Here is a 144,179-nt window from a genome sequence, read left to right as displayed (position 1 = left end):
AATGCCAAGTGTCTCCTCAAGCGAGCTGCCTCATCCTACTCACCTGCGTGCATACTAAAAGTCAGCTACGCTGAGTGAGTTCTAGTTAATCATACATTATACAATACACACAAACTTATATTCTTTCATTCATACTTTCATACTTTCTTTGTACTAACTTGCTTTCATATCTTATGTTATAAAGAGCATTACGCCCTACATTCCTTGAGTATTATTAGGGCTCGGTACCCTCCTTCCTCGAGTATTATTAGGGCTCGGTACCCTCCTTCCTCGAGTATTATTAGGGCTCGGTACCTTCTTTCCTCGAATATTAGTAGGGTTCGGTTCCCTAGTTCTCGAATATTAGTAGGGTTCGATTCCCTCTTCGTTACCATACAACCATACATCATACCTCGAGTATTATTAGGGCTCGGTACCCTTTTCGTAACCATACAACCATACAACCATCCTTTCCTTCTTTTATTAACCTTATCACGTTCATACACATAAGCATACATATCATACTTACCTTATACATAGCGTTACAACCTGACAGTACGTGCAATATCCGAAGATCGTTCACGTACCATCAAGCAATCATTCATACATTTCTTATTATTCACATAAGGCATACACTTATCTCTTAGGATAAGCGTATTAACAACATATTGAGTATGCACACAGCCCCGAAAACATAACACATAAATGGGGCTAGAAACTCACCTGAATCCTGTTACGCTCTCCGTTAATCGGTATTCCCTTCTTGAGCTGTGCACGGCTAACTGTATAATATTTACATGTATCAATTAACTACCACTACTCATATAATCTTTCTAGTCTTAGCTACTACCCACAACGAACGGGGGTCCGGGGGCGGCGCCCCTGGCAGCGGGGTCTAGGGGCGGCAGCCCCTAGCAGGGTCCATGGGGCAGAGCCCCTGCTGGGGTCGAGCAGGGTCGAGCAGGGTCCAATAAGCGAACTTATCATTAAGTGAACTTATCGTTAGCGAACTTAAGCATAGGCGAAATTAGTGTTCGGCGAAGTTAACCCTAAGTGAACATATGCCAGGCGAAGTTGAGCATTAGCGAACTTAGCCTTAGGAGAAGTTATCATGGGCGAACTTGGTAACAGACGAATTTATCTACGGCGAACTTGCTGCAGCGAACTTAGTCAATCAGCGAAGTTGATCAGTTAGGCGAACTTGTTTGCAAGCGAACTTGCTTACAGGCGAAGTTCGCTTGTAGGCGAAGTTGTGCAGCAGCCGCCGCTGCTCATCCTTAATCCCCAAAATCATCATCGTTTTACCGAGAAATCCATGGGTATGGTATTTGACTAACCCGCGATCATTCCTATGGTCTTTTTTGGATATGGTTTGACCCAAATCACGTAAAGTTTGGACCTTTAAGTTCAAAAACGTTCAATACTAGTGTTAAGGGTTCATTAACCGAGCCGTTTCCATTTTCGGGTTCATTACACTCGTATTTATCATCAAGTTTACAACTTTATGTTTCGTTTATACCCGATCTACTCTCGTTCTAAGTTTCAATGTTAAACCCTAATAAAACGTAAACTTTAAAGGGTCAAGAACATACTTTTAGTGCTCGTTTGGATCTCGTTTAACTTGTGATCTCGTGTAATAAAGATCTAATACCAATTAACGTTCATTTGGCCTCAAGCCCCTCTCGTCTCTCTCGGCCGTGTATACGGTGGTGTGTGGTGTGTGTGTTGTAGAGATTAAGATGGAATGAAATGAGGTTTAGGGTTTTTTTGGTGGTTTAGGAGGATATTTATATTCCTCAAGGCCCATGGACCTAAAGCCCGTTACCCTTTAATCCATCTTATTTAATCCCAATCCATGATCTTTTCTTTATTTAGCATAAATTAATTATTAACACTCGATAACTAAACGCAACTTTCTTTATTTAATACTAGAATCATTTTAGGATGTTTCAAACTAGGTTAAAAAAAGGCTAAGAAAAAAAATAAGAAAAAGGTGGTCGACATGTTCGGTTTATAAATTAAACGAAAAGTTTGTTAACAATATATTTTATTCTACTGTTTATAAGTTACGAGAAAAATGCTAATTACTTGATTTATAGTCAAATTATTTAAGTTTTAGGAAAAATATATGTCACAATATTTATTAGTTAATTTTTATGCATACGTTTCATTCCGAACCAAAAATTATTTAAGAAAACAAGTTAAACGAGTGGTTCATTTTTGGTCGGACATGAACCCGGTTTTGAGTCGGGTTTATGTCAAACATATTTGAAATGATAAGATGAAGTGACATGTTGGAAATGTTTTATTTGGTTTTATTAGTTTTGTAAAAGTTAGTTTCTTTTTTTTTCATTAACATAAAACTTTTATAACCGAATGTTAGATGAGCAGAAAAAGTGGTAGTGAAACACAACCATGACTATCAACAAAAAGTGACAATATGGTGATGAACACAGGATGTGTTGTATGGAAAATAATAACTTACCCGATGATGGAAAAAAAATAGAAAGAAGAACTTGAACGTATTGACTTTCTTGGTCAAACTTGCTCTTTAACACAAATTGGGAAGCAAGAACACAATTGAGAGAGAGAGAGAGAGGCTTTGAGTGAGAAATGAGTTGTGGTGCAAGATTTGTAGAAGTAGATGCTAGTATATATAGACCAAGAATCGTTAAAAACAAGGTCAAAACGAATTAAATTGATGGCTAGTCAAGTGGCAAGTCTTATGCAAAAGTTAATAATGAAATTAAATGGTTTGACCGATAATTGATGAAAGATAAAGATGCTATACATTTGAATATAGTCTAGGTGAATTAATGATCTTCAAAACCAAGTCAAAAGGAGAAACTCATGGGGGAAAGTAATAAAATTGGTCAAAATAAATAAATATAATTGAATGTCAAAAAAATATAAAATTAATCATATTTAGTGAAAGAATAACAAATGAAACGTAATCAAAACGTAAATGAACCAAATTGATATTGACTCAAATTTAATGTTTGAGATAACAATATTAATAAAACATCTTGATAATCATAAGCAACATAATGATAATAAATATTCAACAAATTAACCGTCTTAAATAATAACTGAATGTCCAAATTACATAGAACATTTTAAAGGGTGGATTTCGGGTCCGAAAATTGACGAATGTTATAGAAGGAAGATACTAGTCGAATGATATAAAACTTAGCTCCAAACAATGATATAAACGACTTGATTTTGGTTAATTGTAAGTTCAAACACCCGAATTGAAGCATTGCTTTGTCATTTTGAAGCATTGTTTCGAGCTAAGTTTTACACCAATCGACTCTTATCCTCCTAACGATTAAAGGCCATAAAAAATTGGTTTGAAATTAAGAAAAAAAACTATAACGCTGTTAAGTCATATTTAACGGGGGATCATTGAGGGCCAACTTTTTTGAATTTGGGTCCGCCGGTGGCGATAAAATGAATAGGGATTATTATTGGCCAATACCATTCAATAGGGATTATTAAAATCCAATATTCCTTCCAAAAAATAAATATAAAAGACAAATATATAAAAAAATGCAACAATTTCGTCATAAATAAATAACTCTTTTTCTTACCTTCTAATTCTTTATCCATATATCAATCATTTATCAAAACAAACTATTATAAGTATATACAGAATAATGCTCCATGACAATAGGTAATAAAACATACCTTATCAACCATAAATGATTTATCAATCATTTTGTTAACTATGTTAATAACTGCATTCACTTTCATCTTATTTTCTACATATACATACACAAGAGGTAAATTAATACTAAAAGTTATTTTTTAATTGATTTATTAAGAATAAGTTGACTATTATTTGTTGAATGGAACATAGAAAATAAAACAACATACATTATATTAAGTTTTTAGATATAGTTTATGTTTTATTTGAACATTTAATAATGTTTAATCCTTATTTCAGTTTTACTAAGACAAACATCCGAGTATATGACAATAACACGGACATTAATTATTCATTAAATTTTAAATTCAAATAATTTGTCTTCATATCCATTCTTAATTACAAACTTAATATAATTATTTAATTATTTTCTTATATTTGGAAACAACTAAAAATAAGTTATGAAATAATTCTTATATGTATAAAATTCAGAAATCTCATATCACTCATAATGTTAAATTGTTGAAATTAATAGCATACACTCATTGTGTTATTATATACTAAATTCTCGGATTAATCTGTATTAATTTTAATTTATAATTACAATTACAAAATTAATTAATTTTTATGTTCCATTTTCAACATTTCATAATTTCAACAAGGTAGATACTTTATTTTATAAACAAAGCAAGTAACTCCTGAAAATAAAAATATAACTGTTTTTGTTATAATTTCTAAAAAATCCAACTGTTTTTTGAATTATGTGTTGGTGTTTGTTATACATGGAATGACTCGACCCGCTCATTAGCATGCACTTCTAGATTATTGGTTTATCTACAAATGACTTGCAAGAGCCGGTGCCTGCGTTATCCAATGTGTAAGTCATTTAACTATTTAACCGATTCAGATGAAGTTTAACTTCAATATTAGTGATATGTACATAAGTAATTACACTAGATTGTGCAGGTATTAAAAGAGCACAATTGCCATATCTATAACTAAATATGGTATTGCAATAATTTTATATATTTTCTTTAGGTTGGAAACTTTTTATATTCGCTAGATTAAAATGATTTTATTAATTACAATAAAACTAGAAATTAGATATCCCGAATTCCAGATGATGTGGCTTTTAGGGAATGAAAGTTTGATTAGGGAATGAATGCAAACAAAAACAATAAGTGGAATAAATGCAAAAGTGACATTTGGGCATGTGTTGTTAGTTTGGTTATCTAAGGTCTAATTTGAAGGTTCTTCATACATAACAATATTCGATTTACAAACAAGATATTTTTGGATTTGACAAATTTACGCTTGCATATTTGTGTCTTCTTTTGCTATGGAATGATAAATTTTGTCAAGCTCATTTAGTTTTGTTGTGTATAAATCAAATTGTGTTACATACAAATCTTTCAAATTTACCTACTAACCTTTTGTTTTAAACCCAATTCGGGACTTTAACTCCCATTCAAGAAAATGAAACGTTTTTTTTTTCATAGTTTGTTCTTTTTGGTATTTCTTATATTCTTTGTTAATAATTTATGATTATGTAACATAGTTTTGGTTTCTTGACTTGCAGGTTTGTAATCGTCTTTCTCAGTGTCCTTCTAAGATGGAAGGATACATAAGAACTGGTTGTGTAGTTCAATTTATATATTCATGTCATCTTCCTATTGGGATCAAGTAAGTTATTAAATAAATAGAATAAATTAAACAAAAGGTTCATGTGGTATGCATGAATTACAAATTGGTTCCCTACATATTAAATATTACTGAGTATGTCCGGTAAGTTTGCGTACAAAATGGTTTAGTATAATCATTTTGAAGAAGTGACAATAGCTTATTTAACAGTTACTTTTGTACAACCATATGGGTTGGTGAAAATTATTAATTGTAGCTGGTTTAATAAAATTTACTTTGTGTTGGTAAAAATTATAAAGTGACAGTAACTGGTTTAATAAAAATTATATTGAATTTTTACATTATTGTTTGAGTCTTCGTCTCCAATTCTTTCAACGTTATAGAAAGACATTTTTTAATATGTGACAACATTTTGTTTTAAAAATCATTTTTATACACATAAAATATATAATAATATTAGTATGAATGTTTTGTTTTAAAATAAATCAAACAACAAGGTTTGGTTTACAAATTATAATTTATAATTAATAGTGTATAAATATATCAAAAACTTATTATAAAATTCATAAATAAAAATCATTATGTAATATAACTCAATTTACGTATTACATGTAATATTTTTTTTTAATTTTATTATAATTTCCATCCGTGTGTAACACGGACTTTCATTATTAAACATGTTATTATTTTAATGGTATATTTAATTCGGATGATATTGTTTTTTAAATTTTCAGGTGATGAAACAAAATTAGTTTCTTTTGTTAGAATATTTGAAGAAGTTGATGGTGGTTTAATATGAAAGAACATGTTTAGGTCTTTTCTTGATGTTTTTTTGGTGGTTTGGTGTACACTAACTTATTGTAACTTTAAACTTTTTAATATATAAACTTTGTAAATGGTTAACGTTTTGGTCCGAAAGTTGAAAAAGTTTTGTGTTGCTTAAATTTGTTGTTTAAATTTATTATGTTTGTTGACATATTTTTTCACCCGTATATAACACGGGCCAATACCCTAGTAATCCTATATGTTTAAGCTAGTATTTGGTCTTAATATTCTGTAGTTGTATAGTAATACCAGTTCGAATAAATATGTGAATTTTGCTTTAACACGTGTTTGATTTATATTTCCTTAACTACAAATAATCATGTGGTATTTGAAGTTGTCCGGTTAAAGTTGGTTTTTGGATCAAACAACTCACTAAGTTTATAATTCTATAATCATATAATCATGTTATTTAGATAAACATATAGGTGTTTAACAACAATGTTTATACCGTTTCTCTGTTTATTACAATTGTGGCATGGATGAACGTTTTGAAATATTTTATAGTCCCATCTATTTGGTTTGTGTCTAGTCATACCGGTTTATGACTACTCTTAGGTATCTTTAGGGAGTGCATCAAAAGGTTCCCAGGAATGTACTGTCACACCCCCATCTAGGGCCTAGGAGTGCGACCCACAAGTTGGTATCGTTTTTGTAAATAATTCAGAGTTGCGTTATGTTGCGGAAGACTTATAAAACTTTAAGAATCAAAAGTGTAACATTTATATATTCAAAAGACGGGAATTATAAAACACCCGTTTAAGTTATTAACAAAAGATTATTTGTTTATGTTATACAAACCACCATTTTAATCTTATACAAAAAGAATCCGAGCCATCGGATATTAGTACTTCGTCATTTCCAAGCTCTAGCTTTGTTCACATGCAAAATGTAATAAAATACGTCAGCAACGAATGCTGGTGAACACGCTGACGCAAAAATATTTCTTTTACTTTATTACCCCTCGAGACTACGCCTGCCTCGGCCCAACGTGGCTTAGGAATAACAAAGTCAAATAACACATTATAAATATGAGCCTCTACTCTAGGTCACCTCAGCAAACACCGCAGCGTTCGACTTAGTTAAGTACCCGTAAATATACACATAAGGTCGTACTCCCTGCAGGAGAGCGTCCTACGACCAAGGGTGGTGCGATCATGCCCATTCATCGCATAGTACCACCTATGTAAGGATCCAGACATACGTATACCTAGCCCTCATTCATCGCATAGTACCACCTATGTAAGGATCCAGACATACGTATACCACAGCCTGAGGGCTAGGTTTATACCCTTATTCATAACGGTTTTAGGAACACATAGTTCCTTGTACACAATTTCAAATAACAAGTTTGACTCATTTTAAATAAGTAAAAGTTTGGGGGAGTATTCACCTCGTCTCTTTAGGATCGGCTTCACTCACCGTCCAAGAGTCTTTCCCTTTCTTTATCTCGCACCTATAGTACGAGTATAAATATTTGTTAGTCGGATACACGATCCGGCTTAAGACCTTTAGTCTTATATCTCAATCCTCGATTGAACCTTTAGTTCAATTCTTATTTACTTGAAAACCTTTAGTTTAAAAGTAAGTTATAAACCTTTAGTTTATATAGAAACCCGACGTTTCTTCTTCTTCAAGAAACGTAATCTTTTTTTTATTATTTAAGAATACTCTTTATTCATTAAATAATATTTTCATAACAAAGAATATATACATATATACTTACACACATATATATGTTATCACAATATTCAATATCCATTCTTTCATTCATTTCTTTGTTATGTTTTCTTTTCTTTTCTTTTATCGAGGTATCGAGTATAACCTCGACTTAAGGCTTAAGCCTTTAATATAATATTGAATTATATTGAATTCATCATTATGCCTAACCTTAATTGGCGTATAGAAATTCTAGAGAATTGGGCAGCACTCTGACGTCGCTTTACTTTTCTCGATCAACTTTGATATGCCAACTTCAACACTCGTCGGCACGTCTTTCGGGACTCTTTGCCATAACAACGCCTTCTTGATGAACGAGGGTGGAGGGTGGCACAAACTTCGAGGAAACGGTGTACACAAACAAGAGATCGAGGCACGCTTATCGAGGCAAATTGTTTATATGATTGTCGGGTTGTAGAGAGAGGCTAGAGAGAGAGTTGAGTGAGCAGGTTTGGATGTGTAAAATGAATACCCCATGGCTGCTATTTATAGACGAAATTTTGGACCCTATCGCGATACGCGATAGGTTCCTCAGCAGACCTATCGCGTATCACGATATAGATCTGCTGACTCACAGCGTAGACCTGTCACGTGTCGACACGAGGCAGGCACCGCTCCACGTGGCAACACGTGGCAGCAGTGTTGCCACGTGGTGACACGTGGCGTTAACCAGTGCCACGTGGCACACGTGTCAACATGTGTCAGGTACCCCATCGCGATACGCGATGGGGCTTTCTTCTGACTCATCGCGTAGCGCGATGGGTCAGGAAATCAGAATTTTCAATTTAAACCCTCAACTTTGGAATTTTGGTAATTTTAGTCCCTAGACTTTGGAAAGTTGATACTTTGAACTCGAAATTTTCACGTTGTTACATGTACCCTAAAAGGTGTATGTTTTTTTTGTGAGTCGCATTAACTTCTTTAAAGGGTACATATACAACTAATTAGGAGCTTATGTACACAAAATATGGTATTTCTCGAGTCCAATGGTCAGGGTTTGGCCTTTGTACCACTCCATGTACATTAAGGGCTTTCTAACAACCCTGCATATCTCTAAGTCGTATATGTTCACTTTCAATATAAAATACTTTGGTAACGCTTTGTGTCACACCCCGGCTTAGGGCTAGGCGTATGACCAATAGTTGGTACCTGTTTTGTAAATATATCAGAGTTGCAGGTTATTTTAGCGGAAGACTTTGGTTGAATAAAATATTAATTTATTTGAAAACTTCTCGGATAATAAATACCCGGTGTTTGAGAACTTAAGACTTTAATATAATATTGAATTATATTGAATTCATCATTACGCCTAACTTTAATTGGCGTATAGAAACTCTAGAGAATATAATTGGCGTATAGAAACTCTAGAGAATTGGGCAGCACTCACACGCCGCTTTACTTTTCTCGATCAACTTTGATATGCCAACTTCAACACTCGTCGGCACGTCTTTCGGGACTCTTTGCCATAACAACGCCTTCTTGATGATTGAGGTTGGAGGGTGGCACAAACTTCGAGGAAACGGTGTACACAAACAAGAGATCGAGGCACGCTTATCGAGGCAAATTGTTTATATGATTGTCGGGTTGTAGAGAGAGGCTAGAGAGAGAGTTGAGTGAGCAGGTTTGGATGTGTAAAATGAATACCTCATGGCTGCTATTTATAGGCGACATGTGGCGACACGTGGCGATAACCAGTGCCACGTGGCGATAACGTGGCGATAACCAGTGCCACGTGGCGATAACGTGGCGATAACCAGTGCCACCGTGTGTCACGTGGCACACGTGTCAACATGTGTCAGGTACCCCATCGTGATACGCGATGGGGCTTTCTTCTGACTCATCGTGTAGCGCGATGGGTCAGGAAATCAGAATTTTTAATTTAAACCCTCAACTTTGGAATTTTGGCAATTTTAGTCTCTAGACTTTGGAAAGTTGATACTTTGAACTCGAAATTTTCACGTTGTTACATCCTCCCCACCTTGAAACAAATCTCGTCCCCGAGATTGCTTTACTCGAACAAGTGGGGGTATTTCTTTCTCATTTCCGATTCGAGTTCCCAAGTATATTCGGGCCCTCTACGCGAGTCCCATTTTACTTTCACTATTTTCAATGTTCTTTTCTTTAATTTCTTTGTTTTCGAATCTTCAATTTGTATTGGATGTTCTACGAATTTTAAGTTCTCATTTATTTCAACGTCTTTTAGTGGCATAGCCAAAGATTCATCGGTCAAACACTTACGCAGATTCGAAACATGGAATACATCGTGTATCCCTTGCATTTCCACAGGCAGTCGCAATCGGTATGCAACAGTGCCGATTCGTTCAAGTACCTCAAAAGGTCCAACGAATCGAGGACTCAATTTTCCTTTCTTACCGAAGCGAACAACGCATTTCCAAGGCGAAACTTTCAATAACACTTTGTCACCGACATTGAACTCTAATGGATTACGACGGACATCGACGTAACTCTTTTGGCGATCACGTGTCGTCTTAAGTCGTTCTCGGATTTGGATAACTTTGTCGGTTTTTTCTTGGACTATTTCGGGTCCAGATAACTTATTGTCTCCAGTTTCGAACCAACACACGGGCGTTCTACACTTTCGACCATACAACGCCTCAAACGGTGTTGTTTGAATACTTGCATGATAACTATTATTATAAGAGAATTCCATTAGAGGTAAGTGGTCATCCCAACTTCCTCCTAGATCGATCACACAAGCGCGGAGCATATCTTCCAACGTTTGAATCGTCCTTTTGCTTTGCCCATCGGTTTGTGGATGATAAGCAGTGCTAAGGTTCAACTTTGTACTGAGAGCTTGTTGGAAGCTTTTCCAAAATTGAGACGTAAAACGACTGTCTCGATCAGATATTATAGACAATGGTACTCCATGCAAAGCGACAATGGTGTTTACATAGATATGCGCTAATCTATCCGTAGAATACGACTCATTGATGGGTATAAAATGTGCGGATTTTGTCAATCGATCCACAATTACCCATATTCCATTGTTCTGTCGAGTCGTCTTCGGGAGTTTGGTAATGAAATCCATAGTAATCAACTCCCACTTCCATACGGGAAGTTCGGGTTGCTGTAACAATCCCGAAGGCCTTTGATGTTCAGCTTTGACTTTCAAACAAGTCAAACATTTCGCAACATGCGAAGCGACATCCCTTTTCATACCATTCCACCAATAATTTGCTTTTAGATTGTGGTACATTTTATCACTTCCGGGATGCATCATATATTTAGACTTGTGAGCTTCGTTCAAGATTTTCTCACGCAATCCTCCAACGATTGGTACCCAGATCCCATTGCCAAGTCTTAGGATACCATCATCACCCTTGACTAGCGAGTCAATGGTGCCATTTTGTTTTTCGTCAGAGATTTGGTTTTCATCGATCGCTCGAGTTTGCGCGGATTTTATTTGCTCAAAAAGATCAATTTGAAGTTCTAGGCGCAAAGCTCGAACTCTTTTGGGTTTTTCATGCTCTTTACGACTTAAGGCATCGGCCACGACGTTGGCCTTGCCTTCATGATACACAATCTCACAATCATAGTCGTTAAGAGTCTCCATCCATCGCCGTTGGCGCATGTTGAGCTCTTTTTTATCAAAGAGGTAGCGCCTCCAAATCTTTAGTGCAAAGATTATGGCGCCTAACTCTAGATCGTGAGTCGTGTAATTCTTTTCGTGTACTTTAAATTGACGAGAGGCGTAAGCAATTACCTTCTTGCGTTGCATTAGTACGCATCCCAAACCCGAATGGGGCGCGTCACTAAAGACTACAAAATTCTCAGTACCTTCTGGCAAAGCCAAGATAGGTGCATGGGTGAGTTTTTGTTTAAGTATATCGAACGCCTCTTGTTACTTCGTTCCCCATTCATACTTGATGTTTTTACGAGTTAACGAGGTTAAGGGAACGACGATACGGGAGAAGTTTTCAATGAACCTACGGTAGTAGCCGGCCAAACCTAAGAAACTTCGGATCTCAGTTGGTGACTTCGGAACTTCCCACTTAGAGATAGCTTCAATCTTAGCGGAGTCCACTTGAATACCATTGACGTTAATGATGTGACCAAGAAATTGCACCTCGTGCAACCAGAACTCGCATTTCGAGAACTTGGCATACAACTTCTCAGTTCTTAGAATTTCAAGTAACGTTCGAAGATGAATTTCATGATCGGCCTTAGACTTAGAGTAAATGAGTATGTCGTCGATGAATACGATAACGAACTTATTTAAGTAAGGCTTGCAAATACGGTTCATCATATCCATGAATGCGGCCGGAGCATTAGTAAGTCCAAATGGCATAACCGTGAACTCATAATGTCCATACCTTGTTCGGAAAGCAGTCTTTGGAATATCTTCAGATTGGACTTTAAGTTGGTGATAGCCGGAACGTAGATCAATTTTTGAAAAGAAGCTAGCACCTTGAAGTTGGTCGAAAAGATCATCAATACGAGGGAGTGGATATCGATTTTGATTGTAACTTTGTTCAATGCACGATAGTCGATACACATCCTCATGGAACCATCCTTCTTCTTGACGAATAGAATTGGTGCTCCCCAAGGCGACGAACTCGGTAGGATGAAACCCTTCTCCAAAAGCTCATCGTGTTGTTTCTTTAACTCCTTCATTTCGGTTGGCGCTAAGCGATACGGAGCTTTCGCGATTGGAGCAGTACCGGGAACCAGATCGATTCTAAATTCTACTTCGCGATCGGGAGGGATACCAGGGAGTTCATCAAGAAAGACGTCAGAAAATTCGGAAACGATAGGAACGTCTTTGATTTCTTTTGGCTTAGACTCTTCAGTGACGTAGGCCATGAATGCGAGGCATCCTTGATTTAAACATTTGTTAGCCCTAATCATAGAGATTATGCTAACTTGGCCAGCATCTTTGTCCCCTTCAATTCGAATCATTCGTTTATCGGGGTTTGAAGTTCAACAGTTTTGTTATTGCAGATAATACGAGCATGGTTATCGGATAACCAATCCATACCAAGTACAATATCAAAACCAGCCAATCTCATGGGTAACAAACAAATGGGTAATAAATAACCAGCTAAAAGGATTTTTCCGTTTTCAAGGGCTTCGGAGATCTTAACGATTTCACCGCTAGCAATCTCGACGCTTAGAGTTTTATCTAATTTAGTTAATGGTTCGTTTGATAGACTACAGAAACTATAATCTATAAAACTCAAGTTAGCACCTGAATCAAATAAAACTCTAGCATAGGTGTCGTTGACTAAAAACGTACCGGTTATGGTTTCTGGCACGTCAGCGGCCCTTTTTGTGTCGAGTACAAAGACTCGAGCGTTTCCCTTTTTGTCCTTGCCACTTCCACCCACACCACCATCAGCGGGCTTGTTCTTTGGGCACTCAAAACTTAAATGGCCCATCTCCTTGCAGTTAAAGCAAGTCATTATCTTCTTCCAGCAATCAGCAGCATCGTGACCCATGCGATTGCATGATTCACATACTTTAGGAGGTGGGGAGAAATTACAACGTCCCTTGTGATACCTCCTACAAGTCTTGCATTGTGAGGCGTTTGAATTAAATCGGCTTTGGTTCACGCCCTTTCCCTTAAATCGACTATTCCCTCCACTTGTTCTTCCTTGAGTCGTTGGTGTCGTAACCTTCTTGTCTTCTTCTTTGTTACGAACCATGCCGCTCATTAGATAACCGGCCAAATCTATCGCAGAGTCAGCGGTTTGTGGTAGGTGAGACCTTACCATGCCGCGGATTTCCAGCGGGAGTCCCCAAATATATCGCGTGACTTTGCTGGACTCAGGGTGAACCAGCTGGGGAACAAGGCGACAATACTTATGGAATTTGGTATTGTATTCGCGGAGGTTTGTCCCAACGACCTTGAGATTCAAAAATTTCGTTTGAATTTGATCGGTCTCGTGCATGGGACAGAACTAGGCCATCAACAAGGCTTTAAAATCTTCCCAACTCAAATCATACATAACATCTCTCCCTTTGCTCATCAACAGAGCATTCCACTACTCCAACACTTCACCCTTAAACATAAGGGCTGAATACTGAATTTTCTCAACCTCAGAACACTTACTAGTAATCACTATTGTTTCCATCTCCTCGAGCCATCTCACGGTTGAAATGGCTCCCTTGTCACCATGGAATTCTTTCGGTCCATAGTACTTGAAGTCTTTGAATGAACAACCACTTATTTTAAGTTTCTTGAACTCATGTCTAACTCCGCTGTCGGCGTTAGACTCATGCACGCTTTCCTCGACACGAGACAGTTTTGTTCGAGATTTTTCGGATTTTTGAGAGGGATGAACGGAAGGGTTAGCAGTTCGAGAATTTCGAGATTGCCTAGAATGAGATCTATTCATAGATTCTTCCCTCACGGCATCTTTTATCATCTTTTGAATTTTATTCATATATTTCTCGGGAATTTCTTCCTCTCGCTTGTTCTCGGGGCCTTTCCCCTTGTCTTTCATTTATTTTTGTTTACGAGCATTCTCATTATTATTGTTACTTTGTTCAGACATCTTTTCTTTTTATCTTTTTCAAGTTAGTCTGAAAATTTTAACAATATTTCTTTCAAACACACTTTTTATTTATTACACACACACACATATATATATATATCATAAAAGATATATATATATATTTTCTATTACACATACATATATATATCGTTACAACGATATATATAATTTATCTTATCATTACAAGAGAACGTTCCATACGTTCTTTATTTATACACACATCACATAAAACTATTTTACACATAGCTTCACATCGTATTCTCCCATCTTCAGTCTTTCAAGAACTTCTTCACAACCTTCGTTAGTTTGTTGCACTTACGAAGGAGTGCTTCTCCAACTTTCTTCTTTTTCTTTTCTTTCTCATCTACCTTCTTCTTCCAGTCGTCGGTCTCATGCAATGCACGATCCAGATGTTCCTCATACGACTGCGGGATTATGTTAGGGTATCCGTACTGCGGAGGTGGGTCGCGATAACCCAGTGTTACCATCTCGTAATGGTTCCGCGGCGCAGGATACGGAACATAGGTCTGGTCAGATGCAAGGTAGAGATAGGTCTTGGCAGCTTGGTTCTGCTCACGAATTTCATCGGCTTGTTCTTGAATTGAAGGAATTCTCCCTTGAAATGGCGGAAAGCTTGACGAAGCTTGGTTCCTTAATTGCTCCAAATATTGAACATACGGATCGATGGAACCGTAGCTTGGATTTCTGGAAGTGAGTGATCCATTCATTGAACTTGTCATCTCGTTAGAGTTCTCAGGATGCTCTTCTTCCATTTCTTCCTCAGACTCCTCCACAGGGTCCTCATCATTTTCTTTGGGATCTTCTTCCTCACCGGGATCCTCCTCTTCAATGGGTTCTTCTTCCTCAGGTTCATCTTCATCTTACTCCATTGGTTGTGTCGTTTCGTTCTCCATTGGGGGCATCTTGAAAGTTTCGTAGGGCATTATTACCCTCATCTTGGGCTTGCGGGACGGCCCTTCGATATTGTTTGGTTGGGAGCTAACATCATTGAAAGTAGAGCTTCCGGTAAACCATCGGCATGGGTCGGAATGACACTGCATCCAGTCAGAGGATGGGCTTCGTGGTTTTTCCTTTATAGGTCGGTTTGAAAGGAAGTTATAGGATGGGTGTGCATTTGGGAAATATCCAGTGGGATAGTTTTGTGGTTCTTGTGATGGTTGATACATCGGCATGGTTGGTGGGTGATAGCTAGAGTGTCTTGGTGGCTCAACACTTGGCTTTGGTGGGCTATCGGGTATGTTTATCGGGTAATGCCTACTTCCGGGGTAATATAAGGGTTTGGACAAGTCTCGTTCCACGTCTTGATCAAAGAACGCTTCATAATACCCATCGCTCATGTTGTCTTCGGGGTAAGGTTCAGCTATACCGGCTTCCTTGGCCTTGCGAACAAAATTCTCCATAAGAGCTTTGAAGAACATCTAACAATTTGGGGTGGTTTAGAATGTAGAGAGAGATAGAAAGGTTACCAGCCTATCTTATCCTTAAAACAAATAATCAAATAATTTCCTATACTTGGATCGAAGCTTGGGTATTGTTTTATGATACCCAATTCGCAAAGATCGATGGCTCTGATACCAAGCCTATCACACCCCCATCTAGGGCCTAGGAGTGCGACCCACAAGTTGGTATCGTTTTTGTAAATAATTCAGAGTTGCGTTATGTTGCGGAAGACTTATAAAACTTTAAGGATCAAAAGTGTAACATTTATATATATTCAAAAGACGGGAATTATAAAACACCCGTTTAAGTTATTAACAAAGATTATTTGTTTATGTTATACAAACCACCATTTTAATCTTATACAAAAAGAATTCGAGCCATCGGATATTAGTACTTCGTCATTTCCAAGCTCTAGCTTTGTTCACATGCAAAATGTAATAAAATACGTCAACAACGAATGCTGGTGAACACGCTGACGCAAAAATATTTCTTTTACTTTATTACCCCTCGAGACTACGCCTGCCTCGGCCCAACTTGGCTTAGGAATAACAAAGTCAAATAACACATTATAAATATGAGCCTCTACTCTAGGTCACCTCAGCAAACACCGCAGCGTTCGACTTAGTTAAGTACCCGTAAATATACACATAAGGTCGTACTCCCTGCAGGAGAGCGTCCTACGACCAAGGGTGGTGCGATCATGCCCATTCATCGCATAGTACCACCTATGTAAGGATCCAGACATACGTATACCACAGCCTGAGGGCTAGGTTTATACCCTTATTCATGACGGTTTTAGGAACACATAGTTCCTTGTAAACAATTTCAAATAACAAGTTTGACTCATTTTAAATAAGTAAAAGTTTGGGGGAGTATTCACCTCGTCTCTTTAGGATCGACTTCACTCACCGTCCAAGAGTCTTTCCCTTTCTTTATCTCGCACCTATAGTACGAGTATAAATATTTGTTAGTCGGATACACGATCCGGCTTAAGACCTTTAGTCTTATATCTCAATCCTCGATTGAACCTTTAGTTCAATTCTTATTTACTTGAAAACCTTTAGTTTAAAAGTAAGTTATAAACCTTTAGTTTATATAGAAACCCGACGTTTCTTCTTCTTCAAGAAACGTAATCTTTTTTTTATTATTTAAGAATACTCTTTATTCATTAAATAATATTTTCATAACAAAGAATATATACATATATACTTACACACATATATATGTTATCACAATATTCAATATACATTCTTTCATTCATTTCTTTGTTATGTTTTCTTTTCTTTTCTTTTATCGAGGTATCGAGTATAACCTCGACTTAAGGCTTAAGCCGTTAATATAATATTGAATTATATTGAATTCATCATTATGCCTAACCTTAATTGGCGTATAGAAATTCTAGAGAATTGGGCAGCACTCTGACGTCGCTTTACTTTTCTCGATCAACTTTGATATGCCAACTTCAACACTCGTCGGCACGTCTTTCGGGACTCTTTGCCATAACAACGCCTTCTTGATAAATGAGGGTGGAGGGTGGCACAAACTTCGAGGAAACGGTGTACACAAACAAGAGATCGAGGCACGCTTATCGAGGCAAATTGTTTATATGATTGTCGGGTTGTAGAGAGAGGCTAGAGAGAGAGTTGAGTGAGCAGGTTTGGATGTGTAAAATGAATACCCCATGGCTGCTATTTATAGACGAAATTTTGGACCTTATCGCGATACGCGATAGGTTCCTCAGCAGACCTATCGCGTATCACGATATAGATCTGCTGACTCACAGCGTAGACCTGTCACGTGTCGACACGAGGCAGGCACCGCTCCACGTGGCAACACGTGGCAGCAGTGTTGCCACGTGGTGACACGTGGCGTTAACCAGTGCCACGTGGCACACGTGTCAACATGTGTCAGGTACCCCATCGCGATACGCGATGGGGCTTTCTTCTGACTCATCGCGTAGCGCGATGGGTCAGGAAATCAGAATTTTCAATTTAAACCCTCAACTTTGGAATTTTGGTAATTTTAGTCCCTAGACTTTGGAAAGTTGATACTTTGAACTCGAAATTTTCACGTTGTTACATGTACCCTAAAAGGTGTATGTTTTTTTTTTTGAGTCGCATAAACTTCTTTAAAGGGTACATATACAACTAATTAGGAGCTTATGTACACAAAATATGGTATTTCTCGAGTCCAATGGTCAGGGTTTGGCCTTTGTACCACTCCATGTACATTAAGGGCTTTCTAACAACCCTGCATATCTCTAAGTCGTATATGTTCACTTTCAATATAAAATACTTTGGTAACGCTTTGTGTCACACCCCGGCTTAGGGCTAGGCGTATGACCAATAGTTGGTACCTGTTTTGTAAATATATCAGAGTTGCAGGTTATTTTAGCGGATGACTTTGGTAGAATAAAATATTAATTTATTTGAAAACTTCTCGGATAATAAATACCCGGTGTTTGATTTATAAAGCTTGTTGAAATACCGTTTGCAATATTTTAATAATTAAAAACTGAGCCATCATTACCTTGCGAGCATCTAACTCCATCAATGTCTTGCTACTGTACTAATCTGTATTCCCTGAAATGTGGGGAAAAATACGTCAGCTATATGCTGGTGAACACGTATGACTCTATAAAACATTTGAATGACAATATAATACAAATATAGTTTTCTCTACAAGCTCAGCAGAGGCTTTTCTAATTCTGGTCTATGTACCACTGCCCTACACACACAATTGTTCCCGAGCCACGTAGCCCTTACCGGGAGACTAGTTATGACCATTAGCCCGCGACCACGTAGCCTTAGAATGATTAGGCTGAACGGTTATGTTTGGATCCAGACATATGTGTATTCGGTCTGAGTTGACTTTATTTTCTACTTTGTATTATAAAGTTTTAGAGATTGCATGATCTCATGTAGACATTGATTGACTCGCTAAGACAAACACCCGTTCGTCTCATTGAGTATAATATGTTTTGACTGATTAAAAAGGTTGACGTATTCACCTGTGATTGACTGTTCTGAATGATATGGTGATCTCGTTTGAAACCTTGACTGTGAATGATTGACTGATTGATTGACTTATTGATTTTTTTTTTGAACGGCCAACTAAGTAACGCCGGGTACCCCGTACGCGGCCCCCATTGGCTAAAGGTAGCACGAGCCGGCCACTAGTCCGGACGGACGGAGCCCCTAACGGTCCACCTGTTGAGGGATTCACCGGATAAAACCCGACCCCCACGCCCGCCAAACGGCATGACAGCGAGGAGCCGGTAAAACCGGGTGAGATCAGGACTCGAACCGTGGCAAGCCAGGGTCATCCCTCATATCTCCCATATAAGTTGGTGGTAGTGAGGTTTGATCCCCCTACCTCTCACTTACAAGTGAGTGCTCTACCATTGAGCCACGACCAACTTATGATTGACTGATTGATTGATTGACCTATAATTAAATAGGTATATAAATATCCGGATCGTCTCTTGATCCGGCTATAGACCTTTAGTTTGGTTTAAATAGCTTTAAACCTTGATTGATCATTTGTTTGAATAAAATATTTATACCCGTAGTCTTTCTGTTTATTTACCAAATCATATGATGAGTTTCTTCTTCATGAAGAAACATCTAAATTCTATTTATTCTTCAAGAAGAAACATTCATTGACTGCTATGCATTTAAAATCTTATGTTTCTTACACATGAAGAAACAATGTTTTAACTATATTCTTTGTATACGAATGCTATGTTTCTTAATCGTGAAGAAACTATATTTCCTTATGAATGTAAAACTGATGTTTCTTAGTTGTAAAGAAACACTATTATAATTCTTTGTATGTTTAAAGCTTACGTAAACATAATTATGATCAAGGTTTGGGCTATACCCCTGACTATGGTCTAAGCCATATAATAATAATACCATAATGACTTAGGTCAAAACCCTTACCTTACACGGGTATTCGAAGTTAGATACCTAAGTTTGTACGAGCAGCACTTCTACTCTATATCGCGTACTGGTGCTTAGGTTGTCAGAACTTCGGGGCTTAGCACGAATTTCGAGGTTGGCACGCAAAATGAGGCAACATATGGAGGCCGTCGTGATGTGCACGTACTTTGAGATAGAAGTCGGGCTATTTTCGGATGGCACACACTTCAAGGAACACGTCGAGTATTTGCACGGATTACGAGGTAATGATTGTCGTGTTGGTGGCACGCAAAACGATGCTTGGCACGCAAACCGAGGTAGAGAGAGAGAGAGTGGATTTCTAGAGAGAGGCTGTGTTTGGTGTGTGGGGAATGAGCTCGTGGCCTCCCCTTTTATAGCTGATCTCGCACTCCATCGCGGTACGCGATGGAGTTCTTCCATGTGGCGTTCGCGTACCGCGACGCCGCCACTTATGCATGAACGCCACGTGTCCTGCCCTGCTGCCACGTGTCCATGAGTCATCACGGCCCATCGCGGTATGCGATGGTCGTCTTCTTGGACTCATCGCGTAGCGCGATGGGTCCCTGTATATTATTTTTCATTTTCAGTCCTTCAGCTTTTGTAGCTTGTCACTTCTAGTCTAATTCTCGTTGTCCAAAAATACTAAGGCGGCTCTTAAAGCGGCTCGCGGCGATGCGAGCGTGTGCGCGTGCGCCATCAAAGCGCCACATTGCGCCAATCGCCCTTCGCCCGAGCCTGTGCGCGTCGGGTGCTTCGCACCCTCCGCTAGGACCACTGGGTGCATGCTAGGTATATAAGAATATTAATATGGAAAATCTCTTCTTTATAAAGAGCTTACATTTCTTTACCACTTTCCATGTGGGATGAGTTTTAACTTCCTTATTTATACCTATGTGAAATGCTTTCACTTTCTTACATCTTTCAATGTGGGATGGAATTTCCTTATTCCATATCCTTAACATAAATTAATTTTATTTATGGGTTATTTTATTTCCTTATAGAATGGTCTCGTTTTAAATTTTCCCAATGCTAATTTTAGGGAATAATTTTAATCCTTCAACTTTACTTAGTTGTCAAATTTAAACAAAAATTTTGAGGATATTACACTTTGAAATATTTAATCGGATAATTCAAAGATAAAAGCAAGAATAAGTGCTTTATTTATTTAGTTAGTTAGTTATTTTGATTGAAAAACATATTCCAAAAAATGATGAAAGGCTTGTGTTTTATTATCAGGGAACCATCAAAACATTGACTGAAACGACATAACTCTTAGGGCGCGTTCGTTTCATGGAATTTTTTTAAGGAAATTTGAATTGGAATTGGAATTGGAATTTGAATTGGAATTGAGATGGAATGTTTGAAAATCCCAATCATGTTTTTGGTTGGTTAATATGTTATTGAAATTGGAATCTTCTCAATTCTATTCACCTCCCTTCAATCTACTAACATGTAAAAAATAAAATAACAAAAAAAAATGATAATTTTAAAAATCTAAAAATATAAATATCATAAAATTAATTAAAAAATCGAAAATTTATTTAAAAATAATAATAAAAAATAATAAAAAAAACTAAAAAATATATTAAACAAAATCAATGTCTTGTTCCTTTAGTTACACGTTACCAACACACAAGAAGTCAACAGAGCCACGATGGTTCTACAACTTCAATCGCTGCTGCCCAGAGCGCTCCTCTGCCTCTGCTCATTTCTCATTCTCAGGATATTTAATGGATTACGTAATTGTTGTCTTCATCGTCATTTACCTGCTGGTTAGCTTTACTCTCTCTAGCAAAACAGTAGATCATATTGGGGGTAAATTTAAGGTTTCTGTTCTTTACAGGCATCGCTGCAGACGAGGATATCCACTAACTGCAATCGATTTCATTGTCCTTTTATGATTACTTCAAGAGAGGTTATGAAATTGTTAATTTTTCAGAGTTGTCTTCTGCCATTAAGAAAGGAAGGAAGTTGTTGTCTGTGGGGATTCTTTACTCTTTGTTATATCATGTGCTCAAGGGCGGCTGCTATACTTGGTCTACAAACTTTGGAGAAACCCTCAGGAGCTTTTAATAGGTATTAATTCACTTTTATTAAGCTGTGTTTACAAGAAATATATGGAAATGAATACTATTAAATTTAAATATATGAAACAATTTTATTGATCTCGAGTCGTTACTAAATATCGTCATAATTAAATTCTACTTTATCCTTCTGTAAGCGATTAGGCGCAATGCGTGGATTTTCCCGTTTGCTTTTACTTTCATTATGGTTTGTTTTTGTTATTTTGATGAAATTCTTTGTAAGACTCCATTTGTGTTAAACTTTTGTTGCAGGGTAACTTCGTATGTCTTGGAAACTGTCTTCCTTAGCTCACCGGGTATGCCTTAATTTTTATCATTACATGACACGCTACAAGTTTCTGCATTTTGATGATTTACAAAGCTAAAAATAGAATAGTAATGTACACTTTTAACAATTACATGGACCATATGATTATCCTATCTCTTTTGGCTTTCTTTATTGTTGTTGCAGGGGGTCTACTGTTTGGTTGCTTTGGAGAGTATTGTTACAAGGTTGAAGTTGTCTTTTCATTTGAATGCTTAGTATACATAGTTCTTTAATTCAAAGGCTTAGTTTATTGTCAGTGTATGTTTAAAGTTGTAAGTTATTGTTAGGGTATGTTTAAAGTTTGTGTTGTTTCCTAATGTATTGTAGTACATAGTGTAGGGAAAATATGGTATAAGCTCTTTATGAGCTTTAGGTATTACATTATAGGATAGGAATTTATTGTTAGAAACCTAAGAGTGTCCATACTAGCATAAATGCATTATTATTTACGTATAAGGCTGATATTTGTTGGATCGAGCAATTCTGTACAACATACGTCAACAGTTTGTGTTCGTCATAGATTATCGATAACATACGTTAAATGTTTTCTCTTTACAAATGTTTGAAATCGACATCAAGTTTGAGTACACTTCAAACATATCAGTTTTGCTTTTAAATGTGCTTCATAGTTTTCAATACTTTTTAACACTTCTACAACATATGTAGCTATTGATATTAGGAAGGTACTTTTCCTTTGTGGACTACTAGCTGATGTTTAGCGATTAATTTACGAATCAATTCAAAGTAAATGTTTTTTGCAAGGCTTTATACTAATGTAAATTTTGAAACCAAGCGTTAAACATCTTAATTACTCCCGCCGCAACGCGGCGGGGTCTAAATACTAGTTAAAGTTGAATTAGAATCATATAAGCTTGATTTAAGTAATAATAATAATAATATATTAATATTATTATTATTAATATATTATTATTATTATTGTAGTAACAGTAACAACAATGAAACACAATAATAATATGAAATCCTAACCTGTAGTGTAGTGGAGGAGAACGACGGTGGAGGTAGACGAGCAAGACGGTGGTTCACGGTGGAGGAGAACGATGATGGTTCATGGTGGTAGAGAACGGCGGTGGAGCATGGTGGTGGAGAGAGGTGGTGGAGCTGTGTTAGTTGGTGAAGATGATAATATGAAAGAGGGTTGTTGTAGGGTTTATAAAAATTCATTGACATTCCTTTCAGTTTTGGTGGGATTTTAAAATCCCATGAAAATGGGAATTCATGGGATTCTCTTTCCATTCCGGTTCCAGTTAATAGTAAAACGAACACAGGAATCTATGGGATTTAAGATCCCATTCCGCCCAATTCCATTAAATTTCGTGAAACAAACGCAGAGTCTTAGTGAAAGAGTATGTTAGTTAGCTATTAAAGTGGTTGATAGTTATTTGGTTACATCAACAATAATGCAAACAAAATAATTGCTAGTGGTTGTTGTCTCATCGATTAACCAAGTTGTTAATTTTAGTTATTATTGATGCCTGAATCTCATGCTACTTTTCATCAAACATGCAAATTTTGAGCAACTTTTAATAGTTTCGTAATTTTCTAGGGGCTTAGAGACTTGGACCCTTTGAAGGGTGTTTGCCAACTTGAACTAGGTTTGAAGGTGTTAGGGGAAAAATAGACTTGTACATTAAAAAAAAAATAGATTTGTACAAGGGTGTAGTCCACACCTTCGAACTTGCAATATGTTTATTCTAACTTTCCTTCAATATTAAGTAAATTCAATAAAATTAAAAATATTTGATCACACTACAATATCAACAATTTCTTAATGAGCTTTCATCATGATGAAATCAATGACTCGTAATTACAAACGAAACTGATACGCTCACCCTTGATTACAGAGCTCAAGGCGTTTGTAGGTGGCCTCATATGATAGGTCTTTGACAATATGCTTGTTGGTATAAATTAAAGTAAGTAATCATATTTCGATTATTCAAGAATAATGAACGTGCCTCGTGGAACAGAACATCACGTTAGCGAGCATAATCCATTGCGGAGAAAATGGTAGGTCACACTCTTAACACAAAAGGCTTTTTATTTAAATTTGGTAAAAACGTTTAAACTTGTAAGTTATAATAATAAATATTTTAATTTATGATATTGAGAATCTTACAATACTAATAAAAGAAAATATTGAAGCTCAACCCTACATTTTTTCTAATTTCTAATATCTCATCTCATTCATTCTAGATATCCATGGGTAATGGGTCAAAATCATTTTGTCAGTGGGTTATAACATAGTGTGGATTTTATTCATCATTGAGTTAAGTGTCTTTTCATACCCGGGGTTGACCAACTATGCAACTTTAGTACCTTTTTTAAATTTCATGCAAATAAACACCTGACGTTTCCGAAATCATGATATTTTAGTACTTTTTGTTAACCTTTTTGTTTTTTCCATTAGGGATAAAGTAGTTTTTGTTTCTCTCATTTACTTAACCATTTGGTCAAAAACAATGAGCAAAATTACTTTAATAAAAACAAAAATCGAATCACTTATTTTTAACAAAAAGAAACGAATCGAACCACTTTTAACAAAAAAATAAACTTACTGAACTACTTTTGTAATAGAAATAAACGAATTGAACTGCTTGGAAATGCAAATAAACCGAACCACTTTTTTTGACAAAAATAAATGAACCAATTCACTTTTGCTAACAAAAAAAATAAACAAACAATGACACTCAACTTTTCATTGTTTAAAGATTAGTAAATTTCACATTTATAATCACCTTTAAAAACAATTGATGCTAAATACAATCAATTATTGGGTGGTGGTTGTTTTTCAGCACTATAGAAAATATATATTTAGGTCTGTATTTATATTGTTTAATGACATTATGATCTAGATTATTATTTATACATATTAATTACTGTGTTTTAAGTATCGTTACACGAAAAATTACATTAAGTTCAAATTTTCGATCATGTAGTACACGAGGTGAAATATGGAAAAGTACATTTCATAAATCGTGAACTGAAAAAAGAAATAATTCATAATTTACTTCGTACATTAAATTAATTCATAAATATTTTGAGAATCACAATTGAAATAACGAACTTATGATTTTTATCACTTGACAAATCCCGTGTAATACACGGGTTCAAAAGCTAGTATACTTATATTAAAATATGTTTGAACAAGCAATATGAATACCCTCGACAAAGATGTTTTAGTTTAAGCAGGCTAATTAAAAGCAGAAGAAACATTATAAGTTTTATGACGTGTAGAGATACTTAAGAGTAGAATGAGAGGGTGTATGAGCCGTTAAAAAAATAAAATAGAACCCATTACTTTAGATTTTTAATTGTTAGTGTTTTTATACAGTCTATTAAATTAAATCTATTAATATTCATTTATTATATTCTGATGCATTGTAATTTCTTTTTTTCTTTAAAATCGATCTTGTCATATGTGAAACATGAATCCAAAACTTCCAAACCTCGTTGTCCCTAAATGCTTTGCATCATAATCTCTTCTTTAATGTTTTTTAGTCATCTTAACAATGTTAAGAATATATAAAACAATGGAAAGGTACAAAATAATATACTTGTAGCCTTTAAATAAAAAAGAATTAGAAAAAGTAAGCAAAAGTCGAAGAAAACCAAATTTTGATACGCAACAACCTTAATCCCTTATCGTGTCAAATGTTAATAATTGTTACGACGTTATCCTCACCACCCCTATTGGCAAAATCCATGCATCCAATCGACTCTATTCCTATCCACTTTACTCCATAACTCTTTCAACTTTACCTTCACCTCACACACATCACATCACTACATATATTATAAATAGTCTTTTAACATATTTGCATAATTATTATAAAAATAATCACACCAAAAATCGTAGGAGACACCGGACACTTGTATGGGACTCAAACCCATGACCTATTTCCTAACATGCTTACGCTTAAACACCGAGCCAAAAACAAGTTTCTTGAATCGATTATGTTTCACATGAAGTATATATAAAAGATGGTGGTGATGTTGTTCATCACCGCCACTTTATAATAGTGTATATAATTTTACAAACTTCCAAACGGACTCAAACTATTGCTAGAACAAATAAGGTTGATTATAACTTAACTTCTGTAAGTTTTTTTAAAACTTCGCACAACTCAAGCATAAACATATTATAAAATAGATTTCTTCAGTGATAGATGTTATATGTTTTTATACAATATTTTAGTGATATTTTAAAAGATCATAGAGAGCACGTTACACTACTATCATGGCCGACCTTGGGAAGAGGCGGTATGAGCGATGGTCCCGGGTAGGGATGAGCAGAAAACCGAATAAACCGAATCGAAACCGACTACCCGAAAAAAACCGAACCGAAGCATTAACCGAAGGTTAAGTTTTTTGGTTATTTGAAAAACCGATTTTTCGGTTTCGATTAGGTTATCCATTTAAAAAAAACGAATAAAACCGAACCGAACCGGTTATGCCTTTTCTGTATTCTACATACTCAAATCCATCAATTTATCACTTTACATTCTTTGTTAAGGTAATCGGTTACACCTTTTCTTTATTCTAATCTTTTCTATTTGGAAATTTATTCATGGATAATAATGACTAAAGACTTATTATTCTATACTAGATGGAACGTGAATAATTATTGTAGTTCATTATTTGATTTTGATTTTTTTAATGTACACGCACGCAATTAACCGAAATTAACCGGCACCGAAAATAACCGAAATCCGAGTAACTGAATAACCGAGTAACCGAAAACCGATCGGTTAAGAAACTAAAATAACCGACTACTTCGGTTTTGGTTAGGTTTCACCCAATAACCAAACCGAACCGTGCTCAGCCCTAGTCCCGGGCCCGATCTCAGAGGAAGACAGGAATATTTTTTTTAAAGCATGTATATTTAAAGGAATAACCAACAATCACATATTCACAACCTTATTCACCAATTCATTTGAGCTCAATAGTCTCTCTCAAACCCTACAAATAGTTTTTGTTATTAGCGGGATTGACTGAGTACGTTTATTGTTGTTGTATTTAAGCTCAATTGCAGCATATCTTAGCATTTATGGTGAAACCTTAGTTGGATTCTTAATGATCATTCACTTTTTATATATGAGTGGTTATCGAGTTCATATTTTCTTAAGGGCCCATTTTTACTCGCTTATGGCCTAAGGATTCTTAATGATTCTCGAAGACGACCATGACTACTACACACATATACAAGTATCCCCAATGATGTTTGTCCCATCATTCCAGTCAAAGATTTGGATTTGTTTAAGTTGTCCCCTAAGCACTCTCGGGGAATCGTCATTTGTGGGGGTTTTCTTGCAATCTTGAAAGGCACATGAGTGATTGATACCATTTTGAACACCACAATACCACATTGCCTTCAGTAACCAGTAATGAAAACATAGTAGTCATTTTTCATTAGGAACTCATAATTTATTTTTGTTATCTAAGATTACCCATCTTGGTATTGCACTTACATGAGCTTTTTTATTTGTGAAGTTCACACCCCTCATCCATAGTCATTGCCCCTAAAGCCCATCTATAATATATATAAACGTAAAAATCCTACGTGTCGCGATGTGGTCGCTTCCCATTTCTTTGGAGTTATCAGATTTGCTTGATTTTTAAATGAAGACTTCTCATGCATTTGACCCGAATTCATGGGTATGGGTCTTACCAAACCCAGATAATTCTTAAACGGGTTATAACATCTCATTAAATTAAAAATTATTCTCACCATATTATTGATGTGAAAATCCTAAAAAATAGGATATACTAAAAATTATTATATGATTTTTTTATATAAAAATATTATTTATAATTAAGAAACAATTTTATAGTAAAAAAATAAGCGGGTCTTGGGTCTTACCAAACTCAGATAACTTTTAAACGGGGTTATAACATTTTAGTTATTTGTGAAACATTTTTATCATCAAACTCTAAGTATATTATAAATTTTATTACAATAAATAAAATTAAACTCAAAAAAATATATAAATATTAAAAACGAGTAATATAAAATAACCCCGTAATACGATAAATAAAAACTATTTAATAATATTTGTGATTTGATATTTCTTATGAACTCAAAATCTCTCACTTCTAACTAATATTTTTTCCATCTCTTATGCTTATAAAACGAGTTTCAAGAAATATGGTGTCTATCTTCTTGCATGTGCTTCGACATATTTAAAGTAAGAAGAGATAGTCTCTTTCAAGTTTTAAACACCTCTTAAAAATACATATAGTAAGTTAAAATAACAAAATAAAATATGGTATCGTGCTTGAATTTACGACTATTCCTATTTTCTTTTTCTTACTTTCTTGATATCTCTATATATATTAAATGAAAAAAGGCACAATCCATTTTCTAATGTGTCATCACCACAATCAATTTACGAACGTGTTCATTAAACATGTGTTCCTTTTCTTTCCAACGTTCAGCAAGAAACAATTGTCGTTTTCTTTGTTTCATTCTCTACCACTATCAGAAAATCGGATAGCGGTGACTCTGATCTGGAGAGGAGAGGTAAACCTTACCCTAACTTTGCACCCATTGACACATCTATATCTTAAACCTGTCCTTTTGTTACCAACATAGTTCGACGTTTATGTTAGGTTTTCGATTAAACGAAATCTGTTGATGCATCTCAAACCCTTGGTGATGAGAGCCTACCTGGTTGAATGGGTAGGTTTATTATAAACTATTTAAGTTTACATAAATTAGTTCTCTTTATCTTATCAAACTTAAATTCATGTTCTTCATCTTCATATACTTTTAGGCTCAACCTCTTTTGATGAATCGATAGATCCAAGGTTGTGAAAGAATTACGTGCAAGTAGAAAGAATTCATGCTTTAATAGTTGTTTTTAACTCATTTGTTGTAATATTAATAATACTTTAATTGGTCTTATTAGGTGAAGATTGACTGAAGGAGGAGCTAAACTTGACAATAACTGAAAATAAAACTAATGAGGGCTTCACAAATGCAAAATTTAAAGAGGAAAAGTTATACAAAGCATCACATTTTGAAGAAAAAGGGGTATATCTTTTGTTTATTTGCTAATTTTATTTATAAATCTAAGTATCTCCATATATGCTAATTTTATTTTATTTGCTAATTTTATCTATAAATCTAAGTATCTCCGTATATGTAAATTTATAACATATATAAGTGAAATGTATACTTTTATTTCTGATTGTTAAGTGCGTCTATGACCAATGCAGAAGTTGCAACATTTGTACATAAATTTCTTTTTGATTGTTAATCCGACAACTATGTATGGATGTGGTTAGTTAGTTTGTATACCTAATCTTAATCCTCTTTTGAGGTATTTTGATTACTGAGAGCTTTGCACTGTTATTTTGTTATTTTGCAGACAGATTGTTTGGACCGACAACAACTACTAGGTAGATTTATGATGTAGCTCAACATGTTGTTAATGGAGCCATGGAAGGAGTTAATGGTAATTATAGTTATTTTTTTGTGTGTTTTGAAATTATTACAGATGAAATATTTTATTATTAGTGTATATTTCTGGTCTTTGTCTTTTGTTTCGTTTATTGCGGTGTGTATTTTTTGATTTAGGGTTTGTTTGATTAAGTTTAGCTAATTTAAGCATATTATAACGTATATTTGCTGCTTTATATTTGTATGCATAAAATTTGTTTATAAACAATTTGTTTGTCAATAATTATTAGGCAGTTTATAAACAATATGAATGTGAAGTTGCGTACACTATTGGTTACACAAAGTTGTGCTCAAATCACTCATAAAGTCATAAGCTCTAAAGGTTTGTTTTTGTTGAATTTTAAAGATCTTTCGTGAATTAATGGCATTGATTAGACATGTAAACGAACCGAACAAACACAAATTGTGTCATGTCCGTGTTCGATCATTTGACTTTAACAGGGCATGGACAAATAATCAAATAAAATTTTGTACTCATGTTCGTTCATTAAAAAAATGAGTTTGTTTATGTTCATTCGTTTAAAATGACTTGGATGATGTTAGATGTCTTTTTAACCGTGTAAACCACTTGACCCATTTGGCCCATTATCAAACAAATATGAATGTATATGCTATTTTGAATTTTGGTTATCTGTATATAAGTGATATATTTTTTGTTAATATCATATTCAAAAGTTGTAGATCAATTTGGGAATTCAACTATTTGTTTAGATTTGGGTATCGTCTGTGAAAATATGTTTATTGGTTTGTAAAAATTTTGTTTGTTGATTGGTTTGTTAAAACGTTTTTTAGGTTCAAAGGTTATGAATATTGATTTTTGCATACACAATCTTCGGTATATATTGTCAATTTGGGATGCATTTCTAGAATTTCTACTAATAGTTTGAAATAACTAAAGAATTTTTGATTTTGTGTTAGTAAAGTTATTTCAGCCAATAAAATCAAACGAAAATAATGAAGACATCATCTAAATTATGAAACACAAAAGTTTGTAAAGGTTGATATTATTTATTCTCTTATGTAGGATGTGTAGCATCGGTGTTTAATGCCCATGGAAAGCACATGGTTGGAAATGTGGCTAACTTCTCCAAACATTACTTATGTTCAACGTTTTGGTCATTTAACCGCAAAAAGGCATCTTCTGTGAATCCCTTCATCATTTTAACACAACTTAAGGTCTACATATTTATTCTTTAGTAGGTTTAATGTTTTGGTCAACTTTTCAAAATAGTGTATGAACCAAAAAAGGCTTTTGTAAAAAGTTTTGTCCATTTGCTTTTGTTTTTTTTTCTTTTTTGTCTGAGCAAGTGTTCTTTTGAGTTCACATTGGACAACAAAATTAAATCACAAAGTTGAGTTATACGCCCATATGACTTTCATTTCTATCACCAAGACCAATTCAAACAATGTCATGAAAATGATATGTCATGAGTATTAGTAAATTTAAATATCAAATCATGAGTTAATTCAACTTACATATAAACTTTACATTTAGTTTATTAGTTGATTAAAAAAACCATGTTAAAAATATTATATATAATCTAATATTTCAAGTACATAATTAAGTTTATGTACATATTATATAAAACTTGTCATGAGATTCACATTTTTTAACAACAAATGTTACACATCTATGCTATTTTACACCCATAAACTAAACTATATTTTTGTCCAGCTTTGCGTAGGTTTGTGATCATTATTCAAAGTATTAAATCTTTACATTTTTACGTGTATAAAAAATATTAATCATATTATTACCTGTTTTGCACAGGTATCTCGTGAAGACTATAATTTGAATCATTTCAAAAAAGAAGATGATTCATTTTGCCGTTTTCAAGTTTCATCTGGCATTCTATTCCACAATGGGCTTCAAAATTGACAAAAGAATGTTTGTGGGTTGATAGAAAATCAAGAACGAGAACTACAAAAGGAAGTGGAATGCACATTGTTTTTGTTCTTATATCTTTAACGTTTAATGTATTGTAGAACCTTTAATGTATTGTAGTTTCAACTTTTTTCTTAATAGATTCAAAATATGAAAGGCAGATACCAAAATATCAAATGACTACTTCTGAAGGGGAGACATGGAATTTGGAATTTTGGTTTGGTCAACACCGTAGTAAATTCTATATAAACTTTACGCAATAACAAATTTAACATTGAAGCAAGACGTGTTCAAATCTTTTCATTTTATTTACTTTATTACATCTTATTTTTATGTTTTAATTTCCAAACATCATTTTATTTATATGTTTAAAATTTTTTTCAACTCATGTGTCACTCTACCTTAATATTTGAAATATTGTGTTTATATAAATCATAAAATGGTAGACGTAAACTTCTATTTGCTGAATATCATAGTAATTTAGAACTGGTGTTCTTAAAATATAAAATTGAAAATGGAACCGACACGTCTCCAAACATTTTAGTTTAACTTGGTTACATGTCAATTTAATTTTTAAAAACTCATACATCATATTTATTAATATGTTCACAAATATTTTTACTTTTTTGACTGTAAAGGACAAAAAAAAACTATAAAAATCTCTCTTTTTACTTTTCAAAATTTGAGTTAGTGAGTCAACTATTGAGACAAGTACATGTTTTTAAACTTTTTCATCAAACTATTATGCAACACTCTTATCAAGACCTATACTTCATGCTTTGTTTGGTACATACCTAAAATAAATATATATTAAAACTATATTTTGTTTAGTGGATTAATATTTATTTTAAATATTTGCTAAAATGTTTGCCAAATTGTGAAACATACCTATTAGTAAGTTGGTTAATGAGAATTTATTTGAAAGTATATTCTCACCCGATTCAAGATTAGGGTTTTATTTTAGATTTAGTGTTTTCAATGTTTAATCTGATATCCAAATTTAAAGAGGATGCGGGTTTTCTGTTAAATCTTCCAAAGAAATATTTATCACAAAGCTTCTAGACTAAGATATCAAAGGAGGTTTGTAAAGCAGAGACGTGGATTTTTGTTTGGTGAACCTGTGGTGTTGACATAACAACAAATGAAAACTAGAAGCTATACATGTTTAAGCCTGTCCATTTAAGTTACTTCGTTACATGTTAATTTAATTATTAAATTTCATATATCATACTATTAATATGTTTAAAAAATTAGTTTTTCAACCCGTGTGTCACATGAGAATATAAGCTAGTTATATATAAAAGAACATATATAACAACGTTGATATAAAGACAAACACACTGGAAGGAGAAAATGCCAGCAAGGCAGCAACTAACACTTAGTAAGAACAACTAACACTTGTAATTGAGACTGCATATGACTTATAAAACACGATTATACTTTTGTCTAGAACTAGAGAATACATTGTTTTATCAAATATCATAAAAATAGCACTATTAAACACTATCGTGTCTAATTCTAAGTACATATTTAAAATTATTCGTTATTAAGATATTTCGTTATTGAGGATGAGTCGAATGCCCAAAATTTATGAATAAAGAAGTTTATAGGAAAGAAGTCAAATCAACTAAAAGATTTAAGAGAATTAGAGTTTTTTTTTTGGAGTAAGAATGTTGAGAAAACTATGGCACGTTGTATCGAAAAGCCTTGTAAATAAGATTCTAGTAGCGTGAACTAATCAACTCTAGGCATGATCTATTCCTCTTTACACAATCAATATTATACCAGGCTAAGTTAACTAATAGCGAAATTGGCATGATCTGTTAAAGCACAAATACAATACATTTAACGATTTTATAGCAAAATATACAAGACTATCATTTCAAGCTAATTTGATATCTCAATGACTACGTGATCAGACAAAGAAAACATAGCACAATTTATATTTAGTCCGTACTGTCACGTTTACTTCAGAATCACATGATTAAATATCACTTTAATCACCAATTCTGGTAACAAATCACCTCGTAGGCCTTCAATCTGTTTTCCTTTCATGTGCTGTCCAGCCCATTAACACAATAGCTCATACCAATTATAGTCATTTTTCTTTCTTGTATTTGATGTTGCAAAGAGTCCAGCCCAAATACTTTTTACGTTTTATACGAAATTGATTTTTTTTTAAATATCAAATATAATATTTATTTATAAATGTTTTTATGCAATATCGAGTAGCTTTGACTGTTTATACTAGGGGTGTGCACAAAACCGAAAAGATCGAACCAAAACCGAAACAGCCAAAAAAATTGAACCGAAAAAACCAAACCGAATTAGAAACCGGTGGTTCAGTTTTGAACTTTAGAAAAAACCAAAATATTGGTTTTGGTTTGGTTTTTTATTTTGTAAAGAACCGAAAAAACGAACCGAACCGAAATTACAAAAATCGTAATAACCATAAAATCTTAACCGTAACCATTAAAAAAAATCTGTCAATAACTATTTGTTTAGTTTTAACATATGGTTAATAACAAATATATTTAGTTTCTGCATATGGTTAATAGCTAATAATATTGATACTTTTAGTTTTGATTTCGAATTTTGATTTTAAAGTATCCATTATAAGCTTTTATTATTTGAGATCTAAAATATTCAATGTTATATTAATTATTAGTTTGAAGAAAAAAAATGCCACGCCTAATTTCAATATCTTAGGTCAAATTGTTTTTTTTACACAAAATGTTTTGGCTTGATTAGCAAAACCGAAAAAACCGCATCCAAAACCGAACCGAACTCAAAACCCAAAAACCGGAAACCGAAAAAACCGAAGCCAAACGGTTTTAAAAAACCGTAAAACCGAAAGTTTGGTTTTCGGTTCGGTTTTAGTTAAAAACCGCACCACGCACACCCATAGTTTATACCCAATTCACGTATTTTTGTAGGTTTCTTGTTTAAAGCTTAACTGTATTGATTTCGCTAAAATTTCTTCTCGGCCTTCAACATAACGAAATCCGTCAATCTATCAAAGTATTATATATGGATAATACATATATAATACTTAGGTCTAATTTCAATATCTTAGGTCAAATTTTTTTTTTTACCCAAAATGTTTTGGCTTGATTAGCAAAACCGAAAAAACCGCATCCAAAACCGAACCGAACTCAAAAACCAAAAACCGGAAACCGAAAAAACCGAAGCCAAATGATTTTAAAAAACCGTAAAACCGAAAGTTTGGTTTTCGGTTCGGTTTTAGTTAAAAACCCCACCACGCACACCCTTAATTTATACCAAATTCACGTATTTTTGTATTTTTGTAGGTTTCTTGTTTAAAGCTTAGTTGTATTGATTTCGCTAAAATTTCTTCTCGGCCTTCAACATAACGAAATCCATAAAACTATCAAAGTATTATAATGGATAATACATATATAATGCTTAGGTCTAATTTCAATATCTTAGGTCAAATTTTTTTTTTACCCAAAATGCTTTGGCTGATTAGCAAAACCGAAAAAACCGCATCCAAAACCGAACCGAACTCAAAAACCAAAAACCGGAAACCGAAAAAAACCGAAGCCAAACGGTTTTAAAAAACCGTAAAACCGAAAGTTTGGTTTTCGGTTCGGTTTTAGTTAAAAACCGCACCACGCACACCCTTAGTTTATACCCAATTCACGTATTTTTGTATTTTTGTAGGTTTCTTGTTTAAAGCTTAACTGTATTGATTTCGCTAAAATTTCTTCTCGGCCTTCAACATAACGAAATCCGTCAAACTATCAAAGTATTATATATGGATAATACATATATAATACTTAGGACTAATTTCAATACCTTAGGTCAGATTTTTTTTTACCCAAAATGTTTTGGCTTGATTAGCAAAACCGAAAAAACCGCATCCAAAACCGAACCGAACTCAAAAACCAAATCCGGAAACCGAAAAAACCGAAGCCAAACGGTTTTAAAAAACCGTAAAACCGAAAGTTTGGTTTTCGGTTCGGTTTTAGTTAAAAACCGCACCACGCACACCCTTAGTTTATACCAAATTCACGTATTTTTGTATTTTTGTAGGTTTCTTGTTTAAAGCTTAGTTGTATTGATTTCGCAAAAATTTCTTCTCGGCCTTCAACATAACGAAATCCATCAAACTATCAAAGTATTATAATGGATAATACATATATAATGCTTAGGTCTAATTTCAATATCTTAGGTCAAATTTTTTTTTTACCCAAAATGTTTTGGCTTGATTAGCAAAACCGAAAAAACCGCATCCAAAACCGAACCGAACTCAAAAACCAAAAACCGGAAACCGAAAAACCGAAGCCAAACGGTTTTAAAAACCGTAAAACCGAAAGTTTGGTTTTCGGTTCGATTTTAGTTAAAAACCGCACCACGCACACCCTTAGTTTATACCAAATTCACGTATTTTTTTATTTTTGTAGGTTTCTTGTTTAAAGCTTAATTGTATTCATTTCGCAAAAACTTCTTCTCGGCCTTCAACATAACGAAATCCATCAAACTATCAAAGTATTATATATGGATAATACATATATAATGCTTAGGTCTAATTTCAATATCTTAGGTCAAATTTTTTTTACCCAAAATGTTTTGGCTTGATTAGAAAAACTGAAAACCCCGCATCCAAAACCGAACCGAACTCAAAAACCAAAAACCGGAAACCGAAAAACCGAAGCCAAACGGTTTTAAAAAACCGTAAAACCGAAAGTTTGGTTTTCGGTTCGGTTTTAGTTAAAAACCGCACCACGCACACCCTTAGTTTATACCCAATTCACGTATTTTTGTATTTTTGTAGGTTTCTTGTTTAAAGCTTAACTGTATTGATTTCGCTAAAATTTCTTCTCGGCCTTCAACATAACGAAATCCGTCAAACTATCAAAGTATTATATATGGATAATACATATATAATACTTAGGTCTAATTTCAATATCTTAGGTCAATTTTTTTTTTTACCCAAAATGTTTTGGCTTGATTAGCAAAACCGAAAAAACCGCATCCAAAACCGAACCGAACTCAAAAACCAAAAACCGGAAACCGAAAAAACCAAAGCCAAACGGTTTTAAAAAACCGTAAAACTGAAAGTTTGGTTTTCGGTTCGGTTTTAGTTAAAAACCGCACGCACACCCTTAGTTTATACCCAATTCACGTATTTTTGTATTTTTATAGGTTTCTTGTTTAAAGCTTAACTGTATTGATTTCGCTAAAATTTCTTCTCGGCCTTCAATATAACAAAATCCATCAAACTATCAAAGTATTATATATGGATAACACAACCGATGCCTATTTAAATAATTAAACCACAAAAGGAATATTTAAAATATACTAGTGAATATCGTGTCAAACACAAGATCTCTTCACATAATTGCAAAACATGAAATAGAAAAAAAAAAGAAAAGAAAAAGACATATCCTTGCTTATCACTCAAATTCACAAAAAGATAATCATGAGTAATTATAAATTAACAAGATCAACAGAATCAAGAGTGATAATAAAAGTTGAGATCAAACTTCTAAATAATTAAATAAGAATTTATGAGTCTTTGTCAAGTGTAGTGGGCTACAATTTGGGGTGAGAAGGGGCGACAAAGGGCGCGAACACCGCCCCCAGGGACGATATTTGGGCGAAAATGGGCAGGGGCGAGGTCTTCTCCTCGCCTGGAAGAGGGGCGAATTTTCAAGGTGGTGGGGCCGATTCAATCCAAGGTGCACCTTGCCTTTTTTCAGGTAGCTTTCTTACGTCTATTCAGCTAGGGGGCCCTTGGAGTTATCTGCGTCGAGTGTGTCGATTGAAAGAAAGAAGAGAGACAACTCAAATGTCAGCGCGGAAATAGAAAGAGTCGTGCCGAAAAAGTGGAATTCTTCTAAGATCCATTGCTCGATTTTTCTGCATGCACTGGTTCCAAAATGCAGAGAGACTTGCGAGGACAGCTCCGGGTTGGTTGGTCCGGAAAGTCATGGGAGAGGCAGGCTAAGTGAAATAATATACGGGGTCTACTTTAGAATCTTATGAATCAAGCACGGCACACTTTCTTTCTCTCCTCCGTCTACAAGGTGAACTGCTTAGCTTACAGCACAGTATACACATATATATATATATATATTATATAGAAGTTGTAGCCCCTACACCATTACACCCTAAAAACAAATTCTTACCCCTTGTTGACTGGGCGCCATACGTTGCAATTCGCCCCCAATTATAGCCCCTCAACTACGATAGCCTAACAAGTTAGGAGTCGTCTTAGAAAAAATGGCAGGAGTAATGATTTGTTGCATGGACCTACTAATGATGTTATATATAGAAGCTATCATCACACCATGCTATATCATCAATCACGTTCATACGTGTGACATCCTAAGTTTCCCATATATTATTATAAAATAATGATAAAGTTCCCATTTGTTATTGCTATGAGTTTAATTTAATATTTTAATCTGGGCCAACATGTCAAAAGGGTGTTAAACCAAGTGTTCAAATTGTATATATTGGATTAGTGTGTCTAAAGTTCAATTATAGTTTTTTAACGACTAGTATTATGCTCTTAATCTACCAAACCTTTCTTACTACAAGATTTGACTATTTGAGTCATCGACATCCAAAGAAAGAGATCATCTATTGATGAAACTAACTATAAGTTTTATGACCAAGAGTGAAATTTTATGATCATCACTAGCTGAAAGAAACTAATTATAAGTTTTATAACCACCACAAAAAGTTATTTAGATGATAATTTAATGTCTGATTGTAAAAAGATGATTTTGGCTAAATTTGATAAAAATGACAATTTGATGAGTTGATTTAAGATATGGTTTCCGATTATCACTTATTCTTCCATAGTTCCACAAATGTTTCAAACTTCTAAAATCCATACAAAAGGCGACCAAACTCATTTAGAAACAAACTAGAGTTTTGCCCGGCACTAAAGCCAAAATAAAAACAAAAAAATAATAATAAAATTTGAGGTGGACGAAGTGGCATCAATCGGTAAAACTTGGTTGTTGAGAAAACCCTACTGTTATCAATCTCGGGAGTTGAGACGGTGAGTCTACGCAAATTCGGTTGGTTTATGTCACGTTCATTACGGTATCGGAACTAAAACAAAAAACAAAATCGGCATTCGTTCGATTTTAGCTACGTTTTTACAGTACTGAAACTAAAACAAAACACAATTAACATTTGGTCGGTTTTTGTTACGTTTGCTGCGGACCGAAACTAAACAAACCAAAAGCAACCAATAAGTGTTCGACCGTTTTTCGTTACGTTTGTTACGGACCGAAACTAAAACAAACTTGAAAGGACCAATCAGGTGCCGCAAAGTTGCCAAGTCGGGACTTTGCGGCAACCCGGTTTAAAAAATATTTGGGTTTGATGAGACTAATGACCCGCTTATAAAATTGTTTTTTAATTATAAACAATATATGTCTTTTTTTAAATAAATCAAATATTAATTTTTAGTATATTCCTATTTTATAAGATTTTCATATCAAATATTTGGTGAGATTAATTTTTAAAATAATGAGATGTTATAACCTGTTTAAGGATGCATCAGCCGGTAAAACTCGGTCATTGGTAAAACCCTATTGTTATCAATCTCGGTTTTTGAGACAGTGAGTCTATGCAAATTCAGTTGTTTCTGTCACGTTCATTACGGTATCGGTACTAAAACAAAAAACAAAATCGGCATTCATTCAGTTTTAGCTACGTTTTTACGATACTGAAACTACAACAAAACAAAATTGACATTTGGTCGGTTTTCGTTACGTTTGTTACGGACCGAAACTAAAACAAACCAAAAAGGACCAATAAGTCTTCGACCATTTTTCGTTACGTTTGTTACGGACCTAAACTAAAACAAACTTGAAAGAACCAATCAGGTACCACGAAGTTGCCCAGTCGGGACTTTCCGGCACCAAACTTTGCAATTATATTATATAATAATAGGTTAGATCTGACTGGGTTGGAATAGTCGATAACACTCTGATATAATGCTAAATATATATGTTTTCCTTGTTCATTATAATTAATATTTTAATAGTTTTTGTTCGTTTTTAGTTGAGATTTGTATACAACTAACATTTCTATGTTTCGTAGGTTCCGGGATTTGATCGTGATTAAAAAGGGCGAAAAACGAGCTAAAACGAGCCGAAACGGAGATCCGGAACGTGTCAGGAAGAACTAGAACAGAGAACCGGTCAGACCGGACCGGTCTGACCGCCCCCCATGGAGAAGCACGCCGCACCACGCGAAGGGGGAAGGCCAAATTCCCTTAGCGCGGCGCCTAGGGGCTGCTGATGGGTTTTTAATTCGTTTTTGCTTAATGTCGGGCCTTGTTTTCGCTATTTAAACACCTTTAACTTAAACCTGACATAACCTGACACCCTTGGCGATTTTGGAGAGTTCATGGAGCTATTTTACGCGTTTGTTGGTGATTTTGAAGGCGAGAGAACATCCGGTGAAGAGCTACACGTTCACGTTCGAGTTTACGGGTTTTATCATCTTCGATTCCCCGTTTCTTACACTTTCACCATGTTTTCGTTATTATTTGTTTTGTTTGATTTAGATTTTAATATGCTAGGCTAAATTCCATAGACTGCCTAGGTCGTGATGAACCTTAGTTCGGTTTGATTTTATTTGGATTTTCGTTTCGTTATGGATATTATGTTCTAAGTAAACGGTTGAGTTTTATTTAGTTGATGCGTATGATTGCTTGGTTTTGTTTACTTGAATGTATTGTTTCACATTGCCCTTGTTGATTGTTTCATAGGATAGGGTTTTGTTAGGTTATTTACTGTGTATTCTTGACTAGTTTATGATTGATATCGATTAAGATCATAGAAATAATAAAATCAATTAAACAAATAAAAGTGAGCTGCTAGTCTAAAAAGCTGTAAAGTGATAGGCTATTAATAGATCTTTGCTTGTCGGATTGCTAAATTTAGTTCTTCGTAAGGAGTCCGTCTAGATTTGATTGTCAGCTTAGTCTATTAAATTAATTGGGTTTGCTTTGCTATCTTTTGAATTCTGCGCTGTAAGGTAGTTTTCGTCATTAAAGATACTTAGACATAAGCAATTAAATAACCGTAAGGAAGTTTAATATAAAACTGGTGAATCTTAAAACTTGTTAGAAATCCATAGTCGTCTTCTTGAAGTTCAAGGGTCCTGTTCGGGTTTTCTGTCAAGGGTCTATCTTATGATCCCGGTTCCATAACTTGCGTTTTTCCATTTAAATTAATAACCGTAACTATGGGGATTCCGGCCTCGGTAGTTATTTTAATCATCTGAATTAATCCAAGTTTTCTAAATTGTTTATTAGTTAAAACTAATTAGGGTTTAAGTTTTATTAATTAATTAATAAGTAATGATTATGTTTTATTATTATTATTATAATAATTAGGGTTTGTTTTATTATTATATTAATTAGTTTATTAATAGTTAAATTAAAGTAATTATTAGTTAATTATTATTAGAGTTTTAATTAATTAGTTTTAAAATCCCCCTCAAATATTATTAATAAATAGTCGTGTCTTGTAGTTGAGTCTAATTTGCTAGTTTCGTAATTTAAAGAGTCTCGTGGGTTCGATATCCAGACTTACTTAGTTTTACTAGAGTCGACCGGTTCACTTGCCGGTTAGTAATTTAAGTTAAGTTTAAGGGTCTAGAGTATTACTTAGTTTTACTAGAGTCGACCGGTTCACTTGCCGGTTAGTAGTTTAAGTTAAGTTTAAGGGTCTAGAGTATTACTTAGTGTCTAGATTAGTTTATTTTTAGTTAATAATTATTTGACTACTTCAAGCACATCACACTCACATCCACTCCTAGGTGTTTAAACATGACCAAATAAATATCACACCACAACTTAGTGCTTAGGCGTGTGACCAATACTTGGTACATGTTTTGTAAATATATCAGAATTTAAGGTTGTAAAGCGAAAGTTATGATTAAATATTAATATGTTTCAAAAGACGCGGATTAAACACCCTTTAGTTGTTACAAAAGTGTTTAAAGAAGGAAAACCAAAAATTACATTATTTTAATAATAAAACTGCGACTAAGCCATCAGATCGTTTAACGGCTATCCATAATCTCCAAACATCTAATCTTTGTTACCTGTAAAACAATTATAAAATACGCCGGCAACACATGCTGGTGAATACATTGACACAAAATATTTTAATACTTAATTATCCCCTCGAGACATCGTAAGCCTAGACCCAACGTGGCTTAGGAAACAATCAATTTCTAAAAGTCTGAATAACTATTACAAACTCTAGCTCAACTCGAAACCGCTCAGCGAACACCGCAATGTTCGAGGTTGTAGCCGCTACCTATATACACAAGATTATCCCCACTCGAACATCGTAGGTCAGGCCCAACGTGGCGGAGGCATAATCAGGCATGGTGCGGTGTACCCACCGTCTACCCACATATGTACGGATCTAGACAAACGTATACGATAGCCTGAGGGCCAGCAATTACCTTTATTTATAACGTTTAGGGATACGTAATCTCATGTAAACAATTAAAGACTCTATTTATAGTGTTATAAAGAGTTTGGATGTATTCACATTGGTTATAATCAGTGTGTCTCACTGATATATTCTTCTTGTTACCTCGAACTATAGTACGAGAATAACCTTTTTATAAATACTAGATCAACGATCTAGCTTTATACCTTTAGTCTATTTGCATAATTATTACCTTGATAATCATTTCTCTTTTATAAAAATACTTGGATCTTTAGTCCAAGAGGTTTCATTATTTAAACACTACTTTTCTTATTCATGAAGAAATATATATACTAAATTTCTTATTTCTTAAAAAACCTTATAAAATCTTTATAATCATAAAAAAATAATATTTATCTATAGTCTCCACTTATAAAAACTATATTTTACTTATTAGTTAATCAAGGTATATATTATACCCCTGACTAGGGTCTAAGCTATATATAATAAAGTAATCAGGAAGAACCCTTACCTTGTATGGCTATGTTAAAAGAAATGCCTAAGCTTGACGCGGGCCTTGTCGGTGGGTAAATGAGGAAACAAACGAACAAAGTTCCAACACTTGCACGTACTTCGAGAAACGGACTCGTGGGAACGTCAGGATCGTTGCACGTATTTTGATGCGTGCGTGCTAGTGGTATAAAATATGAAAGGTTTGATGATTTGCTTTTGCACAAGATCGTGTTTTAAATTTATAAAAGTGATTTCTACAAAGACTAAACACACACAAAATAGGTAAGTGTACCTATCGTATATGTAGAATAGTAATGGTAAGAACCAAGTATCGATCCGTGGACACAAGGATTTCTAATAATAAATCGTTGTTTTACTTCAACCGGAGGTTTTAATCATTTTGGGGTTGATTTTTAAACTTTTTATAAAATATAAATACTTATATATATACTATAATGTGACCGAGACAAGAGATTCTAAACGAGTTATTCAATTATGCGAAGGTTACCATCTAAGATCAAGAATCCACTCCATTTTAGCATTGATAATTAATATGTGGACATGTGATAAACTTGCCGTAGCAATATATGATAGATAGCTCCTTAAGCCTTATGTGAGCATCTTCGGCACTAAGGAGATAGTATGCGCATTTTATAGTCCACCCTTTCCTAATGTCATACCATCTCAATGATGTCGATTTGAGTTGACAAGTAGTTTCGTAAAGTAGAAAGATTAGGATTGACTTCGATTTCTCAAATATCAATTCTAACAACTTCGGGTGGTTGTAGTTCATCACACAACCTCCCCTTGGTTGATTTATGTATGTTATAATTACACATTCCGTTAACATATGGTTTCTTTAACTAATTTGATATCCTAAGCAAAGCCATTTTCGGATTACCAAGGATTAGAAAAATACACCATAACTTATATCTCATCATGTCTAAGTACAATATAAGGATCCATGTTTCGATAATGTATCAAAGTATTTCTATCTTTCAAGAACATGAATCGATCATGAACGATTGCCAAATATATTGACAACCACCAACTTTGATTTAGTGATTTAAGATGGTGAAACATTTCTCATCAAAAGATAATTGTAATATAACCATGTACTTTACTAGACTACATCACATGTCTTGGTTAATTATCAATTAAAACAAAGCTTCTTCATAGATTTTAGATGGTAAAAGGAGTTTAGCTCATAATGAGCATAGTTATAAACATTAAGATGATTGATAATAACAAATACATGATTAAACTTGGAACAATCTAAACAAATGTAGATGAATCCTTCTTCTTAATGATGGTAATAATGGTTGATGATGATGATGATTAGTGGTGATGACCTCCAAACCTTCAAACTCTTCACTAGATCTTCAAAGTGAGTATTAGTGTGTGTTTTTATAAGTGAAAACCGGAGAGAATTCTTTTCAAGGCACACCCTTCAAATGGCACAAGAGCCACTATTATAGGCAATCTGGAGTGTGAAGCACGGCCCCGTGCTTTTGCTTCCTGATTTTGTCTTTTCTTGTTTCAGAAGCATGGGGGAGTGTTTCTTGAGGCATGGGGGCGTGTTCCTTTGTTTTCTTGTGTTTTTCTCTGTTTTTCTTCGTCTTTTTGCTTGTTTCTTCGTTTGAGGCTTGGTTTTACCTGAAATTATGTTTTATTATAATAAGTAGTCTTTTATGCTATGTTATTGGATGGAAATTGCAGTTTTTAGAGATTATTTGATGCCGAAAAGATGTATATTTATATGTACATCATATTTCGAGGTAAAATGTGTGTTGAGGAATTAGTTGGACTTCATCCCATGGCCACCGATTTATATGCATAAACTGTACTCCACCGCGTCGCGCGAATGGCTTACATTATGTCCGTTCGCGTCGCACGAAGGATCACTAAACCGCCATTGATATCTTTTGTCCTTTGCGTCGTGCGAAGTAGACCTATAGGGTAACTGAGTTGACACGTAGACCTGCAAACGTGTCACCACATGTCAGGATAAGACTTGGGTTCCTTCATGTCGTTCAAAGGGTCCAAATATCATAAAGTCCCTTGACTTTTGATAACTTGTTACTTCTTGGTCTTGATTCCATTTTCCAAAAATACTAAGGCAACTATCAAGCGGCTCGCGCCACATTACGCCCTTCGCCCGTGCCCGTGCGCATGCCTGTCGGGCACTTCGCACCTTCTGCTAGAACCACTAGGTGCATGCTAGGCATAAAAGAATATTACTATGGATACCCATCTCCTTAAAAAAAACTTCCAATTTTTAATACTTTCCATGTCATATGGATTTGTCATTACTATTTATACTTATGTGAAAGACTTCCATTTTCGTTTTCCTTTTTTTCATGTGGGATGGATTTCCATTTTCTTAACATGAAATGCTTCCAATTTTATAATCTCATTATTTCTTTACCATATTATTAAGATATTTTTGGGTCCTTCAGTTTTCAAAGTTGTCATTTTTAACCCAAAATAAATATGGTATTTTTCGAGATGTTACATCTTCCCCACCTTGGAATGAATCTCGTCCTCGAGATTTTTTAAAATAGGTGCGGATATTTCTTTCTCATCTCGGATTCCAATTTCCAAGTAAATCCTGTCCTCTTCGGGAATTTCATCTTATTTTGACTAACTTTAGTTTTCGCCTTTTAAGGTTCTTGACTTTAAAATTTACAACTTGTAGAGGTTGTTCTACAAATTTTAGATATTCGTTGATTTCGACATCTATTAAAGGCATAGCTAAAGTTTCGTCAACCAGACATTTACGTAGGTTGGAAACATGGAACACGTCATGTATTCATTTCATCTCTTTGGGCAAACGTAAGCGATAAGCTACAATGCCGACTCGTTCAAGTACTTCGAATGGTCCAACAAATCGTTGACTTAACTTTCCTTTCATTCCGAATCGGGCAACTCCTTTCCAAGGTGATACTTTAAATAACACCCTATCGCCTACTTGAAATTCCAACGGCTACGACGAACATCAGCATAACTCTTTTGTCGATCTCTAGCCGTCTTAATTCGCTCACGGATTTGTAACACTTCATCCGTGGTTTCTTGGACTATTTCGGGTCTAGACATTTGGTTATCTCATGTTTCAGACCAACATACCAGCGTTCTACATTTTCGTCCATACAAAGTTTCGAACGACGCAAATTGAATACTTTTATGTTAACTATTGTTATACGAGAATTCCATTAGGGAAAGATGATCATCCCAACTTCCTCCTAAGTCAATCACACAAGCTTGGAGCATATCTTTAAGCGTTTGAATCGTTCTTTCGCTCTGCCCATCAGTGTGTGGATGATAAGCAGTGCTAAGGTTCAGAGTTCCTAACACTTTTTGGAAACTATACCAAAAATGAGATGTAAATCTACTATCTCGATCGGATATGATAGATAATGACACACCATGTAATGATACGATGTTGTTTACATATATCCGTGCCAATCTATCCATAGAGTAAGACTCGTTGATAGAGAAGAAATGAACGGATTTGGTTAACCTATCAATGATAACCCAAATTGCATTATGTTGACGAGTAGTCTTTGGAAGTTTTGTTGTAAAGTTCATGGTTATCATTTCCCATTTCTAGACGGAAAGTTCGGGTTTTTGAAGCAAACTCGAAGGCTTTTGATGATCGACCTTTACTTGTAAACAAGTTAGACATTTGGCTACATGCAGAGCAATGTCTTTTTTCATTCCATTCCACCAGTAGTTAGGTTTAAGATTTTGGTACATCTTATCACTATCGGAGTGCATCATGTATTTTGACTTATGAGCTTCATTCATTATCTTTTCACGTAGCTCTCCGATTATTGGTACCTAGATCCTATTTCCAAGTCTGAGTATACAATCATCTCATTTGACTAATGAATCGATTCTACCATTACGCTTTTCTTCGGAAATGTTGTTTTCTTATATGGCTTGCTTTTGAGCTTTCTTGATATGCTTAATTAGATCTATCTGAAGTTCTAATCTTAAAGCTCTAATTCTCTTGGGTTTCTCATGTTCTTTTCAGCTTAGTGCGTAAGCCACCACATTGGCTTTACCCTCATGATAGATGATTTCGCAATCATAATCATTCAAGGTTTCCATCCAACTCCTTTGACGCATGTTAGGCTCTTTCTGATAAAAAAATGTGCTTCAAACTTTTATGATCAGTGTACACGATAAATTTGACTCCATAAAAATAGTGTCTCCATAATTTCAAAAGCGAAAATTATGGCACCTGACTCTAGATAATGAGTCGCATAACTCTTTTCATGTACTTTCAATTGACGAGAAGCATTAGATATTGCTTTATTTCTTTGCATTAGTACACAACCAAAACCTGAATGGGATGCGTCACTAAATACAACGAAATTCTTCCATACCTTCTGGCAAGTAGGTTCGTCAGTAAGCTTTTGTTTGAGTAAGTCAAGTGCAAACTGCGCTATCAAAGCGCTACACTGTGCCCAAGCCCGTGTGCGTGCGCGTCGGGTGCTTCACATCCTCTGTTAGGACCACTGAGTGCATGCTAGGCATAAAAGAATATTATTGTGGAAACTCATCTTCTTATAAAAAGATTCCAAATTTTTCCTACTTTTCATGTGAAATAAATTTATATTTCCTATTAATACTAATGTGAAAGACTTCCATTTTTTCCTTCTTTCCATATGTGATGGATTCTAATTTCCTTAATATGGAATGTTTCCAATTTTATAATCTCATTATTTATTTACCATATTATTAAGATATTTTTGGGTCCTTCAATTTTCAAAGTTGTCATTTTTAACCCAAAATAAATATGATACTTTTCAAGATGTTACTATAAATGAATATATTTTATCCAAAACACCAAAAGTATGGTCATGTGAAGGCGGAGTGCTTTTGTGGTGTTCAAAGAAGCACCCTGATTAGTAATTAGGCTTGACTTTACAAATACTTAACTATCTTCGAGCGAAAACTTGCAAAATCATGATTAAGTATATTAAAAGTATCAACGTAAAGTATATATTGGCCTAAAACTTTTCGTAGGATTTAAGAATTGGCTACTCATCAGATGAGCAAACGGGGTCTTACCCGTAATACCCGATCCAGACCAAAACCCAAACCCGGTTAATGATATTCTCATGACCACCCATTAGAGGAAAAGTGAAATGTGATGTGAGTTCTCCACCGGCATTCAGGCTTACACATTTCACATGTGTCGTGATGGGATGCAAGTTTTATATAAGTTGAGGGACCTGCAAAGAAATTACCCGTCACTATTAAATGACAAATCCCAATCATCATCAATTTCAGTTTCATTTTCAATTAAAGCTTGCAACTTTTGGACAAATGGATGCTCCAAATTCCGCCATTGTCGTCCTCTTCACCCTCCATAAACCTACTGTAAGCTCACATTCTTCCTATCCATTTGCTTTTGATCTTCACGATTGTTAATGCGTCTTCGTAATCTCACAATTTCTGACATTTTTTATAGGTCATTTGAGTGCGAATGGACAATGCTTCTACAAGGACTCAACGCATCGCAAATAATGACAGGTACATTTACATTATTATTATTATTATTATTATTATTATTATTATTATTATTATTATTATTATTATTCTTTCTTCGTTATTGTTATTATCGTCATTATTATTATAATTAGGGCTTAATGGCTGGCTGATGCAATTGTGTTACTTTAAATATCCAACATTAGTGCAAGGAAACCATTAATGTATTACAATGTGTTACTAGACGTTTAACAAATGCCATTGTTTCTTACAGTTTTGTCTTAAATTGATAGTCTTTTTTTATAGACTACTAGTACTAGGTTAGAAGTTTTATTATTACATTAATTATATTGTAATAATGTAATATTAAAAAACACATTTTTCCGCATATAAGATGCATAAACATACCCTTGAGACGTGTTTATTTTTATCTACATGTTGGCATAAACTTTACTTAAAACCGAGTTTGGTTTTATGGGAACAAAAGTGGAATCTCTCTCCATTAATAGGACATTTTGAGAATTTCCCCTTTTATATACACTATTGATTTTAGAAAAAAATAAATAAATAAGTAATATATAACTAGTTTCGTAAATATGTTAATTAGTGTTAAATGTAATTTGACTTCCATTTACTATTTTATTAACAATAAAGTTATATAATTATATTTTAAAGTTTTTTAAAATATGGGATAGTCAAGTAAATGTATTTTGTTAATATTATTACTATTCATTTTAAAATATATCATAATTAAAAAGAGAGAGAGAGGCGGACACATGTCACCGACTCACCATTTCCAATAATGAATAAACAGTGACACGTGGCATGAGGGATCAATATTTATTAGACCATGTGTAGTCATAACCCCTCTTGCAGTCTTGTGGGGTGTTATGCGACACGTGTCAACCACGTTAACAAGGGGGCGTTATGACAAAAAAAATGGTGTAATGGTATAATTTTAATTGCTACACAATTATTATTTTTTTAATTTGTTAATGAAAATAAAAGAATTAATATTTCTTAATCAATCATATTTGTTGCCTTCGGAAAACCACAACCAAGGGGACCCCAAATTGGTCCGTAACGCCCCATTTTTATTTTTATTTTTATTTTTTGGGGGTGGGGGGATGGTTCCCCGCTATGTATGGTCTTAGATGGTATAGATATAGATTGCGGTGGACACTAGACACGTTTCATTGTTAATTGCCTGGTGGTCTTAGATACTATATATAGATATAGATTGTGGTGGACACTGGACACATTTCATTGTTAATTTCCTGATGGTCTTAGTATATATATAGATAGATTGCGGTGGACACGTTTCATTGTTAATTTCCTGTTTAATTCTATGGCAGAGGATGTAAACTGTTGGAAGTTAGCAGCTCAGTACATTCAGAGAGAACTAAAAGACGCGGATGAACTAAATTTGCTTGATGAAGAAGGTAAGTTATCTTTTCATAATATAATAATCTAATCTTTGAAGTATTATATCAAATTTCAATATGTTTGTCTATTGGAATGCAGATATGGATGTATTTGGTTTGAGGCCTATGATGGATCCTTTAATCTTGGTGATTTTCCAAATCTTGCTTTTATGTTCTTGTTGAGAATTATTTTGATATCTTTTTTCATCTTCTCAATTGCAGGTTTCTTGCAAGAATTGCAAGAAACCAGTGAAGGTTAGCCAATATGCAAATCATGCAGGTAATATTATTATTTTAATTCTCTATAAAAAGGGTAAACTAAATCATCTGCAACTTAATTTCAGAAATTTGCAAGTCATTAAGTTTAGTAATAGACAGTACAACCGAGACTGAAGTTGCAGGCAAAAAAAAGAAACCTCCAAGAAAGGAGAAGAGGAAGTTACAAATTAGTATTTCTAGTATCCTAACCAATCAATTTTCATTTGTAACATTTTGGTCGTGTGTTTTTACAAGTTGTGTTTGTTGAGTTTAACTTGAATGTAGCACGAGTTGCATCAGTTGGTAAGCCTGAAAAATGTGAAACTGCTAACACCGCTGCTTCAAATTCTTATGTGGATGAACAAACCATTAAAGAAACTTCATTTCCTACAAAACCGAAAGGTATATTTATTCTATGTGCACCATCTTTTTATATTTTTATTTATCAACTATCAAATTCTACTGAGAATTAATCAAAACTCATTATTTAGGAAAAGAGTTACTAAGTGAATCACAGGCAAGAAACTTGAAGTGCTTTGATGGTGTCAACAGCCATCAAACGCCTACAAAACATAATGATCACCATTTACAGACCAATGGTAAATTAACTCACTTTGCACTGATATAAATAATTTTTTCGTGAATTTTATTAATATGATTATGATAAAATCATGATTCATGGTTAAATAATAAGCAGGAACGGTGTATGTACCAGCTCCACTTGCAACCAAGATTTTCTATTCTCAAAGAACTCAACGACTCAGATCCGCGATACGTGATATGTATTACAGTTCATCATCTACAGATCATGATCATGAGTTAATCAATATGCAATTTTCAGAAATTGATGACCACTGTGAAAAGGTATGCATAATCACAGGTCAAGTTTAATAACTTAGTTAAACATGAAACGGTTGAACTTATTCAAATGCAAATCATTTTATTTAAAAAAAGTATAAATTATTGTTTGTATGTGACAGTTTAATATGTGATTTTATGTCATTGTAGGACGGTCATTAGGACAATGCAGCAGTAATGTTCCTGTTGTGCAGCCACTGAAGAAATTTTTGGTAGTCGAGTTAGTTATTATATTTCTAATCTTTTGAACCATGTTTCTCAGTAGTTAGTTCTGTTTCATGTGATTCTGGTTCACATGCAAACTACAAATACAAAGTTTCATATCTAGGATGGCATTGGAACCAATTTAAACCAGGGTTTATTATTGTGTAAATCCTCGTATAGTATTGTTTTTTGGCCATTTGTTAAAATGCCAAATGAAAAATCCAGTTCCAGTTGAATAGTAGGATGCCTTTTTGTTGCAATACTGGTGTACATAAACCTTAAGAATATTATCATGTACTGACTCAAGCTTTTACATAAGTTGCCAATTTGGTTGTCAACATACTGACATGAACGCTGAATCATGATTTGCTTACAAACGTACCTTCTTAATTTGCCTGCAACATTCAAGTTTTGATCACAAACCTCAACATCATGGCTTCTGCAAGCATCTCTAATGTCTGCAAGTACTCAGTAGTTCAGGGTTGGAAAATGATCTGTTAGGCTGTTGTTCAACTTATTCACTCCCGGGAAGTATTATTATTTTACACAATTTTTACTGAAAATCTTTGCAATATCTTCAGAAAGAGTCTTATCTATATCATTCAAGAAAATGTAGAAACTTAGAACAAAGATCAAGCAAAAACAGTTTTTTAAAGTAGCCCATTTAGCAAAAAAGGGCATTACATGATTAGAATCATCAAAACTAAAGCCATCTCAAGCCTAACGGCAAAAAAGTTAAATGCGAAACTAATACGTTAGAGTAAACTGCGGTTTTCATCCCTATGGTCTGTCCAAATTTGCGGTTTTAGTCCAATAGTTTCATATTTGCGATTTTCATCCTTGTTGTTTCATTTCACTTGCAAGTAAATCCGACCCTACTAACCCCGTTAAGTCTGGTCGTTAAACCCATCAGCGTCCACCTCACGTGAGGGACATTTTTGTCCTTTTTCTCCCCAAACAAATCCCAGCCTCTCACGTGAGAGGGCTTGCGAATTAGGATTGGGGTTTATTTGGCGAGAAAAAGGACAAAAATGCCCCTTACGTGAGGTGCACGCTGATGAGTTAATGACCAGACTTAACGAGGTTAGTGGGGTCGGGTTTAATTGCAAGTGAAATGAAACCACAGGGACGAAAATCGCAAATTTGAAACTATTGGACTAAAACCGCAAATTTGGACAAATCACAGAGATAAAAACGACAGTTTACGCAATACATTAACTTACCAGTTTCACCACAAAGTTAACACAAACGGGCGCTAGTAAAGGAGTATATCAAAATTACATATGTAGACTAGAAGAATAAAGGGGTAACCTAAAAATGAACCTAGGGATATTCTAATATTTGATCGGGGTATCCAATAAAACAGAAAAGAAAAAAAATTTGCACTGATTTTCACTTCGCCGACAAAGTTGAGAGGTAGTTTAAATCTAAAATTACATATCATACATTTCTACTTTATTTATGGAATTCTAAGATTAAACACTAATCTAAACCATCCATTATATTGTAACTGCATATATGATCAAACATTATGTCATATCAAATTCTCAATATACAGTTATAACATAATGAATCTAAACAATTAGCATAATTTTGGGTTTTGAATGGCAAATAAATCCTTTTGAAAAACCAGCATCCTTATCAGATTCAAGGATGACACATCCCACCTATAAGGTATGATATATAATCCTCGTTTGTTAATTCGATTCTGTATTGTATGCAATTGAAGCTAAGTAATTGTTCATCTCATGCATGAACTTGCTTTAAATTTCATTTTGGAATGTCTAGTGTTAATTGGTAAGTCTCATGTAATATTGATTTTGATCTATCAAATGTATTTTAATTTATTGGTTCATAATATAATTCATATGTGGCAATTTCTACCCGCTTTTATAATAAAGTTATTATATTGGTTCATAATATAAAGTTGAAACGGTTTGAATGGGCCAAAAGGTGCCCAACATGTAACTTTTCTATATCAACCATCTCATGATGTATTGTATAGTACTTTTCTATTAGTTTTCTTACTTTTATACTCTCTCGTCTCATTAAAAGTGTCCATATTTCCTTTTTTTATTTGTCTCGTTCCAAATGTCCATTTTCAAAATTTATTAGTCAATTTTCAAGTTTATCCTTAAACACACACAACTAACATTAATAAACAATATTGATTGATCCAATTTTCAAGGGCATTATTGTCATTTGGTAAACAAAAAAAATAATCATTCAATCTACTTTGAACTTTGTGTTTTTCAAACTATGACACTTTTAATAAGATGAGGGAGTAATAATTTACAAAATATGGACTCGTTAACAAAATGGTCATTTTTACCCATTTACTAAAAATGGTATACATGTTCCGTTTACTAAAATGCATAAAACTTGTTTTTAGTGGTCTCCGAATATAAATGCATAACTTTCTAAATCCTATAAATAACTTGAATCATGAATTCGGTGAAACACAGTACTATTACACGGACAACAAACTTTGTTCCATAATTTCCTCGTTTAGTGAGATGTTATTGTCGGAGATCGTATGTTGACCAACTACCGAAGCTTATTTCATGTAGTTTAGAATTGCAAATGTTATTTTGTAAATATTTTGATGATTGAATTATGAATTATAAAGAACGTATGTAAAACACATTACCCACCTGTCTTCGGTCTTGTTGTAAAACATTGTGTGGAAAAACAACCCCACCATTTTCCATTATTTGTGCCTTTTTGGAGGAAGTATATATCTACAAAAATTGTTTTTCATATATGAGTATTTAATGTTTTAAAAATAAACTAGTATCTTTTTTCTTTTGGTAATATACATCCAGATTTTGGTACGTATGTTATCCACAATGAGGGTGCCAAGATGGGGTCCATTTGAAACTGTTGTAAGCCACAATTTTATGGTCGGAGACTCAGGAAACTACATAAATAACAAGAACCACATAAATGAGTGGTTGAATATATTATATTATTTATTATTGAATATACCTACATACAATATATGATTAGGCATACAAGGATATACCGAATAAGAAGTGAAGTTTTTCTAAGATATTAAGGTGACATGTTTCTTGGATATATAAAGTAAGAGAGGGGAGATTGAGATGTTTTACGCAGTGCGGGAGAGATAGATAACACCAATAAAAACTAAGGGAACCCTCAATGTAGAAGAAGGTTTAAGCAGTCACCATTCACCAAGTAAACACAAGTATCATATTTACTTTAGAGAAGTTATGAGTCACCTTTGTTTGAATCTGCTTAATGTTGGTGATTAGCATGTGTTAGTTGGCTTAAAGCTAAAAGGGTGAGATTGTTGAAATTTTGTCTAAGTCAACGTGATTAAACTGGTCGTTGATAACTTAATACGAGTAAGTTTAGATTATAAGTCGAAAGGGAATAATTGTCATTTGGTAATACTGGGTTAACATATATATATATATATGTTTGGTTTGGCTTATAGCATGATTCAGTCCTACAAAAACATTAAAGTGATTCAAAGTTTCTTAAATCACAATTGTTTGTTATCCTCCAATTGTTTTAAAAACAACCTTTATTTGGATAACATATATAATTCTCAACTTACTAAAAATGATTTTTCATGGATATCCACAAGGAAGCTAGGACCACAAAGAAAGGAGAAACTGATGGCTCACACCACTTTCCAGCTTCCATTGACTAGTAATGGTGCTTCCACGTCATTCAGCTTCACACACCACCATGTAAACTTTCCTGCTCTCTATTGGTCCACAATTATCTGACATGGATCTCTTTTCTCTTTCTCTTTTTATTTCTTATTCTTATTTATTACTATTATTCTAGTCGTTTTAAAAAGTGACCAACGTATATATTTGTTTTACTAGTTATATTTTTATTGGATGTATTTGGTTGGTTATAGCTTTTGACCGGCTTATTTTGATAGTTAAAACGTAAAAAGGAAAAGATAATTAGATAAGTTACACCAACTAAAAACAAAATCATTTGTTATCAAGTCATTCTGAAAAACTTGATAACCGATATGGATATTAAAAATTCTAAGTTAATCAAACAATGGTCATGTTATATTTTACACATACTAGTATACTATTATCAAAACATTTTTAACCGAGCTTGTATATAATCAAAATTAGATACATAAATGTTATTATTATTGAAATAAAACCAGCCAACGAAATTTTATATTAGTTTTTAAAATAATATAAAAAACATTTAAAAATCGAAAAAGCCATAATAAAATGATTAGTTGATGACCAAGAGAAGCAAAACATGAATTGAGTTTGCGGCTCAAACGTAAGCTTCTATGAGAAGACGCCACGTGGCATCACAAGTGTTCTTTTTATTTCCTTCCTATATATATATATTCATTTTCTTTATTTCTCCCAAAATCAATCAATCAATCAATCAATCAAATATTAGTAATAATCTTAAACCCTGAGTACGTTCACCACCTTATCCAAAACCAAGAATGTCGTTGATCAGAAGCTCTCCGGCCATGTTTCCGACCACTCAAAAAGGTTTCCGTCAATCCGGAACTAATATTAATAATAATAATAATAATAATAGCCAGATGATGATCATCTGTTCATCAGCCACCAAGTTTCACAAGAGTTTTGGTACAATAATTAGATGCTCTCATCTTCCACTTTATCATTCTCAATCTGCTGCTGCATCCACCCACGCTTCTCCGGATCTCACCCTTTCCGATCATGTAAGTAGTTATTAAATCATACTTTTATTCGGGGGATGATGAGATAGCTACTATACCCGTATCGATTGGTTTCAGTATTTTTTTTTTTGTTTTGCCATTTAAGCTTGAAAATGTAAGAGTTTAAAAAAAAAATTGGTCCAGAATAATGAATTTGGATTTAAATCATGTTATTAATTATTCTAGCTGATTATTATACACTTAGGTTAAAATATTTGAGTTACATGTTTATTAAATTCTTATAAATTACTTAAAATTAAAATAAGAAATGAGAATCTATAAATTCGGTTTAAAAAATGCAAAACCAAAACGGACCCTTAAGTTCGATTTTTACAAAAACATAAGATCAAACCATCAGTTTTTGTCTCGCTTCGGTTTTTTCGGTTCCATCACTTTCATGCACACCCCGGTTCGGTACCGTATCGAAAATGAGTAAAACCATATACCAATTGCCATACCTATTTTTAGGTTCGGTACTGGTACCATTAAAAATACTGAAAATACCGAAACCGAAAACATGAAAAAACGAATGTCAGGTATTCGGTAAAAAATCTCATCCATAGTGCTTATCGTTGCTTAATTTGATCCTGTTTCCTGACCCGTAATTAATGTTGTCGAATTTTGTGCAGAATGATGGTGTGAAGCTATACGTTGGATTACCGATGAACTCGGTTTCCGAATGCAATGCGATTAGTCATTCGAGAGCAATCGCAGCAGGGCTTCGGGCTTTGAAATTATTAGGAGTTGAAGGTGTAGAGCTGCCAATTTGGTGGGGAGTAACTGAGAAAGAATCCATGGGTAAATATGAATGGTCAGGATACCTTGCTCTTGCAGACATGGTTCAGAAATCTGGTCTTAAACTCCATGTTTCACTCTGTTTTCATGCATCCAAAGAAGATAATATTCAGTTGCCTAAATGGGTTGCTGATATCGGTGAACTGAAACCGGATATCTTCTTTGCTGATCGGGCAGGGAAGCGGTATAAAGACTGTTTGTCGTTCGGTGTTGACAGTCTTCCTGTTTTCGATGGCAAAACCGCCATTGAACTTTATCAAGGATTCATCGAGAGCTTTAAGGGGGCTTTCGCCCCGTTCATGGGCTCCACAATCACTGTAAGAAGTTAAACAAGTATTGAAATCTTGAAATTAGGGCTCTGCATGGGTCGGTTCGGTTTTGGGCTAAAACCATAATGCATGTTTTTTTTGTGTTTTTAAAACCGTTTAGATTCGGTTTCTTCGGTACCGGTTTTTTCGGTATTTTGTTTAGGTTCTGTTTCCGTTGCCATATAGGCTTGAAAATTTTGGACCAGAAAAAAAAAGGTTGCCAAAGATAATGAATTTAAGACTATTTTTTGTTAATTAATAATTAATTAATTGTTATACATTTAGGCTAATATATTTGGGTTAAAACTTATATTAAACTATTACAAATTACTTCAAACTATAACTAAAAATCTATATGTTCAGTCCGGTTTTTTCGGTTTTAGCTGCATGCAAAACCAAAACCAAACCAAAAGTTCGGATTTTATAAAAACTTAACACCAAACCGTCAGTTTTTGTTCGCTTTTTTCGGTTTCATGCACACCCCTGCTTGAAATGACAATTAAACTAGGTACTGATTGATGAATTTTGCAGGGTGTGACAATAGGTTTGGGACCAAATGGTGAGCTTAGATATCCATCTCACCATGATCAAATCAACAACAGTGTTGGTCATGGTGCAGGTGAGTTTCAATGTTATGATGAAAACATGATGACAAGTCTGAAAGAACATGCTGCAAATATGGGAAACCCTCTTTGGGGACTTGGTGGGCCACATGATGCACCAAGTTACAACCAGCAGCCTATTAATAACACCTTCTTTAAAGAAGCTGGATCATGGGAGACTGCATATGGTGATTTCTTCCTTTCTTGGTATTCAACCGAACTCGTATCACACGCAGACCGTATGCTATCGTTAGCAGCATCATTGTTTAACGACACTGCAGTTAAGGTGTTGGGTAAACTGCCTCTTGTTCCTTCATGGTACAGAAGCCGGTCCCACCCTGCAGAGGTAACTGCAGGGTTTTATAACACAGTAAACCGAAACGGATATGAAGAGATTGCAAAGATCTTTTGTAAAAACTCGTGTAGAGTGATCTTGCCAGGAATGGATCTGTTGGATGAACAACAGCCGAACGAGTCATTTTCAAGCCCGGAACAGCTTCTTGCAGACATTAAAGACGCATGCAGAAATCATAATGTTGAGGTTTGTGGTCAAAACTTGAATGTTGCGGGCACGGTTAAGAATTTTGACCAAATTAAGAAGAATTTGGCAGACGAGAATGGAATCGAGCTGTTTGTGTACCAGAGAATGGGTGGGGAGTTCTTTTCGCCTGAAAACTTTCCGTTGTTTACCGCGTTTGTTAGGAGTTTGAATCAACCGGAAGTTGATTCGGATGATTTAGTTGTAAATGATAGAGAAGGTGCTTTACTTGTACCTAGTAAGACCAGGAAGCTGCAAGCTGTATAGAGTTTGTGATCATCTTTTGTTTAAAACTTGTACATTTGTATGCAAATCATTATTCAGTATTCATGTCTATATGTTAACCAAATTGAGAATTCAACAGTGTAAAATCTTATAGTACATTGCATATAGTCGAACGTGTGATCGTTTGCTCAATAGTTGTATGTTTATTTGACCTAACGAGAGTTCTTCGACACAAAAAGGCGAAAAAAGATTAAACATTTACAGTACCCATAAGATAATAACCAAACAAGAAACACAAGTAACAAAATACTTTACCTCTGCATTCTACATGTAAAAAAAGAGTATCCAGTCATCTCATTCATCCACCAATATTTGCAGCCTTTTTGTATATCAAGTTGTTTTGACCAAACCTCAAGCCTTAGTTATTCTTTGAAGATGAATCACGGCGTTTCTTTCTGCGTGACCGGCCTGTAGGAGCAGGCTCAGCTAATGGACCAGACCATGTCTGAACAGGTTGTTTGGCGTATGTAAAATTGGAACTAAACGGGACATCGGGTGGGTCAAAAGTTGGATCCATATGATGTGATGAGCCCAATGGGTAACCCAGTGTGCCATCTTGGTGAGGTGGAGGAAATTTCTCACTTTTGCTCTTTGCATTTGCATGTGTAATTAACCGTCGTCTCTGCGATATAACACGGATTTAATATAAAATTTCTATGCATATCAAACAAATAAACTAAAATTAAAAAGAAAATAAAAATAAAAAAAGTTGGAAGTGATTTGTTAGCTGGCATACATCAATGTTCACTTGGAGCTCGGCATTGGCTTCGGGAGCAGGCATAGCCCGTGCGTGTCTTTCACGGGTGCGGGTCTTTTTAACACCATCAGCATTACTTTTACCCGTAGCTCTCATTCTACCAAAATAATATTCTCATTCAATTTATGAAAACGCTTATTAACTATTTTATTGTTAGGCTTTTACATTACCTTCTAGCTTCTTCATCGCGTAATTTGGCATCCATCTCCTTGGTAGGCGGATATTTAGGAAGGCTTGAAGGATCACACGCATAAGGTTTTGTCGTAAAAAACTGCATAACAATAAATCATGTTACATTTACTTTATAAATTTCCACAAATTCAAATCGATAATAAATGATAATATCTACAGTTCTCACTTCACTACTCAAAGCATCCGTTGCAGTTAGACGATCCGCAGGATCGATTGCAAGAAGAGTATCAATCAATGGCAACGATGATGGCGGGAAATTTTTAAATGTTTCCGCTATGCATCGTTTATATGACTGTTGAGGCTTAAAAATTGTCGCGTGTGGCAATTTTGACTTTTTCCAATATTCTTCCGAAGGCGAACCGCATAACTTAAAAATCTTATGAAGCTGCTCTACCTGAAAGTCATTAAAAAATATTAGAAACTTAACAAACATAATTTTAGAATATTAAATGATTCAAATAATTAAATTACCTCTGTACGACCGGGCATTATCGGCTTTCCTGCCAATAACTCTGCTAAAATGCACCCTGCACTCCATAAGTCAACACCTACACCATAATCAGTTGCTCCAAGAAGCAGCTCGGGTGGTCGGTACCATAATGTAACCACCCGGCTAGTCATTGGCTGCTTATGGTTTGGATCAAAAAACGAGGCCAAACCAAAATCAGCAATTTTCAAATTCCCGCCATTATCAAGTAATAAGTTTGATCCCTTTATATCCCGATGCAACACGTAGCGGTTGTGACAATGTTCAAGCCCAGATAACAATTGATGCATATAACACTTAACCTAAAACATTCATAAATGAATAAAAAATAGATTAATAATAAGTTAATTATACTATTTTGAGAAAATATCATGAACTGACCTGAGGTTCGGTGAACTTGATTGTGGGACTAGCTGCAAGTCCAGCTAAATCATGTTCCATATATTCAAAAACCAGATATAAACTACAAGACATTCGTGATGTCACTAATCCTTCCAATTTCACAACATTTGGATGATCCAAACGACGTAATATTAAAATCTCACGGGCCATGAACTTTACACTTTCGGGCTCTAAATTGTCAAACCGAACCTTTTTTAACGCAACTATTTTTCCCGTCATCGTGTCTCGAGCTTTGTAAACGTTGCTATATGTCCCTTGCCCAATCTAAACATTAAAATTATCCGATTATTATGCAAATTATATTATGAAACAATTGACCTAATATTAACAGTCATGAATATTAAACACTTACCTTGTTAATTTTCTCAAAAGTATTCGCTCGTCTCGGGATCCAACCGTTGATCGCCTCACCAGCAACAGCCGACAACCAAGCGGGCCAGCCCGCCGCCACCTGTTCACCATGAATATTCCTGGTTGGATTACCATGTCTAGGGTTCGGTTTCCGCCTTCTATGTCTCAAGCTCCCATCTTTTTCCCCCTTTTCAACAACCCCGTTTCCCGCTTCGTGTCCGCCATTGTTTCCGGCATCAACATCTGCTGTCACACCCCTCTCTCTCCTCCCAGATTCAACATTTGAATCATTATTCCTCTCTCTTCTTTTATCGGCTGCAAGCTCGGAACTTGGCGGGCCGGAAGCCGAAACCTCTTTACCAAACACACAACCCATCAATCAAAATCTTTACAAACCCTAACCCTCATTACTCAGTTCATGCCCAGTAAGTTTGAGTCCACAGAAACCCTAAAAATCAAAACTTTATGAATGTAACAGACAAATAGAATGAATTGGGTGGTCAAGAATAGGAATTGGTGGGATAATAAGTGGAGGGAAATAATGGGTATTTGATAATATTTGATAAAGATTGTGAATTGAAGAACCCTAGTAGCTGCTGCTTTAATTTACTTTTATGCCCAAGAAAGCAGGGGCAGTAATGATTCAGAGGGTCAAACATGAACAAAAACAAAAGGAGGAAAAAATCAATCAATCACAATTCCCAGTAAAATCCCACTGACAGCAAAGCTATAAGTAGGGTCCGGGGAGGGTGGGATGTAGGCACACCGTACCTCTATCCAAAGGAATAAAGAGGTGGCTTCCAGAGAGACTCTCGGCTCTAAGTACATGTGTATGAAGCAAAATAAAGGAAATCAAAGTTTAACAGTTATATAAAAACTACTACTAATTATAATAATATTAATAATAAGATCGCAGTTTAACAGCTATATAAAAGCTAATAATAATTATAATAATAATAATAATATATGTAAGGGAAATACCATTATGGTATGTGACCTAAATAAGTTAAGTCTAAGCCCTAAGGTATTCAAATCTCTCTAAAAAAAAGGAGGAAAAAATAAATAATAATAATAATAAAACAAAACAAGAAACTTTAATTTTAGTTTGTGCTTTTGAATGAGTTTGATTGAATAATAAAGAAGATCTAAAAGAAAGAAAGAAAGAGGGTGTTTGTGACTTACTACTGTGGCTGATGACTCAGATTTGGTTGATGGTTGAACTGCTGCAGCTGCTGATGGTCAATTACTCAAATGGTATATGCCTTTCACCTACTCTGTAAAAAATAAAAATATATAATAATTGGAATGATTTTAAGTCAACTTTTGGTTAAGTAATACTCCGTATATATTGAAAATATTCTCAAAATTTTTTATTAACAAAGAGATATTTTATCTCCATAAATATAAAAGTTTCTATAAATGTTTATTTAATGATATGTTTGGTCTTAATAGGGGTGTTCTTCGAGTTTGTTTTTTGGGTTTCGGGTTTTTCGGGTCGGGTTATTCGGGTTTCAAAGTTTTAAATCTTGACCCGAAACCCGACCCAAATCTCTCACGGGTTTTTCGGTTCGGGTAATTCGGGTTCGGGTTTTTTCGGGTTGGGTTAATCGGGTTTCGTGTATCCTAGAAAAAAAACACAAAACCAAAAAAATTGTAAAAACTATAATGCTAAAATTAAAACAAAATATTCTTCTTTGCTTATAACACATATAGTCAAATAATAAATTAACCTAACTTGATAAAACAATTCAAAAGAAGAGTAAAACTAACTCGAACCATAATCGTATTCAATCGGGCGTGATTTGGTTGTTCGATTATGGTTGCTATTAGTAATAAACGGAATTCATAAATTAATAATAAGCAATCGATCCATAATAGTTAAAGTGACAACAGTCTATTAGAGCCAGATTATGATAACTTTAGTGACTAAGACTTAGCCTATTATACATAAAAATATATTTAATTTCAAAACTAAAAGTTTATTCGAGTTGACCCAAATCTTATAAATCAAACCTGAGAACCAACTCGAATTACTTCGGTTCGGGTTCAGGTTATTCTTTTCTCGGGTTCGGGTTTTTCGAGTCGGGTTAGTTCGGGTTTAGGTACGGGTTTTTTCGGGTTGGGTTTCGGGTTTCGGGTAAAAGTGACAGCCCTAAGTCTTAATGAGTCTTTCACGATCTGTTTGGTCATCAAACGCGTCTTACACAACCTGTTAGCCTTTAACGCGTCTTTCATGATGTGCTTTTTTGTTAATATTACATTACTAGCTTTTGAACCCGTGTATTACACGGGATTTGTCAGAAAGAAATGAACAAAATTATAGGTAAAAAGAATATAAAATATATAGTACAAATATTAAGAAGTCTAAAATCTCAAATTTACAAATTTGATTTTTTTTATATACAACATTTGCAAAAATTGTTTTGACCAATTACCCGTGGATAACTATGATTAATGAGATGAGATATTAGAGAATTAAAAGAGAAATTATAACCCATTTCTCAAAACTGTTTTGTCTCATGACTCATGGATATATAGGATAAATAAGATGAGAAATTAGAGAATTGAAAATGAAATTATAACCCAATTGCCAAAATTATTTTGGCCATAACCAATGGATAATTAAGTTAGGATGAATGAGATGACAGATTAGAGAATTGGAAAGAAAATTATAACTCATTTCTTAATATGGTTTAGCTTCAAAACCCATGGATAGGTATGATGAATGAGAAAAGAGATTAGGCCTAGAATGAATGTGGGATTGCCACATCACCCTCATTATTTTCTTCAATTAGTATAGTTAGATTAGATTAGATTATAACTAATTTTACTTATATTTTATTTTTCTTTTATAATTTTTAATATATAAAGTTATATATAATTTTGAATATGCCGTTTAAACGTGTTTATTTTTATCTACATGTTGTCATAATCTTTACTCAAAACCGAGATGTGTCAAATTTATATCGAAATGTTCAATAAATGTATAATAAAATTTGACCAAGTTCTAAGTAAAGTTTATGCCAATGCGTAGATAAAAATAAGCACGTCTCGAAGGTATATTTGAAACTTTATAAATTTTATTTAAAAAAAAACTGAGTACGTTAGAGCCTAAGCTCAACTCGTCTATGCTCAAGCTCAACTCGTTTAAGCCTTAATTAGACTAAGCTCAAGCTTGTTTTTAGTTCTATTTTAAAAGTTCAAGCACAACTTATGAGTAATTTTCCATGTTGGAGTTTGGATCGTTTGTTATTAATTAATTCATAATTTGTATTGTATAACAATTTGCCAACTTTTGTGAGAGGGGTTTAGTGTTCATGAACATTGATAAGTCCTCTTGATTTGGTTCCAAGAGGCAGGAGTTTTGAGTCTAAGTGAAGTAAAGTGTCAAAATCATTTACGAGGTTTGGTCAATAAGACAACTTTCGTCCAAAAAGGTTTTTTTATGAAATTAGATTATCGAGGTTTTCCACTTCTTGATCCAAATTATGCCATCAAACCATTTTGACATGTCAGACAACCCTTTAATCCGACCCGCTTTCTATTTCATAGAAACGAAGTTATAGAACTGAATGTAGCAGAAAAGATATGTTAAGCCATATTTAGAATTCACATACTAGAATAGAAAGAAAACAAGACAATGAAACAAGTGGACCAACAAGCCGGACTTTTCAAAAGCAAAAGGGTCAAATATCAACCACTAGCCCAAACCATTTACACACTTTCTCGGGTCAACCCACCACACAGTTTTACCTTGGCAGCAATTTGCTCATTTATAGCAATAAAACATGCAAAACTGAAACAAACAATTTTCTTTACATTTAAAACCAAAATCTGAATCTGAATGAAAAACTGAAACAAACAGTATGTACTATGTATATCACACACACAAAACACTATGTTTAATTTGATTTTTGAGCACAGATTTAGCTTGATTCATTAGCAGCGGTTTTTAGATTATCGTCTACTTCCTGTGTAGACGCAAGCGAGTGTATTGGCTTCTTAAACTGCACCAAGATCATGGTCATGTTGTCGCATCCTTCTCCTGTAGATGTTGATGGTGCCAAACATTTATCAAACACTCTCTCACATATTGTTGACAGCTTACTTTCCTGCAAATGTTTTACAGTTTTAACACTTCACAGTTTATAACTGTAAGGATATCAAAACACGAGACTTACAGATTTCAATTGTTCATGAATAAAATCCACCAACTCTTGGCTTGACATGCAATCCCTAAACATATGAAAAGTAAAATAATGTAGCAATGATTAAAGATCATAGAAGAATATTAATAATGCCACCTAATATAATTATATAAAACCTTACCAGATACCATCACATGCCAGCACAATAAACTCATCATCATCACATAGCTCAAGCTAAGAAAAATAAAAAAGCATGTCACATAAAAATAACTCAAAACAAATTAATATGCAGTGTGTAGAGACACTTACAGTGTTGACATCTGGATTTGCGGTTACCATCTGATTTTCAGCCGACAAAAACTTGTTTTGTTTAAATTCCATGTCACCTGCACGACCATCGCCATAAGATTAAAAAAAGAAAAAGAAGCATAGTCACAAAATTGATAATCACATGGTTAAAATAAATAGAATACCTATAGCTCTCGTAAGGTTGAGGCTGCCATTAACTCGTCCCGCATGAATAAATCCACCTGCTTTCAATATCCTGTCTCTCTCAACTTCAAGCACGGGCTTGTGATCTCTAGAAAGATTGTATGCCTGTGAAAATATAAACAACAACAAGCAACTTTATTTTATATTTCTAAAGTAAGAATATTTTCTTTGATTAATGTTATTATATTACCTCTCCTTTTCTAGAAATTACACAACGAGAATCACCGGCATTGGCAACAATAAGTTGATCGCCCCTCATGATAGCCACACATGCCGTACATCCCGATGTGGGCCCCGCGAAATCAGAATGAGGCCCCTGCAAATTCACAATAAAACCAGTAAAACATAAGTAAAAGAAAAATAGATAAATACAAAAATAACAATATTAGTACCTCCTCAAAAGCCCAATCATCAACTTTATTACTTGCTTCACCTCTTGGTGACCAAATGAGACTTTCAATCACACCCGTAAATTTGTTTAACTTATCTCCTAATATTGATAATTCCCTCCATCCCCTTTGTCCTCGCATCATTTCATCCATTCTGCGTCACACAAAAAGATCAAAATATAAGTTATAAGTAATAAACTTATAACTCATTTACAATGCATTTATAAGAACCTGATAAACGACTTTTGCACAGAAGTTTCAATATCACCACTAGAATATGCTTCGTGTTTGACCACTTGTCGGTGAAGATACTTTGCACAAAATTTCGCAACAACTTTGCCTAAGGTGAAAATAATAAAAGTAATAATAAAATTTATGGTCTAACATAGAATTTGAAAATGTGAATAATATTTTAGTACACACCTCCGTGGCCATCATATACACCAAAGAAAGATGTGGTGAGGTCAAGATCAGGAACCGCAGCATGCTACAAAGCACAACCACAAACATATTGAATATAAGAACAATTATTAAATGTTGAAATTGCTATATACTCACAGAATCTTCCATTGTTGCACGCCATCCTTGCATTGATGACAAACCGTATCTGACACGTTCGTTCTCACCATCTTCAGAGAGCTTGTCCGTTTTAGGGGTACTGAGATATGTACCCATCTTTTAGCTGATATCACAATAAAACCAAATGGTAAAAAACCATCAACCGAATCGGGTAAAACTTTTACAAGTAATAGATTACATTTTCACTAAGTGTGAGCCATTACCAAACCATTAACCAACGAAACCAAACCCAAATTAACCAAAAGCGATTAACCGAGTATCAATTGTCGTTTTTTTGTATATTTGGTTAACCAAAATTAACATAACCGAACCATTCATATTTTCAATATATTTTTAGCTTTTAAACCTCCATTTCATGTATTTATACCTCTATTTCATGAATTTCTAAACAAAAATTTCAGCCCAGTTTAATTTTGGTTATTAACGGAACCGAGCCAGAAACCGACAAACTAACAGAATAAACCGAAAACCGATTGGTTAATAATTAACCGATGACTTCGAACCGTGCACACCCCTATTTTGAGCTGAAACCTAAGTCAAGCCTTTGGGTTAAAGACAATGAAACCCTAATAGTAATAGTCTAATAATATTATATATAACAAAAATGAAGCAGTAATCAGTTAAAGATCCTTAAAACCTAAAGAAGCATTAAAGAAGCAACTCAAATATGTGAAAGTCAAACACGGTCAAACGGAAGTGATACATACAGTCTCAAATATGAAATCATTTCAACCAAATTTACAAATCGAATAATAAAAAACAAAAACCCCCAAATTTCCGATCAAACAAATTGCAAATTCGAAGTCAATCGATGGATCAATTTAACATTAGTGACAGATTGAGATATGTACTTACTGAGATTGCAGATCAATTAACGTAACGAAATGAATTAAAGGTAATTGGAATTGAAGATTAAAATGGAGTTATTAGGGTAATGCTGGTGCTGACGGTGAAGGAACAAGTGTGTTGAAAACTAAACTGATGGGATGGGATGGGATGTTTATTAGTATTATATCTATGGGTGTTCCGGTTGACTTGGGGTCAAACCACGAGCCATGGTTATGGACATGGTTGCTGCTGTGTGTGTTAAAACTGAACCATGGGTCGGGACACCCGGACTTGGGTTCAACACGTGTCGGTTCAGATTATCAAGGCTACTACCTTTTTCACTTGGCTTTATAAAGTTTGTAAAGATTTTTACTATGAAAGATTAACACTCAGTCCAGTTAGAATTTGGTATTTTGGTATTTGGATGAATATGAAGGAACACACATATTTGGACATGACAGGCCGTGTTAAAAGTTGCTTCACGTAAAGTGATCAAATACAAGAAAACGTGTTTTGACAGCCGATATCATTTGCATTTGATATTTTTGGTTTCCTAAGAGCTTAGCCCGTGAAGCTACTTATCCGTGCCCAACAAGTCATAAATAGTAATGTTATGATCCCATAGTCTATTATTGTGATTTTTAAAAGATTTGGTTTTGTTACAATCTAAACAATATTTTTTAATAAATGAAATTGTGGTGTTTTAAAAAATAAGTTAGTTATGAAAAATAAACATTAATAATATTATGATAATGATAATATGTAGAAGGTCAGGAGGTTTTTGAGATGAGTGAGTTGGGTGGAAAAAGTGTGAGATGAAGGAAAAGATGATATGATAGGTGTCTATAACAAGGAGTGTTCATGCATTGTAGTTAGTCTAAACAACCACATGTTTGATACATGTCGGTCTAAATTAGACCATCTTTTTTATTGTATGGTTTCAACATTGAATCCATTCTCAAAGATGTTAAGACCAGCCAAGGTTAAATGTGGAATGTGTGTTGTATATGAGAGAACATGGTCATTTCTCCTTTTGATTCAGCCTTTCAATTAGCAACTTCTTCATCTCAACATGTGTAACAAGTCATATATGTGAAATTATATATCATACAAGTCATGGCTATGAGAAATTACTTTCATATGATCACATATTATTGGTTTTAAAAAACGCATCATAAAAATTAACAAAATGCTAGGTACTAACATATTTATATGCTGCCCATCGAAGAACTCTAAGATCATAAAGTAAACAGCATTTGAATATTCATTAATCAATTGTGTTTACATAAAATAATATATATGGAATATAATAGGCTATTAGATAATGATAATAATGTAATCCGATGATATTTGATATTGGAATAACATGATAATGTATATTATCCCTAACAGCCATTTTTTATTTTCTTGAGTAATGTTTTTATATGCTTGAAATCAAACTTGTTTTCATTCAATCCTGTTGCTTCTTATTCACATACTTGAAATATTATTGGGGTAGGATTATTTTGCTAATAACAAATAAACTTTTAAAAGAACGTGTATATCAACCCAGCCCGTTTCAACACGTACTAGAAACCGACCCTGAACCTATTTTCTGATGTTATCCGACATCTTACTTGACAATAGCTTCCAAGCTAACCATTCCGTTGTAAAACAACCGTCTGAAAATATTGCAACTGTTTTCGCTCTGGTGGCTTGCTTGAAAGCTAAATTCAAGCAGAATGATTACAACATATGCAAATGAAAACTACAGTCATGAATCAAGAGTAGAAACTTGTCAACAAAATGAGATCTTATATGAAAAACATTGATTGGAAGTAGCATCTCTTGACTTTGCTTAAAAAGACAGACTCGAATAAGCATTATGCCGAGAAACGGACCAGAATTATTATGGAGTGACATAAATGACTATTCCCGTCAGTTTAATGGGCAAGCCTTCTCAAACTGCTGCTGTTCTTTGCGACATAATTCAAATTCATCGGTATTGTAGTACATGCAACCGGCATAAGCATCCATCTCTTTTGTGCACTTTTGATGGAGATCTTTCAACCTGCATGGGAACCGAGTTTTATAGAGTTTTCTTTCTACTGATTTCTTGAAGCTTTTATAAAATACAATTTAAGAAACTAAATTTCGATCACCAAACAAGTAGTGTAACAAACATTAGAAGACTTGGATATGAAGTGTGGATGTATTTGCTCATTTGGCATGACTCAGAGTGAAGCGTATGTATGGTCATCCAGAGCGAGTCTCGGGTTTTAACTTAAGATTATCCAACTAAAAGCTGGTACTCAAAACCTAATGAATAATAATGGCGCACGTTTAAGCAATACCAAAAGGTGTAACCAACTTCCAACCAAAGAACAACCGAAGCAAAGCTTAGGTATAATCCTAATTATATTCTGACAGCATTTAGTAAGGGTGGCAAACCCAACCCAAATGGATTGTTTTGGTTCAAGATGGATAAACTTTAAAAGTTAAATGGGTTAGGATGGATCATAAAAATTCTTCAAGTGGGTGAGTTTCATTTATTGGTTAAGATGGGTCAAAACAAAATTCCCAAGTTATCCAAAATTTATCTAATTCAAAATACCCAAACTATCACGTGCGAAACAAAACTCATCCGAAACCCAAAAAACGATCAAAACGAAACAAAAACCCCGAACTGACAAAAACGAAACTGAACCGAAATAGAAAAACGACCAAAACGAAACAAAAAAAAAACGGGAGTGAAACCGAAAAACTGACCAAAATGAAACAAAAAAAGCAAAATGCAACCGAAAAGCAAACCAAAACTAAACAAAAACACCGAATCGACCAAACCGAAACAAAACTGAATCGAAATAGAAAAACGACCAAAACAGAACAAAAAACCAATATGAAACCGAAAAGTTGACCAAAACGAAACAAAAAAAAGCGAAATGCAACTGAAAAGCGAACCAAAATAAAACAAAAACACCGAACCGACCAAAACGAAACAAAAACACCAAATCGTCTGAAACAAAACAAAAAAAAACCAAAACGAAACTGAACCGAAATAGAAAAACGACCAAAACGAAACAAAAAAAAACGAAATGCAACTGAAACCTGACAAAAACAAAACAAAAACACTGAACCGACCAAAGCGAAACAAAAAAACCGAAACGAAACTGAACCGAAATAGAAAAACGACCGAAATGAAACAAAAAAACCGAAATGAAACTGAAAAACTGACCAAAAGGAAACATAAAAAACTAAATGAAATTTAAAAACCGGACCAAAACGAATTAAAAACACCGAACCGACCAAACGAAACAAAAAAACTGAAACGAAACTAAACCGAAATAGAAAAACGACCAAAACGATACAAAAAAACTGATATGAAACCGAAAAATTGAGCAAAACGAAACAAAAAAAAAACGAAATGCAATCAAAAAGTTTACCAAAACGAAACAAAAAATCTGAAACGTAGCCGACCAAAATAAAACAAATGAATCGAAACGAAACAAAAAAAACGAAATGAAACCGAAAAAACTGACTAAAACAAAACAACACTGAAACCGAAAAACCGAGAAATCGAAACCGAAATCATTGAAACCGAGCAGATACCGAAACCGACCGAAATGAAAAAAAAAAAAACAAAACCGAACCGAAAAAACCCCCGAAAAACTCGAACCTAAACCAGTGAAAACGGTTTTTTTTTTTTATGAACGAGGATGATGGGGGAAAGATTTTAGTTATTTTACATTTTACGTTTTTTATTTATATTTTGAGTTATTATTTTTTTAATAGTTTTTTGAATATTTTTTAGGGGTTTTTAAAACCCTTTGTATGTCAACCTTCACTTGGGTCAAGATGAGTTAGTTTTACCCATCTTGACCCATATTCATCCTAACCCTCTATTCTAAAAATCCATCCTGACCCATACTACCCATCATCCAAATCCAACCCAACCCAACCCACTCCCATTGCCACCTCTAGCATTTAGAAACAATTTATCGAAATAATTTGGAATTTTAACTCTTACACTACACCTTAAATGGATTAACAATACAGATTTACAAACACCTAATGAATAACAACAGAATTACAGCAACTTCATAATATTAATAATTCATTAATTTGTAAACTTACAGTGATAATACACAGCGGGTGACCTGTCTGCCTTTATCGAGGCACTTGTCAGGGTTAGGATCGTCTTTTTTGCACTTAAGAAACGCAACATTTTCGCCTCTGCATCTACCGGATATATGCTTCGATGCTGACATCAGCACCGCCGATGTCGGAACAGGTTCTCCGGCAGCCTCTACTGAGCTCGCCATATCAATTTGATCAGATTAGGGTAATTGAGGCTCATATTCGCTCCACGGCAGTTGTGGTGACTATAAACGAACAATGGGTGTGTGTTGGGTCGGCTCGTTTTGACTTACGAGAGCTCATAGTGAGTTTGACTCGTGACGTGTTTTTTCAAGCTCGGGGTCGATTTTTTCATTAATTAATTTATAGTATCGATATTTCCGATATCAGTGTTTTAAGTCTTAATTATCAACTTTTAGTGTTCAATGTTAGTGTTTTAAGTCTTAATCAATTCTTACTTGCTACGATTGTTAGTGTGTTTCAATTTGCAAAAAGTGAATTTGTTAATGGTAGAAGACTATACTGAATTATTAGTGTTAAATTGCTATATATATATATATATATGAATTTTACATGATGTTAAAATCTACCGATATCCTACCGATGTCTCATTGCGATAACCGATATCTCAAATATCGGTCCTTGACCGATATCCGATATTTTTCTGCATTAACTACTTAGACCTTAAAAGAGCTAAAGCAAGGCTCAAGTTTGGCCATGTATTGTGAAATTAATGCCTATAGGTCCAAAAGACATAAAACGTAAAAATACACAAGACTCGATAAGGATTTACGAGCCTAAATGACCTTATCCTATAGGGCTCAAGCTCGGGCTCGATACTAAACGAGCTTTATTTGTGGCCTAGGCTCGACAACTCGAAAAAGCACAACTTGCTTCGAGCTTTTATCGGTTCGAGCTCGAGTAGCTCGCAAGCGGCTAAGCTCGTTTCCACCTATAGTAGGGATGAGCAAATGGTACCATGTAGCTGTACTAAAACGAGCATTTCGGTACGGGTACCAAGTTTTTAACAAAATGGATATCTGCATCAGTATATACCGAATTTTGCCTACGGTACCTTACCGTACCAATACCTATCCTAGTATTTTTGGTACCCGTACCAAATTTTTGGGAAATTTAATACCGGTTCAGTAACGAGCTCATCCTTAACCTCTATTGTTAGAGTAAAATTACGAAAGATATCTTTTACTATCTCTTAACTTGCAATACATCCCCAATTTTTTTTTATGGTTTGGTTTGGGGGATGAAAAAAAACAACTTTAATGAATAAATTCATGTTAATGATTTTAGAGTAAATAATAACCCTTTGATATAATTGGATTGATATTAGATCAAATGAGAGACTAAAATAAACATTAACACAACTTAAGAGGTGTGGAGTTCACATTCTTTCAAGATCATTCTAATGGTCATGATACTCTAAAGAATATATATTTCATAAGGACGAAGCCCGTATACCTCGGATTCCAAGGGGGCGTTAACTTCTATCATCAGTGACAAGAAAGTTCTGTAGTAAGTTAGCATTAAGTATTAAGTATTACAATAGTTAGTGGTAACTCCTGAGCCAGGACGAAAACGACCATTAAGGATAGACGCATCACAAGGCCGAAATAGGTTGGTCGGGCTTAGCATAGTCATGTTAAACCCAAGCACGACTGTGCTTCATCTCAAAGTAGTATATATACCCATTTGAACAATTTTCGATAGTTGAGTTGTTGGTGCCAAAATCCACATTTAACCAACCGAAAGTTGATATTACAACAAATTTGAAGGCATACACCACCAAGCTTGATTCAAGCAACCTGCCTACAATCCTTGTTTGATCTAGGTTTGACTTTCCCATTCTTACCATGAATTTTGTTTGTTACTTAACCATATTTCTACTTTTGTAAGCCTTATGGGCTAAACTTCTTTTAACAGTTTGGTTCCTGATGAAACTTATGCTATGATGATAACTTTGATATAAATTGTGGTGATATATTATTGTGTGGATGTCTATAACAATCTTGTGATACTTATTTGATGACTATGTGCTATTCACATATTTACCTTGTGCTATACAGCTATCACCTATTGGTATTTATGGTGCGTGTAGAATGACACTATTTTCAACAATAAAAGGATTCTTACTCACAACGAAATTGAGGTAATCAAAAGCTTAAAACTTCTGAGTGAAGAATAAAGCAAAATTTAAATCATCAGTGCGTAAATTGGTGTTTGCCCGTTTGTCTTATGTGTTGATGTATACACTACTTTTAATGTTAAAAATTGAATCTCTTTTGTATTGTGTTTTGAGCGTCTCTTAACATTTTTTTAGTTTTTAGAATGAAGTTTTAGCCGTTTTTTAAAAAATACCAGTTATTGAAAGAGAATCATATTCCATGCATTTGCTCCAAATCACTATCACCTGTTTGTGTTCAAGATAACGCAGGTGAGAGTTGAAGTTGGCGATGATGACGCCGACATCAGCGAGCTGTTGACGGAAGTCGGAAGACTTTGGGGCGGAGACAACGGTGGAAAAAGCAATGAGCAGTGGAGGTGACTTTGCCAATTTTAAATTATAAAATAATAAAAAAATATATTTTAATACTTAGAAGCTGAGTTGGAATTAAATGAGATAAGGTGATTTTATATTCCTTTTCTATATTTAAAAACTATTGTTATTTGTGTGGTCCGTATATGGTTTCTATAACCACCAAGGTTAATGTCGTTTGTTTAATTGGTTTATCTCATTTTCTTAAAATAATAATTAGACTGTGGGTAGGGGGGGGGGGGGGTTGATCCAGGTGGCTGCAAACGTGGCTCGCGCACACCATTACCACCCCTCATGCGAGCGGGGGCGCGAAGGGAGGGGCGAGCCGGATCACGGGGTGGTTGGATAAAAGGAGCCGTTGGAGAGAGAGAGAGAGATAGAAAGCTGTTGTTTGTAGAGAGAGAGAGAGATCCAGGTGGCTGTGCGGTGCCGTGTTTGGTGGCCGTCGGCTCCGATCGACTGGCCGGAACTTGTGAGAAGGTATGGTGGTGGTTTTGGGTTGTGAAGGTAAGTGGTGGTTTCTGGCCGGAATTTCAGTGTGAGAGGGAGGAGGGAGAGATAGGGGTGGACGGTGGTGGTGGTTTGGAGAGGGAGGAGGAAGAGATAGGTTTTTGTTTTTATTTTTATTTTGTATTTTTGTGTTAAAAAAAATTTCCAATAAAGCCCCGGATCACCTGGACCACTACACCCTGTGGGGCTTGGTTGAGGGGTTTAATCCTGTGCCATGTCAACGCCTACGTGTCGGGTTTTAATTGGATCACTTGGGGCTCAACCAAGCCCCATTACCTTTAGCCTTAGTTATTATACCGTTCGTCTCTCCTGTACGTATATTTATACATTACGGATTTGATACATTTTATTTTTGAAATATACGTGTTTAGTTCCAAGTTTTGCAAACGAGTAACACCGATGGTCAACGCTTTGGTGATCATCTACATATTCATTAACAGTCGATAATCGTTAATGTATTCTTTCATGTCGGCACAAGATGAAAACAAAGGTTGACTAATTAGATTTTTGTGTTGACTCGAGCTTGTATGAATTGTTGCTCTTGAGTTACAGCATTAGATTCGCAAGCTTTTTATTTCATGATAAAGATACAAAATTGTAAACCACAATTACATATTTTATTTTGTGGAAAACTTATTAAGACGATATTATCTCAACCTACGACTTGTATTATCTAAATTAGTTCTCTTAGGCTATGTGTAGTGAGCGCTGATTTGGGCGAATTTTGAGCGCGAAGGGGCGCGAACACCCCCCCCCCCCCCCCCCCCTCCGGGGGGCGGGGGCGGGGTGAACTTATCGCCTAGAAGAAGAAGTTTATTATTATTATATTATATATTATTATTATATTACTATTGTGTATATATGTATATGTATATGTGTTGTGTGTGTGATATATATATATATATGTATATGTGTTGTGTGTGTATATATGTATATGTATATGTATATATGTTGTGTGTGTATGTATATGCAAAATGAATCTTAGAAACAACCCGAACCAACCGAACCACCCATTCTCTTCTTTCGGTCAACACCATGGTTCGTAAAACCAACCGAACGTGAACTTACAATGGAACCCGATGAACCTAAACCAACCGAGCTATCCGTTTCAATTTCCCGACCCGAACCTAAACAGTACGCCAACCGAGCTATATGTTTTTTTTATATTTTTAGTTATGTATTTTTTTGTATTTCTTTTTAATTTTAATGCATTTTTATTTAATTATTTGAATAAATTGGTTTTTATTTAATTAGTTTAATTATAAAAAGAAAATAATAAAAAAAGACACTGTGGGCCTAACTTGTAGCCCCTACACCATTACACCCCAAAAACAAACTTCCACTCCATGCTTATTGGGCGCCACGTGTCACAACTCGCCTACAATTGTAGTCCCTCCACTACACATGGCCTTTTGTTAACTCAAAAGGGAATCTTATTATTTTATGTAGAAAATATATTTCATTTTTAAATATAGACAAAATGACAAAATATGTCCTTTATGCTTTCATGATTTTTTAATAGTCGTCATTTGGCAAACTTAATGACACAAGACGTATTTCATGTTTCAAATTATGTTCATGTTACGTCCTTTGGTACTAACCCAGTTAATTTTTCTTGTTAAATCTGGTTATGTGCCCTGCATATGAGGGTAATATTGTAATTTTATAGTTTATTTAATTATTAAAATTATTAAAATAAAAATTATATACAACACACACCCTCTCTCTCTTCTTTTCTCTCTACTCCCTTTCTCTCCCACTCCTCTAAACATACACAGATATGAAATTCATCGCCAGACCGCCACAACCGCCACCACCCGACCACCAACTCAAACTCGCTGTCAGACTCTGCAACTGCTGATTTCCAAACCACCACTGTCCGCCCTCTATTCTTTATCTCTTTACACCACAAAACCACCACCAACCAAACAACCAACGCCACCTCAACAACCTCCGTCACCACACCAGACCAACAACCAGCGCCACCTCCACGAGTATATATACTATCCATACTCTCTCTCTCTCTCTCTCTCTCCACCACCAGACCATCACACCACCGTCACCACCAATCTACCATTGTGACATTCGTCAATTTCGGGTCTTGTTTGTATACGTATTTGTATTGTTTTATGTTGTAAACCTACCCGTTTTGTAAACCGAAACTCATGATATATAAAATATTGGATTTTTATGTTACCAAAACATTCCCATTTGTTCAATTTGAAAAACCTCTTTTACGGATTCGAAAACGGACTTAAAACGAGCAAATTACATCAAAAGCGAACTTCCGGACGCACAAACGAACCACAAAAGACGAGCTGGGCCAGCCCCCCTGGGCACGCCGCGCCGCGCGACCAAATGGAAAGGGGAGGCCGCACGACGCCTAGGGACCCCTGCACACTATTTCGGATTTTGCTTGTTGTTTTGTGCTTTGCTTGTTTGTTTAACAAACCTATTTTCATATAAAACATAAAAGAGAACCTTGTAAAGAAGTCTTGACCCTTACCCTATATATACACACCTATCTCCATCATTCTAACACTTGCTCTTACTCCAAATTCTCTCTCGAAACTCCATAGATTCAAGGTTGTTATTTTCTTATTTTTGAAGTTTGACTTCCAAATGTCAAACTAAGTTTAATATTTCTTTCTAATTTGTTCACCTAACTTTACTAACACTTGTTTATGGTTGTACAACATATATATAATAATACCCCTTGTTACCTTTGGTAGTTACTTCTCCGACTCCGGTTGGTTAAGTTTCGGACCTCGTAAGGCAAGGTTTCATGGAGAACTTCGTGTTCTTGATACACACACACACACACACACACACTTATATAACTTGTTTATACATACTAACCATGTTTAACTTATGCTCTTTTTAGTTTGTTTTTCATATTTATGAAGTTCCATAGTGGGGGTTTGTAGAGACTAACCTCGGTTAACTGTAAATAGTCCAAACCGTAAACCAAACTTGTTACTAGTTTTGTTAAATAATTGTTTTAAACATGCTTTATGTTAGACTTAAGTTTCTAAAATTCATTTATACAAGTTCTTGGTTATTTGGGCATGTGGAGACAATCAAGGAATGTATTGTGAGATGGAAACCGAAACCGATTCGATTTTTACTCGCATAAGACACATAAGTGTGTTTTTAGCTATCAAGACTTGTATATTTCTTTAAAAATAGTTTACTAACGGATTTTAATTATTTTCTTAAGTACTTGGAAATGTTGGATCCAACTTGATCTCATAACAAATTTTGGACCGACAAAACCGACCACCCGCTTAACATACGCTGTTTGTTCTAAAACAATAGATCTACATACTTGGTTAAGTCTTATAAAGTTTTATTGAGTTATCACATAACATTCATTATTTTGGAAAGTTAACTTTGGGTTTGACCAATTATCAAGACCCGAACCAACAACCCGAACACTCATTAAAGACCCGTTTTAGTATCTTTGTCCCAAATGAACTTGCATTTAGCATTTTCTCACCTTATTACTTAACATAGGTTAAGTAAATATTAAGGTTAGATACTTTAACCCGGTTTCGAGCAAACTTGCATTTTAAAGGGTTATTATTATAAATTCTTAAATAGTTACATTATGAACCTTGAACTTTAATTGTTTACTTTTTGCAACAATTATTTTATTTAAAGATCTTCAAGACAACCTTTCTAAATCCAAGACTTTCTTTTATTTTAGGCTTCATACGTTAAACTCGTCGTTCCGGCAAATCTCCAAATAATCAATCTTTCAAGTTTATTACTTGAACGTGAGTAACTTCATACCCTGTTTTCTATCTTTTATTTTTGGGGTGACATTTCATCTTATTTAAACTAAATGTTTTATACTTGGGTCTTAAACCACAAACGTTGTTGTATACTTTACTTGAATAATTGCTCGATTTGGTGTTCTATGCTTAATTGCTTATGTGTTTATCGCTTTTGGATGGTGGAACTATAAATCCTAGACCATTTGGCAACCCCTTATGGCAAGGTGTCGTTAACGTAATGCAATTAACGATAACTATAAAATCCTAGACTATTTGGCATCCCCTTATAGCTAGGTGTCGCTAACTTGTTTAGAGATAACTATTTATCCAAGTTTATAGCTTTTATTTATTGTTTCGTATACTAGTTTTGTGGATTTTTCTTACTATATACCTATATGTTCAAACTTATGAATTGCTCACAAACCTTTGTGTTGACAAACTTTATTTTATGAAATGTTACAGGTTTACATCTTGGTTGATTTTGGATATTAGCAAAAATAAACAATATTTGATTTGTTACATTTTGTTATATTTTGTTTTGACTTGTTATGAATATTGTTATGTGACATTTTCGATGATGTGAAATGAAATGAGTTTATAAAATATTGTCGCTTTAAATAGTGGCATATGCTTATGGGCAATCGTTACACCTCGGTATGTTTCGCCGCCTTTGGTCGGGGTGTGACAACCATATACCCTAAAAGCCACAAAACACCACCACCAATCAACTATACCCCTCTATTTCACCTCGCCGGAATCCCATACATGGTCGGAATCACATGCTTTAGCCCCGAAACACCAAGAAACGATGACAAAGGCTTTACAAGCAATCATCTTCAACGACCGGTGCGACTTGTTTATGCTTTGATTCCAAAAACATTTATGCAATACTTCGGAAAGCCCCCTAATCCAACAAGAACCCTCATTTTGATTTCCCCAATTACTCAAAGATTTGCCTCGTCAATTTAAACTGACTGAGGGTTTTTGTTCCTTAGATGACCGCGACCCTAAAACACACAAAAACTAACCCGATTCATGACGAATCGAAGGTGATTGGCTTGACGGGGTTCAACGGCGTGACCTGTGGTGGTGGATTTGAATGATGGTGGTAGCAGTGGTGGTGACCTTGAATTGCACGGTGATGATAGGTGTTCCACATGAAAGATGCAGTGGAGAGATAATCAAGAGAAAGAGTAGAGAGAGAGAGAAAGAAAGAAGATGGATGAAATAAAAATTTATTTTAAATATCATTAGTTTTTTTAGTAAAGGTAAAATGACTAAACTACCCTCATGTGTCTTGCACATGGCTGGATTTAACGAGAAAATTTAACTGGGTTATGGTCAAATGACGTAACGTGATAGAGTTTTTAAGCATAAATGATGCTTTGTGTCATTAAGTTTGCCAAATGACGACTATTGAAAAACCATGAAAATATAAATGACCTGTTTTGCCATTTTGTCTTAAATATATAAGTAGAAGTATACGACCACGTTTAGAGCATTCTCATCCGGATCTCCATCTCCATCTCCATCTCCATCTTTATATTTACACTATAAAACACTACATTTCTCTTTCATTTTCAATTAAATAATATTACTTTATACTTTTATCATTACAGTTTTTTCCCTCCTCTACTCACAACCAATTCAACAAATATTAAAAAATAAATTAGGACAAACAAAGTTTCCCCAAATTTACAAAAAAACACTACATTTTCTCTCTCCACCCTATAATTTACACCCACAAATACTCAAAACCTCACCCTATAATTTACAAACTCTCCTCACAATAATATAGGGAATGAGTTGGAATGCTCTTACTCGTTACTCTGAATATGTTAAGAGCAAATTACAAGATAGTATAGCTCTGATTATACCTACTTTATCATGAAATTTAGGATATATGCAATAAATAATTGGAGTTGCTGAGAGAGCAAATGCACATGGATTTTTAATATATTATGAGTGTGGCTTTACAATGGACTGATTACATGTATGTATACAACATATCGCATATATGATGTCACATTAATGGTCCATTACAGGGGCCACTTCATATCACTACCATGGAGACGTCATGCAGTCTTGCACGTCCCGTTATTTACAGTGACCTTTAACTTTTTTTATCGTGCCAATAGATCTATTTAGACGATTGGTTGTTATTTGCGGTTCGTTTTGTTATAGGTATTTGACTATAGGCTTCAGTATATACCAAAAATATATTTCAAAACTGACTGAATGTAAAAGACAATACATACACACACAAATTCAACATGATCAATCTACTTGAGTAAAATTCCAAATACAAAAACACGTAGTTAAATTTCAAAGATATTTTAACTTTATAATACTCCTCTTTTTCTTATTGTAATTTATATATCTTTCCTAAAGTAAAATATAAGATATTAATTTGGTTAGAAACGTAATATTATAACAATAACACTAAAGTAAAATATATATTGTAATTTATATATTTTTCTTTTATATCACATTTATAATATGCTATTAATAATTATATTCATGCCCATTTTATTTTTGTGTAGGTATGAACATGTTGATCAATTAGGTAAACAAAAGACGAGTTATGTTAAACCGGTAGTTTCCTATTATTTTTAGTTTCATGGTAACGCCAGTCATTTCTCGATTTTATTCATTAGAGAGTACTTTTAACTTACTCGATGTACATTTAACTAACCTCTTCAAATTATCAATCTCACATGATTTTTGTAAGCGTTACGTCATATTTACGTTAACATTTCTTTATACATACAACGAAAATACTCCAAGTACCCTATTTACCCTCTAACAAGAGTATACGAATAATAAATTTTATAGCATTAATTAGTATTAAATAGTCACAAATGTTAATCAAGATATCAATGCGAACCAAACAAAACCAGATACGAACGTATAACATATGAAGAGTAAAAATGAGTGATATAAGAAAAGTAAATTATTAGTTGATGTGTTTGTATGGATCACGTTTTATTAAAAAGTCATGTAAACCGTGCCACGTTAAATTAACATTACATGCAAGTGGTAACCTCCACGCGCTTCCTTCGCGCGTGAGGATATTCTCACATTCGTCTTATAAACGGACCAGACCGGACCAGACCAGACCCGATCTCCCTCTCACCATTTTTATTCTTCCAAATTATTATTATTATTATTAATATTAATATTGATAATATTTTTCTTTCATCCTCCACAAAACACAATACAGCACAAAACCCTCAAGGAGTGGCTTCAAAGTCAGCCAGGTAATGAATCATCTTTCACGTTTTGCATGTTCTTCATGTTAAGTTGTTAACTGACTACTGCTGGATTCACATTTTATTTAGATTCTTGATTTCTGTTATCAAACTCTTGTTGTTTCTGTTGCGTACGCCTTTGATCGATTAACCAACTTTCTTTGCTTAACCTTTAGGTCTTGTCAAAATTGGGTCTTTTTTTCTTTTTGCTTCTGCTTGTTGCTGTAACCAGTTTTGTATATGTTGTTTGTGTGTTTAACCCTTGTGGGTCTGGTTCTTTTTATCCAAGATTGTATCTTGATTGAAGTTTATGATAATTAGAAAAAAAAAATAAAGTGAAGGGTATTTTGGGAAATGTTATTGAATAATGAAATCACAGTGTTATGAAAGTAGTAGGTTTGAAATGAAATTTGTATACGAGTTCACACTTCAGACTATGTGTAGTGGTTTAACTGAAAGTCTGAAAAGTGAGAGTACCACCACGTAGGCATGGGACTCTCACTAAGTTTTTACCGTAAAACGCGTAATGGTTTAACTAAAAAACAATAATTATATATATAGTTATTTTTTTAAATTATAATAAAAATGTGAGTGGGGTAGTTTGATTTGTATATGACTTCACATTGTCTCCCTTTTATGTTTTAATGCATATTATTGGGGTTTATTGTTATCTTTATGTTATTGTGATACGTTGGATTAATTATTTTTTTGTCAGGAGAAATTTGGTGTTTTTTAAGTATGTTTAAATCTTCTGTTTCATTTAGGGCTGGATCTTTTTATACAAAATTGTGTATTAATTAATGTTTATGATAATTATAAAAGAGTGAAGGGTACTTTGGTAATTAATACTTGGAATGAAAATTGTGTATGAGTTCACATTGTTTGTGCTTTATGTTTTAATGCATATAATTGGAGTTTATTATGACATTTTGCAGTTTATTGTTTAAGTGTAAGTTATTGGAGTTTATTAAACCTTGTGTTTCATTTGGTGATGGATCTTTATATCCAAATTATATCTTGATTAAAGTTTATAATAATTAGAAAAATAGTGAAGGGTACTTTGGTAAATATTATTTGGAATGAAAATTTATATGAGTTTACATTGCGTTTATGTTTTAATGCAAATTATTGAAGTTTATTGTGACATTTTGCAGTTTACTGTTAAATGTATATCATTTTGGTATGATGGATTATCTTTTTGCTTGTTAGGAGAAATTTGGTGTTTTAAGATTGCTGCTATTTTGTTTGTTTGAACTTTCTTGTTTCATTTTGGGCTGGATCTTTTTATACAACATTTTATTTTCATAAAAGTTTATAATAATAATAATAAAAAAGGTGAAGGGTACTTTGGGAAATATCGTTTGGAATGAAAATTGTATGTGAATTTACATTGTCTATCTTTTATGTTTTAATGCAAATTATTGTAGTTAATAGTGACAGATGAAGTTGATTGTTATGTGTAAAATTATTTTGTGATATGTTGGATCAACTTTTTGATATCTTGTGCAGATAAGTTGAATCCAAATGGATGACAATGATGATTGCAACAATGATCCTTCAAAAACGTATGCACATGGTGTGTACGGGCCTCGACTAAACCTATTTCGTATTGGTGATGAATACCAAACCAAAATCCCAACGTTGATTCCAATTTCTGAGTATCTTGAGTCCACCAAGAACCGATTTCTCGAGAAAGAAGAAAGGAAAACAGGACCATTTGATTTCTTGGTAGGATTAGATATACCGGTTGTTCGGATCAATCAAGTAAAGATGGGAGATAATACTAATGTTCTTGTTCCAGGGTGTGTTTTGGAATCGTGGAGTGAGATGGAGAACGGTAGTTTTGTCCTCGGGCTGTATATTTTCGCAAAGGATTTTGTTCGGTTGAAGAGGTTTATTGAGAGTAAGAAAGTAGGAGATGTATTGGCATATTATTATGGTGATTTCTATAGGTCTGATGAGTATAAACGATGGTCAGAATGTGGAAAACGTAGAGGTAAGAGGCGTGTATTGGGACAGAGATTATTTAGTGGAGTAAGACAACAGGAGTTTCTTTGTCGGTTGGTTCCTCTTGTGTCTCAAGAATGCCAGAATTCCCTTTTAGAGGTACGTTAAATCAAAGCTTATATTATGATATCCATTTTATACATTTCTTGTTTCATTTTATACATTTAAGCTTATATTATTTATTGTTGCTTTTGCTTACACGGTTCATTTGGCTCTGCCTAATCACAAAACGGGTCACGTGCAAAAATATTTGGCTAATCAAGAACGGGTCTAAACGGGCAAATATAACATTTTTGTGTTTGTATATAATATTTTTAAAAGTTTGGTCTCTTTTATTATTGATACCAAAGTTCTTATTTTTGTTTTGCAATAATTTTTCAGGTTTCCAGGACATATGGAGATTCAAAGATATCGCTAGAACAATACGTTTCCTCCATAAAAACTTTGATCGGGATGAAACTGTTCATTAAAGCAGTGGCAATTGGAAAAGGCAAGCATGATTTAACGGCTAACGCCATAGAACCGACAAAACAAAACCAAGCGATCCACATTCGCCCCGAAATCCCAACTGGAAAAGCTTGTTCTGCACTTACTTCAACAGAAATCATTAACTTTCTTACTGGTGATTATCGGTTAAGCAAAGCCCGATCCAATGATCTATTCTGGGAAGCCGTTTGGCCCTTATTGCTTGCTAGAGGGTGGCACTCGGAACAACCGAACGGGTACAATTATGCTGCAAATGGGAAGAATACTTTGGTGTTCTTGATGCCAGGTGTCAAAAAGTTTTCAAGAAAACTAGTCAAAGGTGATGCTTATTTGGATTCTGTAACCGATGTTTTGAGTAAAGTGGCATCCGACCCTAAACTTCTTGAACTTAATGAACAAAATGGTGTGAGTGAAATGAAAGTTGAAGAAGATGAAGACGAAGACGAAGATGAAGACAAAGAGGAAGAAAATGAGTTTTTTGGGAAACGAAAAAGCCGTTATCTTCAACCTCGAGCTCCACGTTTGAATCTTGGAAATGTTATAATGAAGTTTACCGTGGTTGATACAAGTTTAAGAGGTGGAAAGATCTTTAGGGTTAGAGAATTGGACAGCATGAAGTTGAGTCCACGATCTTATTCGTATGAATCTCAGAGTGAGTTGTTTTCTAGTGATGATTCAGATGGTGAAGACTTGTTTCTTGTGGATCGAGAAACGAATGCCATTGGTCGAAAGGTTAAGAAACAGAAAACTTCTGGTGAAAGTAAGAATCTTGAAAAAGGACACGTGAAAGCCAAACTGGGCAGGAAATCAAGCCAAGAAAACGCAGGGAATTATGCTAAAAGACGGAGATTAACTGCTTGCAGTCGTGTAGATTCAAAAACTGGTTCTAGCTTGGATTCTCACACGGGCTCGTTATCTCAGGCTAACAATAATAATAATCATAATAATCATAAATTGTCATCCAATATAAATTTTACGTCAAGATGCAGCTCAATCGATACCGTTGAAGAACAAAACCAGCCTCAAAGGATGAATTTAATCGATTTGAATTATCCTCACGTTATCCCTGACTTTGGAAATGATGAACCGGTGACTGAAGTTAAAGATGAGAAAAATGAGCCGGGCCCAGCGAAGCAGTCTGAAAATACTGCGGGCCCCAAGGAGCAAGAGAATGGTGGTTCAAGGAGGCAGAGCACAAGAAACAGGCCACCAACAGCTAGAGCATTAGAAGCATTTGCTAACGGGTTCTTGACTATTAATAGCCGGAAAAAGAAGAAACAAGAATCAAAATCAAGAAGTTCCAAATACGCCCTTGGTGAAGTTGGGGTTATAAGCGAGTGTAGTACAGGCGATGCTTCTTCTGGTGTAAACGGAGATGAGGAAGATGGTGAAATTGAGAAATAGTTGAAAACAACATTTGTATATGCTGCAGAGTTGGGGTACATTATCAAGATTTGATTTTGATGATGACCCATGAAAGAGAAAGGTTTGAGCTTTGACCCTGTTTCAGGTTGGATTAGACTTGGTTATACCGTTGACTTTTTTTTCGTTCTTTGACTTGTTAAGATTTGATGAGAATCAGGTATATGTAGGTGAAGTTTCTTGTTGTTCATATCAGTGTTTTGTAACTATTTGGGTGCATGCATGATTGGGATGGTTATGAACTGATGATCATGTTGGGAGAGATTTGACTTCGAATCTTGCATGAAAAACGAACTTTGTGAACATATATCTTTTAGCGAGTCTAGCAATAATGGACTAGTTGAACATTAGTGTAGACTTAGACGTAGGGGTTTAGAGGGTGTGTGAATTTGCCGTTAAAGAAAAAGAAGTAAATATTTGTTGATATTAGTGTATTGACGGCTTGAGAGTTGGGATGCATAAATAGAACTAGGTTTAAACCTGGTTTTTGGACTGTTAGTCTGGTCCTAAGGCTAAGGGTAGTGGGGCTTGATCCACCCCCAAGTGATCCAATATATTTACGACACGTAGGCGCTGACGTGGCACAAGATCAAGCCCCTGGATCAAGCCCCAGAGGGTGTAGTGAGGCTTGATTGATTCACCCCCAAGTTTTTTGATCCACCTCCAAGTTCTTAAGCAGCAACTTCAATCAAGCCCCGTGGACCGGCTCGCCCCGGCCAACCGCGCCCCTGTTCACGCAAAGGTGGTAGTGGTGCGCGCGGCTGCCACGTCGTTCGCGCCCCGTGGTCTGCACCCCACTACCCTCAGCCTAAGCATGGTTATGTTAGAATCATGCTAAACTTAGGTGATAAAATTAAATATGTATCTAAGACGATCATTACAACTGTATAAGATGATGAAATCATGTCTTCCTAGTGATGTAAGTGACGTGTTGTTTCACGAATTGCACTCAAATCTCATAAATGCACAGGTTACTACTACTACTACTACTACTACTACTACTACTACTACGTGATCAGGACTTGCGTATCATACTTTATACCTGATTATGCATATGTCGTCATATGCTAATAGAGTCGTATAATTAGAAAACTATTGACACCTATTCATCTATTTTCTAAAATTTCATAATATATTGTTCCACCACAACTATTGAATTTGCTAAGTGTGTACCTCTTGATGAAAATGTTTGTATGATTGTAATGGAGTCATGCTTTATTTAAAACAACAAAGCTAGCTTTAGAAGTTGGATATGCTGATACGGATCGCAAGCAATTTATAACCCATCACTTATATAGTACGCGTTATACACCAATAGATCTAGTGTTCGACAATGATAATACATGTAGAATTCTGTTTTCCAATTGCTATATTTAATCAAATTTGGCGATAAAAAACTAAATTTCAAAGTTACATGAAAAGACAACTTTAGTTATTTGAAATAACACCATCAACGTTTTCTACTTTGATCATGTGATGCTTTGTAAAATATTAATACAAACATGATAAATCAGTCACATTCACAAGCAATGATCTTGTGACCTCTCAATTTACTTTAGCGGCTTCCATGAAAGATAATGAATGATTACAAACATCTAACATACATCTTAAACATGACATCTCTCTATATACATGTTTAAGTGGCAAGGTTGATTATTTGATTCATGTTTTTATGTATGAAAAAGAAGCTTTTTTTTGTCATTACTAACATAGTTAGAATGGACGATATATAAGTCATGATCACATGTATATAATGATAATTTGATAGTAAATTGTCATTGGGTCAAATTGTTATTGGTGGGATAAATTCTGATACTATGCAAACTGAAGGTGGTACACTTTTTTACGACTGTATGTATTTATGTGATTAAAGTCCGATAGTCAGTCAGGTAAAAAGATAAAAGGTTGTTCATATCATGAATAAACATAAATATTCATTAAAGTGTACTTTTATAAAAAAAAAATTATATATTAATTTAATGTGATAAATATAAGTTTGTAATTCGTGAATGTCTGATTAATAGTACCTTATCACTAACTATAAGTTACCACTAATAATTAGTTCCTATTAATTATCATTTTCATGTAAATTTTTATCAATTTTGCCCATTGTATCCCACATGAGTGCTTCTCTGAACCCCTCCATTGACTGGAATCTCATCCCATATAACCTAAAGGTTCATAGGTGTCACTGTGTCAGTGTTGAACGAGCATATACTTTACATCTCTACTTGTAACAATCTTTATTTAAATTTCTAATTTATCTCAAGTAAATTGCAACTAACAAAAATATCTAATAACACTAAAATCAACAAAATTAATTAACATTGTATTTTAAAAAACCAGGACCAAAATAGGGATTGTATTTTTACCCGAAACCTGACTTGAATCAAAACCCACCCGAACCAAAATTAAAGAATACTCGTAAAACCCAAAACTGGCTGACCCGAACCTTATATGGGTCGGTTATTAGGCCACTATTTCATAGCAAAAAACCTGAACAACTCGCCCAAAAAGTTAAAACCTGAGCATTTATTGTCCTTTTCTTTTCTTATTATAGATGTGAAAAAACATATTCAAGAAGGAGATGCGAAAAACAAATTTTGTTTTGTTTATTTTACATCTAAACCCGAAAACCGAATAACCCGAACCAAACTAACCTGATCCCCACCAGTGGCGGATCCAGGAATTCTAGCCGGTTGGTGCCAAAAAAGGTTGGCATATAACATGCCAAGTCAAACTAAAACAGGTCAAACCAAAATGGGTCACTTCAAAGAAGTTACATTAAATAAACTGCCATTATTCCTACTTCTGCAGCTATAGGTTTGCATTTTTACCCAATCTGGGAAGCAGCATCCGTTGATGAATGGTTATACAATGGTGGTCCTTATGAACTAATCGTTCTACACTTCTTACTTGGTGTAGCTTGTTACATGGGTCGTGAGTGGGAGCTTAGTTTCCGTCTGGGTATGCGACCTTGGATTGCTGTTGCATATTCAGCTCCTGTTGCAGCTGCGACTGCTGTTTTCTTGATCTACCCAATTGGTCAAGGAAGCTTTTCTGATGGTATGCCTCTAGGAATTTCTGGTACTTTCAACTTCATGATTATATTCCAGGCTGAGCATAATATCCTTATGCACCCATTTCTAAATAAACTACATATAGAAGTGCAACAAAATTTCATTAAACATATAAGCAAAATACATATTACACCCAATCGAGCTTTGCGTGATCTCATCTTTTGAAAATAGTCAATTACAACTTTATTCGTAACACTTGCAAGTGTTTCTTTTTCGACAACTACAAATTACAAAGCGTTCAATCTTCCTTATTCCGCACACTATCAATGTACGTACCTGAAATATGAAAAGGAAGACACCCGATAGTAACATATAAGTTGCAGATTGCAAATATTTAACTGATGAAGTGGTTGGCCAATTAAGCAATCTAATATTAATTGTTAGGCATAGGATCTTTATAAACCACCAAGGATCTCCACACACCACTTTTCGTCAATATGGCTCGTATAACTATAGGGCTATATGGGTAGTATAGGACCTAAGTTGTATCAGGTTGTGTCAGACACTGTTCAAGCTGTTGAAGTCTTATACGACTCGTATACGTTGCAAAAAACTGTTTTTTTCCTTTCTATACACTTGTCAAAAAGTTGGTTTGGGGGCACTGAAAGAAATCATGGATGGAATACTCGGGTTGGGTCTTTGAACCTAGTATACTAAAAGTTTAAAAAAGGTTCTATAGATTTGAAGGGGGTGTCTATACCCTCTCTTACCAAACACTGGATCCTCCCTTAATCCCCCAACCCGAATTAGTTACCATGTCACTTTTTTCAAGAAAAAACCCGAAAAACCTAAAACTCGAAGAAAAGAACCCAAATAACACCCCTAGTTGTAAAATGATGGTTTTTATATTGTCCACTATCGTCGTAGTTTAAACGTGGATGGCTAGACAAGCAGTTACGTGGACTTACTAACCTTCGCGTGTGTAGGCAACACAACACAGACACATACCACTTGATCATTCAACAACACCTCACAAATTAAAAAAAATGGGCCAGGCATTTCGTCGAGCATCTGGCAGGCTCCGTACCCCTGCACCTCCATCTTCTTCATCGTCTCACCTCAATAAGCCACTTGATCGTACCCAACCGCCAGTCTCCGTTGATGCTACGGTTGACCCTAGTTCTGGTAACCAACTCAATTCAATTCTTACCTGATTTCTGTTCGAATTAAATAAACACCAATTTGGGCATTGCAATCAATTTTGACCTTAATACATTGACTGCCTAATATTGAACCATACCCATATGAATGTGTGGTTTATACCTTATAAAATTGATTATAGGGTGATGATTTATCTGAACTAATTAGGGTTTTTGGTGCTAAAACTGTGCTAAGATGGTTCTTTATGATCAAATTAGTTAAAGCTGCATAGTGCAGAGAGCTATTTTAGTATTTTCTTCTGAGTTTAAGGCTGACTTTGAGGTTTAGATGTGATTAGTGATGCCACTTTATCATTTAATTTCTGTTTTTCACACTAAGCTGGGTGGGTATGGTTCGGTCTGGTCGGTTTTGGGCCAAAACCAAACCGAAACTTTGGTTTTTGAGTTTTTGAACACCGTTCGTTTTGGTGTTGCCATTTGAGCTTGAATTTTTTTTTTTTGGGGTTTTGGGGGGGGGGGGGGGGGTTGAAAATACTTGGCTCAAAATAATGAATTTGGGCCTAAGTCATTTTGTTAATAAATAACTGGTTGATGAATATACAGTTGGCCTAAACTATTTGACGTAAATATTTATTAAATTTGTATAATATATTTAAAATTGAAAATCTATGAATGTGGTTCAGTTCGGGTTTTTCAGTTTTTATTACATGCAAAACCAAAGCGAACCGTGTGTTCGGTTTTTCCAAAAACATAAAACCAAATTGTCGGTTTTTGTTTCAGTTTGGTTTTTTCGGTTTCATGCACACCTCTACTAAGCCTGCATATTCTGGGAGTTAACATGTTACACATAATAAGTCAGTCATGTCAGAAAAATATTGCTAACATTGTGTCTTTAATTGTTGCAATATTTGGTCAGATGGTAAACCAAGAAACATTGATGATGATGTTTATGAAGAGCGTGATTCTGAATATGATGCTATGCTTAACAAGATGGTTGGCAGAATCCAAACAAAACCTGGAGGCAAATTGGAGATGGGTGAGGTGAGTTGAATAAATTGTTTGATATATTTAGCAACTAGATGTTGGTGTAAGTATTGTTTGTTTATATAACTGGACTTTTGCGGGTATTTATGTATATTACCTTTAATACAAACATGTAATATTAGATTGGAATATTTGTTTCACTTCCAAATTACTATTTGTACAGGCTTTTGTGGTGGACAAAAATAAAAGACCGATGCCAAAATTAAGAAACACAACTGCAGAAACCGGGAGATATGAACAAAGACCAGCTCCACCTGGAACCCTAAACGTTGCCCAGCTTCACCACGTCATCCTTTTGTACCAAGGTAAGGCTGATGATCATAATGGGCCCATGGATGTAAACCAAATAGCAGAAAAGTTCAGAGTTGATGTTGCGCAGGTTCAACGGGCTGTGCAGTTTCTTTCTATGCCTCCAGAATATTTCAATAAACAGAAAAAAGATCCAAGATAATAACTTACACTTGAGGTTTATATCAGTTATTTGTTATAGCAGCGGCATTGAGTGTGATTTACAGGGATGACAAACTTTTCTAGATGGTTGACCCGAAAAAGTAGCGTTATACTTGTTCGCATCTTCATATTTCAAATAAAAACTTTTGGGAAAATTTGACATACCTGCACCAGTTTGGGTTGTGTTGATTATTATAAGTATGATGTGAGGTTTAGAGATAGATAACACATTAGTTCATGTGTTGTAGGCTTGGTCTGATAAAATGTTGTTTCTTATTGGATTTATGGCTTTTGGTCTAAATTTGAACCTATTTTGGTTGATGATTTCTTGGTCCTTTGATTGAAGCTATATTCGTATATAGAATACATATCTACAGATAATTATCTATTCTTGGTCATCTCCAAATAAAACTCTTTTTTCAACCAACTGGAACGAATAACAATTGGTCATGGGTCCGGTGGTGGAACGAATAACAATTGGTCATGGGTCCGGTGGGGGCTCGGGTCTGGTCAGTACTCGATGCTCCCGTATCACTCATATATTACACATAGTTTTGCGATAACCCCCATACGCGTAATGAACCCGATTTGTGATAAGTTCGATCACTTTTGTGTGAGCATGTGACCGCAAAAAGGACCAGGATGCGTAAAGGGTCATGAACCAAGTGAAGTTATGTGAGGGGCATGTGTGGCTTCTCCTAGTGTGAACCTGCATGTTAGTTGTGTAATGGACCATCTAGTGAAGTAACCAAGTCATGGGGAAAATCTAAGCCATATACATGCGAGATAAGGTTCGGTTAGTCTTAGTTAGCTCCATTAACTAACACTTAACATTTAAACAATAAACATGGCTTAGTCGAAGAAACAAATTACAAATAAGTCAGAATATAATCCGATCATGTGAGTTTCTAGATTCACCTTCTCATTAAATGTACTCAGGGCTATGTGACAAGTCTTTCAATAAAATAATCTTTCATCAGCTGGTTATAAGCCTCCACTCGGTCATGTCTTAGAGATTCCTATGCCGTTCCACAAGAAGATAAAATGTTGGGTAGTTGATCCATCTTTTTATGAAATATGAGAGTATGGTTGAAAATATGTGAAGGTTTAAATAGAGGCGCCATATTTGGAGGTGGTGTAACTAATTGTAGCTTGGTACCATTTAATAAGTACATAAATCAAACATGCTTTTCTTAATTAACCTTTTTTTAATTAACAAATAGAATATTAGATATATATATATATATATATATATAAAAGAATAAAAATATTAAATAATTAATAATGAAAATTGAGAAAATATTAAACCGTATATAAGATAAGATATTATTGATTATCATTGCCATTTTTAACTAATTTTTGTTTAAATTAAGAAATAAAATACTAGAGAAATAAAAAAATATTAAGTAGCCAATAATTTAAAATTTGAAATTATTAAACCCTATTTTAAGATAAGATATTACTGATAGTCATTGCTTTCTTCAACTATCTTTTTTTTTTAATTAAGAAATAAAATCCTAGAGATCTGTCTTTAATTATATATGGCTTGCGGTACAAGGAAAAGTTTTGGAACGCAAGTAAAATTAATTAGAGGGCTATATATAATTATTAAGTTTGGATTAATAACCTTAATTGCTTTTATTATTTTATTAGCTCATATATATATGAGTTTATTCCAATGTTAATGGTTTTTACTCAAATACATTTATATCAATTCACCACAGTGAGTTTGTGATCAATATTGATCCTTTACTTAGCTGCTGCTTTCTGTTAGTTGGAGTATAATTAAGTTTAAGTAAACCATTAATCAAGATGGCAGTGATAAGAATAATAAGTTTAGAAGAAGGATGGGACTTCATTCAGAAAGGTATAACAAAGTTGAAGTACATTCTAGAAGCCGGTTATCCCAAGCCGCGGTTCACCTGCGCGCAGCAAATGATGCTCTACACGTATATAATCTACTCTCACTTGTGATTTCCAGTTACATTATTAATTAAGTTGTATGTTGTCTAATTTATTGAGTTTTGTTCAGAATCATCTTCAACATGTGCACACAACGCCCGCCAAACGATCACTCTCAGCAGTTGTATGACAAGTATCGCGAGACGTTTGAAGAGTACATTACTTCAACGGTAAACTGCATATTTTGCTGTTGTAAGTCTAAGCCTCCTGCAAATTATATTATTAGATGCATATAATATGTTTGCTGCAGGTGTTACCTTCTTTAAGAGAGAAACATGATGATGATTTCATGCTGCTGAGTGAGTTTGTGAAAAGATGGTCAAATCATAAACTCATGGTTCGGTTGCTTTCACGAGTCTTTGAGTACCTCGATCGCTACTTTACTCACCGCAAATCTCTTCCTCGGCTAAAGGAAGTTGGACTTGCTTGTTTCCATGATCTGGTATTATAATATGAAAAAAAATCAATTCTTTAAGAATCCGAAATATACTTTATTTTGATTCCCTGTTTGATTATACGTACGGTGTTAATTAGGTGTATTCAGAGATGAAAGGGAAAGTGAGAGATGCAGTAATATCTTTGGTATGTATAATGTATAATGTATTAGTCCATTGGTTGTGTTAGTTTCTGATATTTGGGATATTATATAATGACGATTTTGTAATAACTAGATTGAACAAGAACGTGAAGGCGAGCAGATCGATCACACTTTACTGAAGAATGCTGTGGATATGTTTGTTGAGATAGGAAAGGAGTATTATGAGAATGACTTTGAATCATTCATGTTGAAAGAGACATCCACATATTATTCACGCAAGGCTGCAAACTGGATCTTAGATGATTCTTGTCCCGATTATATGCTCAAAGTAACCGTCTTTTTTAATCTTGAATATTAACTTATAACTTCAAGATCTTATTTTCTAAATTGTTATTCAGGCAGAAGAGTGTTTGAACAGAGAAAAGAACAGCAGTTTAGCTTATCTTCATGCCAGCAGTGAGCCAAAGTTGCTTGAGGTTTTTCTTTTTTTCTTTATTAAAATTTGTAAGTTGTATTTACTATTTAATATGATGGCTATATAATGTGTATATCTCTAATTGGTTATGCGTAGAAAGTTCGACATGAGTTGTTATCTGTTTATGCAACTCAATTGCTTGAGAAGGAACCTTGTCATGCATTGTTCAAGGATGACAAGGTATGCATAATGCACTTATTAATGATATTTTTATTTAAAAAATTAGTGTTTGACGACCAAACCGTCGACATTTGACTAGGTTGTCCATTTATCAAGGATGTGCAGGCTCTTTTCAATGATCCCTCGGGGGCTAGATGCGGTTTCTAGTACGTTTAAGCAGGTTTGAAACATTGGGCACAAATTTGTTTCTTTTTTATATTATTTTCAATCTTCTTGTTTCATATGTATCCCTATGTTGTACAGCATGTCGCCACTGAAGGTAAAACATTGGTTAAACAAGCTGAAGATGCTGCAAGTAACAAAGAGGTTTGTACTTTGTACATGGTTACATGCTAAACATGTTATTAAGCCGTCTAGTGGTTCTTTGCAGCAGAAACTTATGTGTGTGTTTGTTTGTTCAGGTTTTTGTTAGAAAAGCGATTGAGCTTCATGACAAGTACTTGGCGTATATAAATGTTCGTTTTAATAACCATACGGTCTTTCACAAGGTAAGTATCACTATAGTGGTTAATAGTTTCACTGATAAAGCATTAATATCATTTTTTATACTTACTATTTTTTTAAAAAAATTAATGTGTAGGCACTTAAAAACGCGTTTGAAATATTCTGCAATAAGGGTGTTGCTGGAATCTCAGTTGCAGAGTTACTTGCTACATTTTGTGATAATATTCTTAAGAAGAATGGAAGTGAGAAACCGAGTGATGAAACCGTTAAAGATACACTCGAGAAGGTATTTTCGTTGTTCTAGATGTTAATAAAAGTGGTACTATGGGATGAGTTTTGATTTTTTAAATCAATATGCAGGCTGTGAAGCTGCTTGCCTACATAAGTGATAAAGATCTATTTGCTGCATTTTATAGGTATTGGGTTAAACCATTTAGATTGTGATCGACTTTAACCAACACACCTCAGCTGTATTGACAATGTATTCGGATAACAGGGAAAAACTTGCTCGGCGGCTTTTATATGACATGAGTGCCAATGACGAGCATGAGAGAAGTATGCTAACAAAGTTGAAGCAGCAATGTGGCAATTGGTTCACATCAAAGATGGAGGGAATGGTAAGCATGCATAAGTATTAAGTATATATTGAGGTGGCAAATAAGCGAGTTTTTGTTCGGGTAGGTTGATTTGGAACACTTTAATGTGTCCGTTTTTCAGGTTACTGATTTAGCATTAGCAAAAGAAAACCGATGTCACTTTGAGGAGTACTTGACCAATAATACAAATGTTAGCCCTGGGATTGACTTGGATGAAAGGAAGAAGGTGATTGAGGATGTTGTTAAGGATAGATGGTATGCAGTTGATGCTTCAATTTTGAGAATTATGAAAAGCAAGAAAGTGTTGGGATACCAGCAGTTGGTTATGGAGTGTGCTGAGCAGTTAGGCCACATGTTTAAGGTAACATTCGTTATTTCTTTTACCCCTTAAAACATCCACTTCGCATTCCATATGTTTAAAATATACGAAAAACATAAAAAAAAAAAAAAAAAAAAAAACCGCATTCCATTTTTTATATTTTTCCTTATCCATAAGTTATATGGATTATAGGTTGAATACTGATATCTTAAATTTACCAACTCGCTATTCATTCCTTATATTGTTTTGTGAGTGAAAGCGAGAGAAATATTGAAAGTGCATTATTTAATTGACTAGAGATAAATATAAGGAATAAGAAGTGGAGGTTTTTTAGAGATGAACAAAGTTTAAGGTTAAAGTTGATTTTTAGTTAAATTATTATATTGATAAAGATAGAGAATGAGTTGTGAATACTAAAAGACAAAAGTTGACAACAAATTGGATATATCTTGTGTGAATAGTTTGTCCAAATATTTAAAATTTTGTTACAAGTAGACAATGTGTTACACTTTTACATATTGTGACCGATTAACTTTGAATATATGCAGCCTGACGCAAAAGTAGTAAACGAGAGGATTAAAAATTTGATAACTCAAGGTTATCTTAAAAGAGACAAAGGGAACCGCAACGTGTTCCACTACTTGGCATGATTTTGTTTTGATCGCAACTAATTAAAGTTGAAATAGCATGAAATCTAGAGTAGAGTAATTAACTGGTGTTTGGAGTTTGATTGGCAAGAAACTGTTATAGATCTCGCCAATGTTTTGGTACAGTGATAGATGCTTGAAAGACCGACTTATCATGAAAATTGTAAAATTCTCGGTTATGTGATTTATGTTATACTTATCAGAAATTATGTGACATGTCTATATTCTTTTAATGTATTCTTTCGGTTATGTGATTTACTTTATAGTTCACATACTAAAAAATCCATGTTCTCTTTCACGGTTTTCGTGTTTCCCTTTTCTTCTCTTTAATGTTTTATTATTCTGTTGTCTTTGATTGTTTTTGATATCCTAAAGTCACACTTTATGTTGTCATATAGATAGATACTTCACTTTGCATGTCAAAAAAATTGGTTTTGAAGTCGGGGCTCTCAGCGGAAGCAACCTCTCTAACTTTTAGGATAGGGAAAATTTTGCTCCATTTCATCCTTCCTAGACTCTAGCAATCGTTGTTGCTATGAGTGTGATTTTAGTTGGCTTGTTTGTTTATTTTTTTGTTTTGTTATTAACGTAAACAATAAGAAAACAACTATAAATATAACTTATGTATCTGGTAACATGAGTAGATTAACGATATCCAACCAAGCTCTCGGTGAACCTTCATGTATTGAGCTTGACAACTGACGCTCCTTGATTGTCGTGGACCCCCCCCCCAACCCAGTCGTGTCGGCTATGGCATCCTCCATCTTCTTCATGCGGTCATGGATTAACATCTTGATATCATCTTTGATCTTATTCTCCATGATGTATGTAACTCATCTAATGCATCTAATATCCTTTTGAATTCTTGGTTCTCAAATGTGTATCACCATTTTTTACCATTTCTTCCTTAAAACAGTCTTCCATTTGCATTGCCTATAGAGCTAATTGAAACGCTTATAGTGGACTCTACCAAACTTTATGATGGGAATGCATCCCCTCCCTCGTGTCATGCATGTACAACAAACACAACCTGTGCTTATTACTAAACTAGGTTAGTTACCCGTGTAATACACGGTTAGAATAAATAAATTTATTTAAATAATAACACAAAGTAAAATACAAAAATTATTTTTAAAAGAAATAAAGATCTATTATATGGTATAATAAATTTCACATTACACAATATGGAAATAAAAAGTTTTTAGAAATTTATAAATCTCTAAATATTTCTTTGTACACGATACTTGTAGCTTTATTTGTAACTTTATTATTTATATCAAACCTTAGTAGTTTCACATTGTTTCTGTTTATAACTTTACATAATGCAACACATACCTATCATGAGTTAAAATAAATTGTCTCAAAAACAAACCAACCATCTATAATGATTTACCTTAGCTTTTATTAATCTTTAATGCAAAACAAAAATAAAGTGAAAATTTCATACTTTGGAATTAATCATTTTATCTAAAGGTATAAGATTTTTTTAAGATAAAAATGTGAGTTCAAATATTACTTTCGGATATGATTACGGCTTCTATAACATGGTTATCATATTGTATTTTCACATATAGTTTAGTTTTATTGCATACACTAATTTTCTAGTTGATATTTTAAGCAACATTACTTCAGCGTTAACTTTTATGACTAATTTATAACTTGACAACCTTATATTTTAAGGTCATTCAAAATATCAGAAAACTAACACTTTCTTGTAACGTATCATTTTATGACTGATAGAACATAGATAGCGAACACTTTCTAATTTCTTAAGCGACCTCATTTTTCCGTGCAAGTGTTACTCACTCACTAAAGAAAATTGTATTTTTAAAATCTTCAATAATAGAAGAATATACAAAGTCAATTTATTGTATGATTAATAGCGTGTAAATGTCTAACATGTGTATTCCAAAGATAAGTTGTTTTATCCACCCGAAAAACCGAAACAGGTAGTCTAGTGTTTATATTTTTGTGGATTTTTAAGATTACGTAACTTAACATAAATGATGGGTTGATTAAATAGTTAATTAAAAAGAATTTGTAAATGGCTACTTTTTTAAACCAACCCGTGGATCGAAACTCATTTTAATCATAAATTGTTTTGGCTTGAACCATGTTTGATATTTTAACCGGTTAAAGAACCCGCTCGTTTAAGTTAACATAAACACTAAGAATACATCAATAGTGAATTTGTCTTTTTAGGGTTTGAAAGAAAAAGACTCGTAATTTAGTAAGTAATCATATATATTTAATAAGTTAAAGTTTATTGAAATTTAATTTTAAAATTAATCTTTCATCTTCATCCAATTATATCATTTCTTATAAAACCTTAATTAATATAATATATTAAAAATCTTAATTTTTGGAATCATTATTCAATATCAACGTGAAAATTGATTACTTATAAAAACTTAATATTAATAACTAATATATATATATATATATATATATATATATATTTGTATAAAACAAAATAACTTATTTATGTTGATATTTAATTGTTTAAATCAGTAAAAAGTTATTGAAAAGAGAAAATGAAATATTAAAAAGTAAAAGAATGAAATATAGAGTTATTAATAACAAAGAATTATTAAACAGAGAAAATGAAAGATTAAAAAGTTAAAAAAAATAAATACAAAATTATTAATAAGAAAAATAATTATCAAAGGTATTTAATATGAGAGAGAGGAGGGAAAATTTGTTTAAGAATCAATTTGGTGAAGACATGTGACACTTAGTAAGTTTTATATATTATATAGTATATATTTCATCCTTATCTTCGGTATCAATGTAAACACTACTTAACCAATGGATCATAGAACTAACTGCATTTTGTGGGCATGTAGTGTTTCACATCAACAACTAAACGAACAAGTTTGTGTAAAGCTAAGGTAGGTCATAAATTAGTAACCCCTTAACCATTTCTACAGACAATAAGTTCCCTCTTCCCCATACAATAAAAAAAATATTGTACCAATCCTAGGTGAATGCAAAGATTTTATCAAAGTTTGATCTCAAAGATTGTTATGGAAATTGGGCATCTAACCGGAAGACATACCGAAGACTGCTTTATGCTTAACATATCATCATTACCAGTCTCTCATACGTCACAAACCATGTCTATAAATGATATATAGTTAATGTGTATACAAAAATTTAGAATGGTGCGGTCACCTCACAATTCTACAATAGAGGGTTTGGTTGTTCTCCATGTATATGAACATGAATGTGACAATGGGTGTTGTTTCGTCAATCTGCCATGAGCTTTGCAATGCGAAGGCGGACAAATAAAAAATCAGGTTTCTTATAAGGTTATTTCAGAATAGTTGTCATTAAAAACAATCATTATAAAAAAGTACTCCATCCGTCTCATTAGAAGTGTCATGGTTTGAAAAACACAAAGTTTAAAGTGGATTGAATGATTATTTTTTTTTCTTACTAAATGACAATAATGCCCTTGAAAAGTGGGTCCATCGATATTGTTTGTTAATGTTAATTGTGTGTGTTTAAGGGTAAATTTGGAAATTTGCTAATAAATTTCAAAAGTAGACATTTGTAATGAGACAAACAAAAAAGGAAATACGAACACTTTTAATGAGATGAAGGGAGTAGTTGTTAAATAAATCTCTAATTATTTTATTATGCAAATACTTAATTACAAGTAGTTGCTAACTTTAATTATTTAATTAAACAAGAACATAAAAATAATGATGATATGACACTCAAAGATTTAATCTTAAAAAAATAAAAAGGTCTAGGGTCAAGTCCCACCTTTAATAAAAAAAAAATGAGTATGACAACTTTGAGGTAAACTATGTATGTGAGAACTGAGAAGAATGAGTAAAAAGCTGATGTAACGTGTGTTGTTGAAAGTTCAATTAGCTAGATATCTAATTTAATCTACTTATTATAACAAAGAAAAATAATTGTTACACGTGTCGTTTTGTGGTTAACCCTCATAATTATTTTCTCTCTAAAATTAATATATGTCATAGATCAACAATCATTTACTTTTTTGTTACACTTCATTTATATTATATATATATATATAGAAAAGAGTTCAAATAAAAACAAGTGTTTTGTAAGAAGTGTGATAAGAGCTTTAAAATAAAAGAAACCACCTAAATATGATACTACACAATGTAAATATGAAACAATACAATTATTTAGAAACTACCAATCTCAACCACTAGATCATAGATCCAAGGGCCTAGATCTATTCTTATTCTTCTCACAAAAATATTGTTTTTTACATCAACCCTACCCTCTATATATATATATATATATATACAGGGACGGATTTATACACATGAGTACCGGGTCAAACGAACCAGGTGTTTTTCGAACCGTAGTGGAGCATTTAATAGCGACTTTTTTAGCGAACCATGTGTTTTCTGGGCTGAACCATATATATAATTTGTTTCAACTATATACATAAAACATATACTGGCTTAGTGGCAAGGCGTGCATTGTGTTTGAGTGCAGACCCGGGTTCGAGTCTCACACAACCTTATTTTTTTTTGCCTTTTTCTTTTGTGCTCTATTACCTTTATACACCTTTCTTAAAAACCCTAAACACCCCCAATTTCCCTCCCTGCTCCACCTCTACCGCTTCTGCGTAGAGAAAGAAAGAAGAAGGTGCTATTAAAACTCAAAACAAAATATAAACAAGAGATCCACCATTGGGAACTTTTGTCGAGCACCTTAAATGCACTGCAAAACCTTACATAAGACCCGCTGCGCTGCCGGTGCCAGATCAGACGGTCAACATTGACACATTGTGCACGAGAACTCTTCGATTTCTACTTACCAGAAACTCGCCGTCGCCGATACCCTCCGCGTTCAGGTGCGTTCCCGCCCCTTTTGTAGTTCGTTAGTTAACCCTGAGAAAAATTGATGTGGGTAATTGTCAAATTCCAGATTTTTTTGATGCCAAATTTCCACCATGAATCTTATACTATTTTTCACTAGTTGTCGATTTTTCATTATAATTCAGAGGTTCAATACAATTTCAAAACCTACTAGAATGAGACTTTTGATGATTGAGTGTTCAAAAAAGATGTTAGTTTTTTAGGGCTTTGAATTTTATTTTTGCTTTTACAGAACTTAAATTTGATAGATTATGGACCGTTTTTTATCGAGAAGGCCACGAGACCCTTTACCATCTAGTAGTAATAATCTGGCAAGAGTCGAATTGGATGATCTTCCATGGGATCCTTCAGATCGAAAGCCGATTTCATCATATCATCCTAATCAAAAAGATGAAATTAGAAGAACATATTTGCTAAGAGGGCCATGTGGCCCATGTCAACCTATTGGGCATAATTTTCCGCAACGAGATTTTAGTGGAAACAAGAAAACACATTGATTATCCGTTGGTTTATCGTTTAATAAAATTGTCACTAGTTCTACCGGTTGCAACGGCTAGTGTTGAAAGAAGTTTTTCTTCAATGAAGCATGTGAAGACGGAACTACGTAATAGGATGGGTGACGGGTACATGAATGATTCTTGCATTTGCTACATTGAAAGAGAGTTTTTACTACAAGTTTCGATCGAAGATGTAATGCAACGCTTTCAAAAGATGAAAACTCGTAAAGAACAACTATAAGGTTAGTTTTTTTTTTTATTTCGAAAGATTATCGTTTTTAAGTCCCGTGTTTTTTTAGTTTCTAATGATGATGTTTTTTAGTTATTATATCGTTTTTTATTATATGATTAATCTTACTTGACCCGAACCGTTAAACCAATCCGAATCGTCAACCCGACCCAATTTTTTTATACGCGTTCTTATATATTTAGAGCATCTTAAAATAGCGAACCAGATAAAAAAAAATTCTAAATCCGTCACTGTATATATATATGGTAAAGTTAAAATAAAAAGGACAACAAAAATGAGAATGGTGAGAAGGAATCCAGTCCATTGATCTTATATTTGAATGACTGAGATTAATTTAATAAATAAAAATTGATGGAAATGACATGAAGGTTACCTACCTTTGTTGACTTTCACTCTTCACATGCAAGGCACATGCCAATTTCCCTCATCATTTTAAAATGTCCATAACTTTTTCATACGACATTATTTTTTTTAAAAAAATTCACTATAATAATAAGCATTTTTTTATCTTTAATATGAGTATCATATTGTTATATAAAAATAAAAAAAAATTAATGAGTTTTTGTGTTGTTCATTGTGTCATTGTGTATTATGTTGTTTTCATTGTGTTTTACGTGTCAAGTCATTGTGTTATATATATTCACCATTGTGTCTTTCGTTTTAGGCCATTGTGTTATACGTATTCACCATTGTGTCTTACGTTTTAGGTCATTGTGTTATACGTATTCACCATTGTGTTTTACGTTTCAAGTTATTGTGTAACATGTATTAATCATTGTGTTTTATGTATTAGATAATTTGTTGTTATTTTATCATTATTATTACATATTATTATAACACAATGGTGTTATTAGTATTTAAAAAAGCATAATGATGAGTTGAAAGACAAAATGACGAAAAAACACAATGGCGAAAAAAGACACAATAATAAGAGAAAAGACACAATGGTGTGTGAGAAGACACAATGGTGTGCGAAAAGACACAATGACGAAAAAAGACACAATGATAAGTGAAAAGACACAATGATGTGCGAAAAAAGACACAATGGTGTGCGAAAAGACACAATGACGAAAAAAGACACAATGGTGTGCGAAAAGACACAATGACGAAAAAAGACACAATGATAAGCGAAAAGACACAATGGTGTGCGAAAAGACACAATGACGAAAAAAGACACAATTATAAGCGAAAAAACACAATGGTGTGCGAAAAACACAATGGTGTTCGAAAAGACACAATGACGACAAAAAACACAATGATAAGCGAAAAGACACAATGGTGTGTGAAAAGACACAATGGCGAAAAAAATGACGAAAAAAGACACAATGGTGTGCGAAAAGACATAATGACGAAAAAAGACACAATGATAAACGAAAAGACACAATGGTGTGCGAAAAGACACAATGACGAAAAAAGACACAATGATAAGCGAAAAGACACAATGGTGTGCGAAAAGACACAATGACGAAAAAACACAATGACAAAAAAAAGACACAATGACGAAAAAAGACACAATGGTGTGCGAAAAAACACAATGACGAAAAAAGACACAATGACGAAAAAATACACAATGACGTGATTTTTGTTTTAAATTTTATATAACAAAAATCATACTTATATTAAAGATAAAAAACGCTTGTTATTATGATGATTTTTTAAAAAAAATATCATACGAAAAAGTTATAAACGTTTGAAAATGATGGGGTTATTAACATGTGTCTTGCATGTGGAGAGAGAAAATGCATACAATTACTTTTATACCTCTTTTCCTTTGATCCCCACTTGACACATGTCAATTATTTATGACTTCTCACACTTCTCATTTTTAATACCATTTGTAGAATAACTTGACCATATATATATATATATATATATATATAAGATTGATTTCTTTTGAGAACCACTTTGAGTTTTAAGAACTCGAAAGAACTCAACGTAACAATTTTTTTTTCGAATTTTTTTTACACATGTGTAATACGTAAGTGTAAGTGATGTACAAAAAAATTACAGTATTTTTTTAAACACCGAATCGACTTTTTACACATGTGTAACTAACGTTTAAACTTGTGTAATTATCAAAAATACTTATCATCTCTCATGCTTTATTTTTTAATTAAATTTAATCTCAGCCATATATTTCATATCATTTAATTAAATTAAATGTGTGGTTCAAAATTGAGTTCTTAAACTCACCATAGTTCTCAAAATAACCCCCCATATATATATATATATATATAACATGATTAAATTATTCATTTTCCTTTAAACTCTATTTATATTATATCTATACATTTTTATAAAAATAAAAATAATTACATATTATACTAATATAGGCTGTTTGTTAAAAATTGAAAAGAATATAATTTGAAATGTTATCATCAACGTATTATTCCATGTATATTGTTGGCGATTGTAAATAAATAAAAAAAACTCTAATAAGCTTTCATTTTACGAAACCATTTTTTAATCATTAAACCTTAAATATATATAAACGAAACCTTTAAAAACTATCTGGTTGCTCATTACATTCTATTAAGCCACAAGATTGCTTTATTTGTAAATTGAAGTTTCTTATGCATTTGACCCGAATTCATGGGTATGAGTCTCACCAAACCCAGATAGCCCTTAAACAAGTTATAACATCTAATTAAAATAAAAATTAATCTCACCAAATATTTGATATAAAAATCATATAAAATAAGGGTATACTAAAAATTAATATCTGATTTTTTAAAGTAGATATTATTTGGTCTCATCAAACCTAAATAACTTTTAAATCAGGTTATAACATCTCATTTATTTGTGAACATTTTCATCATCAAATACTAAGTATATTATTAACTTATTTACAATAAATAAATTAAAATCTAAAAAAATATAAAAATATTATAAATGAATAAAGTAAAACAAAATTGTGATAAAAGGAGCTAAAACTAGTTAAATATAAAATAAAAATATTGTTAAGAAATATAAGAACAAGTGTGAACATATTATTTGAAAAGTAGTGTAATAGAATTGAAAAGTGAAGAATATAATATAAAATAATTAAAAAAAAATCTTATTGGTAGAGAATAAATACTCAACTCCCCCAAACCAAAGCAAAACTAGCAGTGGAACCCTGAAGAGAAACAAAACCCCAATGGGTTGATCATCTGGAGAAGAAGAAGAAGACGAAGATGATCGAAGCAATCCAATGCAATAGATGATATTGATCAGGTATCTATCTATCTATCTGGGTTTATCCCAAAACTTATAATAATAATAATAATAATAATAATAATAATAATAATAATAATAATAATAATAATAATAATAATAATAATAATAATTGCTGTTGCTTTTGTGTCAATTTCACTACTTATATAGTTGTTTTTTGATTTGGGTTTTTAGGGTTTATGCCTTATTCTTCATTGGACCGGATATTTAATTAAGTAAGTAACCATTGACATGTATCTTACTTCAATTTCATTTCATTTCATATCGGGTACATCCATGCTTATTAAATTCAAACAAAATTGAATCTTTTTTTTATATATATTAAATTTTATATGTATATTTGAAAAATTACATATAATAAATTCTAATCTCGATTAATTGCTAGTACTCCGACTAATCAATCAAAATGGAGGTGAGAACAACAACAATGATAAGCTTAGAACAAGGATGGGACTTGATGCAGAAAGGCATTGCAAAGCTCAAGAACATTCTAGAAGGCCATACCGAGACGCACTTCAGCTCAGACGACTACGTGATGCACTACAAGTATAATATATATCTATACCTATTATTGCTACCTCTTTTTCTTCTTTTCATTTCCTCTTTAACTTATAATAATAATAATTTGTTTCAGTACCATCTGCAACATGTGCTCACAAAAACCGCCAAACGATCACTCGCTCCAGTTGTATGTCAAGTACCGTGAGACGTTTGAAGAGTATATTACTTCGACAGTGTTGCCTTGTTTAAGAGAGAAACATGATGCTTTCATGCTTAGGGAGTTTGTGAGAAGGTGGTCAAATCATAAAGTCATGGTTCGGTGGCTTTTACGATTCTTCCATTACCTTGATCGCTACTTTGTCCCCCGTAAAGCTCTTCTGCCGCTAAATGAAGTTGGAATTGCTTGTTTCCGTGATCTGGTATTTTATCAAGAGCTCTTCAAGTATCAAAAATATTATTTGCGTGATTCGAATCGCTAATTTTTTTTTGTGTTAGGTGTACGAAGAGGTGAAGGGGAAAGTGAGAGATGCTGTAATATCTCTGGTATGTATCCTGGTTGTGTTAGTTTCCGATGGGGATATTATTTAATGGTGCTTTTGTAAGTAACCAGATTGATCAAGAGCGTGAAGGCGAGCAGATTGATCGAGCTTTACTTAAGAATGTTGTAGATGTTTTTGTTGAGATAGGAAAGGGACAAGTGAAGTACTATGAGAATGATTTTGAATCATCTATGTTGAAAGATACACCCGCATATTTTTCACGCAAGGCTTCAAACTGGATCTTAGATTATTCTTGTTCAGATTATATGCTCAAAGTAAACGTCTTTTTTTTAAATTATTTTGAAAATGAACTTATAAATTCAAGATCTTATTTTCTAAATTGGAATTTCAGGCAGAGGAATGTTTGAACAGGGAAAAGAACAGAGCTTTAGTTTATCTTCATGCCAGCAGTGAGCCAAAGCTGCTTGAGGTTTTTTTATTCTCCTTTTTAAGTTTTACTTCATATAATTGTGTTGGTTTTGTAATGCGTATATCTCTAATTGGTTGTGTGTAGAAAGTTCAACATGAGTTGTCTGTTTATGCAACTCAATTGCTTGAGGATGAACACTCAGGTTTTCTTGCATTGCTCAGGGATGACAAGGTATGCATGATTTTTTATTTTATTTTAAAGAATAATATTTATATGTTTATCGTTGTTATGACCATTTACTTTTTTGTTTAGGCTGTTGATTTGTCAAGGATGTACAGACTCTTTTCTAAGTTACCCCGGGTTCTAGATCATTTATCTATTATATTCAAGCAGGTTTGTAAAATTGGACACAAATTTGTTTATTTGCTATTTTATTTTTCAATTTTCTTGTTTTATATGTATCCCTATGTTGTACAGCATGTCACTGCTGAAACTACAACACTGGCTAATCAAGCAGAGGATGCTGCAAGTAACAAGAAGGTTTTTACTTACTAAACATGTTAATTAACAATCTTTTCAAAGCATATGTTTGTTTTAAGCGTTTAATAAAGTACAATGTTGTATGGTTCTTTGCAGGCTGGAAAGAGAGATGTGGTCGGCTTGCAAGAACAGGTAATCATGATAATATGAAATTTTCATAAATTAGGAATCATATGTGTGGAAGAAACTTATGTGTTTGTGTGTGTGTTCAGGTTTTTGTTAGAAAAGTGATTGAGCTCCATGATAAGTACTTGACTTATGTAAACGACTGTTTCAATAACCATACACACTTTCACAAGGTATGCATATTGTGTAGTAGTAGTTCATTGATAAGCCATTGATATGTATATATTTTTTCAATTTTTTACTGTTTCTAAATTCATGTGTAGGTACTTGAAGAAGCATTTGAAATGTTCTGCAATAAGGGTGCTTCCGGAAGTTCAAGTGCAGAGTTACTTGCTACGCTTTGTGATAATATTCTTAAGAAGGGTGGAAGTGAGAAATTGAGTGATGAAGACGTTGAAGATACATTTGATAAGGTATTTTTAATGTTATGGATGCCACCCTTTTGTTGAAAAGCTGGCATTTAAGCTTTTGAATTAATTTGCAGGTTGTGAGGCGGCTTGCCTACATCAGTGATAGGGATGTATTTGCTAATTTTTACAGGTAAACACGTTTAGCCTGTGATGAGCTTTAACCTTTGTGTGGTTCCTGGTATGATAATGTAAAAATATTATACTACCAGGAAAAAACTTGCTTGGCGGCTTTTGTTTGACAAGAGTGCGAGTGATGAACATGAAAGAAGTATTGTGTCAAAGCTGAAGCAGCAATTTGGTGGGCAGTTCACATCAAAGATAGAGGGAATGGTATGTATGCACAAAATTAGTCATATTCGTATTTTATTCATGTGGCAAATAACCAGGTTTTTAATCAAAATTTTAACTTTTTATGCATAGAAAATTCATATTTTTTAAGTGTTTGAATAAAGAATTGTAATCCATCTTTTGTGGGTGTTTTTCAGGTTACTGATTTAGCATTGGCAAAAGAAAACCAATCCCACTTTGAGGATTACTTGACCAATAATTCGAATGTTAGCCCCGGGATTGACTTGACTGTAACTGTGTTGACTACAGGCTTTTGGCCAAGTTACAAATCTTTTGATTTAAATCTACCAGCAGAAATGGTAACTTCATTTTTGTGAGAAACAAAGATGAAATATTAGTGCTTATATTGTTATTATTTTTTGTTTAGGTGAAATGTGTTGAAGTTTTCAGAGAATTTTATGAAACACAAACAAAGCACAGGAAACTTACATGGATATATTCATGGGGTATCTGCAACATAAACGGGAACTTTGATCCTAAAACTGTGGAGCTCATTGTCACAACCTACCAGGTTTCTTCTCTAAAAATGTTATTTTTGTCAACTTAAATTAATGAATAATTGGTTTAGGTGTAAAGTTGACCAGCCCTTTGACTTGGATTTTGAATTTTACTGATGCAGGCTTCCGTCCTACTGCTGTTCAACTCATCAGATCGACTGAGTTACCAAGAAATTACGAGTGAGTTGCACCTGTCAGATGAAGATGTTGTTCGGCTGCTTCATTCTCTGTCATGCGCAAAATATAAAATTCTTGTAAAGGAGCCAAACACTAAAACAATCTCTTGAACGGATACCTTTGAATTCAACTCAAAGTTTACAGATAAAATGAGAAGGATCAAGGTATTGTTGTGTGTTGCTACTTTTTAAATATATTATGAAGATTATACGTTTAAACTGTAATTTAATTAAATTTTGTAAAAAATAGATTTCTCTACCTCCTGTGGACGAAAAGAAGAAAGTAATCGAGGATGTTAATAAGGATAGGCGGTATGCAATTGATGCTTCGATTGTGCGGATCATGAAAAGCAGGCAAGAGTTGGGATACCAGCAATTGGTTATTGAGTGTGTTGAACAGCTAGGCCACATGTTTAGGGTAACATTCTTTCGTAAACATTTTAAAAATATATTCTCTAATACATAAATCTAAGTGATGAGCATAAATATATTATGCAGCCTGATGTGAAAGCAATAAAGAAGAGGATTGAAGATCTGATAACTCGTGATTATCTTGAAAGAGACAAAGAGAACCCGAACTTGTTCCGGTACTTGGCATGATTCTTGTTAATTAGCAAGGAATCTAGAGTAAACTATTGATCTTGCCAATGTTTTGGATTATTAATGATCCTTACCTTATTGCGGATATTGTAATATATTCTCGGTCATGCTATTTACATTATACTTCACAAACTAGAAAATCCATGTTCTCTTGCATCTCGGTTTTACTAGACTTGTTTTTATTGCTTGTACCAAAGATATGAGATGCGGATCTTTGAAAAAGAATGAAGGTAACGTACAGCATTTGTTATAAATATAATGTACAGATTGAGTAACTTTTCATTGAAAGCACGACTTTATTGAACATGCACCACCCAACATTTGTTACGCACTTCAATGAAGCCTCTGTTGGCAAGTGCGACTGACTTCATCTAAAGTCATGGTTGTCATGTGACTTTACCTAAATTGGCCAAAGTGTCACATTTCGAAATAATTATATCACAAACATAAGGTTGATTTCAAATATAGTGTTTTACAACTAGGAAGTTGTAGGAAGGTTATCAAACAGACTTCGGTTGTACTCAAACTAGTGGGCATTGTAACTGTCTCGACAAACTCTATGATATAAGATTTTAGGTTTTCACTTTTCGATTTCTAGCTTGTAGATTTTAGAATTTTTTTAGATCATTGTGTCCTTTTATTTATAAAATAATTGTGTTTTTGTTTATTTTCGTTATTGTCTCTTTTCCTCGACATTGTGTTATATCACTTAGCATATATTTTGCTTGTCAGTTGTTATATATCTTTCAATCCATTGTATCTTTGTACCCTTTTTAGATTTAGGAGACTGTGTTGTGTATGATAACTTAAATGTTTGATTTTTTTTTTAAAATAGATGTATATATATTTTAGAAAAAAAATGTAAACTTAATGTTAAAACTCAATTACTCAATTCATTTAAGCCAAATTTTATGATTAAAAAAACCGCACAACCCAAATCATAACTCAACAAGCCTATTTAAAAAATTTAATTATCAACCCAATAAAAAAAACCCTTTTAGTTTTCTTTTTTACCTTATAAACTTTTAAAAACAATAACACGCCGACAAAAACCACAAATACCCACGAACTGCCTCCACAACCCGGAGAATAAGCCAACAGAGAAAGAAAACAGATTTTTCATGAAAGCGAAATTACACCACTTCAACCAATCTATAGATCTATTTTTAACCTTATTGTTTAACCAAAGAAACCCAAACAATTTTATATCTCCAATAATGTCTTCGATTTTAACTTCTTTGCCTTCAAAAACTTTATCATTTCTCGCTTTTCAGATTCTCCAGCAAGCTATAATGATTAAACCATAAAACACCTCTTTCTCCATCTCTCCTGGTTTAATAGTCTTGTTGAGCTCTAATAAATACTTTACTGAGAAATCGGAAATTTTAAAAACTTTGCACCAACAACTAATATCCCAAACCACTGTCAAAACCATACAATCCATACATAAAATGATCCACATATTCGGAACCATCTCACATTAAACACAATAATTATCAGCCACCCTTAAATTTCTCCGCTCCAAAGCCCCTTAAGTAGGAATTTTGTTCATCTCATCCCTCCAAGCATGGATATTACACATTACAAGCACCCACTTATTCCACTTCATATAAAATTATTCCCACATTTTTATTTGTAGGGAACAAACCTTTAACCCAACTAACTGAAAAAACACTTCCTTTATCTCCTAACCAGTCCCACAGATACGGGGTGTGGGTTATGTTGTGAGAAAGCCAACCTCTGCCAACTAACTGAAAAAACACTTCCTTTATCTCCTAACCAGTCCCACAGATACTGGGTGTGGGTTATGTTGTGAGAAAGCCAACCTCTGCCAACTAACTGAAAAACACTTCCTTTATCTCCTAACCAGTCCCACCGATACAGGGTGTGGGTTATGTTGTGAGAAAGCCAACCTCTGATATGTTCTCGGGTAAATGCACTCCCACCCCTCAAAAATATTGGTAACAAAGTGTTATGGATGAGATGAGAGAAGACCTTGTAAAACAACTCGAACCACAAGTTCAGTCGCAAATGAATGCACAGTGGGAAATATTGGAACAACAAATGTGACAACGGATGCAACAAGATTTTGGCAGACAATTGGAACAAATGCGCAAGGATCTTGAAAAAGAATATCGACATCGACGTGGTGGTCCTAGCCGTGATGGTAGCAGTGAGGATGAAGATGATTAGCTATTTTGTTTAATTTCTAGTGGTTTGTAGTTCGTATGTCTTGATACTTTGGTTTGAATTCATTTAACTTGGATATTCTGGTTTGTATGGATTATTTAGTTTAGGATGACCTGGCTTATAGTTTTGTTTATAATGTTCAATAGGTTCTGTTTTGTTTTATTGTAGGGTTCTTGTGGTTCAAAACCAGGATTATTAAAAATTAAATAAATTGAATTAAAAAGTTTAAACCCTATAGTGAGGACAAATCATCACTATAGATCTCTTGCATGTATAATTTCCTCATTTATTTAATCGTTATTATATAATACATAAAAAATTTATTTTGGATTAATTTGAATATTTATAAAAATATATATTTTATTTATTTTTGTACAAACATTCCACCGTGACATGTCTTCACTATGTATGTGTCCATCAATAACGAGGACCCTTGTAGTGAGGACTCTATGTTCTATTGCGACGAGCCTATAATGACATGTTCTTGATTAATTTGTACCTGAATAGTGTCCTTACTCCTTTATTCTTGTAGTGTAACGTTGGTATCTCAAGTCAAGATGCAGTAGGTCTTTCAAGTCAATAAAATAAAAGGGTGAATAATAATTAATTTTATAAGGATACATAAAAAGCCCATATATAATTCTAAACCCAAATCTTAAGTATATAAACGACAACACGAAGGATCTAAAACTCATCACAATTCCTAATCTCAGTTACTTTGTTCTTGCGCCAGCCAAAACCCTAGCTAGGTATGTTAAATAAATCATTGAATCCATGTTGTTTGTTTGGTACGTACGTGATTAAAAGTATAACGTGTCAATTGAATGTTTGATTGTCATGAAATACCTAGGGTTTGATCATGCTATTAGTTATTACTACTAGAATTTGAAGATCAATATACGCAGCTAATGGAATAATGAACCAATTAAGGAAAAAAAAACTTTAATCATTGAAGGTATTGCTTAGGGAACAATGAAAAAATTATTAATTGCAGATTTTCTTGTGTTTTGTTTATATATAGATATGGCAAAATTCCACGTACCTGATGATATTATTTACAATATAATTGCACGGCTTCCAGCAAAGCCTTTACTACGTTTCCGGTGTGTATCAAGATACTGGGATCGCACGATTAGGGATCCAAACTTTATGAAGATGAGATCACGTAAAAGCATCATTCTCCCCTTACGGGGTACTTTAAATCTCATAGACGACACGTCTAATTAGATAGTCGACCGTTGTTGTCCTTATAATGTCGATACGTTTAGGTTCACTGTTATTGGATCGTTCAATGGGGTAGTCCTTTTGGCATGGCAAGAATATATCTTCCTATACAATCAGTTGACAGGCGCATCGCCCGGTAGTTATGAACAAGATGCAGATGCACGTGGGTTTGGCTATGGTGCCACCTCGGATGACCTGAAGATTTTAGGTTCAGACAACATTTTAAGACCTGTGATGTCTATAATTTTAGAGAGGGTTCATGGAGTACGTGGAGTATGTCGAAATACAACCTTCATATCCAGTTTGAGTTTGAGGTGGGTCATTTTGCAAATGGATTTTTGTATTGGATTGCATATCATAGAAGCGTGTTGATCGCCGTCAATGTTAAAGATATAGTGCTTTCGGAGATATGTTTACCTTTTAAGATTAGAAGGGGGCTTTATATGAGTCCTTTGGGTACAATGGATGGATACCTTTGCTCACTCCAACCAATCACTAAAAGCGGATTCGACATGTGGGTTATGAAGGAAGAGAACCAATGGTCTAAAATATATTCATTTGAGTTGGTTGGGTTACCTTTGCATGATAGTGATCCTTACTATGCTATGCATATTTTAGATAATAGAAGAGTTCTTATGTGGAATCCTATATAGCTCGAAGAATCTTATAATCTATGACACATCCACAGATTCGAATAAAACGTTCAACATTTCAATAGAAGCTTATATTGTAACGCGAGTGCAAGCATGGGAGTATGTGGAGTCTCTAGTTTCACCTTCGGACATGTGTTAGTTTCACTTTCGAGAGAAGAAGAAGAAGAAGGTGCAAACGCCCATGTTTCTCATTTGGATACGAGTAATACTAATGCGTGAATGTTATCTGGTTTATTTAACTTTCAATTTCCAAGTTCTATGAAGACGAACGGTAAGGTGCTGTTTCGTATGCACTTTGTACAATGAAGTTCGAGTCATAAATTTATTGTTAAAACAAATATAATCACAATGATAATATAAATCTTTAAACAAAGCAACTTAAAAAAGTAGTTACTTGTATGCATCAATACAATTTAAGTCGACACACTAGTCATAAAGCATATGCTTACAAATTACACTTAGGGGTGTAAACAAGCCAAGCTACTTGTGAGCAACTACATATCGGCTCGCTAAAATCTTGAATCGAGCCAAGCTTAAACGAGTTCGAGCATAAATTAAGCCCGTTTAATAAAGGAGCCTAAGCCCTAGCTTTACTTATTGAGCTTGAGTAGACTCGAAACTCACGATACTTTACGAGCCTCTTATTAATATAATTTTTATTTAATTAAAAAGATATATATTTACATAATAATGATTAATATATACATAGGGTTTGGATCAAATACAAATGAAATTAACGTGCAAATTATGAGAATCAAGTAGAGCAATTATATATATATATATAAGTAATTATGTAATTACATCATAAAGTAATTACATAATTACTCTATGATGTAATTACATAATTGTGAGAATCAAATAGAGTAATTATATATACAAGTAGAGTAATTACATAATTACTCTATAATGTAATTACATAATTTGAACTTAAATTCTTGCTATAAAAAACATCACCCCAATAGTTACACCAACGTGTTTATCATATCATACAACCCATTTGATGTTAAAACAACTCTGCACATCGGCGCCTATCACAGCCCATATGATTTGCTCATCATATGACCATTTTCTCCCTATAATACGGGCCCGTATGACCATTACATAGCGAGGTGTCTGGATAGGGTCGACAGTTATATCAACTTTATCAGTTAAAAACATCATATAAAATTTTCTCCCTATCACATGCTTGTTTGACCACTTTCTCCATGTCTTAAGGCCCATACCATATGACACATCAACAGTGACGGACTCAGGATTTTTTGCCAATGAGGTCCCAATTTTTTCGGTTTACAAAATTTTCGGGTCGTTCATTATTCGGGTCGGGTCGAGACGAGGAACATAACAAAACACGAAAATATGGTGTCATTGGAAATGAGTAAGTAGAAAGAATATAGATTAGAAACTAGATAGAACATACATTTTTAATTCATTTTTATTCATACCCGAAAAACATAAGCATAAGCTATATATATATATGGTCTTACATAAATAACCAAGACATGAAAAACTAACTCTTACACAAATAAATGATTAATTATAAAATGCATACACGAGATAAATAATTTAAGGATATGTAAAACTCATGTTGTCATTATATATGTTGCATGGTGATAATGGTTATATGGGATAAACTAAAGTAAAAACACAAATACAACCTCCCAAAGAAAAAACAAGGGACTTTCCCCTAGACCAGTTCAGTCATAATAGTATGAGTTCCAAGTATTAATTTTTATGGGGTCCTTACAAAATTTAATATACCATCTCTAAGTAATTTTTAAAAAACATTGGTGTCCCGAGACCCCGATGGAAACTATGTAGGTCCGCCCCTGCACACCAATGATGTCTGAATAATGTCAATGGTCAAACAGTAATTTATTGTCAGTCAAAAACATAACGCGGGCTATATAATTTCTACCTAAAACGACCCATCATGCGGGCTATACTTGGTTCTGCAAATGCTCATCACTCATTTGTTTTCAAAATTTCACAGGAGTTTTTGTAGTATTATTTTTGGTAAAAGGAAATCTAGGCCCCTTTAGATTTTTTATCAAGCCCCCATACTCTAAATTTCTTCCTACCCAACCCAATAAAAATGTTAAATCGGATATCAAAGCCGGTATACAAAATATTTAGATTACTAAACAGAGGATAAAACATAAAGGGAAGATGACGAACACAAGGAGTAACGGATTCAAGATTTTTTTTTATAAGTTACAGTGTTCAAATTTCACACAATCAAACGTTAAATTTTTCAGGACAGTCTTAAAAAGACTTGAACTTGATGAGCAAGGGTTTTAGGGATAAAGAGTTTACCACCTACCACTACATCATCTTAAAACTTTTGTTATGAATTCACTTCTAAAATTCTTATGGGTTCATTGAAAATTTTTATGTACCGTTTTGACAATTTTTATAAAAAAATAATGGGTTTCCGTGAACCGAATGAACACATATTAAATCTGCCCCTGAATAGGAGAGCCAAACGATTTTCTATATTTTGTTAATGAACTAAAGTACAAGTAATATAAATACTAGAAACTAACCTTACAAATGAAGTTGTATGAGTATTTTTAAAAGATGAAATCACGTAGAGATCAATTGTGATATGTATTTTGTTTTGTTATAAATAATAAAGTCTATTTTTACAATTTTATGTAGTTTAATTTTATTAATATTTTGCCCCAGTAAGATAAATGTCTAGATTCGTCACGGGACAATCCCCCGAACCAAGGAGCTCACATAATCAACCAAAAACCAAAGATGCTTTTTGTATTCTAGTCGTTTCTTTCCAGTTTCCAATCTTTTCCTAGAAGGAGGTTCGATGGTCGGGAAAAGTCATGTGGATTTTATAATTGGCTAAAATACCTTTGTTTTGTTTTTAGAAAATAAAATAACTAAGGTGTTTGAAATAGTGTTTGTAAATGATTTGAGAAATTGGCATTTATGGGTACTATTCATGCACCGACAAATTCTGCATTGGCAACTCATTTATACCATTAAGTACCCTAGAACTTTTTCGTTTTTTATCTTTATATTAAAGTGAAGACCAAATAAACATAGGTTGGTTAAGTGGTAAAATATTACCACATGGGTTTGAAGTCATGTAGACCCACATAGATAGGGCGGTGTTACCACAGGGTTCAAAGCTTGCCATGGGGTGCCCCATCCCCTTTTGGCTTTTTTTAGAGCTAAAAAAACTGTTTGTCATTTGGAAAGTAGCTTTTTTATTTTTGTTTTTTGAAAAAGGTTAAATTGCTCGGTTAAGTTTAGCTTAGCTATAGAATTGTGTCACACAATTTTCAACAACAATTAATTTGGCTATTTTATTGTAACTGAATTAATTTTTTTTATCAGGTTAATTGTAATATGAAAAGAAATAAGGTGGATGTGGGATGCGCACTTATTTGATTTTATTACGTTTTAATAACCTTATTGGTATTTGCCCCAATGCAATGGGGGTTCCAAGTAGGGTCATCCAAACCGCTCACTTGGAAAGTTCTCAGAAAATACTTTCTTGCTGTTTCGTTCGATTGTAAACGAGCCGCTTTGCTCGGTTCGGTTCAACTCGAATATTTTAATTTATTTTATATATAATTATATATGAACAAATATATAAATGTATAGACAACACACATAAATAAGAAAATATACAATTTTTTAAACCCTTTTAAATTTTTCCTATTCCATTAGTTTTATAGTTTCATTAGTTCGAGCAAAGCAACAAGCAAGTCTTCGCTCGGTTCGACTCGGCTCGTGAACAACCCTAGTTCCAAGGAGCAACGCCCCCTTGGCGGGGTCCGGGGACAGTGCCCTTACAAAAGCATGCCGGGGGGGGGGGGGGGGGGCGAAGATCAACAACTCGGTTAATTGATGGAACTACAATGAGTGGCACTTATTTTATTAAACAGTGAGTGTTAATGTAGTTGAATAGCTACCAACAAGTTTCATCACAAACTAGCATATTCTTTAACCAAGAGTTATGCTGTTTCAACAAATGTTCCTATAGTGAATTCCACCAGCAATATTACACAAGCCTTGGATCATTTTTGGTATACGGTTATAAAACAGAAAAAAACACTAACTTTTTTTGTAATCTCTAAATTATTCGATTGAAGATTTCAAATGCATCACCAAAGTAATTTATTATAAAAAGGAACATATATGATTTACAGATAGTTAGGGTCATAAATGTACATACATGGAGTGGTCTACACCCAAACTACTGGGCTCGAGGAAAACAACACATTTGTACATGTAGGCTCTTAATTAACAATTTATGTATTTAATTCCTAAAGATATGCAATAGTAGTCAGGAGCTTATGAGACTCGAAAATTAGATGAAGTGTACATTCCTAGTTACCTGTTATAGATACACAAGAGTAGTCATGAACCAACATAACTTAATAGATAATATTCAATTTGTAAGGTTTGAAGGGGCTAGATTGTACATCCCTTTGTCATAACCAATCAGAAATTAGCTTAATAGAAATTAGGTTTCGATATAGACGCGTAATCTCGTTAATTCTGCATTATCTGTTCTATCTCGTTGGTTAATTAATTCTTCGAGAAAGATAACTTCTTTTTATACAGATCCGCTATCTCATTGATTCTTCGGTTTTGATTTTGTTGTGCTATCTCATTAAATCTTTGAGAGATTAGGTTTTGATGTAGATCCGCTATCTCGTTAATTCTTCAATTTTAATCTTAGTAGGCTTTGATGTAGATCCACTATCTAGATACACTATGATGATTTAGTATGTGTGATCTCATTAATTGTGATGCACTAGTAGTAATTGTGATGTGATTTAGTATCTGTATTGCGTTATCTTCTTAATTCTACAGTTGATTTTGAATTCTAATACATTGTGATTTATGTGTTTGATAAGGAATTGATTCAAGCGAACAGAAAATGAAGCACAAAGTCGAACTAACCACACCATTTGATGAGTAAGTTGCTGAAAATGGAGCACAAAGATGATTTGAGTTTCGATGTTCGGTTTTGAAGTCCTGTTTCGTACTAGAAGTTTCATCCTGGAAAACGAAATCATAAATCGAGTTCGTTCTAGAAGTGACCAACTCTTAAGCTAATGGTTCAGTTTTACTCCTATAGCTATAGCAAGATGCTATGATCGTAAATCTAATTTACAAACCAAATATGGTTTTAGTTTGCAAAGGATTTCATTCAAATTCCAATTCTATTTCACTTTCCAAATTTCTTAAAAACATATTCCACGAACCAAGCGTCCACTGATTTATCATCATTATTCATCATTTAAAAGTTGACCATAAAATCACGCATCCAAGAAAAAACGCTACATTAATCTCCTTTGTCCAATAGTTAAACTTTTTACCGAGTCAATTAATTCTGCATTATTTTTTCTATCTCGTTGGTTAATTAATTCTTCGAGAGAGATAACTTCTTTTTATACAGATCCGCTATCTCATTGATTCTTCGGTTTTGATTTTGTTGTGTTATCTCGTTAAATCTTTGAGAGATTAGGTTTTGATGTAGATCCGCTATCTCGTTAATTCTTCGGTTTTGATCTTATTAGGTTTTGATGTAGATCCACTATCTAGATACACTGTGATGATTTAGTATGTGTGATCTCATTAATTGTGATGCACTAGTAGTAATTGTGATGTGGTTTAGTATCTGTATTGCGTTATCTCCTTAATTCTACTGTTTTAATCTTGAAATCTGAGTTGATTTTGAATTCTAATACACTGTGATTTATGTGTTTGATAAGGAATTGATTCAAGCGAACAGAAAATGGAGCACAAAGTCGAACTAACCACACTATTTGATGAGTAAGTTGCTGAAGAAACATGGATTCAACCCCGCCTGAGTCGAATGGATGTTCTCCGGTTTTGAACACGAACAAAGCCACATCTCGATCTTATTCTCTAGTTGCTCGAGACCTGCCATAGGAGTAGAGGTGACTGCTAAGAGTTTTTCTCTATTTTGGAGACACAAAAATGTTGGTGAGATTAGCTTTTGATGTAGATTCGTTATCTCGTTAATTCTTCGGTTATGATTTTAGTAGGCTTTGATGTAGATCCACTATCTAGATACACTGTGATGATTTAGTATGTGTGATCTCATTAATTCTGAAGCACTAATAGTAATTGTGATGTGATTTAGTATCTGTATTGCACTATCTCCTTAATTCAACTGTTTTAATCTTGAAATTGGAGTTGATTTTGAATTCTAATACACTGTGATTTATGTGTTTGATAAGGAATTGATTCAAGCGAACAGAAAATGGAGCACAAAGTCGAACTAACCGCACTATTTGATGAGTAATTTGCTGAAGAAACATGGATTTAACCCCGCCTGGGTCGAATGGATGTTCTCCGGTTTTGAACACGAACAAAGCCACGTCTCTATCTTCTTCTCTAGTTGCTCGAGACATGCCACGGAAAACATCGGAGTGGAGGTGACTGCTAAGAGTTTTTCTCTATTTTGCAGACACAAAAATGTTGGTGGAGGCCAAGAGAGTCCAAGAGAGAATTCTCTCAAATGAAAGACAAAAACTCCTTATATAGGGAACTTCATGGCCACCGTCAAGAAACCCTAACCCTAGTGAGCCAAGCCCCCGGCCCATTGGGCCTTCGTTAGTAAACAATACTAATATAACAAATATAACACGTAACGTAGTAAGTAAAATGTCGTACCGGGGATCTAGGACCCTACCTCCACAGTTGCTAATTGTTACATTTGTTTGTTTTAAACACACATTTTCTCTTTTTTTTTCTAATGTTATTTTATGGATAAAACATATGTTTTTTATGTAGCATAAACAGGTTTTTCCACGATTATTGACTCGGTAAAAAGTTTAACTATTGGACAAAGGAGATTAATGATGCACCTGGTAGCGATTTTTCTTGGATGCATGATTTTATGGTCAACTTTTAAATGATGAATAATGATGATAAATCAGTGGACGCTTGGTTCGTGGAATATGTTTTTAAGAAATTTGGAAAGTGAAATAGAATTGGAATTTGAATGAAATCCTTTGCAAACTAAAACCATATTTGGTTTGTAAATTAGATTTACGATCATAGCATCTTGCTATAGCTACAGGAGTAAAACTGAACCATTAGCTTAAGCGTTGGTCACTTCTAGAACGAACTCGATTTATGATTTCGTTTTCCAGGATGAAACTTCTAGTACGAAACAGGACTTCAAAACCGAACATCGAAACTCAAATCATCTTTACATTTCAATTTTTTGTTTCTCATGCTAATATTTCGACTTTTAGAACTCATTAATCACTGTTTTGATTAAGGAATTTGCTGGTTGTTTTTTTTTTCAATTTTGATTTTAATTTATAAAATTCATCAATCACGGTTTGATTTCTTCTTCAGACTAGTTAAAATAAGGTTTTATATATTAGTGATAAATAAAATTAAATAATTTCTTTTTTAATTTCCAAAAACACCACCACTAGACCAAAGGTCCTTTGGTCCAAAAGTCAAAAGCAGACTAAAAAATTTCTTTTGATTGTCAAAGACAACAAATCCTACAGAATCCAACTTCATAAACAAGCCTATAATGTTGTTGCAGTCTAAATCCATTAACAGCAAGTTATATATGAAGTTGTAACATCAACATCCTACATCTCATAAAGCCCAACACCATTTCAGAGTGCTAAACGGGTCAACGGTCAAAACTGATTTTCACTTTCTCCTATATTCTCATCCGGATCTTCATCCTGTCTGCATGTTTGTTTGTTTGTTTTGTATAGATAGGTCAAATTGATGGCAAAATGTTATTTACTGCCTCTTGTTTTCTTGACGATTCACAGCCTCACGTGCCTTTTGTACCAAACACGCAAACTCTTTCACGTCTTGAAAACTAAAGTTAACAACTCGTTTGACTGCAAATGTCATCTCTTTGTTCTGAGCCTCTTCTAGAACCGCACTAGCAGACTTGTAAGCATTCTGTGCTTTCGTAGAAGCTTCCATTGCAAGATTCACATCACTTGTCTGCAAATTAATTACCACAAAAGCAGATAATCAGTTTTAATGAAACAAATATAATGTCTAACAGGGCCGGCCCAAGGCCCAATCATCCCCTGGGCCCAAAACTTTTTATAAAAATTTATATACTATGTATATAGATTTGTTTTATATAAACACAACAATAGATTTAAAATAGTGGAGTGGAAAAGCACGTGCGTTTGTTTCTCCTGTGCGCGAGTTCGATTCCACCCCTATCATTTTTATAACCGTTTTTAAGAAAATGGCTATATTACCAAATAAAGTTGTTAGAAATCCAAATTTTATAGAAATAAAGTTGTTAGAAATTCAAAGCAACCACATACTAACGAATTTAGCTTTCCTACTGCTTAGAGAAACCTCTATTTATACAAATGAAGTTATTAAACTCATATCCTAATCGTGTTTTGTTGTTGATTACTTATGTAATCATATCCGATTTGTCCTTTGTGACCATTTAAATAATAATTTTACCATTTTTAGCACATTTAAATCATTGTTGCAATTGAGAACGATGTATTAGAGAGTATGGATTAAAAAGGTTGATCGAGACCTTTGCTTCCAATAACGCTAGGAGAGGTTCATGCTTCGTTTAAGTATTTAAATTAGATCATTTTGCTACTATACTTTTATTTTTGTTTATTGTTATCACAGTTATATAAATTATATATGTTTATATTGTTTAAATGTATTTAGATTTTAGAGAGTGTAAGCTTACAAGATCAAGCAGACGGCTAAAGTTGGCTTGATTTCTGACAACCATGCTCTTAGACAATATGGCTTTATCACTTATAGGTTGATTGTTTAAGTTATCCACATCAGATGCAGAAGATGATGGCGACTCGCCTGCATGGTTCAAAGAGATTTAATATAACTCGTAATAATAACAAAGCGGACCCATTATACCAAATAATATACCCTGAGTAGTCATTTGCATACTTGTTTGTAAGTCTTGTCTAGTCAGCAAATTCTTGCAATAGACTATTCTCATACACGCAATTTCCATGCATTTATAGGCGAGCGCGGAAGCAACCATGTCTTTTTGTTTCTCATATTCTTGACCACAAATTCTGCAAGTTGTTTTAAAATTAAGTATACATTAAAGATAATAATAATAATAATAATAATAATAATAATAATAATAATAATAATAATAATAATAATAATAATAATAATAATAAAAGCATGTATGGTTTACTTGGAAAGTTTGGCAGAAGTGGTGTATACGTTGATGGTATCCACTCCTTTTGATTTACTGATGTCGGCATCGCAGGCCTCGAGAAGAGAAGCAGCACAAAGAAACTTCAAAGATGAGTCAAAGTATGCATTGTTACACTCATAATCAAATCCAGAAACCTGCACAAGTCAAAATAATGTTTTAAAACCTGAAATAATTTAAAATGAAGAAAAAGAATGCAAACCTTTAAACGGTCAGCAAAGTCCCTCGACTCCTTGGCTCTTTTGAAGGCAGTCAAAGCAGTTTGACTTTGACTAGATGCAAACTCTTTCAAGAAGCTTGTAACACTTAGATTTTTCAAGGTATTAGAATCAGTCCCAAGACTTTTAGCAGTCTGATTAGCAGCAACACCAGGATGTTTTATAGCCTTTGACCGGTTTTGATCAGAACGCTCAAATGGTTGTGCCTCCACTTTTGGCTCTAACTCATTTGAAACCTTTTTAATTTTCCTTTTTACAGTTGGGGCCATTTCTGAGACGCCCGTATCACCCAAGTTTGCTTCAGATTGCTTCTTGCCAATAATCTTACCGTCAACTTCAACCCTTCTCGGTTTATTAGGTTGACCAGTCAACGGATCAGACGCTTTTACCTTTACTCTTTGGATATTAGATCTTTCACATTTATCTATAGCACCATTAGCTTCTGTTGCATGTTCAAGATTATGACTTTTTCTAATCTTTGAGGCTTTTTGTTTCAAGTCAACTTTGCCATCAATTCTTTGACTTTGACTTGGACCTTCAGTCCTAACATGAGCTTTTCTTGAAAGCTTGTCCAGATTAGGAGCCCTAAAGGGAGATGACAAAGTGGGCCCCACTGGTGACCGTTTTCTTTCTTGCAAGCTAGCCCTTTTACAAGAACCAGAAACTATTGAGGAACTTGAAGTTGCAGCTACCAAAAGCCGTTCAGATTCCAAATCTTTTTTACAAGTAAGTTTGCACCTATCAACTGAATTCTCTCTACTAGCAGATAACCTTATTTTCATTGTTTTTCCTTTACTTAAACATCTGTCATCACTAGACTCGGTTACCCCCGTCTTCAATCTCTTCTCTTTCCTTATTATTCTATTTTCACTGTTTTCCAACATGTTTCCATGAGGTTGACTTTCTTGCCAGTCTTTCAATTTCCTCTTTTTCGCATGAATTCCCACCTTTTTATCCAATAAAGTACTGTCAGTCTCTGTTTTGACTGAAACTACCAATCCGTCCTTGGGTCGAGAACCACTATTGCTAAAGTTTAGCGGCTCACTTTCAGTCTTGATCATTTTTGAAGTTACAGGCTCATACTGCTCTGACTCCGTCTTGCTTTTCAGCCTTTTAGGTTTCACATTGCCTGAAAAACATATTTCAAAGGGCAAATCAGTACTTTCGCATAGTTATCACATTTAGCAACGCATATGTATACCTTTTTTCTCGAGCAACAGTTGGTTGGTTCCGGTCACACCTTTTCTTTTCTGTTTATAATCCTGCTGACCATCCATTGATAAAAGTGAAGTACCTTCGAGTGGTCGAGACTTATTCTTCTCAAATTTATGAGCTATAGCCTCAGAATAAACATTTGAGTTTTTATGGTCAGAGATACCAATATTACCCATGCTACCATTACATTGAAGGCTGCCTTGATTCTGAGAAATGAACCGAATGTTCATTTCCTGAACCGCCCTTGTGGTTTCATCCTCACCAATATCACAATGATTCTTTCCGGGCCTACACAGATAATTAAAAAAAATACTTTATAAAAAAGATGTTAGAAATATAACATAAAGAATAATAGAAAAGAACTCACAGCCATGTTGTCATGCTACCATTACATTGAAGGCTGCCTTGATTCTGAGAAATGAACCGAATGTTCATTTCCTGAACCGCCCTTGTGGTTTCATCCTCACCAATATCACAATGATTCTTTCCGGGCCTACACAGATAATTAAAAAAAATACTTTATAAAAAAGATGTTAGAAATATAACATAAAGAATAATAGAAAAGAACTCACAGCCATGTTGTCATGCTACACAGCCATTTATCAGGAAGATCAGCAGGCTCGATACCAATGGGCAATAGACGCCACTTCTCACAACGATCACATCCTACCCAATTATCTGGAGGGGCAGGAGGGCCCACTACTGTTTGCTGAGGGACTACCATGTCAGCAGGATATGCGTTTCCCTCAACATTTTCCACTTTTATTGCTCCATTGTCAGTGCCAAGTATGTCTTTATAGCTATTACGAACCTTTGCAATCTCTTTTAAAGCACTTTTCTTGTCTCGCAAGTTTTCCTTTCTGTCAATACCCTTTAACTTACTTTTTCTTTCAGAGGGCAGTTTCGTCATATTGTTGGAAACTTTTACTTCATTTGATTCACAATTGATAGCTTTAAGACCATCTTTCTTTTCAAAATGATTCGTTTCATGTTTAATAACACTGGAATCATTTTTACAAACGACCAGTTTAATTCTTCTTGAATCAAGTGAAAGACTTTTGACATTTTTCTGCTCATAGCTTTTATCTGATTCTATGCTTGTAAAATCAGGGCCAAAGAATTGTTCATTTATCAATTCGTTTTTTGTTTTCTTGATCTTCATAGGTACATCTTTCTTATCTGCTCGGTTTGCTTCAGATATTACAGAACCGGTTGATGGTTTGACTATGAAATCATTTGTCAACCCTTGTTTACGGTCAACAGATTCTGTTTCCACACCTTTTTCTAAATACGAAGCGTTGTCACCCTCAAAACCTGCGTTTTTGTCTAGTGACAGAGATGAATCGTCAACAATTCTCCTCGTGATCAAAGGCTTAACCTTATTCTTTAAGCAAATTAAACTCTCGTTTAATGGTGAGAGCAGCCGGTTTCCAGGGACAAAGATGGAACACATATCCTACAACATGGTAACAGGGAACAGAAATTAGCATATATAATTATACAAACACAGCAAAACAGCAGTAAGATACACATGATTAAACTTACACGTAGTATGCTACCCGCAGATTCAAACATGTCATGAGATTCAATCTGAGAGTCACTACTATCCTCTGAATTGTTGCTTGTTGAAGATGGAGTAAGAAGTCCAAGACCACTATAAATTTCATCCTTTTTTATTGCAGGCGTATAAGAACCAACCTTAATCCGTACCTTTAGTGACCTTTGTCCAGTTGGATTAACCAACTTACTAGTTGTTGCTTCATTTTTTGATGTATCTTTACTTGCCACGTCATCAACAGATACAACACTTTGATCAACAAATACATCTTTGCGGTGCAATGCAGCTGGTTTAATCGGATCTACCAGTGTAGCAGGAGCACCCTAAACAGTAACACAATTTACAATTATCAACAAAAAAAAAACACTATTCACATATCAATCAAGATAAATAATAAAAAGTCAAAAACTGTAATATGCATACCTCCAAATGAACATTATTAGGTGAACTCGGTTTGTTGGGGTTCAAAGGCGTAATATGAGAAAGCGTTGGGGGAGGATGCTTATGGACGGGTAAAAACGACCCGTACCCACCAAATTTGGGCCCTGTCAATAAACTAGTTATAGATTTTTCCCGTCACGTTTCAGATAGAAATATTTTATCGCTGGTGGCTTACCCAATGCTTCCGCGGACATCTCTTGTTCGAAATCTTTCTGAAAATGTCCTAATAGATGTTGAAGTTTCTGGTCCTAAAAGAAGCAGAAACATACATGTTACTAATGATTACAAATTAATAACTAAAAATCATAAATCCAAACAACAATGCTGATTCATTTCTTTGGTTTAATAGGTCTACCAAAACAGTATGATAAAATCACTAAAAAGACACATAAAGAACGAAATTTGACGAATGACCATTTATTAAATCATCATAAACTACTCATCAATCCAGTCCATCACCAGAATTCCTAAATTTCAACTTCCATTATCCATACATGTTACTAATAATTACAAAATAATATAAAGGACACGTAATAATTGCACATAGAAATTTAGTTCCAAAGTGAGATCATAATCGACACTAGCAACAAACATGGATGCAATCAACAATGCTGATTCTTTTCACTAGCATTTTCACTAGGCCTACCAAAAATATATAGTAAAATCCCTGAAAATAAAGAACAAAATTCAACACAATTAACGAACAATCAATCCTCATAAACTTCTTATTAATCCAACCCTCACCACAAACTTCCTAAATCTCAACTTTTATTTTCAATAACAAACAAATGATAATTAACATAAATCCAAACAACAATGCCGAATCAATTCTTTAACTTTTTCAATCGGCCTACCAAAGCAGTACGATAAAATCCCTAAAAAGACACATAAAGAATGAAAATTGACTCGATTAACAAATGATCAATCACCATAAACCTTTACCAATCTAACCATCACCACAAACTTCCTAAATCTCAATTTCCATTTTCAATAACATAAACAACAATGTGGTCTCATTTGTTTAACATTTTCAATAGGCACCAAAGCAGTATAACAAAATCCCTAAAAAGACACATAAAGAACGAAAACTGACTCTATTAACAAACGATCAATCATCATAAACTTCTTACTAATCCAACCATCACCAAAAACTTCCTAAATCTCAATAACAAAAAAAATGATAATTTAACAAAAATCCAAACAACAATGCTGACCCATTTCTTTAACTTTTTCAATAGGTCCACCAAAGCATTATAATAAAATCCCAAAAAGACACATAAAGATCGAAACTTGACTTGATTAACAAACAATCAATCATCATAAACAATTCAAAACCAAAAGTCTTACAATATAAGCGAGAGCTGTATCCGGGTCAACACTGGCCTCTCGTTGTTCAACCTCGGTCTCATTCACCATCTCCAACCCCCAAAATCAACCAAACCCTAACCCTAAATCACCCGAAAACCCTAACACAGTATTTATTATATCCTAAAGTCCAACATAACTAACAAACTGATCACACAACAAAACCCATTACTCCAAATCACTTAAACAACAACAAAACCACAACTTTAACAACACCCACAAACCCAAACTCTTCAAAACACACTTTTCTGATCAAGACGGAAGTGAAATTGACGTAACACGTAAATGTAATAATAATAATAATAATAATAATAATAATAATAATAATAATAATAACGATGACGTCAGCGTGAAGTTCGATTGCGATTGCGAGAACATGAATTGATCGCCGCCGGAGATGATCGGAATTTGGGTGTCTGTCACTTGAGATTATTAATTATTAATTATTAGACGGAATGAATGAAATTAGTGAAGGATGTTTTTGTGGTTTAAGTTTGTGTGTCTTGTGTTTTGTTATTATTATTATTTATTATTTGGGCTTTGCTGGTTTGGTTGTCTCGTATTAGGGTCCACGTAAAAGTGATTTAAAAAGATTTTACTTTTAAAAGCTAAAAGACGAATATTAAATACCTTGGTCTTTGATGTCGATGGTTCAAACACTTCTTATTAACAAAAAGTTATCATTATTAATAGTGGAAAAAAATACTAGTAATAATAATAATCCAATCATTTTCTATACTCACTTTTCCTTTTAAGTTTACTTCACTCTTTGTGTAACATCACGTAAATTTCGGATCAAAAATGTTAAGCTTTCAAAATCAAGTGACCAATTCTGTCAATTTCCAAACTCTATGGACTAAAATGTAAATTCTGTTTTCTGAACCAATCACGCTACGCGACAGGGTCAAGAAAGACACCCATCGCGTACCGCGATGGGGTGTCTGACACGGGTTGACACGTGTGCCACGTGGCACACGGTGGCATCGCCTGCTGCCACGTGTCACCACGTGTTGACACGTGTGGCAGGTCTAGGGGTCTGACTCGCCAGGCCTACGTCGCGATACGCGACGGGCCAGCCCAGAGACCCATCGCGTACCGCGATGGGTCCAAAATCAGCCCTATAAATAGGGGTTACGGGTTCATGCCATTCTCACCTCAAAAATCACACACATACTCTCTCTCTAGACTCTCACACAACCTCGTAAAGAGTGCCCTTGATCCGTCTCGATAAACGTGCCCCGAACCTCGTTTTCCGTGCCCGTTACCTCGATATACGTGCCACTACCCGACATCCCGAACAAGAAGGAGGCACTGCCCGACGACCCGGTGATTTTCTCGAAGTACGTGCCAAAGGTGTTGACGTCTCGAAAAGCGTGCCAAGTTTAAGAAGGTGTTGATCAAGTAGAAGTTGATAAGCAAGCGACGTCGAAGTGCTGCCCAAGTGTCTAGGGTATTGCCAAGCCAAGCAAGGTAGGCATAATGCCCGACCAAAATAATAATAAAATATTGAAAGGGCTTAATACCCTAAGTCAATATTATTCTCGATTAACGAAATAAATATATAACAAAGAAAAGAAAGAAAAGAAAGATAAAATATATATATATATATATATATATATATGAATATATATAAAGATAAGATTATTCTTTGTTATAGAAATATATTATTTAAGTATTATGAATATACTTAAATAATAAAAGAAATACGTTTCTTGAAGAAGAAGAAACGTCGGGTTTTCAATATAAACTAAAGGTTTATAAATTACTATTAAAATTAAAGGTTTTAAAGTAAATAAAAATGAACTAAAGGTTCATCGAGATGATAAGACTAAAGGTCTTAAGCCGGATCGTGTATCCGACTAATGAATGTTATACTCGTACTATAGGCGCGGGATAGCAAAGGAAGAATTAACGGACGGTGTTGGAAGCCGATCCCATTGAAAGGTGAATACGCCCCACTTTTACAAACTTGTTTTCAACGAGTCAATTTGATTATATGTAAAACTTTACATGAGGCTATGTGTCTCTAAAAACATTGTAAATAAGAGTATAAGCCAGCCCTCAGGCTATGGTATACGTTTGTCTGGATCCTTACATATGTGGAACGCGGTGGGCACATCGCACCACGCTTGGTCACGACCTCCAGCCACGATGGGCCGGACCTAAGTTACGTTCGAGAGGGGAATGGCCATGTGTATATTTATGGTACCTAAGTTATGTCATAAACGCTGCGGTGTTTCGCTGAGGTGACCTAGTGCAGAGACTCGAGTTTATGATGATTGTTTAACTTGATTATTCCTAAGCCAAGATGGGCCGAGGCTTATGTAGTCTCGAGGGGTAATTAAGTAAAGTAAATGTTTTTGCGTCAGCATATTCACCAGCATACGTTGCTGACGTATTTTATTTAACATTTTGCAGGTAATCAGGATTAGAGCTTGAAAGAACGAAGAAGCTCAAGTATCCGATGGCTCGGATAACTTTTATGTAAATATTAAAACGTGGTGGTTTGTAAATTGTATAAACAAGTAAAACCAAACGAGACTTGCGTCTCGTCTTTTGTATTGTAAATATTTATAATATCGATCCTTTGTTTTTATAAAGTCTTCCGCTTAAACCCGCAACTCTGATTTATTTACAAACACGATACCAACTGTGGGTCATACTCCTAGGCCTAGATTGGGGGTGTGACATGAAATCCGGGTGGTGCACCCGACGGACGCCAGTTAGCATTATTTAGATTCAGGTTCTTGTAAGTGTTCCAATTCTTACTGTTGTTGTTGTAATTGTTGGGAAACCTATTCTGACCAGCAACAAAGTCGACCTGCTGATTCATCACCGGGCACTCCAACGTACCATGTCCACCTCTACAAAATTCACACCTGTCCACCTTAGCCTTAAGTTCCTTCACCTCTCGGGTTAGTGATTCCAAAGCAGCAGCCACACTAGTATCCAGATTAACCTGGTGTACACCTTGAGCGGATGAGGATGAACTGCTGACGGGAGTGGAATTCCCGCGTCGTGGCCCTTTGGCGAGGTCAGATTGAGCGAAGCTCTCAAACAACTCGTTACATTCGGCGACATTCTTCCTAGCCAGTAGACTTCCTCCCGCGGCCGTGTCGAACTGAACTTGGGTTTCGTAATTCAACCCATTGTAGAATATCTCCACGAGAACCCATGGTGTGATACCATTCTGTGAGCATCGAGACAACAAGCTCCGAAAGCGCTCCCAAGCATGACAATATTGCTCATCCGGCTCCATGTGAAACGAGTGAATCTGATCGCGAAGAACAGTCGCTTTCGCCGTTGGGAAGTATCTCTTGATAAATGCAGAACGTAGTGCTTCCCAAGTGGTGAACGTGCCAGGTGGCTGCATGTCAAGCCAAATAGCTGCTTTACCTGTAAGTGAAAAAGGAAAAAGATGTAATAAAATTGCATCTTCAGTAGCACCTTGCAATTTAAAAGTTTTCAAAATGCGGTAAAGTCGGTTAATATGAGCCGGCGCATCCTCGTCATCGTTCCCATGAAACTGATTAGTTTGAACGATGTTGTTCATGACGTATGACGGAATCTGCCTCGAGTTGGGGTTGTTGATCGCGGGGACAACGATGCATGACTGGTTTCCGGTTAAGCCATCGAAGGCTTGAGCAGCAATTGTTCTGTCGTCGGCCATTTGAACGTCTGGATGACTTCTCGGGCTTTCTGGTGGTGAACTTTGTGGTGACGATTTTTGTGACGAACTAGCCTCGGTCTTCAACGGGGACAAATTCAGATTATCCAACGGTGGTCCTTGCGAACGAAGATGTGGCATAAACCTGAAAAAACGCAAAAGACCAAGTGAGTAGACTCGAATACTTAAAAATAAAATAAAATAAACTTAAAACTTAAATTAGACTCCTACGACTAAAACGAAAATAAAACAAATAGCACGAATATAGCAAGTAAGTCCAAGTAACGCAATCGCCAAGAGTCCCCGGCAATGGCGCCAAAAACTTGATGTGCTAGAAACAGTCAATTAAATTTAACTAAACTAAACAAGTAATAAAAACTAGACTTAAGACTCAACTACACAAAACACCGGCAAGTGAACCGGTCAATTGTACTAAAGCTAAGTAAGTCCGGAATATCGAACCCACAGGACTCTATAAATTACGTTAATTACCTAATTAGACTCGACTTACGACACGACTATTTATTATTAATGTTTTACGGGGGATTTTTAAACTAAGATTAAACTAAGGAAGCAATTTATTATTAATGTTTTACGGGGGATTTTTAAACTAAGATTAAACTAAGAAAGCAAATAAAGAAGTAAACGAGAAAACAAGCAATTAATCACGAGAACGAAACCAATCAGAGAATGAATCTACCTAAGTAAGAATCCCATGTATCAACAATCATCAAGCAATGGACAAATAACATGATTATGGCAACTGATTTCTAAACATATTCATCTAACAAAACCCTAAGGACCCTTGACTGAATCAAACGAAATCCCAAAGAACAATTATTAGATTATTAACCAATCAGTATTATTGATTTCCGCAAGGTCATCAATTAGGGTTAATTAATAGTATCTATAGCAAGCAATCTTACGAAACACTAAACCTTAGATAACTTGATAAACTAACATGACATCATGAACATGGATCAACACAATAAGCAAAAATATTGTCACTACTATCCTAGCATGCAATTGACCAAGACACATGAACAACTCCTCACCTTGCAGCTATTGGAATTTAGCAAATCATTTAAAACCTTAACCAACTATCAACAAGCTTCTATGATCTAATGGGCCCATTTAATCACAATAATCAAAACACCCAGTAATGATTTAAACATAAACCCTAAATCTAAAGAACACAATCAAAAGATAAAAGATCTTTGTGAAGCTATAATTAACAATCAATCAAGATAATAAACATTCATATGCATCATGAAAGTAAAATTAAGTCTTTTACTATTAAATCAACAAACCATAATCAAAGCATAAGTTCAATGCAAGAATAAAGACTCAAACATGTTCATCAAACCTAGGTAGACATGAAGTCTAGCCTAGAATCATTATTAAAAACAATCCTAAACAAGTCTTAAAAACAAAGAGGAAAGACATCAAAAATAATGAACAAGGAACGAAAGTTAGAGCGATAAAACCCTTAGCGATTGATCCTCGAACACCCGGATGAAAGCTCTCTCGATCCTACTTGGTTCCTAGCTTCAAATCACCTTCAAAACCTTGGAAAAGCTCTCAAAAACGGCTGGAAAAAGTTATGCATTCGTTTAGGTTTGCATCCATTATATAATAAACGAGTTGGGCCTTGGTTTAACAAAGTTTGGCTGGTCAGGAGTTCCTAAGCGCCCCGCGAAGGCATCCGGGGCATTTGCCTAGGCGCGGCGTGGCGCCCTCTTTTGGGAATTTTCGTTTTTTTGCTTTTTATTTATTATTTAACCATGTTAGATCCCTTTCTTGAATTCCAAGTAACGTTTAGAACCTTCTAGACCTTCTTTTCTTACAAATCACCATCTACATGAAAACAAATCGAAACGCTAAGTGGAACAATCATGTAATCATTAACGAGCAAAACGTACTTAAACTTCGCATGAAAAGATAGAAAGAATTAAGTAAAACATGCAAGACACCAAAAGAGTTAAAACACGATAAATATATAAAACTTGACTCAAAACCTAAATTAATGAAAGATAAACAAAACTCGAACTTAAACGAACTTAAAACATTACGGAAACACAACTTTACACGGGATTCGAGATGTATAAATAGACGTTTATCAAACAACAACAAAATTGTATTCAAAACAACAACAAAATTGTCGTAGACTACTTTAACCCACATGTTTTGAAGATTAGATTGTAAATATACATGGATAATTTTGTTGTCGCACACACGGGCAACGTTAACAATATGAAAATTTGAACATAACTTAGAGTTAGAACAATAATAAAAATGTTGATAAAATGATACTAATAAATCATAGTTTTATATTTTATAATAGTAAATAATAATAAATTGTAATGTAACATAATGTCATGTGATGTAATGTAATTTAATGCAATATGATGTGATGTATAATATGATCTGTAATCTATATAAATGAAACTTTAAAAACTCTCTGGTTGTTTCCTACATTATCTCAAGTCATCAGATTGCATTATTTATAAATGAAAGTTTTTTATGCATTTGAGCCGAATTTACGGGTATGTGTTTCACCAAACCCATATATTCTTTAAACGGGTTATGATATCTCATTAAATTAAAAATTAATCTCATCAAATATTTAATGTGAAAATCCTATAAAATAAGGATATGCTGAAATTAATATCTGATTTCTTTAAAAAAGATATATATTATATATAATTAAAAAATAATTTTATAATTAAAAGATAAACGGGTCGTGGGTCTCATTAAACCCAGACAGTTTTTAAACCGGGTTATAACATCTCATTTATGTATGAACTCTTTCATCATTAAATACTAAGTATAATACAATAAATAAAATTAAAATACAAATAATATATAAATATTATAAACGAATAATGTAAAATTCCCGTAATACGGGGGATAAAAGCTAGAGTTTATAATATAATATAATATAATATAATATAATATAATATAATATAATATAATATAATATAATATAATATAATATAATATAATACAATATAATAGTGTATAGTATTGTATAGCACACTACAATATATAACTATAATATAATATCACATTGTATAATATAAATAAGAGAAAATTCCAATTTGACTCCCTGGGATATATCGTCGGGACATAGAATAGCCACCGAAAACGAAATTGCGCATTTTGCGCACCTGTATTTCTCCAGCGGATTCTTCTGACTCCTATCGTCAGTTGACTGTTGGTATTTTAGTAATAATACCAACATATTAAGGGTATTTTAGTAATCTTCTTCTAATAAATAATAAATATAATAATAATAGTAATAATAATAATATAATAATAATGATAATAATAATAATATAAGTCAAATTTCAAAATGAAATATGATCCATCACCGTGAAATATATTGTGATAATATATTATTATCATATATCAGCTCATCATCATCATATATCCATCTTAATCTCATCAGTAGCTCATCTTTAAAACATCAGCTCATCATCATCAACAGCTCATCTTTATCATCATCAACCTCAAAATACTTGATGTTCTTCATCATCATCAACCTCAAACCTCAAACCCTATATTTCATCAGTCAAACCCTCAAATCTCTCAAATCCCACCACCAATCGCTTCAATAATTCAACCATCGCACCCATAAATCGTTCCGATCAAAACCCCTAACCTCCGGCACCACGTCGCCGCCACGACAGCCACCACCACCATGGGTTCCGGCCATCTCGTTTTCCGGTCATGTGTCTTTTGGTGCTTTTATAACTGAGCAAGTGGATCTGTGGAAGAGTATGCCATGTATTGCAATAATCGATCACAACCCGGTCAACACACTGGTTTTCCACATCCAAACTTGCAAAATCTTATAAATAAACTGAAATCATGGTAGACATATAAACCTCAGAAATTAGAGAGATAATATTACCAATGATGAATTGCAGGACAGTTTTATGAAGACAACAAAATGCTATTTTAATATCAAGACTATTATTATAAGTTGTGTTAGTTAATTTTTTGGAATTAAAACTTAGGAACCCTAATTATAATTGGGGAAGATGAAGTGATAAAAGTGATAATATATAGTTTAGGTTGTATTACTATACCAAACACTAACTTAGTTCAACTGGTTGTTTTGGTGGATTGTTAAACCAGAGGTCTCGCGTTCGAATCCCGGCATTACATGACTTTGGGTGATTATTTTTAAAATGAATTAAAGGCTTATGGGTAAAAACGTAATTTCAACATTTTTAACAGGTTAACGCTTGGTCAACTGACGGAAGGGCACAGACTGCCCCGCCAAAATATCACGGACGTGAAAAATGAGCAAATTAGTTTTCAGTGGCTATTCCGTGTCACGACGATATATCCCAGGGAGGCAAATTGGAATTTTCTCTATAAATAAAGGTTAAAATTCAAATGGTCATGAAAATAAAAATGGTAAGTAGAATTTGTGGTCTTAAAAAATTAAAAATATAATTCAAGAAAAATAATAAGCAATCATAACAAAAAGTATAAACCAAAAACCGGAAAATAAAAACCCTCAAATGTTTCATCCGTCGTCTTCGTTAAAAAAACATCATAGAGAAGGTATCAAACAAATTTCGATTGAATTCAAACTATCAACATTGATACTGTGGCTAAAATATTAATATATGTATTTGTATTTGACGTAACTAAACCATTCGTTTAACATCACCAAATGCCGCGACTCATGTGAATTAAGTATTATGTTTTGTAATATGATTACAAAACACAAGTTCACTTAATAAGTTTTTAAGTGTTCCATTTAATGAAAAAAAAAACTAATATCAAAATCAAATGATTTAAAGGGAACATAGAATTCAATTATTATTTCTTTCAAGTTTAATATCAAAATCAAATAATTAATTTAAGTAATACAATTTAATTTAACATTAATGGTCTAAGATATTAGCTTTAAATTTCCGGTCATTATATATAAATCACTTACTCAACCACAGTTAATGCTGAATTTATCAAAAACTAGAAATTAACTCTTAACTCAACAAGGTAATGGTTACCATAAATTGTGTGATTAGGAGGTATTGACATACTAAGATTTTACCGTCCACTTTTCACATCAAATTATGCAACAAAATACGAAAGTGAAACAAAAAGCAGTAATCACAAGCTTAGACACTCGAATTCAACAGCCACAATATATCTTAAGACTAGAAAAAGAGGCTTGCAAACAAGCTCTAGGTGTACCTTCATAGAGTGAAGCTCAACAAAAGATGCAGCTTGGTTGTCCTCGAGTCACTTGGTCGTTTCATCAATGGCTTTATTCATCACCTGCAAGATCTCATGGTGCACGCTCTTCTTGACTCTTGGCTCTTCGAGCTTGTTCTTCATGTTGTATACCCAATCCTATATTGTGTTGTGCGCTTTCGCTTTCTTCTTGAATTCTTGGTCCTCAAGTTTGTACTTGTTAGCATCATGTGCCATCTTTTCTCTTCTTTGGAGATCTAGTCTTCCTATTGCATTGGTGATTGTGAGTTTCTCAATCTTACCATATTTAGCTCGAGTAAATTTCATAGAAAAATCAATCCCCTCGTACAAGCCATCCGATTCAATTGTTGTCAAGACCATATGTGATTGCAGCTGTTGTAGGCTCATTGATCATATGAATGGCATTTAGTCCAGCAATAGTACCAGCGTCCTTGGTAGCCTGACGTTGTGAATCGTTGAAGTAAGCCGGGACTGTTATCACAGCATCTTTAACAACTTTTCCAAGATACGCCTCAGCAGATTCCGAGAATCATTGATGAAATTTCTTTAGCCAAAAATTCCTTCTCTTGACCTTTGTAAGTGACCACAACCTTTGGTGTGTCGGAATCCCCTTTGATGAACTTAAAGGGCCACAACTTGACGTCTTCCTGCACTTTGGAATCACCGCAACACATAAGTAAGCTGTTCCGAGATCAATGTCGATCGCAGGCGAGTCATTTCCTTTTCCGGCCATAGTAAGTTGAACACTTAACGTGAGGTGGTAAAACTGTAAAAGAAACAATTTGTATTGTATTTATAGATGAATATTGTTGTTTTGTTTCCTACTCGTCCTGCTGTAAAATAACTTTTGTAAAGGTTAATCAATGACTCTCTTAAGTCTATCTTAACATCCAATCAGATTTAAAAAAATATGAGATTTATATAGATCTTCATAACTGAAAATAAATGTATATTGATCATCATCACCATTTAATATTATATATAATATCTCATTTAGGCCACATGTAGTGAGCGAAAACCACAAAAATTGGTACCACACATCCACTACACATAGCCTTAGAAGATTTATTTGTAACATAATACTCAAAATCTTAATTTGGTACCACACTTAAACCCCATGTTTAAATTTAAAACCTTTTATACAAAAGTATTCAGTAATTATAATTGTAACGGGAGAATGTAAACCCTTCGAATTTAGATCCGACATATTATTAATCTATATTTGTTTGTTGAACTATTCGTTCAGATTTTAAGTGAACGGGCATGAGCATACAATTAGTGTTCTTCGAATTCGACGGTTGGTTAAAAGCATCCCTAGATTATCAAGCAAACCCCGAAAAAACAAAGGAAAAAAAAACACAAAAACATACTAAATTTAACTCAATATCTACTGTCGTTGGCATTTGGCTGTGACTGAAGTTGTTAGTGTTTGCTGGTAAAAGATAGTCAATGTCCCATAAAACAATATGCATATGAACCTGTATGTGACATGATCACACATAATTTTCATCAAAATACTTCTAATCTAATCCACAAAGCCAAAGCCAACCTATGAGTGTATAACAAAAACAAATCTATCACCAAATGCACACAAAAATATTATCCATCGGTTTAGTCACACACTCTGTTGTATTTCAACACACTAATAAAAAAAACCATGCTTATTTCTGTTCATTTTTGTTTGTTTAATTATGTTTGCTTACATTCATGAACAGTTTTTTTAAGTTTTAAATGAACAAACACAAACATGCCTACTTTTTTTCTAAACGAACATGAACAAAAACAAATTGTTCGGTTATATGTTTGTGTTTGGGTAAAGTTAAATGAACGAACATGAGCATGTCTCCATTCGTATTAGTTAGGTTCATTTAGACGCCTACACAAATAACTAAAGTTCAAACATTCAAATTCCTAAAGATTTTTTGGTACACAATTATATATAATTATATATAGTATAGATAAATTATGTAAAAAAGGATAGTATAAAATTGCTAAAAAGCGAATAATAGATTTGCCAATAATAATGGCTTATCTACTATCGTACGACTGATGATATAAAAATCTTTCGCTTATGTTGATGTACTTTTATTAAAGTTACTATATTTTCTTGCTTATAATAAATGTTGAGATAAGTTTTCCTTCAATAAAATACGCGCTAACGTGTGAAATTTGGTTTCTATGATAATATTTGAACAACAATTATATTTGTTACATCAAAAGAGTTACGTAGAAAAAATATGTTCTTGAAAATGTAACACCCTATTCTAACTTTCCTTCATCCCTCAGCTCGAGGTTTATATCTTGCAACCGGCCAGGGCCGGTTTTTGGGCCGTGCAAAATGTGCAATGGCACGAGGCCCAAAGGTTCAAACGGGCCAAGGTTCTATAACTTTTTTAATATATATGCAGTTATGCAAGCCCAAACCAGATACAATTAACATAAACACAGAGGAAGACCTAGACGTAAACACAATTGGAGATCAGGCAAGGGCCATGAGTGTTGAGACCATCGATTGGAGCTCAACAGGCCACGGTAATCACGATTTTGTTGTTGAATGTACTCATGAAGTCATGAAATAGGTTTTGTGAATCAGGTATGGACTTGAGAATCTTTATGTATAAATGTATAATTTTGCATTCTAGTTTCACAGATTTAATATATATATATATATATATATATATATATATATATATATATATATATATATATATATATATTTTTGCATAAATTAATTAGTTCTAAGACTTGGGAATGTTAAGAATTGAAATATTATATAATAAGATTTAAAGGATAATAAGAATTCTGGCTCAAAGTCTTTATAACCTGATTGATATCATCCAATCATTCATGATGACTTGTGATCTCAAGGTAATAGATATATTCATAAGTCATAACAATAAAAAGGGAATTGAGAAGTAATTGAGATAAGAAGAAAAAAAAAGCTAGAAGACGATACATTAAACAAACTGTCATATTATTAATTTTGTGTAACATTTTAAAAAGGGCCCAAAAATAAAATCTAGCTTGAGGGCTTCGTATTTATTGGACCGGTCCTAGACTTAATGTTTTTGTAATTGTGTGTTTGTTTGATGTTTAGTCTATACACAATTGTATTCGTATTGTGGTTTTTTTTATATATTATTGACGAGTTTAAATAACAAGGAACGGGCCCAAATTTTGTCTCGCACGATACCTATTTTTTTATCAATTTCGGGGACGGGCCTGCTTGCAACCTCATTATTTCAATTTAATGGTTCACTAGTGAATATATGTGTTTACGTCTTACAATCTCCTTTATTTCAATTTCATGATTCGTTGATCAATAAATGAGTTGATATAGGTAAAAAGAAGTTACATTTAGATTCATCTAAGTCTACTTAAATTGTATAATAGGTTAAGTTCGACTAAACTTTCAAAACATATCGTTCTTAAAACAATTGCCAACTTAAACGGATCAGAATGGGCAACCAACACCAACGACAACTACCTAAAAATGGCCACTGACAATAACTAACGCAACACTGCTATGTTATAAGCCAAACAGAAGAACTCAACCCAAAAGACTAGTCTGATAGGTGAGGAAATTCATTTGGCTTATAAACCCCATATCAGTTGACAATACAACCGATATGGGACAAGTCTCATACATTGCAATGGTGTCAGTCCGTAACAATGCACCAACCTTAAGGGCCAACGTCCTCGTTATAACAAACCACAAAATAAATTTAAGGAAAAAGTAAGGAAATGAAAGGAGAAAATTTCATCCCACATTGGTGGAGGAAAGAAAATGAGAAGCTTCCACCATGGTATAAATATGAGTGTAAGTCATTGTCCCACATCGCTAGATTATAAAACTAGTGAGTTCTTTATAAGAAAGAAAAATTATATGTTAATGTTCTTATAAGACAAATCACACCCAGTGGTCCTAGCGGAGGGTGCGAAGCGCACCCGCACGCGCTCGGGGTCGGGCGAAGTATATATATATAAGACAAATCACACCCAGTGGTCCTAGCGGAGGGTGCGGGTGCGCTCGGGGTCGGGCGAAGTATATATATATATATATATATATATATATATATATATATATAACATATTAACTATTGATCAATGGTAATGATGAGCTAGATCCATATTTAGGTTAATCGAGAAACAACTCAGATCTTAGATCTGTGTTAGTAAGGGTAAAACTGACGCGATGGGCGCAATGTGGCGCTTTGATGGCGCACTTTGCACTTAGCAATGTGTGCGCTTTGATGGCGCACTAGTTAGGGTAAAACTTTACGCGATGGTGTTAGACGAGACACGTTGTATGCCGGCAAAGCTACAAGATTCTTCGTGATACGCGACGCCTTTTGTTTATGGCCATCGCGTATCGCGATAGGGTACAAAATCAACTATAAATAGGTTGAATTGAGACATTCATTCGACGTTCAGAAATTTTGCTTTCTCTCTGAATTCTCTCACATATATATTAAGAATATAGTATAATACCCAAGTATCGTAGCGACATCCTATCCGATTGAAAGAAACTAATATACACGAATCCGAAAGCTCTGCCTATTAAGGTAAGACATTATGCCATCGTGTAAAGTTTCTACTCTCGTGATTATCGTTATGATTATTGGTTTTATACTAATCTAGACATACTACATTGTGTTTATCCTAGGTGCTTAATACCAAGAGGCGTTTTCTTTAATTGTAAACTTGCAAGGTGAGACATTTGAGTTTTTGTACAACTCACATTTGTGTGAGACAACTGTTTTTCCGACACTGTCATGATGATTTCAAAACCTATATAACTCATCGCAGATGGTTTAAATGTTTTCAAATATTTTTAAAAGTATTTTAAATACATTACAGTGATTAAGTCTCTGTAGACTTACGGGATGATTACTACTGGTATTGTGGGGTTTTGTATACAGGGTTTGCCTACTGGGCTATTACACGTTACTTATTGGACAAGTGTTAGCCAATAAGTAATATGACCACAGTCATAGATACGGTCGAGTGACAAGTACTTTTCGGTAATTTGTAAGCAGACAGGTGTAAAAACATCTTAATTTTGTAACTGTAAAATATGTCATTTACAAATGAATGTACTCACCAGTATTTCTTACTGATCAAATATTTTAAACATGTTTCAGGTGACTTGTTAGAGACAAATGAATAATGCATACGGGCTTCCAGCTTAAATAAGTGGCTTGTCACCAGAATAAAGAAACATGTTTTGTAAATTAGGGGTTATCCCTATAAAGTTTATATTTGTATCAGAATGGGTTAAATTCCCAGTTTATAATAAAAATAATCATAGTGTTTTTATAACTCTGATCATTTTTCTTAACTACGGTTCTGATGAAATATTATGCTACAAAATAATTTAATAAACACTGATACCACCAATCAATGTTCACGGCTTCCCTCCCAGGGTATAGGGGTTGGGGCTGTGACTCGTTGGTCACGGCTGGCTCACTCCTGGCCACCACTCCGAGTCCTCATTGGTCACGGTTGGCTTCCTCAAGGCTACCACTCCGAGGTTGGCTCTGATACCAATGTTATAAGCCAAACAGAAGAACTCAATCCAAAAGACTAGTCTGATAGGTGAGGGAACTCATTTGGCTTATAAATCCCACATCAGTTGCCCATACAACCGATATGGTACAAGTCTCATACCTTGCAATGGTTTCAATCCGTAACATGCTAACACCACCACCACCGACCCAACCTTCATTGTTTACGTCATTCCAACCACTGTTGCCCATGCAAACTTGAACCATGGCCGCCAACACCACTGTTGGCATAACCACCAACTACCCAAAGCTAATTTTTATACCTCCCCCCCCCCACCAACCCCACCAAACTCATTTCAAACCAAACTAATTTTACATTTTGATCCAAAACAAAGTGATACTTTATAAAAGTCATTCTCATTCTAACCAATATGAACCCACGTCTCCTTACATTTGATCATTGTTATATAAGCTTAAATTAGACGAGTTTGGGCTCTTGACGTATATAATTCCTCCACAAATCCCCACTTACTCGTTTCAACTTATTTGACACAATTTGTTGTACGGATATAAGTAGATTAAAACCTGATAAACCGATTAATAGGCGCTAAAAGATAAAGCTTAAAATTCAAATGTTGTTGACTAGTTAATTTAGTTAGTTTTTGTATTTTAGTAAAGGAGCAAATTACTCCTATTAATTTGGTATCTTTTGTGTATATAACGATGTATTGTTGATGTGAATAAACAACCTTTTTGACTCTTTCATGGTATCAGAGCAAACTCCTCAAACCCTAGCTCTTTCTCTTTTACTGTTGCAAAATTTTTTTTTCCTTCCCTGTCAAATGGCCGGACCAACAAATTCCTCCACTGACTCCATAACCAAACCTCTACATACTCTTCTCCACCTAATAACAATCAAGCTTTCCTCTAATAACTTTCTTCCATGGAAAAATCAAGTGTACCCAGTCCTCTCTTACATGAATCTTGTTCACCATATTGATGATTCGAAATCTGCTCAGTCTGAATACATCATCGCTGATGGTAAATCAAATCCAAACCCTGCCTTCATTACATGGAAGGAGGAGGATCAACGGGTTATTTTACTTCTTCAATCCACTCTCACTGAAGAAGCAATGTCTGAAGTCATCGGACATACCACTGCTCATCAGGTATGGCGTGCTCTTGAACGCGCCTACAGTCACAACTCTATTGAGCGTATGCATACCCTCCTAGACTCGCTTCGTCAATTACAAAAGGGTACTTCCCCTGTTTCCGAATTTGGCAGAAAGTTCAAGTCTATAACTGATCAACTCGCTGCCATCGGACACTTCGTTTCTGACGAGGTCAAGCGTCACTCTTTTCTTTGTGGCCTTGGTTTTTCGTTTGAAATGTTCTCTATCGCTCAACGAATGGTTCGTCACGCTCCTCCCTTTCACGATCTTCTAGACCAAGCCAAAAATCACGAACTTTTCCTACAAACTCTAAATGCTCAATCCCCACCCCCGGCTGCTTTCGCAGCCCAGTCCAACCGATTCTCTTAATAACCCAAATCCTCTCGTGGCTCGTCATCTGGTCGGTTTCGTGGCTCCTCATCCGAACGTGGCCGATCCACCGCCACTAGGCGACCACCTCACTGCCAATTGTGTAGATAAGATGGTCATTATGCAAGCTCTTGCTCAGATCTTGCCTCGTATGCTCAACAAGCCACACCCCTAGATGCAAATCTCGCTCAAGCCTTCCATGCTCAATGAAATGTTAATCCGGATTGGACCGCTGATTCCGGTGCCACTGCCCATATGCTCCGCTCTACCGATGGTCTTGATGAAGCTCACATCAACACGAGTAATAATATGTCACTTTCGGTAATGGTCAATCGTTACCGGTTACCCAAATCGGTAGCACTACAATTAATAACATCCCTTTAAATAATGTGCTTGTGGTGCCTAATCTTACTAAAAATCTACTATCAGTCAGTAGATTAACAAATGATTCACCGGTAGATGTTCTATTTTCTAATACATTTTTTCACATTCAGGATCGAAAAACAGCGGAGGTCCTCCTAAAGGCACTTGTGAGAATGATTTTTATGTTCTCTCTCACGGTCACAAGTCTCTTGTAGCTGCTCTTGCTACTCCTCATCTTCGTTCTTCTTTTGATAAATGGCATCGCCGTTTAGGCCAAGTCTCGTTTGATGTTATTTCTATTTTGAATAAACTTGGACAAGTTTTTGTTACATCTTTATTACCAAAACCGGGTTTATGTTCCTCGTGTGAACTTTCTAAGGCACGTTGTTTACCTTTTATTGAAAATAATAAACGATCTGAACATGTGTTAGGTTTAATTCATTGTGAACTTTGGGGTCCCACGCCAATCCCATCTAAGGATGGACACTTATATTATGTCATATTTGTGGATGATTTTTCCCGCTTCACTTGGTTTTACCCGTTAAAGCTCAAGTCCGACTTTTATAATATACTTGTCACATTTTTAACCTTTGTTCAAAACCAATTCACATGTAATGTCAAAATATTTCAAAGTGATGGTGGTACCGAATTCACCAATAATCGGGTTCAAAGTCTATTTCAACAACGAGGTATTCTTCATAGGCTATCATGCCGTCACACACCTCAACAAAATGGACGGGCCGAACGTAAACACCGACACATAATCGAAACGGGTCTCGCTATGTTATTTAATGCACAAGCACTGGCAAACTTATGGCTTGATGCTTTCACCTCGGCCACCTTTATCATCAACCGGCTTCCCACACCTCTACTCAACAACAAATCACCATTCGAACTTCTTTTTCATCGCCCTCCTTCCTACTCTACCTTCCGTGTTTTTGGATGTCGCGTTTTTCCCTATTTACGTGACTACACAAAAAATAAACTTCTCCCTCAAAGTTCTCCATGTATTTTCATTGGTTATAGCCCCAAATACAAAGGCTATCGATGTCTCGATCCATCTACATCTCGAATATACATGACACGACACGCAAAATTCGATGAAGACAATTTTCCTTTTTCGGGAGTTGTGTCCACTGTAGATGAAACCAAACTCCTTTTTTCAAACTTTGAGGATGCCATTCCTCCTCATGATTTTGCAAAGACACCTCCAACTCCTCCCATAAATAACATTCCATGCACTCACAGTCACATTTCCCCTTGCACCATTTGCACAGATCCTGCCCAACACCCAATTTAACAAATCTCTCCTGAGCCACCAACATTAAAAGCCCACATA

At 34.3% G+C, this 144,179-nt stretch overlaps 7 protein-coding genes and 3 pseudogenes across 11 annotated transcripts; 6 read left to right on the top strand and 4 right to left on the bottom strand.

Annotated features, from left to right (window-relative positions):
* The first annotated feature begins 47,765 nt into the window (after nucleotides 1–47,765).
* Nucleotides 47,766–50,983, top strand: LOC143626146 (uncharacterized). Of its 2 annotated transcripts, none has more exons than XM_077096308.1 (10): nucleotides 47,766–47,835; nucleotides 47,927–47,988; nucleotides 49,299–49,385; nucleotides 49,468–49,514; nucleotides 49,590–49,647; nucleotides 49,769–49,825; nucleotides 49,911–50,027; nucleotides 50,117–50,224; nucleotides 50,323–50,489; nucleotides 50,634–50,983. In XM_077096308.1, exons 1-10 carry the CDS (start codon nucleotides 47,786–47,788, stop codon nucleotides 50,643–50,645), a joined length of 765 nt encoding a protein of 254 aa, XP_076952423.1. In that variant the 5' UTR covers nucleotides 47,766–47,785; the 3' UTR covers nucleotides 50,646–50,983. The 2 variants fall into 2 exon arrangements, with proteins under 2 accessions (XP_076952423.1, XP_076952422.1); XM_077096307.1 differs by having other exon boundaries at nucleotides 49,712–49,825.
* Nucleotides 50,984–55,149: 4,166 nt separating this feature from the next.
* LOC143626214 (inactive beta-amylase 9-like) lies at nucleotides 55,150–57,995 on the top strand. The gene is made up of 3 exons (XM_077096361.1): nucleotides 55,150–55,392; nucleotides 56,019–56,501; nucleotides 57,024–57,995. Exons 1-3 carry the CDS (start codon nucleotides 55,150–55,152, stop codon nucleotides 57,897–57,899), a joined length of 1,602 nt encoding a protein of 533 aa, XP_076952476.1. The 3' UTR covers nucleotides 57,900–57,995.
* Nucleotides 57,996–58,109: 114 nt separating this feature from the next.
* LOC143626213 (putative serine/threonine-protein kinase At1g54610) lies at nucleotides 58,110–60,785 on the bottom strand. Its single transcript, XM_077096360.1, has 7 exons — nucleotides 60,108–60,785; nucleotides 59,735–60,019; nucleotides 59,338–59,655; nucleotides 59,033–59,260; nucleotides 58,845–58,945; nucleotides 58,654–58,771; nucleotides 58,110–58,539 (listed from the first exon to the last, which is right to left on the bottom strand). The coding sequence occupies exons 1-7, from the start codon at nucleotides 60,480–60,482 to the stop codon at nucleotides 58,276–58,278; spliced, it is 1,689 nt and encodes a 562-aa protein (XP_076952475.1). The 5' UTR covers nucleotides 60,483–60,785; the 3' UTR covers nucleotides 58,110–58,275.
* A 3,118-nt stretch (nucleotides 60,786–63,903) lies between these two features.
* Nucleotides 63,904–66,689, bottom strand: LOC143626216 (putative protein phosphatase 2C 21). 2 transcript variants are annotated; one of them, XM_077096362.1, is made up of 11 exons: nucleotides 66,570–66,689; nucleotides 65,694–65,817; nucleotides 65,559–65,622; nucleotides 65,367–65,475; nucleotides 65,139–65,289; nucleotides 64,937–65,062; nucleotides 64,728–64,851; nucleotides 64,564–64,640; nucleotides 64,436–64,488; nucleotides 64,288–64,342; nucleotides 63,904–64,218 (listed from the first exon to the last, which is right to left on the bottom strand). In XM_077096362.1, exons 2-11 carry the CDS (start codon nucleotides 65,808–65,810, stop codon nucleotides 64,033–64,035), a joined length of 1,062 nt encoding a protein of 353 aa, XP_076952477.1. In that variant the 5' UTR covers nucleotides 65,811–65,817; nucleotides 66,570–66,689; the 3' UTR covers nucleotides 63,904–64,032. The 2 variants fall into 2 exon arrangements, with proteins under 2 accessions (XP_076952477.1, XP_076952478.1); XM_077096363.1 differs by having other exon boundaries at nucleotides 66,566–66,673.
* A 1,449-nt stretch (nucleotides 66,690–68,138) lies between these two features.
* LOC143626145 (NADH dehydrogenase [ubiquinone] 1 alpha subcomplex subunit 8-B-like) lies at nucleotides 68,139–70,884 on the bottom strand. The gene is made up of 2 exons (XM_077096306.1): nucleotides 70,656–70,884; nucleotides 68,139–68,592 (listed from the first exon to the last, which is right to left on the bottom strand). The coding sequence occupies exons 1-2, from the start codon at nucleotides 70,841–70,843 to the stop codon at nucleotides 68,460–68,462; spliced, it is 321 nt and encodes a 106-aa protein (XP_076952421.1). The 5' UTR covers nucleotides 70,844–70,884; the 3' UTR covers nucleotides 68,139–68,459.
* Nucleotides 70,885–82,089: 11,205 nt separating this feature from the next.
* On the top strand, nucleotides 82,090–85,082 carry LOC143626211 (uncharacterized). The gene is made up of 2 exons (XM_077096358.1): nucleotides 82,090–82,855; nucleotides 83,138–85,082. Exons 1-2 carry the CDS (start codon nucleotides 82,274–82,276, stop codon nucleotides 84,644–84,646), a joined length of 2,091 nt encoding a protein of 696 aa, XP_076952473.1. The 5' UTR covers nucleotides 82,090–82,273; the 3' UTR covers nucleotides 84,647–85,082.
* Nucleotides 85,083–92,100: 7,018 nt separating this feature from the next.
* LOC143626212 (cullin-1-like) lies at nucleotides 92,101–94,900 on the top strand. Its single transcript, XM_077096359.1, has 11 exons — nucleotides 92,101–92,470; nucleotides 92,551–92,882; nucleotides 92,972–93,166; nucleotides 93,237–93,314; nucleotides 93,410–93,493; nucleotides 93,573–93,653; nucleotides 93,737–93,799; nucleotides 93,895–93,981; nucleotides 94,074–94,223; nucleotides 94,298–94,353; nucleotides 94,434–94,900. Exons 2-11 carry the CDS (start codon nucleotides 92,847–92,849, stop codon nucleotides 94,573–94,575), a joined length of 972 nt encoding a protein of 323 aa, XP_076952474.1. The 5' UTR covers nucleotides 92,101–92,470; nucleotides 92,551–92,846; the 3' UTR covers nucleotides 94,576–94,900.
* LOC143626180 (cullin-1 pseudogene) lies at nucleotides 92,151–92,751 on the top strand (annotated as a pseudogene).
* Nucleotides 94,901–104,725: 9,825 nt separating the features above from the next.
* Nucleotides 104,726–108,553, top strand: LOC143626210 (cullin-1-like; annotated as a pseudogene). Its single transcript, XR_013152396.1, has 18 exons — nucleotides 104,726–104,879; nucleotides 104,968–105,253; nucleotides 105,330–105,377; nucleotides 105,445–105,648; nucleotides 105,726–105,803; nucleotides 105,888–105,974; nucleotides 106,056–106,136; nucleotides 106,221–106,283; nucleotides 106,380–106,415; nucleotides 106,496–106,582; nucleotides 106,673–106,822; nucleotides 106,894–106,949; nucleotides 107,029–107,149; nucleotides 107,305–107,466; nucleotides 107,535–107,678; nucleotides 107,787–108,005; nucleotides 108,091–108,258; nucleotides 108,339–108,553. The product of XR_013152396.1 is annotated as a cullin-1-like (transcript).
* Nucleotides 108,554–119,989: 11,436 nt separating this feature from the next.
* LOC143626209 (cysteine-tryptophan domain-containing zinc finger protein 3-like) lies at nucleotides 119,990–127,018 on the bottom strand (annotated as a pseudogene). The gene is made up of 9 exons (XR_013152395.1): nucleotides 126,507–127,018; nucleotides 125,142–125,407; nucleotides 124,706–125,041; nucleotides 123,733–124,616; nucleotides 121,930–123,448; nucleotides 121,707–121,864; nucleotides 121,448–121,578; nucleotides 121,227–121,354; nucleotides 119,990–120,496 (listed from the first exon to the last, which is right to left on the bottom strand). The product of XR_013152395.1 is annotated as a cysteine-tryptophan domain-containing zinc finger protein 3-like (transcript).
* Nucleotides 127,019–144,179: the final 17,161 nt, after the last annotated feature.

This window comes from Bidens hawaiensis, unplaced genomic scaffold, assembly GCF_021521415.1.
Source record: "Bidens hawaiensis isolate Kalapana, Puna unplaced genomic scaffold, B.hawaiensis_p1.1 tig00004283_1, whole genome shotgun sequence".
NCBI classification, from domain to species: domain Eukaryota; kingdom Viridiplantae; phylum Streptophyta; class Magnoliopsida; order Asterales; family Asteraceae; genus Bidens; species Bidens hawaiensis.
Note: the sequence above shows the minus strand (reverse complement) of the source record. Positions and strands in the feature narration are given on the sequence as shown.

Excerpts from the sequence above, each read along its gene's own strand:
- LOC143626212 (XM_077096359.1), top strand. The coding sequence starts at position 92,847 with ATGAAAGGGAAAGTGAGAGATGCAGTAATATCTTTG. Across the intron at positions 92,883-92,971 it reads GAGATGCAGTAATATCTTTG|ATTGAACAAGAACGTGAAGG; the intron begins GTATGTATAATG and ends TGTAATAACTAG. Across the intron at positions 93,654-93,736 it reads TTTCTAGTACGTTTAAGCAG|CATGTCGCCACTGAAGGTAA; the intron begins GTTTGAAACATT and ends TATGTTGTACAG.
- LOC143626214 (XM_077096361.1), top strand. The coding sequence starts at position 55,150 with ATGTCGTTGATCAGAAGCTCTCCGGCCATGTTTCCGACCACTCAAAAA. Across the intron at positions 55,393-56,018 it reads ATCTCACCCTTTCCGATCAT|AATGATGGTGTGAAGCTATA; the intron begins GTAAGTAGTTAT and ends AATTTTGTGCAG. Across the intron at positions 56,502-57,023 it reads TCATGGGCTCCACAATCACT|GGTGTGACAATAGGTTTGGG; the intron begins GTAAGAAGTTAA and ends TGAATTTTGCAG.
- LOC143626146 (XM_077096307.1), top strand. The coding sequence starts at position 47,786 with ATGCTCCAAATTCCGCCATTGTCGTCCTCTTCACCCTCCATAAACCTA. Across the intron at positions 49,826-49,910 it reads GTTACAAATTAGTATTTCTA|CACGAGTTGCATCAGTTGGT; the intron begins GTATCCTAACCA and ends ACTTGAATGTAG. Across the intron at positions 50,225-50,322 it reads TCACCATTTACAGACCAATG|GAACGGTGTATGTACCAGCT; the intron begins GTAAATTAACTC and ends AATAATAAGCAG.
- LOC143626145 (XM_077096306.1), bottom strand. The coding sequence starts at position 70,843 with ATGGCGAGCTCAGTAGAGGCTGCCGGAGAACCTGTTCCGACATCGGCG. Across the intron at positions 68,593-70,655 it reads ACCCGCTGTGTATTATCACT|GTTGAAAGATCTCCATCAAA; the intron begins GTAAGTTTACAA and ends GTTCCCATGCAG.
- LOC143626216 (XM_077096362.1), bottom strand. The coding sequence starts at position 65,810 with ATGGGTACATATCTCAGTACCCCTAAAACGGACAAGCTCTCTGAAGAT. Across the intron at positions 65,063-65,138 it reads ATGATTGGGCTTTTGAGGAG|GGGCCTCATTCTGATTTCGC; the intron begins GTACTAATATTG and ends GTGAATTTGCAG. Across the intron at positions 64,219-64,287 it reads TTCATGAACAATTGAAATCT|GAAAGTAAGCTGTCAACAAT; the intron begins GTAAGTCTCGTG and ends AAACATTTGCAG.
- LOC143626213 (XM_077096360.1), bottom strand. The coding sequence starts at position 60,482 with ATGGGTTGTGTGTTTGGTAAAGAGGTTTCGGCTTCCGGCCCGCCAAGT. Across the intron at positions 60,020-60,107 it reads CTTTTGAGAAAATTAACAAG|ATTGGGCAAGGGACATATAG; the intron begins GTAAGTGTTTAA and ends TTTAATGTTTAG. Across the intron at positions 58,772-58,844 it reads CGCGATGAAGAAGCTAGAAG|AATGAGAGCTACGGGTAAAA; the intron begins GTAATGTAAAAG and ends TTATTTTGGTAG.
- LOC143626211 (XM_077096358.1), top strand. The coding sequence starts at position 82,274 with ATGGATGACAATGATGATTGCAACAATGATCCTTCAAAAACGTATGCA. Across the intron at positions 82,856-83,137 it reads GCCAGAATTCCCTTTTAGAG|GTTTCCAGGACATATGGAGA; the intron begins GTACGTTAAATC and ends ATAATTTTTCAG.